Source organism: Haplochromis burtoni, unplaced genomic scaffold (assembly GCF_018398535.1).
Source record: "Haplochromis burtoni strain Fernald_Lab_line unplaced genomic scaffold, NCSU_Asbu1 Contig_272, whole genome shotgun sequence".
NCBI classification, from domain to species: domain Eukaryota; kingdom Metazoa; phylum Chordata; class Actinopteri; order Cichliformes; family Cichlidae; genus Haplochromis; species Haplochromis burtoni.
In genome coordinates this window covers 13,393-157,571 of record NW_024582633.1, presented here as the reverse complement: position 1 = coordinate 157,571, position 144,179 = coordinate 13,393, and the positions used below count along the sequence as shown (strand labels likewise).

The 144,179-nt window shown below is 40.7% G+C and overlaps 2 protein-coding genes and 1 long non-coding RNA gene across 4 annotated transcripts; 2 read left to right on the top strand and 1 right to left on the bottom strand.

Moving 5' to 3' along the window:
- Nucleotides 1–32,485: 32,485 nt before the first annotated feature.
- LOC102293532 lies at nucleotides 32,486–36,211 on the top strand. Its single transcript, XM_005939761.3, has one exon. It carries the CDS (start codon nucleotides 32,573–32,575, stop codon nucleotides 33,572–33,574), a length of 1,002 nt encoding a protein of 333 aa, XP_005939823.1. The 5' UTR covers nucleotides 32,486–32,572; the 3' UTR covers nucleotides 33,575–36,211.
- Nucleotides 36,212–49,679: 13,468 nt separating this feature from the next.
- LOC102294123 (A disintegrin and metalloproteinase with thrombospondin motifs 20) lies at nucleotides 49,680–125,840 on the bottom strand. Its single transcript, XM_005939762.3, has 39 exons — nucleotides 125,392–125,840; nucleotides 124,824–125,185; nucleotides 119,467–119,635; nucleotides 110,056–110,309; nucleotides 107,591–107,674; nucleotides 106,919–107,043; nucleotides 106,773–106,813; nucleotides 106,333–106,438; nucleotides 102,777–102,923; nucleotides 98,698–98,839; nucleotides 97,431–97,535; nucleotides 87,647–87,792; nucleotides 87,305–87,486; nucleotides 86,415–86,551; nucleotides 86,141–86,258; nucleotides 83,499–83,594; nucleotides 81,651–81,817; nucleotides 81,234–81,363; nucleotides 80,392–80,518; nucleotides 80,099–80,309; nucleotides 79,840–80,004; nucleotides 79,291–79,461; nucleotides 78,340–78,459; nucleotides 76,891–76,998; nucleotides 75,315–75,479; nucleotides 73,534–73,803; nucleotides 72,282–72,443; nucleotides 71,898–72,074; nucleotides 61,385–61,552; nucleotides 57,362–57,535; nucleotides 56,360–56,530; nucleotides 55,605–55,805; nucleotides 55,304–55,433; nucleotides 54,578–54,672; nucleotides 54,378–54,472; nucleotides 54,142–54,275; nucleotides 52,805–52,896; nucleotides 52,583–52,687; nucleotides 49,680–52,315 (listed from the first exon to the last, which is right to left on the bottom strand). The coding sequence occupies exons 1-39, from the start codon at nucleotides 125,480–125,482 to the stop codon at nucleotides 52,226–52,228; spliced, it is 5,733 nt and encodes a 1,910-aa protein (XP_005939824.1). The 5' UTR covers nucleotides 125,483–125,840; the 3' UTR covers nucleotides 49,680–52,225.
- LOC102293817 lies at nucleotides 62,852–66,852 on the top strand. 2 transcript variants are annotated; one of them, XR_316892.2, is made up of 5 exons: nucleotides 62,852–63,223; nucleotides 64,087–64,140; nucleotides 65,104–65,159; nucleotides 65,475–65,552; nucleotides 66,186–66,852. It is a non-coding gene; the product is annotated as an uncharacterized LOC102293817 (long non-coding RNA). The 2 variants fall into 2 exon arrangements; XR_316891.2 differs by having other exon boundaries at nucleotides 62,853–63,223; nucleotides 65,475–66,852.
- Nucleotides 125,841–144,179: the final 18,339 nt, after the last annotated feature.

Genomic DNA, 144,179 nt, shown 5'->3' with positions numbered 1-144,179 from the left:
GAAGATTACAGGGTTCTGTTCACAGCTTCAGCGCAGCCAATCCAGTTATTATCTCATATGCATAAGTTTTATATGAAAAACAGAAAAACACACAAAAAAAAAAAATCAAACTTGCAAAGTTCTGTTACACCAAGATGACAAGAATCATTTGTTTTGGTCTTTGGTTTTGGTTATAGGTTTTGTAGGATTTCACATCAAATGCAAATCGTGATTTGTTTATGGTAAAGATGATATGTCAATACATCGAAATCATTTTTTTATGGAATGTAATTTTATTCTAATTAGTACTGTCACTATGTTAAAAATTTCAGTCTGATACTGATAAGTTGATACCCAGGAAAATACTCAATACTATTGTCAGTGCATTTTAAAAAAAAATAAAAATGACAACAACACTGGGTGTTGCAAGTATATTCAGCTGCAGCCCTGTTTATTCCCCGTGTTTCTGGTGACTTGGCACCATGATTTTGTTGCTGATCAAATAGAATTGTTAAGGTAAACGGCCACTCATTCTGTGTAGCTACTGGCAGACGTTCGCCAGCTTCAGTCTGAGACTTTAAGAAAAACATAATTATGTTATCCTGTGAATTTAACCCTGTCTATTAACAGTTTATTAACAGTATCTCAGTTTGCTGTGTAGCTCCAACATGCTAGTTGCTAGCTTAACTAAACAGATGGCTAATGTGGCTAACTGCTAATATTTAAACAGCTAATGTTAACGTGTGCACACATTTGAACATTTATGATAACTGTTTCAGTGCTTCAGTGTTGCTGAAACAGTGGTCTTACAAACATCACTAAACTGCTTAAAAAGACAATGTCTGTTTAAGGTGATCAGTTAAGAGTGTTCACTACTGTTCAGCTGCTAGTGGCGGGAGGGGCTGTGTGCCTGTTTCAAGTTATGTTGGTATCAGTGTTGTTTCAATAGCAAAGGTTGGTGACAATTTGTTTCAAAGTTTGACATTTTGACAGCTCTACATGGTACATATTCTAACAACAGTAAGCACCATACAACAAAAAACAAAAAGAAAAAAAACCCAAACACTTGTTTTGTTTTTGTTTTTTAAAGAATTTTGGTTTCTAAAGGCATCATAAGTGTCATTTCTGGTGGTATCCCCAAATATTATTGTGTGAGTCAGCTAACCATACAGCTACAACTAGATAACATTAATGAACTACTCTTCTACCTGTGGTCACGCTGCAAGATTAAGTCATCTTCATGGTTAGCTTGGTAGATGGTTGGGTTAAAGTGGATATGATGCCAGAGACAAGACCATTAAAATGTGTCATGTATTGAGAAAAACTTTCTCAAGGTTTTAACATTACTAGAGACATTTGGGATGATGTAAGCGTACAAAACATTACAGGCTGAAATATTTGTTTGCAAATGTTACATATTATAACTTTAAACTAAAGGTTTTACAAGATGGGCTTCTCCAAAGGTTGATTCTGTTCATCTGGACGTAGCATTTTCAGTGGGAGAAACATTTCGTCATTCATCCAAGTGACTTCTTCAGTCTCAGCTGACTGCAGGTTTCCCCAATCTTATAAACTGTCACGGCTGGCGGAGGGAGCCGTGTGGTGTGGAGGAAAAGGAGGACCCAAGATGCAGCAAACTGATGATACGAGTGACGTTTATTTACACGGTGGCAGTGGCAAAAACAGGCAATGAAGCATGAGTAATGATAAACCTAAACTGGGAGAAACTAAAGAGCAAACCTGAAATCTACAAAACGGAGAGCGGCGCAGAGAGACCCAGACAAAGGAACAGGATACCAAGAAACACAGACGAGCCGACAACGAACACAGACCGACACCCACTATATATACACACACAAGGTAATCGGGTAATCGCACACAGGAGGGAAGAACAGCTGATCTGAATACACATGATGACTGGAGGACACAAGCTGAACACAATGACAACAGACACAGACCTTCAGAATAGAACAGGAAATCTAGGGCACGAGCCTTCAAAGTAAAGCAGGGAACACAGACTGATTTACAACACAACACGGGGACATGAACAGAGCACCAAGGACAGACACAGGTAGGGCTGAATATACACCAACTTCAGGTTCAACCCTAAACTAATACAAATCAGAATAAGCACAAAACGCTGGGTCAATGTCCCAGGACCATGACATAAACAGTACAACAGTCTGACTGAAACCAGCCCAATGAAGGAACAATGGGCTGGGAAGTCAGTTCCTTCATCATGATTATGCAAATTCTCATGGCCATTGATCAACAACCACTGATCAATGGCCACGAGTACCATTCACAGAAAGTTGGGGAATGGCTGCAATCAGAGCATTGTAAGATGGCGAAAGATGTACCCTTAGGCCGAAAGATGTACCCTTAGGCCCCCTCCTCAATTCAGAGATGGTCTTTACCTTTTCACGTAAACGTTTCTCCCACTGAAAACGTTACGTCCAGATGAACAGAATCAGCCTTTGGAGATTTACTTACCTGGATGATTGAGAATGCATCAAGAAGATGGGCTTCGTTCATCCACTTTATGCCAACATATGAAATGGACAAAAAACTGTCTGAAGAGAAAAAATCTAACAAACCTTAGCAGCGATACTTTTGACTTTACACTTAAACTCTGCATAAAAGCTTCACTTCATGAATCTGCCCTCGGGGCAGTTTAACCCCGGTTGAACCTTACAGTAAGGCATCAGAGGAAAACGCGACGTGCTCCTTCAGTCTGTTATTATATTGACACCAAAGTTCAATGGTAGACAGATGTCACTGTTAATGAGTTAAGCACTGATGAGCGGATTGAAGCAGAGTCATGAATGACATAATGAGACATGAGTCACCCTGTAGACTGTTTCTTCAATGTTCTTTCTTATAGGCAGCCATCTGGGCTCTTATGCCCAAACAGAACGTGTCAGCAACATTGTAGCAGAACAGAAGAGTGTCTGTTTAAATGAGTCTGAACAAAAGAAAATAAGGTAGACGCCAGAGTACATGTACAATAGAAGTGATTGTGTGTGAACTGAATACATCAGTTCATGAGGGCTATCTAATGGGATTCCCCCAAACCATAGTGTGAATAAAACACCAAAAGCCAAACCAAAAAAACGACCAGTTGTAGCTTGCAGAGTGGAGTAGAGTATCATACTAAACAACAAAAAAATGTTGTTTTTTTGTCATTTTAAGATTAATATAGTCTTTGCTGGTCTGATTATTTCACGATAAAAGCACCAACTGTACAGTGTCATAAGGCTAAAATGGAGTTATAACAATGAGAATGTGCACAGATTTATGTAGGGTTCCTGCACTGAGGATTTACACCCTTTTGCTCTACACAAACCACAGCTGAAACAACTCAGACTGGTCCAAGCCCTCAAGCGGTCAGTACCACTTCAAGAGAGCAGCATGAATCACTTGAAACATTTTAGCAGTATGAAGAAGACCAAAACATCACAATGGAGTCATCCTTGTAGGAAATCATAATAAGCAGAATAATACGTTATCCTGCTGTCTTTGTTTTGTGAAGGGAGGGATCCAGTGGCTTGACCAGTGAAGCTTGATTCAGTCTGATCTCTGTCAGAACCCTGTCCACCAGCTGTGTCCAAACAGCCCACGCCCTCAGCTTGTGTCTGCTCAAAGACACAAGCGGAGGGCGGTATTGGGAGGAGGGTGAGAGTGTGGGCCATCTGAGGGTGTACCAAAAGCGCTTGCTCTCCACGCTACAGTAACTTCTGCTTTTGACATGTGGGGCCCTGAGCCCATCTATCCTCTCCCTGACAGCTCAGCTGCTGCAGACAGGGAAAGGTAGAAAAACATGATAATACTTGCTGCTTTAAAACCTAGTCTGAAATGTCTTTATCTACAGAAATACACTTTTTTCACTGCCAATACTGTGATTCTGCTGATTTATCAGGCCAATGGCATCACTGAGTTTTGCATTTTTCATAGCAGTAAAATTATATTAGAAAACAACATATAAATAGACAGACATCAGTATAAAATGCTGGAGAATCAGGCTGATCAGCACAGAACAACTAAACTTAGTTTGGAGAGGAGAGCAGTAATAAAAACCTTCCTCAGTGGTGATCTAGCTCGTCTAAGTCTTTTTCTCTTTCCCATAAATCCGGCCTCAAACAGAGCCAGACGATAGACGGCAAGAAATGCCTTGTTGAAATAAAAGAGATGTCGTACTGCAGATGGTGCATCTTAATGGAGGTGAGATCAGCAAGCTGTGATAAGGGATTCTGTCTACTTTGAGGAGACAGAGCAGGCAATCCCTGCTCAGGGAGATGTGCAACATCTGCAGCCAGACATTAATAGATGACTCTGAGTACCACGCTGACAAATTGAATGCCACAGATGAGTAATGGCAAGATACTCGTAAAAGCAATTGTTGCTCAATTGTTCAAAATGCACTGGTGCATGTGAACAATAATAGAGAACTCTGCTTAAAATACTGAATGCAACGTTCCTTAGAAATCATTTTCAGCATATTTTTTTAACTTTTAAAACAGTTTATAAGCTAGTTACCCATTTCCAGTCTTAATGCTAACCTAGCATCCCTGTAGCTTTTTCCTTTATTGCTCCTACAGCTAAAGCTACCAGCATAACAGAACATAACAAAACAGCTGAATGAAGACATGCTTCAGACTTTAGCCAGATATTTTGATTTGCTAAAGGACCGTGTAGCACATACTCCCTGTCCTTGTGCAATAGCTGAACCTACATGGTGGCTTTGCCTCTCAACTGCATTTGACAGGAATCTCTCAATGGCTTTGTGAACTATGTAAACACAGAAACCAGTGGCTAGTCAGAATTTAGTCTGAACCCAATCTGTCCACATAGTGAGATCTGGGGACCTGGTATTAATAATGACAAAGACTGAATTGACTGAATTGCCTAAATGTATGAAGGCCATAACACATTTTCAGTTCTGAGTTCTATAACACCTTTTCCCTCTGACCGGCTATGTTGCAGTTAAATTGCAAGGGACTGAGTCATATGGTTTCACTTTGAGGAATATACTTTCCTACATGTACTCTGTGAAGCTCATGTTTCCATTTTTGTAGGTGTGGTCTTCTATTTAGGTCAAAACAGAACTCAGAGCAGAGGAATTCCCTGTGCATCCATGTGAGGGAGGGTTTTTAATGAACTGCTCAGTGATTGAAATGGGCCAAGTCTGCTTACTTTTACATTTGCGCCACTGTTACCGCTACACTTTGGGAATAAGAAGCACATATCTGAGTACATTATGCTAAAACGTAACAGAGGGAACTGCTCTAATGGGGCTCATCGAGAACTGGACAATATTTATACTGAGAATTAGAAGGAAAATACAGAGTGTTTTAGATCCACAATAACCCACGTGTTGGAAAAATTTGACCCATACATCTCCGGCCTAACCCAGCACTTCATCGGGTTATCATAAACTGCATACCAAGTGATTTTTCATCAGTACAAAAATGCACATGTGGAAGTCGATGGAGGAGGACACATGAGTTAAGGCCAGCTAGTATTCTTGTAGTCTGGCCAGAGCTCCCACTCATACCCAGGACAGCCTTCTTCGATGAATCAAGGGGATAGTTTATGGCCTCTGATCTTGCCAGGTCTTCAGGCCAGTTATTCACCATTGCACCTTAGCCTTTCCCAGACAGCCAGAATGCTATTATCAAAGAGAAAGAACCTGAAAGGTCCAAAAAAGAGTAAGTGGCCTCGTTAAATGGAAAAACCTGAGTTTTTTCAAATAGCAGTTGTTCCCAGTACCCTTCCCCAGTTGCTCTCGTCTGAACCTTATAGTGTGTAAATATATAGAGAGAAAGCAAGAGAGTGATTTAATGACTTCATCTTACAGAAACAGAGGATATTCTAGTTCCTTGTGTGTCATCATCCAAGCATCACCTTGCTGGAATGCTTTCCAAACCACTAAACTATCAGCAGATGTTCCCTGTGCTGGAACAATGTTTAAACTCATTGTTCAGTTTCTCATGATGGATCTCAAGGTGCACAGCACTGTGCAAAAGTCTTGAATCACCCCTCATTTCTTATTTTTTTGCAGGGAAAACGGGACACAAACGCAGCAATTTATTGAAATGTGCAAAGATGCATGGAAATACAGTATTTAAGGCAAAAGTAAAGTGAAATTCAAACAAGCTTGAAAGTCAATATTTGGCCCGACTACCTTTATTATTCAACAAAACCCTCTTGGGCAAGATTTCAGGAATAGTTTCTTGAAGGATATTCAAAGTTCATCTTTGAATAAACTGTGCTTTAATAACGTTGAAGTTCGGGCTCTGGAAGCCCAATCGGTGACTGTTTTATTGTGCATTTTTCTTTCCAACGCTTTTATTGCATTGGGAATGTCTTTTGGGTAATTGTCGTGATGAAAAGTAAAGCTGTGCTAATCAAATGTTTTTTAGTTGGTATTACATGGTGGATCACAATCTGACAGTACTTTTCTGCATTAATTCGTCCATCAGCCTGAACAAGATTCCCAACATCACTGACTGAAAAGCAGCCTCAAACTATGACAGAGCCTCCATCGCGTTTTGCAGACGGGTGTAGACACTCATTGCTGTACCTCTCCTGAGATACTTTTTTCCATCACTGGATAAATAGAATCCACTTTTTGAATATTTTGTAGCAACATTAACAATTTTCTGGGGTGATTGTGCACGTGCAGGGATTTTTTTTGCATGTATGCAGGAGCCTGTATTCGTTGAAGTCGGGAGTGCGGATTAGGTCTGGTCTCTGGCTCTCGTCAGCACATGCCGGACATGGAGCTCTGAGGCCCTGCATTCATTCCATGTTGTTTTCATTCCCCCACCTTTGCTAGGTGCACAAAAAAAATATTTTCTCAAGTCTCCACATTCCAGCAAAAAAAAAGTGCATGTAGTTTTACGCACACCTGGATTGTGGCTGTTCATTTGATACCTAACATTTTTCAATTTTCAGTAGAACCTCAAAAAATAAGAAACATTTCTTCCCCTGCACTAAGCGATTCTGGCAACAAACACGCTTTTCTAAACACATTTCATGATCCTTCATTTATCAAAGAAATTCACATTTATCACACCCCCTAGCTTTTACACATTTTTTTTTTCTTACAGAGAGGCCCGCCACTCTAGTACTGTAGCAGGAAATATCAAAGCCTGTAATTACAGTCAGGTACAGAAGTTAAGGAAGTGAACTAACATTCTTGATCAGAGTGCCGCATTACTAGAAGCTACAGACTTCCATGAGAGCACTTTCATTTATTAGCTTTTCATTAGGAAACTCGACCTCAGTATAATCTTTCCCTAAATAAAGCTGCACAGAAACTTCTTCTAGAAAAGTGTTTCCACTCTTTCCACTCCGTAGTAGACAAGCTGGCTTCAAGAGATTCAGCTGTTTTTTACATGAACAAGAGTTATAAACACATTACAACCACAGCTCTGTAAAGATGCACATCGTGCCTGGTATGATATTGTCACTGCCTGTTAATGCTAACGGCTCTTTGATACCATTTGAAGAGGAGTTGAACATTTGGCCTTTTGCTTTGATCCAGATGGCCTTCTCTGACATTCTTGAACTGGGCAGCCAGCAAAAAAGAGTTGGCATGCTGTGGCATAGTCTGAGTCTGTCTAGCAGTTCTGCAGATGAGCTGAACAAGTTGTGTCATCCCGGAGCCCTCTTACCGGAATCAGACTTGACTGAACACCTCCTGCCCTCAGGAAACTGCACCATCATATACTAACAATGGATGCTACATCTTTTGGGATTCGGCTTGTCCAAAAAATGTGTTCATTCACGGAAATACTTCTAGTCACACATTTACATTTCTTTCCACAGTTTATATGCGCAATATTGCTGGAGCGAGTGCAAACAGAATTCACATTGTAGGACATACAATTTCTACTTGTCTTTTAAAACTCAGCTATGGTAGCAAAACATCAACTGTTCGAGAATGACAATGCCAGTCTGTGCTTAAGTCACACTCACTGTCATTTGGACATTTAATTGTTAAATCAATTCCAAGTGGCACTAATTTACAGTATATAGTAATTTTTAATTACCTTTCCACTATGGATGGTTTAGTTCCAGCAGAAATCATACAGAACTTTAAAACTTTAAATCACATAGTAACCAGTTATTAACCACCAATCTTCTTGAAACATCATTGGAGTGAAACTTTTAAAAAGTTTGGCTCAAATCCCCTATAAAGTCTTCATAATCTCTAATGATCATCACAAACATGAGACAAGTCAAACATCTTAGTGAAGGGCTGTGATGTGAGTGTGTTTATTAGACGATTTGCGTGACTGCTGTGGCGATTAAGAGATAAATCGTTCTGGATACCTCATTGCCAGGAGCATGCAAGTCTGTCTGCCTGTCGTAGGGCAGTTTCCCCCATGCGGACTGGTTCACACAGGTGACCTCATACCAGAGAGATGCGCTGTACTGATGGCGAGCTGACATTCTAGCACCACACAGTCATCCCTGAGCAGGGCATTGCTTTCAAAACAGAGCTGCCTTTCCTCTCAGTGATAGTGTGATTTAAAAATGAGATGAACAAGTCTCCACTGTACCAGCAGCAGATTGCCCAAGGTTATGACTGCCAGTCCACTGCGCATCTGGTAAATGGCCTGTATTTATATAGCGCCTTACTAGTCCCTAAGGACTCGATCATTCTACTATAGAAAATTGTGAGACATCACCTGAAGGCCCGAAATAACCTCCCATCATCCAGGGTCTTTGAAAGGCTCCTTGCTCAGTTACCCTACCCTAGCCTTTATTGAAATACTTGGTTTTAAATAGGAGTGACCTGCCTTGTTGTATTGGGAAACAATGCCGCTATCCCGACTGGGATCTCTGTCATGTTGATTTATGATGGCAGGAAATCCAACAAGAAGGGCTTTCAGATGAAATTCGCTAAACTGGTTGCTACTGTGCCATCATGCTTCCCTTATACCGTACCTTTACAGTGGAAGCTGATCCTATCATTCTCTATGATGAGGGTAACCTAACCTCTATTTAATTTCATCAGTTGACTGTTTGCACAGGAAACAGTGACTCACATAATTACATCATATGCTTATAGACAGCAGATGGAATGATATACTATGCAAAATGTAAGTGATGAAGGTAGGAACATTCCCACGCTGCGGAATAACACCGGATACCATGACACATCTAAAATCCATCTTCAACTTTAACTTTCGTTGGATACAAGAAAAACAAGCTTGAAGGGGAAGGCAAAACTACTTTTTTCCTGCTAAAAAAAATTAATTTCCACACACTCAGTTGGCTCTGTGATATGAACAAAATGTCGAAAACAAGCTAAAGGCAAATGTGCCAGCTCAGAACGCAGGGGAAAATGATTATAACCGCACAGACTTTGGCTTAGACGTGATGGTTTGTTTACTGCCAAGAACAGCAACTCTGCTGAGGAAACAAGATCCTTCTGACACTCTGAACAAGTCCCAGGCTCTTGTGGAACAAGCTACTAAATGACCAAGTTTAATTAAGAATAAATTAATTTCACATTTTATATGATTGTAAATTGAAATAAGGACTGTAAATCAGTGGCTGGAAGGGAGGGTTTCTTGGATCATACATAACTGACTGACTTTGGTTTAGGAGGTTGTGTACAAGCTCAGCTAAAACTTATGGTACTAAACTTGGCTGGCCTTTCAGTAACAAACATAATTTGCACGGAAACAAATGGAACCTTTCATCCGTCGTGTTGTATCGAAATAATCAGCACATAAGATGAAAAGAGCCTCGCTGTTGTAATTGCCTTGATGTGTGTGTAGTTCTGACTCATGAGGGCATAGAAGCTAATGTCTCCCCTTGGCCCTCGAGGCGTCTGCCTGAACCCAACCTCCCCTCAGAGCCACAAGGTTCGCAACTCAGTGAACTCGTACAGGTTAAAGGTCAAGAGCCCCGGGCCAGGTCACAACCTCTGCAGCTGACAGTTATGCTTAAAGATCATACTCAGCCTGATTTGTGAGGTTTACATAGAGCATTGTAAAATAAAGCTGTTTATGGCCCATGTGTTTACCTATGTCCTGCTCCCAGAATGTATTTCAAAGCCAGTTATGTTACAGCTGCTATACAGAGAATATTTAACAGCAATGAAATTAAGTTTTCTTTGCAGTTAAATAACAGGGGAAAATGAAAAGGACCCTTATTGCATGTCAAAAACAGCTGCCTTATTACACAATAGCATTAATTGGCAACCAATAAAAAGTCGCTCATAGAGTATAAGACAGTTTTTAAACAGAGTCACGGTGACAGGCAAATGATCTTTTAAAGAGGGACAGCAGCAACAAAGTAGCCGATTGCAAATCTTGTCAGAGCTTTTATGAAGCACGCTCTCCTGATGCCTGCTGACCCTGGTGGAGAGTAAACATTCCATTTGGCCTTCATGACTTGCCAGTAATTACCCAGACTGCCTCAGGGCCTTGCTCACTGCCTGGCTGGCTTGCTGACTGGCTGAATTTCCTTGCTAACAGACAGATTTGTGACATCCATGCGTTCCCCTAGCCAGTTTACATCACTTTAACCAAGGGCTTGTCAACTCACCTTCACATGCTTTCACACTCAAAGCAAAGAGATTCTAACAAAAAAGAAAAGTGCAGGTATTTTAAAGGATGTTCTGAACTTTTTTTTCAATTCATTGTTGACATATCACCTGAGTGCATTGCAACATCGGTTGTTACAGCTTCTTGCAGGCATTCATTAAGGTGTGTTGACTGCTGAAGGCTGCTGTCGGTTCCAGTAGACGTTGCTGCCTGCCAGGTGTGACGGGGGACTGACGCACCGTCAGGGGCTTCTGCCAGTCCGCGCACACACAGATCTGATTGTCCGCTGTCCGGCTCCACTCCCTCATTATCTGCGTAACTGCTTGTCTGAGACCTTTCGCTCAGCAGTCGAGCAAAGTCTCCACAATGCAGACAAACATCCCAGCTATGATAATTTACATTTGGGACATCAGTATGTTTTCCTGGATTCACTGATTTGCTTAAGATATTGATCCTCTTCTGACATTCATTAAATTCCGTGAACAGCTTACCACATGGTCTCATATGAAACGCCGGGAAATCATCTGTGTCAACTAATAGAAATGTCCCTTATTGCATTGGCCAGAATCATGTTTCCAAGGCACATTTTCATATATCCTTCCAGCCTACACTCCTCTTTCCCCCACCTACACAAATGACTTCTGCAGATCTCCAGCCTTATCATGCAATTAGGCAGGCTCATTTAAAACGCCTGTGGCTTAATGTGATAGCAAAAATGTTGCAGTTAAATAAAACCATTTTAGCCATGATTTATGGTAGCGGAGAAGAAAAGGAGCTCTGAGGTACTGTTAATTAGTCACATGGCTCTGTTATTATGCTTAAGATTTAAATTGTTTCAGCATAGCATCCAATCAGGTCACTCCAACCCTTGGCACGAATGGCAAATTAACATGTTGTAAGCTTGATGGGTGTTCATTTCATACGTGTGAACACTTGTCTTTACAAACAAACCCATGCATCATTTTTAATTGGCTGCGTTTGGACTGCAACTTGTGCTAATTAAAATGGAAAGTCCTGGCAAACGAGCTGCTGCAAAACCCATGCTGTGATTTGGTTTTCTTACTTTATCTATTAGTGGATTTACTTACAGCGTATGCATGAGACTTTGGGGATGTTAACAACCTGAAGAGGATGTGAAAAAATTCCTAGCCATTGGAAAACATTGGAAAACAAAGCAGTTGTTGTTTTTGCTCAAAACTTTAAAATCTGCTCAAACACCCTCAAAATATTACACGTTAATAGGCCATGTTGCCATGTGCTGGAGAAAAGGGTTTAAAGAGCCTAAGGGAGGAGACTGCAGGGCTGAATGTAGGCACTGTTCACACAAGGCTCTCTCTGACTCCGTGTTTACTCAACCAGACATATGTCCAAATCTACGCAGAAGAAAAAGTCATATTACCGTCTTCCGCACAGATTAACCCTACGATTCAGGTTAACAGCCCTCCAGTGCAGGAAATTCCTCTTTCACTCGCTATAAGGGAAACCATAATTTTTGTATTAGTCACATAATGAATTTTGATCTGTGCTGAAGCACCCTCAGAATTTTGTCCATGAATTTTGGCATATGCAGTAAAATAAAAATAAATCTTTAAGTCTTTACTTTTTATGGTCTTTGTAAATGTTGCATACATTTATCTTTTTTTTTATAGATTGAGTCACTGAGCCACACAGGTATATTTACTACCATTTATAATGGAAAAGCAATAAAGATATCTCAACTGCATATGGCTTGTTTAATGGTTAAACATAAGACGGCAATAATATCCGTCTTCTGGTTCACGTAGAAGAATCAAACAGAATTACAGTGATTAGTTGTGCCACGTTAGGAGTGTTTGACAATCAAGATATTCCTGGGTCTTTTAAATAAAGCCTGATAGCGTGGATTTTCCATGCTTGCATGCACTAAGAGTCTGTGTAAATAAAGGGAAAGAGCTGGTATAGCTCTCTCAAGGCTTTGCTCTCTGCTCAGGCCTTATAAGGTGGCTCGCAGATCAACAGAGCAGTTACTGGGGACATTTGATCCGTGGACACAAATGGAGAGCACTTGCACTGGAAACAGTGGGCAAAGAGGTTGGGGGAGGGGAGTTAACCACCCAGAACGTATCAGTGACATTGCTTCAGGCCCTTTCTAGTAATATTTCCACAATAAATCCATAGAGACATTGCATCTGGAAGAAAACTTACATCTCTTCACTGAACTTGAACTCCTTGACTTTTGCTCTGATTAAAATTAAAAGTTAAATGAAAATTTCTGCTGGTGCTCAGATGCTTTTATTACATGCAGGATCAGCTTGCTTTGGCCCACAGGCAACAGTTGCTGATTCACAAAACTGCTGTGATTAGAGGGTGATGCCAGTCTTTGTGACACTTCAAGATGACGGTGAATCAACATCTGGACATCTGGACACCTGGAAATCAGTTGTGACAGCAGGTTGGGTAAGGATCATCCACGGGGTTCTCCGACCTTTGCGGTAAAACCAGCAAGAAAACAGCTGTTCTTGCACGCATCCACCACCCATCCTCCCTTTCTCCATCAGTCATTCCACTTAGCAAGAGCTGAGTCAACTTTGTAAAATGCACCCCCCCTCCCCACATGAGCAACCACCTCCCAGACACTTCGCTGTTGTCTCTAGCTCATGCTTCTTATAGCTGCTTTTATGTCTCAGAAGATTGTAGGGTGACTGTGAGAATCTTGAAGAATTGCTCACGACATTTGTTTGTCAGAAATGCTCAGGCTTCTCCGTTGGTGGTATTTCCTTGGCCGTACCTTGAACTCTAAGTCACAATGAGAGATGTGAACAGGCAGGCTCATGCAGGGGGGGCTCAGGTGGCACAGTGGATGTGGAACGGTGAGAAAACAAGCAAGATGAGGAGGAGATACAGGGAAGGGGAGACCACCAATTGCAAAGCAGTGAAGTGAAACATTACACATTTGCTCCATTGGTTCACTGACTGGTCTGAAGTTGAGGCAGCTGACTGGGAGGATTCAGTTTCGTGACCCAGCACCCTTATCGGTGAGCCTGTTTTCATTGCTGATCACTCAGTGAAACTCCTGCAGGGTCCACATCATGTAAGCCAAGAGGTGAATATCTGTGACGCAGAAATGCCGTTAAGACAGGGCGTTAAGTGAGTGACTTTGCAGATGTGCAGCTAACAGGCTCGGGATGCGGCAGCAGGTGTGAGGGCCAGACCACCTACAGTCCAACCTGAAAGTGCGCACTCCCTAAGAACTCTTCCCCAGCCCCTCATAAACAATGCAGGTGAATCCATGTGAATTCATCCCGGGCACCTCTACCTTTCTGTGATCACTTGATGTCCATAAAGCTCAGTGTTAAAGTCAATAATTGTAAAGTGCTTTTTTAAAATACTGCAAATCCATTTCAAGCCCATCTTGTCCTTTTTTGCATTATTTTGCAAACACTTTTGTAATTAGGTTTTTTTTTCTGGAAACTTGAGCTTGTGTCCCTGACTAGCTTGTCAATGTCCACTTTCTTATCAACCTCTCAAAAATCTGTACACTATAAGCTACATTTGCCTTTGTCACCATATAAGAACATAGCCACACTCACATAGATGCAGGGCGTGGACACGTTAATGTACCGAGAACAGCAGCAAGGTATCAAAACACAGAGTCACAGACAGTTATAAGGTTTGTAATTAAGACTTTAAATGACAATAAAAATGTACAAAATGTACCAAGTACCAAGAAAGACTGCCTGCACTGTCTGTGTTCGCGAAACTGTCCTTGTCTGCACCTGAGTCTAACCTAGACTTTATACTTACTTAGTAGATTTTATACATACTTACTATATGAAGTTCACCACCTGGGTGCATGTGTTGCTGGTGCATTGTAATGTAAACCTTCCGTGGACAAGCCCACGAGACAGGCATGTGCAGGTCTGTTCAGACTCTTGGAAGTTTACATTACTGGGATCCAAGTGGACCATAGCAGACTCATCAGTGGAAAGTGTAATCCCCACTTAAGTTTTTCGATTATGTTATTTTATTGCAAGAGCAGACATCGTAAAGAATATGTTATCACTAAGTAGTTTCCTAATATTTTATGCATAAATATTGCATCTTGTACTTTTTCATCCTTTTTAAAAATTATTTTAACAAAAATGCGATTAAATTTATTTCTCTCAAAATGCATTTGTTATTGCCAATTAATACAATTTTAGAATCAGTTCTAATAGCCTTGGAGGATGGGACAGCAGGCCAGTAATCTAATAAATTATTCAACCTTGTAGTTTTAAATTCATTCATTGATGCTAAAATCGATAAAGGCGTAAAGCCGGGCTATGCTCTGAAGTTGTGATTTACACAGCAAGAGGCCCCTCAGTAAACAGAGGGAGCAGACGCACTGCTCAAGGGCTCCTCATTCATCTCATCATCTCAAGGACACTGACAGCTGGCCTTCGTGACGGGACAACGAGTCAGAGAGGTGCTCCAGCAGAGAGAGACGTTGGCCAAGGGCTCTTTCTGCTCTCGCTCTCTGAAGGGGTTAAAGTCTTAATCCTCCGCTATTCTCTGTGGCATAAGGATTAGCCAAACAAAGTTTAATATGCAAACCTTCAGGTTAGGGACAAGAGCAAGATCCCAGCTATGTTGCTCCAAAGCTGGTCAGTTGATCGCAAACATGCAGCCTTTGCTTCTCTCACTGGCTGTAGCTAGTACAAAAGGCCATGTTGGCCAGAGGGTGACCACCCCATCAAAGCCTTTTATGCGAAAAGAACAGGCTGACTTGTCTCTCTGCACTTTACACATATGCATTTTGTCACCACCAGCTAAGTCATGATTGAGATAGCATTTGCATTAATTCTCCGTGAAAATATTGTCAGAGTTATGTAAACAACCGCATAAATAGAGCGATTTCACAGCTCAAGCTGCTGACTCTCAAAGGGAGTTTTGTTTGCCACTGCTCAGCAGTATATAAATATTCAATTGCCTGTTAGCCACAGCTGCTGCTAATCCTCGGCAGAAGCCGCTGCCAAGTTGGAACATATTTGAGGGCAACTGGATAATAAATCATAAGAGCTCAAACACAGAAATATACCAAGGAGCTTGCTGTTTACACCTTTTGTTCTGCAGTGATGATGGTTGTGACAGCAGGCTCATGTGACCAGGACTAAACTCACTGAGAACTGTAGGCCATAAATGGACCGTCAGTGCTCGAAGGCAAACACAATGAAAGAAGAGCTCCTCTCTTGGCACAGGAAAGTATGACTGGGTAGTGTTTATGTCCCTTTTGTTTATGTCCCTTTTGTTATGTCAGTAATTTATACTTTTTTCACGTGTGTGTGTTTTTTTTGTAGAATTAAATAATTTTCTACATTATTGATTATTACTCTTAACTATCTTTACTTTAACTTTAAGAAGTTAGTTGTTCATTAAAAATCAGATAAGGGTAGCGTGACAGATGTTTACTTTGATTACACAAACATTATGTAGGACCAGGCATTAATTTTTAAATAACTGGGCATGACTTGAACATATATAATATTATACTACAGTATATTTATAACTAACTAAGCAGCTCAGTGTCTTTCTCTTGACAAACTTTTCTTTAAAGATATAACACGTCTTTGTGTCAACTTGAAAAAAAACGTGGATTTGAAATATAAAAGTGAGTTAAATGGTCAAATGTGATTTGGATGCAAACTATATTGTGAGTAATATATAATTTAGAATATACGACTTTCATTCCTAAATGTTGCCAAAACAATCAAAGATGGTAAAATCTGAAACATACTTCTACAAGTAAAATATATTTTCATGAAAGTTTGACCTTATTTGATCTTGAAGACGAGGTCAGAGCTCTAAAGTATTGTGATATTTAGTATCATCATATGTCATTCCCTATATGCCCCTATATGTAAGAAACATAGTTTTAAATAGCTCTATATACCGTTATTATCACTTTGGCCTCAACTCACATTTTAGTGGTTTGTTAACATGACCTCACTTCATCCCTACAAGGTTTTATTAGAATTCATGCAAAACTTTCCAAGTTATCGTGCTTGAAAAGCAGAACGAATTACACACTGCATGCAAACACTACCTCCTTGGTGGAAGTAACAATATCCACTTCTGTTTCATGATGCAAAGAAACCCCATATTTTCAATTACATTTGACAGATTGGTATTTTTTTCGAGGTTTTGGGCTACGTGTGTATTTCATGAGTCTTGTTCTATTGAAAAAAAATAACAAAAATATGAAAGAGGACCAAAACATGCCAGTCCGCTTCTGTTGTCCAGTAATTAGCTCTATCAGAAACATTTTACTTCAGTGTTGCTTTGACAAGGACACGACAAAACATTGCAATAAACATGAGAGAGAACAAGTCTGGATTGCATTAAACCAAAGTCAAGTAGGAACAATAGTGTGAAATTTGGTATTCCGCACTTTACAGTGTTAACGTGAAATGAAGATAAAAATGAAAAACCACAGAAGACCCTGAAAAATCATCTGTTTTTATTTTATACATTCTGCTTAATGTCAAATGGAGATGAAGAAACTGCTCCAGGTGTGGTAATTACACCTTTTTGGCCTGCAAACTATTATCGAAAGCAATCTTTCTTCCTGCAGATATTAGTCATCTATTTCAAGAGTGCGAATATAGGTATGATTAATTGCTTGAACCGTAATGATGCAATGATGTTGCAGGACTACAAAGACAGTTTTGTATAGTTTTGCAGATGTTTGCCTGACTTATCAGGTGAGGAACAGATTTTGTCAAACAGTTTTGCAACTCGGCAGGATATTCACAAAGCCTAACAGCTGTGATTTCTTAAAGGTACGGACCACGGAGCATTATGGTCAGGGTTCTTCAAAAACATCCCAAACATAACTTTTTTCAGAAAGAAAACTTGTTACCATACCTCCAACGATCAGTGGAATGCAGGAACGGAAGAAGGACCAATAAAGTTGAGGGATTCCACTGATCTGTAAAGCGGCTTATAGGATGTGTCCAGCTATTTCTCTGGTGACATGAAGAATAAATTCATTCATCTTATCAATGAGATTCTGTGTGAAGCTGATAAGTCCTTTGGCTGACCAGAGTATCAAAAACTGGTCATTAGGACATGAGTGACAAGTGGCTAGAGCCAGCAGGGCTCAGACCCAGGTAGCGTTCCACTGCTGATCTGTCCAGACCAGTTAATCCTCAATTCCTTTTTTTTTCTTTTTTTGCCTGTCCCGTTTGGTTCTTTTGCCATCAGAATTGTTGTCTAAAGGTAAAGAAAGATGCCCAACGGATTTACTTTACCAAATGGACCATCCCAGCCTTGCCGTATTGGTCTATTTGATTCACCTTTGCTTTTATTGTTGATTTTATTTTCATTTGCTGAACACGGGACAGACTTGACTGGGGAAAAGAAAAGGGAGAAAGAAAGAGGGGGAAAAAAAGAGCGGGGAAGAGGGATGTGATAAGGGGCAAAAACCAACAAAACAAACAGACAGAAAATACATATATCAATCACCTGGATCACCTGTTGAGAAAGAAAAAAGAGAAAACAATCAATTCCAACTTTATGTCCAACACAAGGCACTAAACAGAGTATCACTAAAGAAAGTAAAGAAGGCCCAGCTCTGAAAGCTTCACTTCAATCCAAAGTGAAACCCAGCAACCATTTTTCATCAGGCCGTCTTTACTACGGAGAGGATTAAGTTATTTCTAGGTTTAGAACAACTTTGATCATGACTGCTGGATCCTGGAATGCACAAGTCTTGATCAGAAGCCAAAGCAACAATTACCAGATGACAGAAGGTCATTAAGATGGCCGGCTGCCGCCTGGTTCCAGACACCCACCTTAACCACAACCAACCAGTTCCTTTGATAACATCAAACTCACTTCTTCTTGTCTAAGCTCTACCACAGTCACACTAAGCAAAGCCACCTAGTGCTAAGTACAGATCTGCTAGACTCCACTGACACCCAGCATCCCCCACAACTAAAGGAGAGGAGTGGCCCAACAGGAAGTGTCCAGGGCAAGGCAAAGCCAGAGGCTGTGAGGTGGTTATGTCCATATGTCCATGCTATCTGTGTGCTGTTCTTGATTTCCCCCATCCTACTGTAATTCCTTGGAGGCAGTAAACTGAACTAAAAAGGTTTAGGTTGACAAGTGTTTATCCTAGTTTTATTGTATATTATTAAAAAAATAAAAATAAAAATAAAGAGTTATACAAGGACTTTGCATCCATCCAAGCACCTATCTGTGTGGTTTAGTCCATCCAACAATAAGCAGGATGTGATATAAAATCAAAGAGGAAGTCCTGATATACTTTATACCTTAGTATTCAAAAGGGACATGCCAAAGCGAACAGACTGTTTAAATCTATTGGTTGGCAGTAGCTCCACAGTGTAGTTTTACATAGTTACTTGATCAGTGAAAGGCCACTGGTTCAATTCCATCTGGAGACAGAAATCCCATTTGAAGTTGTGTCAGAAGGCGTCCTGGATTAAAAAAACAAACAAAAAACAAACAACTTCCAAAAAACAACTGCTAATAAGGGAGCAGCCAAGAGCAGCTTATACTGTTTGAAGAAGCTAAGCGCACTGACACTGATTGTTTTGTATGAAGAATAAATGAACAAAATAAAACGTGCCTGTAAAATTGCCATGAACATGAAAATAAGCATTAGAGATCCAAAACACTTTTTTTTCAAGGTTCAAGTTTCTTTATTTTTCACATGCATAGTTATACAAGTATAACACACAGTGAAATGTAACCTGACACACTCCTTGACATGTGCAAAAATGGGGGGGGTAGGGGGGGGACATTATATATATAGTACATACATTAGGTGAATGTGCAGTAGTAGCAGCAAGCAGGTGAATTCTGTACATTAATAAGAATAGACAATCTGACTATTTTACAGAATAGCCAATATAAACATATTTAAAATTAAAGGAATTTTTGCTCTTGCTCTGGTGTTTCTCTGTTGTAGTGTTGGACAGCTTAAGGTGGAAGGACTGTCTTTAAGGGCCAGCCTCGTGTGGCCAATACAGAAACTGCAGTTTGTGTCACTTCCTCACTGGCTTCATTTTTCAGGCCTGGAGGCTTCTGCTGTAAAGGCGAAATTAGAGCATGAAATGTACAGGTTGACCTTTGACCCATTTGTTCCTTTTGCCCTATTGACTCGACAAGTAAACTAAGGTTACTCAAATGTCTACGAGGTCAGGGCAGGGTCAACGTACCTGCAAACAGGGAAGTGGAAAAGATCACAGGGCCGAGCTTCTGTTGAGACCTTGATAACATTTGAGAGTGGTGAGGCTCAGGTCGCTGTTATGCTGGCTGTCAGTCTTAATTTACAAGGTTATGACAACGGGGAACTCTGCTATCTGCTCTAATGTTTTGAGTCTTTCTTTTTTGTACAAATGTTGCAGGACTGGCACCAAAGTCCCAGACAGAGTCTTTTTCTTTTCTAAGCTATCAGTTTCTGTTCTGTTTTTCTGCTATGTAAGAGCTCTAGTTCCCAAATCTTTGAGTTGTGCTACAAAACTCCAGCTCAACATGTGTCTGTCAGTGAATATACAGAGTTTACATAATTAACAATCCTCCGTTGGGTCTGATTTTGCCACAAAATTATTCAGTCCCTACGTTTTCCACTTACTCTAGAGTTATTGCCCTCAGGTGGCCAAGTACCATTGATCCCCATCCTGAGAATTTACATTGTGCATATCAAGAGGAAACAAATCAGCAGTGAGAAAACAAACAGCGTTTTGGTTACACTCATAAAGACCCTGGCAGGAAATACATAAATAAAAGCTCTATTTTTACCCAGGTCTCCCACAGAAGCCAACAAGTATGGCAAAAGTAGAAGTAAATACTGACTAATGACATTGATTCATCAGGAATATCATAAGACAACATCTTGCAATAGTTGTCATGTCTTGTGAAGATAAACTATTTTAGGCTTCTAATTTAGCTTCTAAACATTACGCTCTTAAAGACACCTAACTTCTCACACCTTTCCAACTTTGAAATTTTTTGAACATTTTTTACTTTTCGCTGCTAAAAAGCCAACAAGCAGTGTAAGTTGGAAAATATGCAGGAATTTAACTACTAACCCAGATATGATTGCATTTTGAGTATCTGTACAGCTGTGGTCTTTTACATTGTCCAAAGAAAAACAGCAAGTTATTTTCGATAGCTCCAGGCTGGTTTTGGAACTACAGGTGGTATTTTGACAGGGTTTCAGGAAAGGTTCTCATAAACACAGCGAGCTGAGAGTTTGTAAGACCTTTTCTATCCCCAGATTTTCCTTGAACTCTGTGTTACCACTGGTTAGTAAGCTATATTTGGCGTGGCTGATAGTACATTATGACACACATTGCTGGCTTTTCTTTTATTATTATTCCAGATTAGAGATGGATTTGAATTATTTCTGTAATTTATTAGCTTTGACCATGAATGGCAGTTCCCATTTTAGCTTTGTGGGAGTGCTCATGTGACCTGAATCCAAAAGAAACTGCAAAATAAACTAAAGATCTTTTGGCAGCTCTCAGTAAAATAATAATAAGACATTTTAGTCTTCTCTGAACACCTTGGAAGTGTTTCTGCAATAAAAATCCTAAATAACACCTTCTTACGGGGGATTTTTGCACTTTCCCTCCCTTTCTAGCTCTTTTGGCACACATGCAAAGTCAAAGTGTAGCATGATTAGATCAGCAATGATTCCAAGGCCTCTGCCTCCACGGCATGTTCAGGCTTTACAACGAGACGTCGCTCTTATCAGAGACAATGCTACATTCCACAGCGGGGCAGACGGAGTCACATTTTTTTCTCTATCCATCGACAAGATTTACTATTGCGCCCACTATCTCTGTGATTTGTAGTTACAGCCCACTTTGAAATGATCCCATTTGCGTCTCCGCCCTCTGGCACACTGCTAATCTGCAACATGGAGGAATATGGGTGGTGTTCGCACTCACCTGTCAGTGAAAATACCCCCTCTGCCCACACACCCAAAGAATAATCCATTTTAAACTGTATGTTTTCTCCCTCGTTAAACTCAACGGCAGGAAGAATAGTTTAAAGCATATGTGTAGAGAAGTTATTAATTCTTAATTCATAATTCTTCAATGATTTAATATTTAAAATTTATTTATTTGTTTGTTTTTAAATTATTATATTAACATTACATTTCAGTACTCATTGTTTCAAAGATTTATTGAGATTAAATTACTTATTTTTACTTAATAGCCCGGCAGTTCATTCCCACGTCCCAGTTACCAACTTTAGTGGATTTTTCTGCATCAGAGCTGTTTTGATGTGTAAGTAAGCTGAATGCCTGCTTTGGGCTCATGTGGAAAACTGGGGCTTTCAAATGTCTCATCGAAGTGCTTATCTGGTCACATAATGAGGAAGGAAAAAGTAAACATCTGAAGCAGGAGTCAGGTATCTTGTGTTTGATGTCAGAAATGAATTCCACTAATATTAAGTTTTCATCATTGTATGTGTTCAGTCCACCTGCTTATGGTTTATTGAGAGAGAGCGAGAGAGCATTTTTATAGGTAGGATAGCAGTGCACTAGGGTCTTATGTGGCAATGACAAATTGATTACATGTTTCACGGGTCAGGTAGGATTTTGTTTAGGACCCCGCTCTGGTCTGCATAAAATACTCATGGTTTTTAGAGAACTTAGAAAACAAATTGCATTGACAGTGCTGGGAAAAGGCCCAAAATGAAAGTAAAGACAAAGAAATCAATGATTTCTGATCTGTAAGTAGAGGTAATGAAACTTTCTTCTTTTAAATCTGCAGGATGGAGCAAGAACACGGACCAAATATGACAAAAATCTGAAGATTTCTTGCAGTTCTGGGAACTAAAATAAGTACCACAAGTACCTACTTTTTTACAGTCAAACTGCGTAATTCTTTTCTGGCATTTGTGTAGTTCATTATTAAAAATACAAAAAATCCTTGGTTGAATCCTTGAATAAACAAAAGAAATCATTATTTTATTTGATTCTATCTTTGCATCTCTACTGTGATTGAACCTGCTTTGACAAGCCTCTTTTTTCTTTCATCATGACTTCTGTGTGAGGATGCCAGCACTGATTTCATCAGGTATTCATAACCCCACAAATACACACAATTGTGAAGAACATGTGTGTAATGGAAGGCTTTCTTAAGTGTTCACAAAGCTACATCATTTTCACATGAGTATGATTTTTGGTGTTTATTAGCCAGTGGTCAAAGAAGTTAACTCTGTCACTGAATAACCAGGTAATAGCTACTCTCAACTGAGTGTCTTCCATTGACTGACATTAAACAGATCTGGTGACATACTGTCATCACATCAGAAACATCTGAAGGTATCAAACTTTAAAAAATAAATGATCAAACCCCAACTCACTGAAAAAGATAGAGCTAGCAGTAGGAGTTAAGCAGCAATGCTGATGCTGTGGACAAGCCTGAGGAGTTAGTTATATCTAGTTGTCCAAAATATAAATCGAGTTTTCCCGATGCGTGGCTGGATTTCATAATGACACTCCTCAGTGTCAGACTCAGGTTCTGACTTCTTACAGGTGCCATAAGATTTTTAATTTGTCTGACCCTAACTCAACTGTCGTATTAGTCAGATGACTATAGTCTAATTTCACTGCAGGTGCAAACTTTGCATGTGACTTTGCATGTTCTGATTGATTGATATATATATGTAGTTTGGTTTTTTGAGAGATTTTATTGTTCATTAAAAAGCCAAGCTAAAAGAAAACCAATTTGACTCTTTGTATTCGCAGCCATCCTTTGTATTTCTTTATGCTTTTGTTTCAAGCCATGGAAGCCATTGTGCATGGAGACAAATGGGAAAACCTTTGTTATTTTATCTTTTTTCCGGTGACTGGCTATAATCTCTCAAGCAATCTGTACAGCAGATTGACCGAAACACAGAAGCTTCAGTACACATGGGATTCTTGGAAGAGTTGATGCTGCCGAACAGTCTTAGCTCATGAGTTAGTAAGCATGAGGATTATAGAGGAATTGAGAGAACAGTACTCACAGTGCTTTGAATTCAATCCCCCTTTCTGTGTCTCTTCTGTGTCCCCAGACAAGTCCAAGCTATGAGAGGCAGGGCCCCATACCGGGCTGCTTATAAGCTATTTGACCTACATGAAAGTGTCATGGCAGAAAGAAAAAGGCTGACCTCTTCTTCTTGGTCACCATATCCTTCTCAAAAATCATTTGAAGTTAAGCTCAGCGTTAAATGAATCTCTGGACTGTGAAGATAAGCCATACTCGACAGGAAGTCTTGAAATCTTTTCTCTTTTTTGATTGGATGATAAAGACTTAATGGAAAACAATTATTTAAAGGTAGATTAGCTTTTAAGAGTATTTACACACACACACACACACACACACACACACAAATGGAGTTCAAGCACATTTTTGTACAAATTCATGTTAAAAGAAGACATTTTACATTTAACGTAAACCTCCATATTTAAATATCCAGAAATGTGTCTAATTCCAGTTTCTGGGAATGCTTTGACAATAACTGAAATACTTGAATAATTAGAAAAAGCAATTTAAGTTGTTTCTTCCAGACTCCTTTATATTAAATCATAAACATGGGAAATTCATAATAATTGGGGCTAGCAATTGAGAAGATATGAAACTGCTGAATCACATGCAGTCTACTGCTGAAAGACCCTATGACTGTGATCCTGTCAATGAAGACATGAGCCGATGTTGGCCAAACACTTCAAAGATCTCAGAAGAGAACAGTGACTTTCAGAATTACTGTCTTCCTTTTGGCTTATCCACTTTTCTAAGGAATTTCTTGTACCTAAATAGCTGTTTGTGGATTTGATCAGTTGGGACCACACTCAAGCGTCACTTAAGCCAAACTGTCTACCCTCACTCACCGAAACCCCTGCAATCTTATCACTAAAGCAAGAACATAGCCTTTTTATTGATTTAATGACAGACATGACCGACAGCGTTATCTCTCGGATCCAAGTTGGTTTTTGATCTCTTGATCTTTTCTCACATTTGAAGCCACATCAAAAGTTTTTGAGCTATTCAAAGAGGACTGCAGAATATGGCATCCTGTCTTCATGTGAACTAATCCAAGCCAGGTGGAAAGAGTGGAAGGAATGAAGACTGATTGATGGCCTGAAATACAGATGTAACCAGCAAAACTGCCAGATGTGCAGCACTGAAATACCTCCATGGTCTAATATTCCACTCTGATTGTTCTGATATCTGTCTGAGACGATGTAATATTTGTCCTTAGCTTAGTTTATCTCATACCCTCCTACCAGGTACACAGGCTAAAACCTGTGGCTTTTTTCAAGCTAGCTGATGCTTTGATCATTTTAATTACAGCACATTAAGTAAGCTGTAATATTGTTTTATACTCTGCCATCAGCCTGATGTAGGGTTCAGGTCTTGGCTGCTATCTTCAGCAGTGTACTCGGCTCTGAGTAATCCCAACAAAACACCATTCAAAATACAGGCATTTGCATCAAAACTGTTATTAACTTAAGACTCCAAATCTACTTTAAGAAAGGATGCCAGCATTTCCCCTCAGCTCCAAAGAACAGATGCCACATAACTGCCCTCTTTCTAAACTCCACTACTAATTATTGAGTACAGGCATTTGAAAGCGAGCTACCAGGTGTGACTCTGTACGCTAGTTTTTCATGAATGAAACAGCAGATGATTTTGAATTGACTGACCAGCTAGCCTTATGAAAAACTAAAGGGAACGTATACATACTTGATCATTTAAAGAAAAACAAAACAAGTTTTGTTTTTTGTTTTTTACTTTTCTGTTTTAAACAACAGCAAGAACTTCTGTTTCACTCAACCAGCTTTCTTACCTCATGGTGTGCAGTGATTTACAGTCCAGGTCTGCATCTATGTCGACCAGTTTTGCACGCTATTTTCACTTGTTCGACAGAATCACTTAAGCAGGCAAACAAGCAATTAATCACAGGTTTTAACACTGACCCCAAGCCTTAACCCACACCACTGAGAGTTCTGCTCTTTGTCAAGATTCACAGCTTGACAGATTTAATCAGCTTGTAGATAATTATTGAATTTAAAGATTTTAACTACTGTGCTTAAAAAAAAACAACAACATAAAAATCTTATATTGCAAGTAAAAGCAGGAAAAAAAAACAATATAACTTTAAATGGAAAACAAGGGGCTTGAAATGATACACTGTGACTCAATAGGCAGACAAAGGCCAGAACACACACACTCACAGAAAAAAAGGGATGAAAGGATCAAAAGTCAAAATCACCATGTAGCACACTGGTCTTTGTTATTGCTTTCTGAATTGGCAGCATGTTAGCATACAGAAAACAACAAAGAAAGCTCCTAGATCAAGTAAATTCTTCATCTGCAGAGGATTAGGCGTTTCATTAGTCACAAAAGCAAAGTGTGGACAGGATAACCTTCAGGCAAGTACAAATGACATAATCTGTGGCAAAATCTCAGAAAACAAGTGTTGGTTCATTCTTCCCAGCTGTCCAACAAACTTTGTTTTAACAGCATTTTTGAGGTGGCTTTCCTGGACCTAAAATCCTGTTTGGATTAAAACAAATAAAGAACTAAAAAGAAAGAATTGTTAAGGGACAGATTTGGTACTTCTAGGAAATATAGCCTTTCTTTTTCTAAGTCATACACTGCAACATTCATGCAACGGAGAGTTGCATATGTCTGCAGCACATAGTCAACGACAAAGCATCTCACTTAAGTGTCCTCCTCAGTTTTCACTGGATTGCAGGGGAGGACAACGGAGAACAGATGCCCTGCAGTCATAAAGTGAAAAGGGGAACAAAAACAGCCCTTCTAATTTGTTTAAACTTGAACTCCAGCAGGCTGATGGGAGGTAGGTTTTGGGGTGAATGGTGCCAGAGTGCTTCCCCTGTATACAGAGCCTCCCTGTGCACATCAAAGATCCCCAGCATTAGCAGATAGCTGGTCACCCCCGTGAGCAAAAACAGCTGGGCCCAAGCAAAACAAAGATGATATAAGCAGCTTCCTCCTTAGGGGCGGCACTACTGCAGTCGACAATGATAAGCACCAGCCTATATGTTTGAAGTGCATAAGTCCCCCACCCGAAACCCTCTTACTCTACCATCTCCCCGTTTTACCCCACCTGTCCTCTCACCGCACTACTAGCACCACCAAAAACAGACAAGTTACCGCCTCATGTGCTGCAAGAGGAAATATAAACTGCGATCTCTTGAACCCTGTCAAAAAAAAAGAGTTCTGGCTTTTGTCACGACAACCATTTTGGAGAAGTAGCAAGTGTGATTTTAACTGGCAACGAATGACCTGTAAAATCATAAGAACATGATCTAAATGTCTAAAGATGTCTTCCCCCTTTAAAACACTAGGACCTGTAAACCAGACATATTTAAAACAAGTTTTTAAGTCTAATTTTATGGGTGCAGAATTTGACAGCAATGTGACAAGAAAGTGTACTAAGAAGGACTCTCCAGGCTTTACAATTTGCAGACGTTGCATAAAAGTGGAGGTAAACACTTTCAATTGCACAATTTCCTGTTGGATTTAGCTGACAGCGCTTGAGGCATGCACAACAGAGCAAGCTTGGATCCCTCTTCAGAGTCTGCCAGAAGCAAAAGTTCATATTTGTACACATAAGATCCTTCGAAACATAAAGATTTTAAGCTAATTTGTTTCCCAAAGTCTGTGCCTGAAGTCAAGCGTATCAGAGAAGAGGAGAAGGAATACATTTTTGTAATGCCATCCTTCTGATATAGTCCAAACAAAATTACAAGGTCACAAGGATAGAGCTCTGATTACACGGCATTATGTCATTAAAGGGGCTGATATGATTTTTGCTTGCACATGCTGTGGGCTACACTCTTTTGGCACTGGTTACTGTGTTCACTAAGTTCACTAATACGCTTATATTATGGAAATGCAGGTCACACGTCACCTGTGAGCTTTTAGTAACAAATTTTAAAGCCTATTCTCTAATTAATCCAGCACACAGTCAAATAAGGATTAACTGAGATGAATATTCAGAAAGAGCTGAAGTTGTGAATCAGCACACTGAGAAAGGAACTTCTTAACAGTTACACTGCAATATAGTTTGCAATTTCACTCTCACTCAAGGTACTGTTTTTAACAGTTTATTGTCTTACTTAAAGTTATAGTGCGTAAAATCTTACCGCTAGAACTCAGTAGACTGCGGATTGCAGTCAACTGAGTTCTCAAACTATGAAATACTCTTTAACCCTGTGTTTTGAGAAGTTCTGTACAAATAAAGGTATTAAGGTAATAATAGCTTATAACCATGTGTTGTTGTTGTTTCGCTAGCTTTCAATTTTTAGCTCATTTTCTGAAGACAGGAGGGTCACATGGCTAATCTGTTGAGAAGTTAGTAATTACGACATTATCAGAAATAAATAAGCATGTATATGCACATTTTTTTTGTATTAGAGCCCTGACTTCAGTCCAAGAGATGAGGTGAGATGAGGTGAGAGGTGAGATGGAGAATTACATTTTATTGAGATGCCAATCACGTTGTCTCCTTCCTTTGGATTTTCACTTCTTTGGTAAAAGAGGGATGATAAAATATAATCAGATGATAAAACACAGGCCTTCATGACTTCTTGACTCTGACGGTGCAGATGCAAATTAAAACGTGTCTTTGCAATTGCCTCGCTACATGACGTACTCTAAGCACATACATGGCAGACCACAAACCGGCGCCCATTTCTATATATTTTTAATTGATCTAAGTATATGAGAATGCATTGATTTATGCAAACCAATAGACATTGTTTTTTTTTGTTTTGATCTTACAACTGACACAGAACTGTTGTTGGTGGATAGTTATGTAAAACTGAATGTATGACTTCTCTTTTGCACTCCTTGGTTCTGAGTTCTTCCAAATGTCAACACTAACAATTAATATCCACGAGCTTACGTTACAAATTTTTAATCATTAAGTTTCATTTTATGCTCAAATCTCTTAATAAATTAATTTATTTTCCAGTGATCTGGTATTATCCAGTTCAAAGCACCAACACTTGGCTCAGAGTGATATCACTGTCCCTGGGACAGCCCCTGACTTTGACGAGCAGGAGGGGCCATCCCCAGAGGCCGTCCACGGCCACAGCCATGTCTGGATAAAGTGTGAGTCAAAGATCTCACAGCGAGGCTGTTACACCTCCATCTGGACCCCTGAATTAAACATCATCTAGGCAGACGGGCTCCCTGCCCCAGAGCTTGAGGGACCAGAAACTGAGGCCAATTAACCCATGCCTGGTCTATTCAGCTCTTACTGTGTAGCCAATTAGGAGGGCATGTCAAAAGATGATAAAACGTTTGGGTTCTGACTTGACATCAGGAACACTGGACACCATTTGCATAAAATCACAGAGACCGGAGGAGAACATTTTGTCCCTGGCTGTGATTACAGTTCGCATAATCCAACTAAATAAAAATGCCAAGGATAATCATGATTAATAAGTGGGTATTTTAGGGCCCCAATAATATTTCCCTTGAATAATTTATAGAATAACAAAACCTTTTAAGTATATCCACTAAATACTACACTTGCAAAATCTTTTTTTGACTTGCCACATTATGTCACTACATCATCAAATACTACTTTGTCTTCTTTTCTACATACTATGAAGAAATACTTCTGCAGATGACACAAGGACATGAAACACAACGAAGAGAAGGGCAGAAGTGAAAAGAAATCAGGAAGTTTTTTTTGCCTTTGCAACAGATGGAAATGATCACAGTTGTGGCCCAGTGTAACCTAGCTTATTAGACTGTGACATGGAAAATCATTTGCAATGTAACAGGATGCAGGCAAAGTTTGATTTAGCTTTCACTTCACTGAGTGGTGCCGTTAAACATTTCGAATAATATGTCCAGGATTTATCATTACACAGAGCAGTGTCTAAGTATAAGAACTAATATGTTTTTCATTGTTTGGCTCTACTCCAGCACACTGAAATAGAAATGAAACACATGCTATGTGGTCAAGGTGCTGACATTCAGCTTTGAGTGTGTTTGGGAGTGTTCATAATGATATGGACCATATGACCAGTGTAGTAGGGGCAGGCAAATTCCCCCTATAAAACTTAAATTTCCACCCCAGACACTGAAAAGGGACAGCTTGTGTGGGGGTCCTGATGACCTTTTCTTAGAAAAGCAATTGCTGTCTTCCTCTTTGAATCCATCCATCCATCCATCCATCCATCCATCCATCCATCCATCCATCTTCTTAAATGATTAACGTCTCCTTAACAAATTTCAAAGCCTAAAAACACAAGTGTATACATAATACTAAAATTACAATCAGATAAAGTTCTAATTGAATCATATCTGTTATTGACCTCTGTCTCTCTTCCACAGCATGTCTTTTATCCTGTCTTCCTTCTCTCACCCCAACCAGTCGCAGCAGATGGCCCCGCCCCTCCCCGAGCCTGGTTCTGCTGGAGGTTTCTTCCTGTTAAAAGGGAATTTTTCCTTCCCACTGTCGCCAAAGTGCTTGCTCATAGGGGGTCATATGATTGTTGGGTTTTTCTCTGTATCTATGAAGCGCCTTGAGGCGACTTTTGTTGTGATTTGGCGCTATATAAATAAAATTGAATTGAATTGAGTTGAATTAATATATCACTAAATCTCCTCCCTCTCAAATACTTCACTAAGGTTTGGTGACTCCTTTACTTTAAACAAGAAAAGGATATGTTCATTGTTCATTTCTTTTACCACTCAATAGAAAAAAAATGTTCTTAAAGATTTTGTTAGCACCATTACCTCTGGGTTGAATGCTGTGCTTCAGAGCAACTGCCGAAATGTTACAGAGCAACCTCATCTTGAATTTGGTGACGTTTCAGCCAGTTCTCAGTTGATTTGGTATTTATTGCTGAGCATCCTGTTTTAAAAGAAAATCCTGAAAACACCCTTGCAGTGGGGCTTACCTTCTGGGAAAGGGAAGAAAAAGGAGTTATAGTTTTTATTTGGGAAAGCCTAAAAAACCTTTATGGTCAGAAACACAAGAAGTCTCAGCTGAAACATTTTCACAACTGGATTTTGATGATCTTACTGACACAATTGCTGCCACGCCTGTCAATGCAGCGAAGCTGGGCTATGAAACTCCTCCAGCCGACAGCTTTATTAAATACATCTCTGCGTAAGTGTTTGTTGCCAGGTACTGTATTAAAGACACTAATCAAAAAGGTGGAGAATTTGAAATAAGCACGTTCTTTGCTTCATGTCAGCTATGATATAAAACACAAGGACACCATATGTTTCTTTGACTGTTTTCCCCCGTGTCTGTGAACCTGCTGCTTTCAATTCATTGCACAAACAAGCACGTGTAATCTTTACAACATTTGTAACTAGGAATTTATTGCACTCAGCCCCCTGCACACACTCAGTTGAATAGCTAATATTTTACATCAATCTGTTCCCTCGGGGTAGGAAAAAGTGTAATGACGGTGAAACTAGAAGAAACAGGTGTTCTTCTCGCCAAGCGTTTCTTTGAAGGTGCTGAGAGTTACAGAAAGATTGTGAATCACCGCTAATGGCATGAAATTATAGTTGTGGGGTGCAAAATGAACTCATGCCAGTGCAGCATAAGCCACGGCAGTAATTGCAGTACCTTGAAGGGTTATAGATGGCACGAATTGTGGAATGACAGAGGTGTGTTGTGCGTTAAATGAACAATGAACAGTGTTTACCGGGAATGCTGTGGGGAGGATTTACAGAGTGCTCCCTCGAATGTGATGACTGAAGTGCATTTCAAAGGCAAATAGTTTATTTAATGGCATAAAGAAAAAAAAAAGCCAGCTCGTTTTCACATCTACCAAATTAAAAAACCTAAAGACCGTGAAAGTAGCTGAAGCTGTGTGCCACCTGGACACTTGTTGAACTAAAACTAATCAGGCTAATAAGGTCAGACTGTTACTGTTCAAAGGAAAATACTGTTGTGTGACTTTCTGCAGAAGAGGTCTACTCTCTAAGGAAAGTGTCTGGAAAAGATTTATAGTTTCAAGGGGCACCATTTATAATTACAAAATACACAAGCTGAGCAGTTTAACTGAAGCCACTGAAACAAAGGCATTTGTAACAAATATTAACATGAGGCAGTGGTCTCATTACTCATTTGCTTTATCAGAAAAGGCAGCCATGACTAAACCAATTTAGACTCCACAAATAAAAGTCATTTGTATTCTTCGACAGGCAAAAACCAATAACCAGAATATATAAAGCAAAGGCCAGCAGGGAAATATCTTACTGGTGATTTTTCATGTTATTTTCAGTAATCTAATATAGCATGCATATTACATTTTTGAAATATTATACTATTGCTGGATGTGTTCTTTTTACAGAGCACAGATCAAGTCATTTATTATGATGTTGCTGCTCTTTGAATGTCTTCTAATCTCTTCCAGTATGGTGACGTTTCTGCATCTACAAATTAAAAAAAGCTTTCAAATAAGCACAGATGATAAGTTTAACATGCTGAGCATTGATTTTTGGCATCTTCATTGTGATTACTGGTAATACTACTTGGTACTTGTTTGTATCTATTTTTTGTAGTTTCGTCTTAAAGAGAGATCCTCAGTTGCTTTATCTTGGGGTTTTGGTGTGGATCTGTTCCTCATTGGAGAGCTATGGTTAGAGGGAGTTATGCGATGCCAACTGTGAATCCCCTGTGGCTTTTATAAATAACATTTAAAAGGTATTACTTTTTGTAATGGTTTATTAAGTGATATTTTGACGAAAAATTCTTTCTCCACCACGTCACGCTGCGTATTCATGTCACATGAAGGAAAACGGGTAAATGCCAGTTACCGCATGACTCTGACAGCGCTTTTAGTCAGCTTTACAGAACTGAAAGTAGACTTTTATGAAGTGGTTTCCACACTACTGAAGATTCACTTCCCAAATTTGTTATTAAAGTCAGATAAATTCTGAGCTGCGAATGTATCACTCCCATTTTGGTAGAACGGGTCCTGGAGCGAGGCTTGGAAATCATCTTGACTTCTAAAACTTCTGGATCTCATGGCATATTTTACAGCCATGTTTGGTGCTGCAATTCTTTTGGGATTCATCAACCTTTTAATGGCAAAAGAAGATACGTGTGATCTCTATGCCACTCCTGGGCAGAGTCTGACTCTGCCGCTTGCATATGAACGACTGACAAACTCTCATATCCTGAGATGGATTCACAACAATACAGTCATTTTCTACAGGCAAGGAAAAGTGTCAACTGGAAAACCAGAGGACATTACTTCAAATGGATCACTCGTGCTTAAGAAAATTCTGTTTTCAAGTCAAGGGATTTACAAAGGACATGTACTGCATCCCAATAATACATCTGCTAAAACATGGACTGGGCGTCTCTGCGTGCTGGACAAAGTATCAAAACCTCAGCTCAGTTATTCTTGTGACTTCAGCTCTATGGCTATTAATCTTAATTGCCATGTTACTAAACCTGAGGGTTTGGTGTTTTCATGGACGCTTGATAAGGAGACATTAAAAAGTGAAACAAAACAAACACTGAGCATATCTTTTATCGATCTGAAAGCTGAGAGAAGTTTCACATGTGATGTGGCAAACAAAATCAGCAAGGCGAGTAGCGACAAGGTTCGGCCGACTTGTCCACCTTTACTTTCTTTTAAACGTCAAACTGTAATGGCAGTCCTAGCAGGAGGAGGAGGTCTGATTCTTTTTCTGCTCTTCGTTATCGTTGGATTGTGCTGTTTACTCAGACGCAACAAAAGCCAAACGAGTCCCAGGGATAAAGGCGAACTGAGGATGCTTTCTCTACAGAAGCAGGAGACTCACTCTGTAAGTCCAGAACACAAGAATAACCACCCAACAGAGGTTGTCACTCCACCGCTGATACCTCAGCCTTCACCAAGAACATATTACCAGAATGTTCCTCAGCTTGAAGTTCAGACTGAAAACAGCCCTTCACTCATGTATGAAGTTCCTGACAGACCACAGCCTTCACCTGTACCGAAACCAAGGACCAGGAACCTCCAACAAGTAAACACCTGACATCACAATGAGTTTTTGGAGTGGTGACCAAAAATAGTGTTTGTGGAAAATGTCCTTATTATCTTTGCCCACACTCGTTCTTACTATTTGGTTTTGCAGGTCTTTAAGCTAAAACTTAAAATAACAAAATATTTATTTCCTTTTCAATTCAATGTTATGTGATTAAATCAAAGTGTCATTACTGACAGTCTTAGCTGTTATATCACGAATGATCTAATTCCAGAGGTAATTCAGTCTGACGATGTAAGCAACTAGTCATAATTGATATCATAGAAATGATGCATAATGCTTGTAATATTCTGTAATTCTCCTGCTGTTAGGCACTCTCACGAAAAGGTACTTCAAGCTTACTAAATCATTTTAGAATTTTTTTTTTTAGATTTATCAAACAGAAGTGAACTGTTGGGACTTACACGGTATTTATGTATGTATTTTTCTTTAGCAACGCAGGAATAGCAACTGTTCTATTAATAGATCTAGGACAAAAGTGGTTTATATCAGCATTAGGCTACACAGACAGTAACTACTAGCATAAATTCATCCACTGGTTTTATCTTTGAAATGAGGAGAACATTGCCATAAGCTGTGGCATGAGATTTATTATTATTAGGCTTTCAACAAGAAGAATGACCTGTTCTGTCAAAGAAATGACCAGTCACCATTTGACCTACTTCTGAAATCGTTTAAAAAAATAAAAAGGATACCCCACTTACACAACACTCTTACATGAAAGCAGATGGATTTTCTGTTACATGTAATCATAATGTGCGCTTACAAACTGTATGTGTTGTTTGAAATAAATAAAGCTGTCAAAATGATCTTTGCATGGAAAACTACACTAAACAGCTTATCTGTGTCAAACACAGCCCTTTGTCGCAGCTTCTTACATGTCAGCATTCTTGCACTTATTAAAATTTGCTTGCTTGCAAGAAGTTATTAAAGGGAGAAAAAAATCAATAGAGAAATGGATTAGCTAAGGCAAATATCTATTATCGCCAACGGGTAAATGGTAATCCACACATGAAAGTGTTTGCTGTCTCGCCTAATGCTGTGTGACAGCCACATAATGGAATCCCCCTGAGCGTCACTGCCTAAAACTTACAAACCAATGTCATCTTTTGTCAGGTCCCGCTCCACTCCTGCTTTCTATACATGGCAAAAAAATTCAGTCCAGCTGAATTTGCTCGTAAAGCTGGTATCTGCTCCTAGAACAATGCCCCTTTTTTCTCCATTTCCCAAGAAACATTGAGTCTTGGCTGGCAACTCGCCACATTCAGTCACCAGCTTAAACCGTGCACAACATACATAGATGGAGATGAACATCTCATATGTCTATTCCAGGTCTACCCTAGAAGTGGAAGGGAAATACGTCTACTGTAAATTATGCTTAATCAGTGGTTCTTGGAGTTTAAAGGATACACCGTTTTGATCTTGGTGTGTGTGTGTGTCCAGGAAAAGGGTCAATTACCCTTGGAAAGTATCGTGTCAAATCATTTCTGCCAAGTCTAAGGAAATCAGAACATCAAAAGTCAGCCAGTGCAATGGCGTTTTTCATCAGATTTTTCTGAAAACACAAACATTAGCCTTCTGTTACCATTTTCTCTCACTTTGACCTCCGTCCATTACTGACACGTAAAGTATACAACACATCGAGCGAGCTGAAATCACAGTCTTTCAAATCAAGCTCCAATTTATTGAAAAGGAAACATGGCCAATTACTCTTAGAAAAAGAAACCCTCAAAGTGACTCACTGCCTTTAAAAATCATTCATCGTGTAAAGTAAGTAGAAACTGTAGTTCGTGGTCTTGCTGTATACATAAGAGAAAAGTGCTGTTAAATTCTTTATTCGAATGTCTCATTAAAAATCAGATTTACAGAATCTGTCAGCGCACCAGTCCTATTGATGTTATTCTTCTCCATCTGTGCACCTCACACTTTCGCTCCCCCACGCAGCACATGCAGTCTGCTGGCTGTCTCTGCACAGTCTGTGGGTGAGTGCAACACAATCTTACAAATTTGCTGAGAGATCTGGCAGAACTGATTTTATTTTTCTATGAAAGTAGAATACTTTCCAGACTTCAGCAAGCTCAAATACACTGCATGTCAAAGAACTACTCAGTGTACACTGTGTTTCTAACCAGCTCTGACATTTCTCGCTAAAAGATTATGTCTTTAAAGGGAAATTAACCTTTTCATCTGAATATGATGTTGGCTGCATTAAGCAATAATCCTTCACTGGTTTGCACCAGGTGGTGTGTGGCTCCTTGCAACGTTCTTGTAAAAACTAGTTAGAAAAACGTGTCTTAATCATTTTGGTTACCTGAAAACTAAAGAATGTTTTAAGAAGAAAGACTTCTGCAAGTTTCAGGAGGCTGTCTAATCAAAGGCAATTCACAAATCACTGTAGCATGACAAAATTCCAAAAACAACTTGTCATTGGAGGCAAAATAGTTCACAGACACGCATAAAGGTCTAGTTTTTTTTTTTCTTTTTGGTGAATTTGGGCTATAGGTTAGACAAAACAAAATAAAACACTGGAAGTAGCACTGCATAGCATCCCCTTGTCTTTTAACAACAGTCCTTAACACCTGAGTTTGGAGTTCAGGTGTTTGATTTCGTTGGAGAGGAATGTTGTCCCATTCTTGTCTGCAGTGTTGGTCAAGTTACTTGAAAAAAGTAATCAGTAACTAATTACTGATTACTGCCCCCCAAAAGTAATCCTGTTACTTTACTGATTACTTATGTTCAAAAGTAATTAATTACTTAGTTACGTAGTTACTTTTTAAAAACACAATTTACAACCTGAAGAGGTGATAAAGCGATAGATCTTTCAGCCCAATTCTACTTTTTCTGCATAATCCATCATACAAAATGTAATCAAATGGAAAAGTCTCTTTTTAAAACTTGTTTTATTAGTTTTAATCTTTTAACTTTATGCATCAAGCAAAAATTAAATTATATGCAACATTCTCTGACTGGAAGAAATTTGTTTAACATTTAAACCAATTTTCTGCACATTCCAGCACATAAAATAAAAAAAAATTTGTGTTTACACTCACTCTTTCAAATAAATGCAAGTGAAACACAGCAGAAAATAAATAAAATCAAAGACTAGCGGTCCTGTTGCTCTATTTTCACCTGTATAGCAGGCGGAGGTTTGCCCTGGTGCAGGTGTGCCGCAGTGGTCAGTTGAAGAATCCGCGAGTTTGTCTGTGAATTTCCCATTACGTCGTAGCGTACTCTGCAGTCTGCGTACTCGGTGCTTGCTCGGAAGTTAAGGGTTTTTTTCGCGGCAAAAAGAAGTTTTCTTCCCACGCAGTGAACAGCAGACGCTAATCAGTACTTCCACACTTTAACGCTGCACGCTCATACTCTCTCCTGCACTCGATATATTATCCGTTGTTGATCTGCACACAGCTGTTGCCACGAACGTCGCACTCGCTTACGTCATTGTCATGAGACACTCTCGCAAAAAAAATCACGGTTTTAGTAACGCAGTAACGCAGCGTGCTTACAGGAAAGTAACAGTAATCTAATTACCTTTTTTGCAATAGTAATCCCTTACTTTACTCGTTGCTTTAAAAAAGTAATCGGATTACGTGTTACTGCCCATCTCTGCTTGTCTGATATAGGATTCTCACTGTTTTGGGTCTTCTTTGTTGTAATTTTCACTTCATGAAGCCGTGCTGTTGTAATAGTTGCAGTATGGTGTTTAACATTGTCTTGCTGAAATAAGCAAGGTCATCACCGAAAAAGATCTGGATGAGAACATTTTGGTCTAAAATTTGCACAAACCTTTCAGCGTTGATAATTTCATAGTCACTAATGCACCACCATACTGTACAATCAGAGATGCAGGCTTTTGAGATGAGCGCTGACAACATGGCAAATGGTCCTTGTCCTTTTTAGTGATTTCTGGAAGATTTCCTGAGCCTGAGGATCATTATTCTAAAACTGTCACACAATTTTTGTAGACTGGTGAATCATGTTTACTTCTGAGAAACTCTGCCTCTCTAAGATGTTCTTGTTATTCCCGGTCATGTTACTGACCTGTTGCCAGTTAATCTAATTAGTTGCAGAATGTTCCTCCAGCTGTTTCCTTTTAGTACCACTTATTTTTTGTTGCCCCATCTGAATTTTTTGAGACATGTTGCTGCATTCCAACTTTTTTGGGTACAGGGTTGTACTTGTAACATATTAGTCATTGTGCAATATCTATAATCGTTATACCTTCACAGGTTAGTGTTTCTGTCACAAATAGGAGTCCCAGACCTCTTGCGCCTTAACAAGAAACCAAGGTTAATACATAGGTAACGTTTGATTGTTATCAGACTTTCCCAACAGATGTCTACTGAGTCATTACTAGATAAGTCAAAAATATTAATTTGCTGTGGTTAGGAATGCATGTATAAATTACTTGATACCGTAAGAGTCCAGGAAATGAGGAACAGAGGTCACACAGGAGGAAGGAGAGAAGAACAGAATCAATGTTACAACCACATCAGCAGTGAGCAGAAAGCAAAATATTCCCTTAATTTTATTCTAATGCCTCAGCAGCTGTTCTGAGCCAGAGAAGCTGGCGTGTGAAAAGAGAAAAAGCTGGGAAAACAACAGCCCTTTGTCAGACACAGATCTAGAAAGGATCTCTACAAGCATTAGTACTCAGGAAGGAATGTGAAAGAAAACATGTTCATTGCATCCTGTCCGCAGGAAAAAGTTTACAAGTAGTTCAGTAAAGCAAAGAAATTTCAGAATTTAAAAAATGATTAAGAATTCTATATTTAATATTTCCAAGTACAAATATTGTTTTCTTTTCATCTGCCTCACATCTGAATGCATATCAACATGTGAATCTTCACAGGTGAAAAGCTTAGGACATAATATTTTTATTTTGGAGGGGAGTGCGTGCAAAGCTAGCTAAATCAATCAATCAATCAATGAATACTCTGAAGCTACATGTGCAAATGAATTAATACCCTGAGGCTACAGTATGTGTGAAAGGAACTAGTCTGTTAAATTACATTTGTTTTGATACCTACCTAAACCCTGGTTGTGCTTTTTACAATTGTTCCTCATTATGAGTAACAATTTTAAATGCTTTACAGTACAAAACCCTGTTTTGGCTTCTCTGATCATGTTTATTTTAGTCTAAGAATCATGCACTGACTGGAAATTGTCTTTAATCACTAAGTGAGTGTTGTTTTGTACAAATTTAAAATGGGTTTAAATGAACAGTGATCCACGAATCAAATAGTAAATACAAATGGCAGTTGAAAAAGTACTTTAAATGCTGACTTCAGACCTTGTTTTAAAATGACAACCTTTATTTTTTTGACTTTTACTTTATGAGTTTTCTCTATTTGGCATCTTTATTGCTTACTTTACTTTCAGTTCGACTGCGATTGGATCATGCGAGAGATGTCATCCGTGGTTAAAAGATGCCTTACAGGATGGTTAATCTCATCTCTTTGTTGTCCCTCACCAGGTGTATCTCAGAGCTCGTCTTCATCTAGGGCACTACTACAAACTCCAGGTGACGTTCCCATACAGGGGATGATTCTAAACAAACATTCCAGGATAATCAGTCCTAGACAAAAGAATAAGGGGGGTAAGCTGGAGTCTGCAAATGCTGTAAAGTAGACCTATCATTTCCACTACAACTAGAACTCTATAATAAAAATATTTCTATCAGCGAAAATTACCCTTCCATGGTCTTGCACCTGATGTAAATCAGATGGAGGAAAAATTCCGCTTTCTGCTCTAATAAGCATCTTGTGCACACAGATTCAGCGTTCATGCAAAGATCAAACATTTCTCTAACATTCTTGGAGATACAGTGTTATGTATTTGCCAACATGAAATTACAAGAATAAGGACATCAACACATGTACTTATGATGTACATTTTGCACAGTAAGACATTCTGCTTTGACATGCAGGGCATGAACATCTAAGATGAGTCTGCCAAATAGCTATACCTACTGAGGAACACCCAGAAGAGAGGATTTTGGGTAGTTTGTAGCCCTTGTCTTGGTCTATGAGCCTAGCTCCTCTCAAGAAAAGGATCCCTTTAGCCTTATTGTCAGTGTTCTTTCATGCGGGAATAATAGCATGTCAGTGATGGCCCGTGCAACAATAGTTCAAGATGAGAAAGGTGTAGGGGTCCAAAAGAGAACTAACAACACAAGGTTTTGCTTTGGCTGTGGCGCGACTATCTAACAAAGCATCAGCACAACACCCCAATGGCCTCGCTGTGTGGCCTCAGTTTCTTCAAACACTTTCGAAAGGCGGCATTACTGGAAAATTTTCTTGAAAAGTATTTTATCACCACAACAGATAAGCGCTTTAAAAAAAGGTACGTTTTGCAGCGTGTGTGTGGGTTATTAATTGCTGCTATGGAAACCATCTGGTTGAGAGAAATGTACAGAAAAATAAACACAAGAGCAGGATCAAATATATATCTACAACACATCTGTCATTCAGGCATCTCTACATGTGATTGTCTTTAAGAAAAACAGCAATAATAAGCCCTATTTTTGTGTCCTTTTTATCTATCGGGGAGGTCACAGAGGACAAAGAAGCAGATAATATCTAGGTTTATGATCTACTATACTGTGATAAATGCTTTTTATCAGGAAAGAACTGCAAATTAGTATGTAAAATCTTACAATGAAGCATGACTGTCTAATTAGAAGACATCTAATTATGTGTCTAACAAGTCTTTTTGGCCTTCTTCTCAGTCAAGCCTTGTCCTTATGGCAGCTGACAGACAGTCTGATCAAAGTGGCCTCTGATGCTGCACTCTGTGCCAGCAAAATGTGTCACAAGCAGCTGGGTGGGGTATGCCGTTGAGCTACAATAGCCAACCATATGGAGTGTTAAAACTGAATAAATCCTGCTGCTACCAAGACATGTGAAACACTGTTTATTCTTTCTTATACTGCATGACACGTTATAGCTCACTCAACACTGCCCATGTGCATAATGCCAACATGAGGTCCAAGGAACAAGACTTTGAGGTTCTTTTACAATGAATACAATAAAGCTTTGGAATTGTAGGTAGGTAACAATCATTAATTTTAGAGTGGTAGCAGTAAGGTTCACCTGAAGCAGCAGAGAGAAATGACTGGTGGGTAGTTTGCTTGGTTCAGAAGGGCCATAAATTTCATGTACTCCACCTTTACAAAACATACCAAAACCTAGTCTTTTCATTAGCTGAAACATTTTAAGGTAAAAAATATGGCAAATATCTCAATAAAAGCAGTTTTAACAAAAGCTGAATGAGAGCTGATCCATGTTTGCTGTGTCATTTTACATCCATGCATCAATACTGAGATATTCAAAGTCCTTTTTGTACCCCCTTTTCCTATGAAGACAATTGCTGTTCTCCTCTTTGCATCACTGTAGATATATCATCCATCCATCCATCCATCCATCCATCCATGCATCCATCCATCCACCAAAACTGCAAACAAAAAAAATTCTTTCTCTCACAGCTACTAAATTTGAAATTTGCTTCTCATCTTCCTTCTCTCGCATTCCCTTCTGCTCTCACTCTTTCCTCTCTGCCTCTCATATTATTTCCCTCCACTGCTGGTTTCAACCCTCAAATCACCCCTGCTGCCTCCGCACTCAACCAAATCTTTAACGAGCAGTGTGAACAACTTTGCGTTGTTGTGTGCAAACAATTGCATCTGCGCTGTAATTTTGCTGAACTTCCGCTACCTGTGGATGCAACTGCCAACACAGCCACGAGTGTTTCAGTGAGTAAATGAAAGTAATGACGAATGTGTTTCTTAATAAACACGTAAGCTTTTCCCAAACAGTACATGAAAAGTGCAAACTGTGACTCAGTGAGCTATTTACTGTCTTACAAAAGACTCATTTAATGAACAGGTTCAGCATTTAGTTCAGAGTTTTAATGTTCTTGCAGTTTTGAAAAAAAAAAAAGCCATCTGTTACACATCTCACACCCAAAACAGGAGTTTAATTACTTGAAAAACACATCCCTACTTAAAATTATGGGTTTTGGTGCCGTGGGTTTTGTTTTTTTAAGCCAACCGATTTGTTCACAAAAAAAAAAGAAAGAAAGAAAGAAAGAAAGAAACTTGGATCTGTTTAAGTGATGCTTTCCCCTGTTTTTCAGACAATAAAATAGCTGCTGATTTGCAGCCTTTTGGATTGTAAGTACAAGCAGTGACACTGAGTGCACTCCCCAGAAGGATCTTTTCCATGGCTAATATATATTGCCAAGCAATCATTTACAGTCATACAATTCACGCTCGTAATTTGGGATTTTAGAGTCCCAAAACAGGCAATTTGTCTGCATGTTTTGGACTGTGAAAGTAAAGCAGAAATTCCAGAGGAAACCCTAACAGACAAAATACTTATAATGCACCGTTCTTCAAAACCCAGTTTAATAGAGACAATTTTGGAGGCCAGCTTTCCCATTAAACAATCATTTTTCCTGCTTCCCAAAGCAAAGTGTCATGAGCACTGTGTATACTACTGCAGACATACTTTAAAATAATATCAATGGGCTACAACTGAAGGTACTTATTTATTATTGTAAAAAATAAAGATGTTCACATGGCAAAATGAGGCTGGAGAGCTTATGCCGGTGTACTGAAGTGGTTTTCTGTGTTTGAGCAGCATCAGAGAGAGAGAGAGAGAGAGAGAGAGAGAGAGAGAGAGAAAGAGAGAGAGAGAGAGAGCATCGAGTAAAACTGGAATAAGTGCCCCTCTTACTAAGCTAATAGATTAGATGTTTGTGTGTGTGTATGTGTCCGAGAAAGAGACTGTGGTCGTATTTAAATGTGTGTGAAGCACATGCACATTATCAAACACAAAGACTTCCCCAGACACGTACAGTCTGTGGTCTGTAGTCCAGACAGAACGACATGTTCAGAACAAGACAGCATCACTTGGAGTGACTCTCAATTAGAGCAGGTACACAAAAGGGATGGAGATGTTTTGGGGGAGGGACATGGCTGAGGTTTTGAGGGCCTTTTAAAGGATGAATAGTGCAGTGATAGTGGTGCTTTTTTGTGGGTTAAACATGGTCACACTCTTTTCCAAAGACAGAATGAATAATAATTACAACAGAAGTGATTTCTTTATTTACATTTCTTTTATTCTTTTCCCCTCATTTCCTCCTGTCCACAGATTGTATCTTACTTAGTTTATGGGTTAGTTTATGTCTCTCAGGTACAAGAAAGTAGAACATATTACTTAGTTGAGCACAAAAAAAAGAAGTTCTGGTTCCAAATTCAGAATGAACTGATTTGAGTTTACTTGTCAGATGCAAGGTTATGGATCAATCCACCAACAGCGATAGATCCGTTCCAAATGGTCTTACCTACCACTGTTAGAGCAGAGTGATACACTCTTTGCTTTCCCTTTATAGTAGCAAGGAGCTACAGTTCAGTGCATGTTTGCTGAAGGCAACAGTGCCATCATTAGCTCATACTATGCAAAGACACAGTATCGATTTTTCTAAGAATATCCTAATTTTAAAAAACTAATCAAAGATGCTGCTGACGATATAACCAAGAAATGTTTTAGGTATGAAAATTACTGTGCACAAGTCTTGAGTCGCCCCTCGTTTTTTTAAAATATTTTCCTCCTTTCCTTCTAAGGAGCCTGACTTTCCTCTAAAAGTTTTGTAAAACTTATTTTTAAAGTTTGAACAGAATTTTCCAGAGTTTTTGGAAAAATATTATTAACAGCCTGTTGTAAAAACACATCGTTTATCGCATGTCTTTAGTTAAATTTATGATAAATGCCAAAGATAACACAATATGATGTGCAGAATTTTTTTGTACCAACAGTGTGATTCCCAATAAGCTATTACCCAAAAACTTGGCGTATTTTAGCATGGTGTGCAGTGTTTACATAAAAAAAATCTGAGAAAACTGGATAAGTAGAAGAGAAAATAAGAAATGGCAGGCCTAAAAATCTATATAAAGCAGATGAGCAGTATCTGAAAGTAGTGACCATCAAAAACATGACACAGGACCTGAGAGATGTATCTGGCCTGTCAGTTGCAAAAATATACAACAACTGTAATGAAAATCAACTGAAACAGGTCTTATGGAGAAATGAATCCAAATTTGAAATTTGTGGTTCAAATCGTCATCAGTATACACTGAGGAGATCGAGAGAGAGTTACAACAGTGAGTGTTTCAGCAAGACAGTAATCTAAAGACCAATGCCAGTGCAATGAAAAACATACCTGGGTAGAAAAACACAGGACCTCAACATCATTGAAGAAGTGTGGGATCATCTTGACAGGGAACAAAATAAAAGACAGCCAGCGTCCAAAGAAGAGCTTTGAAGCCTGAAGAACTATTCCTGAAGACTACTAAAGAAATAAGGGAGCTCAGGCTGTATTAAACAGTGAAGGTGGCCTTACTAAATACTGACTTTCAAATGCTGTCCTTGACTTATATACTGTAATTCCATGCATGTTTGCATGTAAATCACCTTTTCCCCATTTTTCTTTCTGTCTTTTTTTTTTGTTAACAAAAACAGGTGATTACTCTGTAACAAAAAGTTACTTTAACTGAGTAAAGTAGCTTACTCTGCTACTGATTTGTGAAGAAAGCGCTGGTCCTCTGTAGAATACAGAGGAAAACAGCTGGAATTAGAAAAATGCCCCTCATCTATTCTGATCTACCTGGAAAGTAATTCCCCCATGACCTCCAAAATCGTTTTTCATTATCTTTGCAAACATTTCCATTGAAGACACATAAATTTCACCCTTCTCCCCTTCATATAGCATTAAACCCATAAGATGCTGAAGTCACAATAATCTGAAAGCGTTTCAGCTGCTCGAACTGTGCGCTCTCTGTGTCATCACATGACACGGTATATGTGGGTTGTACTGTATATGCAGTTCTCACTGACTTTTGTGAAATGCATAAACAAAGGAGACATTCTGTTTAGAGGTCTGATATTCCCTGGTGACATGAGCCACAACAGTGTGTAAAAAGTCTCTGGATTAATTGGAGTGTAAAGCTGTTAAAAATAATTGGCTTCCCCCCCTCCCACCTCTTATCGTGAGTAGTTTCAATCACAAAAGACTGCCCACAGCTCACAGCTATAGTCGTGTCTGGCCTTTGCCTCAAGTCATTGTAAGTATGCTGACATGGGGCAACATTTTCCAGGCTTCTTAACAGCCCAAGTTTTACAATGGGAAAGTATTTTCTATAATAAAAACACTACCACTGGCCATAATGTGCGCATTTATTAAATGACTTTCAGCAGGTTTTTATAATTCCTTCACTGTGAGAACTTTGAGCTTCAAACGAGGGGTAAAAAAACAAACAACAACAATATGAGCTACAAAATAAAAGCTGTCAAAGAAAGCCTTGCTGTATGCCACGAAGATCCCTAAGCCGAAGTGGAAATCCTTCAGGGAGTGTGTTCTGTTCACTGCTAGCCCTAATGTGTGAGTCACGCTGGGGTCTCACATTCATGGATCAAACAATGCAAGTCCATTTTTCACCACACCACATGTGCACATAGGCTATTGGCACATACTTGCAGGACCCCAGGGCCCCAACGCTAAGCAACCACCCCCTCCATACCCCCCTCCCCTCGCTTGCACTATGCCCATTTCTGACAACATACCACCCAGCATACCAGTGAATAGGTGGTCAATGCTGGACGAAGGATGCAATCCCCCACACATCGCATGCAGCTGTTACAAAGTGGACACTTTAGACATGTAACACAATACCTAAAAATGACCTCATTCAGCTTTAACCTGTTAAAGTCAAAGCTGGCACAATTTCTTTAAAAAGAGCTGACAGAGAGCCTGACAGTAGTGTCTATAATGCCCAGAAGGCAACGTGCCAACAGCTTCTACCCCTCAACGACCGATGGCCCAGTTGGCAGTGTAGAGTACTTCAAAATTGTGCATGGGTTTGTTAGATTTTGACACAGACATGGTGCATCAAAAGATGAAACTGATACTGTTCAAGGCCAACTGTTCCACTACAGGATGTGTGTGAGGAGTGGAAAAGGGGTTTATGTGTGAGGTTTACGGGATTTGAGCTTGCTTAAACAACCTCGTACTACTCCTGCAAAAGCTTTTACTGGAAACAACTGCTGGGCTTGAAGATTGGATGTTTGTGCTCACGACTCTTTATCCAGTATATGTGCATACTTGCATTTGCCCAGATATTTAAAACAAAATAAATAAATGCTGGAGTACATGAACATTTGAAACCTCGCACAACAAAGACAAAAAAGACTTTGCATAATCAAAAACAAGACTTCACAAATATGTGACTTATATTTTTTCTTTGTATCATTGTAGGGTCTTTACCTTACAGTGCAAGGCACCTTGAGACAACTCCTGTTGTGATGTTGTTGTGTAAGTAAACTGAAATTGAACGTATACGATACACTGAACTGTGCACTGTATGTCTAGAATATACTGTTCTTGCTTCTTTACTTACAGTTAATCTTTCACATGTTAGCCATAATGAGGTAAGCCAGTGGTTTTTCTCATGCTTTAGCACCATCTACTGGCCGGCAGTAAAGGTGCAGTATAGGCTTTGCACCAACCCAGTCCATCTCAGGTGAAAGTCTTAATACCACAGTTTAAACCTACAATAAATATGAAAAGCCGCAATAATATTTAACATCAAAAGCACTTGATTAAAAGATTTCTCTGCCAATTTTCAATCATTTAATATTTGTCATATATTTATATTCAAACCTCATTTATGTTCTTCATGAAGATCCCCCTTTTACTGATAAGGAAACCCGTGTTCACCTTATTGAAGAAGACCACTGAAGCAAAGCTGTAAATAATAAAATCACTGATGTCGTTAGTAATACTTGTCTTTTCCTACAATGATGAGTCTTAACGGATGAAACCTGAACTCCAAGGCATTTTAATCAAACGTTTAGCAAAACATTTTGTATACATAAAGAAACAATAACAACAACAATAATAATAGGAAAGGGGTTTCGCATTGTTTTTACTGTTTTTGTCCAGCACTTTCTCGTAGGCTACATTAATAAACCGACGACAAGCAAAAATGTTCCAGTTGTGCAATGTAGTTGGGCCTATTTTATGCTCAGTAACTTAAACCCACTTTGCATTAAAAAAAAAACCTGAGAGGAAAAAAGCAATCGAATATGACAGTAATCGATTATTCATAGTCCTCGTAATTATGGACATAATGATTCATGTGTGTAGTTCTATGTTGTGGACGGTAGGGGTCACTGTTCTCTCAGTTTGGGAAATGTTTGTTTCTCTGGCCAGAAAATGATCCCTTCTTAGATTTCAGTGCAGATTCTCATAGCTGAAACGTAATTTTAAGTGGCAAAAATGCAGTAGCTCTTCTACTGCTAAATGTAAACTTTTTTCTTTGCCTCAGTAGTAAACTTGTAAACTAACTTTTTTTAATGTTTCACACACTCATCAACCACTTGGTTAAGTTGGTAAGTTACATCTTCCTAGTACTGGGTTGTAACTTCTTTGGCTTTCATGATAGCATCACAAAGTTGGTAACACATCCATAATGCACATTTTGAGTTCCACCGCATCCCAGAGGTGCTCTATTGGATTGAGTTCAGGTGACTGTAGAGACCATTTGAGCACAATTCAGTTCAATTCAGTTTTATTTATACAACAGTTGCTTCAACACACTGCATTGCAAAGTAGACCCTACAATAAAACATAGAGAGATAAACCCAACAATCATATGACCCCCTATGAGCAAGCACTTTGGCAACAGTGGGAAGGAAAAACTCCCTTTTAACAGGAAGAAACCTCCAGCAGAACCAGGCTCAGGGAGGGGCGGCGATCTGCCACGACTGGTTGGGGTGAGAGGAGGAAGACAGGAAAGACATGCTGTGGAAGAGAGCCAGAGATTAATAACAAGTATGATTCAGTGCAGAAAAGGTCTTTTAACACATATTGAGTGAGAAAGGTGACTGAAGAAGAAACACTCAATGCATCATGGGATCCCCCAGCAGCCTACACTTATTGGAGCATAACTAAGGCCCTAACTATATGCTTTAGCAAAAAGGAAAATTTTAAGCCTAATCTTAAAAGTAAAAATAGTCTCTGTCTCCTGAATCCAAACTGGAAGCTGGTTCAGTGTACAGTGAACTCATGTTCAAGAAACCAGTTTGAGATTATTTCTCCTTTGTAACATAATGCCATCAGAAGATGGGTGAAATGTTGTGGTCATAAAGCGGTGGATGTGATCAACAGCAGCAGCACTCAAGTACACTGTGACATTTAAACAACCATGCTGCAGCAGAAACCAACACTCATGAGACCAGGCATTGATTTTCTATTAAACTGTTCAATTTTGGTGAACCCGTTTGAATTGCAGCATCAGTTTCCTGTTCTTAGCTGGCAGGACTGTCACTCCTTATAATAATAACAAGTATTATAAGGACCATATAAGTTATATTATGATTTATTCAACAATGGGGTTATTGTACCAATAACTATTTCATCTTTAATGTTTACTTAATCAGTATGAGAGTAATGCAAAAGTACTCACTTTTATGAGCAAAATGGACTATGAGACATACAGTACACATAAAACAAACATTTGACATTAAGTTTTTATTACAGATTTATTCTTATTTTTCATAGTTACTTCTGGCATATGCCCCTTAGAGCAGGTTGCAGCTGTAGATTGTACCAGAATGTCTGTGCCGTTACCTCAAAGCAGACAGTGCGCCATGGTCAACATCAATCATTAGCACTTTTTATGAGGATTCTCTGCACAGGTTTGTGTTTTTCAGCTCCATCATTAGCGATATCTGGTTTATGAAAACATTAAGGCAAGAGGAGTTTTTTCCCAACGTCCACAGCCTGGGAAGTCTGAAAGGACCTCATCACAGCTTGATTTCACTGGAAAACTGCTCTTGAAGGGAGTTGTTGTTGTGCTTCAGGACTATTCCAAATCCTTAGATTAGATTTTAGGAACCAAAGCAGGCTTTTGGCAAGAAATCAAAGCAGCTCTTGAGGCACTGCAGTATCTGTTTTCATTTAATGTACAAAGTTATCTTGGTGCAATGAGCCCTAGAAAAGTGGCTTATATATAAGCACTCCACTTTTTCCTGAAGTACCTGCACCTTTATTACCAAGGGAATTTGGTGACATAATTCCCTGAAAAGGAACTTTTCCACTTCTTTCTGGGGTTTACATGAAACTTACCTCATTCCTGGATTTTGACACAACTTTGATGATTCGCTCTGTAGTTGACAGCTTAAGGTGTTTCTAGATCTCAAGAATACATATATATTAGTGAGGACTGGTTTTAAAAGGTATTTGCTCTGTTTATATGTCTCTTAAGTGGAACTGAACTCTTGAAAGTCATGTTGTGGAAAAGCAGTCCGCATCACTAAGTGAATCCACATGGAGCCACAATGTGGTGAGCAAAGCACCCAGCCAGAGCTGACCTGCTGCCCTTCTTTAGAATCCAGCTGACTCTGTGGCCGACAGAAACTGCTGTAGTGATAAGAAGGACCCGTGCTTTAAGTGACTTCATACAGCCATGTAATATTTCATTTAATATATTTACTTTGCTGCATACAGAACGTATATGGAGTTTGACCTTAGATTTTGAGTTTAAATCTATGTGCACATGATTATATTAGAAAACAGGGCAATGACTTGATCTGTTTGAAGGATTATTTATATAAATTATGTTGCATATTGTTTTAGTTCACTGAAATAAAAATTAAAAGTAGACTTTGCAAAAATGAAGACCAATTGAAATGATTTTGTCAACTTAGTTTGGTTAAAAATTGTTTTGCAACTTGCATGATTAGAAATTCATGGATAAAAAGTCCCAAAGAAATAAAACAAAATTTAGTATTTTAGTTTTAACTAGTAATAGTGTTAGAGTATAGATATTTATAGATTGTGATTTGGGATTTTATACTTTTTAAAATCAATATTTTTAAACTGCATTGAGCCTTGATGTGAGAGACCCAGATCCGACCCTCCTAGCAGTTTAACGTCACGTGTCTTAACGTAAAGGGAGTTGGTATCCAACTTTTCTAAAAACAGCAAGAAAATAGCAAAGTATAAAAACTGAAAATTGCAAATATAAAGAACCACACCATCACTTTGTTCATCAACGAGTCTGTTGGAAAGCAAGTTTTATTCTTACTTATTCTTTAACATTAGTGTAGTAGCAAGACATACAAGTAATAGTACAATTAGTATAGCACCAAAATCATTTGTTTCTTTTATACAGGCTGCGTACATACTGTAGGTACATAGGATTCTTTTAAACATCTTTGGATAAAGCATGGCAAACAAGCACACCGTTTCTCTACTCAGTACCAATGCCCATTCAATATTTTAGCACACAGTTTGCAATTCAAGTATGAATATTACAAATACACATATATCATAAGTTACAAATCTTAATGGTTATTACAAAAAAACAAAAACAGGATTACATTTCTACAAAACTGACAGCACACAGTGCATCAAGTATTCTTTAAATTTCTGATACAGACCTCATAGCACAATTGACCATCATAAAATGAATGACAGCCAAAGGTTTTCTAGCTGCTCACTGACTTTTATTATTTTCAGCCATTCTTTAAATCAAAAGAAGCGGCATTGTCTGAGAGGGGGGAAAAAAACAGTCTGCATCTACTGCCTAACTTTGGTTAAAGCTTAACATTAGCGAATCCGCGTGTTCAGTTGGTTGATAGTTGTATTTGCGGTCATGGTAAAAGCCAGATATGATGCGTTACAGTAAGTGTTGCTCAATGGGAGAGTCCTTCGCACAGTCGCTGGTCTGTTTTATCGGGCAATCTTGCATCTAAAACATTAGCTCTGTTCATAAAAGGACCACAACAGGCTATAAGGAGATCCTAGGGAGTCTGCTAGAAAGAGTTGAATCTCTGCCCTATTGAGTGTTATTCCCAAAGCCAGTTTTCCTTCTCAACATTAGAGGTAATTCCAGTTCAAAAGCACCTTTTAAAAGATCCTCATTCAAGATTAGTGGTTATATGCTACAAATAGTAGGCTAATACCTATTTTAGCAGACAACGGACAAAACATATCAGACAATGGCTTCTCTGTTGGTAGTAGTCATTGTACCGTCATACAGAACATATCTACAAGTCAATGCAGAATAAATATGTTCAAACATAAATATATTACAACACATATCTCAACCGAGTATGGATGTCTATGAGAGGTAGGGTTTTGCAGGCACCTACAGTAGGCCCAACGGTGGGTGTGAGGTGAGACGCGCACGCATACACACACCTGATACTGTGTCAAGGTGTAACAGATGAGAACTCGTGTGACAAAGAGAAACACCAATAACAATCTAACTATGAAACACACGTGCACGCACAAAACAGACAAAATTGTACTTCAACACCAGGAAATATGGAAATAGTTCAGCTATTTCCTCACAGCACTAGTGTTTACTCTGACAGTCGTGCCTCAGTGTCAGTCGGTGGACTGTCTATGTGGGTTTCAGTAGTTTTGTTAAAAATACCTGACAACAGATGACAGCAGACAGACTCACAAAGTACACGACAACTAAAACAAAACGTTATCTGTAGTTATTCTAAAGGCTCCTGATGTTCTCCTAACGTTTGACCTCTGACATGAGACAGGTGTGGAAGGACATCAGTACTTAGTTGCATGCTGATACGTTTCAGAGTCTTGAGCCGCAAAAACAAAAAAAGCATAAGAATTTCTCATTCCACCGACCGTAAATGTTTGTACGTCTCAAACTATGTCATTACTCATGCAAGTGGCCCCTTTCACATTTTTCAGGTTAAAAAATAATGGTTATTTGATTTATACGTTATTCTCATTATTGTGTTGCAAGTGAAAACGCAAATGGGAAAAGGGGTCACCTCCTGAGTAAATCCCAGGATGAGACATACGTTTAAACAGGAACCTGAACTACTTTTGTTCCATTTCTTTTCCATATGGGAATCATTCCTGCTCATCTGTTGCTGAGAACAAGATTTGTAATGCCCTCATACATATACCAAAGCAGCTAGTTCCTGTAGCCATCATTTTTCTTAATCTGTCACAATGTAGAAAAATAACACAACTATCCCTTATATACTCTTCCATAGTCTGCGTATAGACCTTTTTTTTGAACCACAGTAGGATTGCAAGGACAGCATGTCTCCTTTTATACTATCTTGCTGACCACCATATCAGTTGGATCAGAGCCCAAGTGTTTTGTGTCTTTCTAAGTTTGGAAAAAGTTCCTTATCAGCTGGGAGGATATTTCTTTTCCTCCTGTCTTTGTATTTGTTTTCCCAGTGTTTTCAGTCCTGTATCCCGTGTTATGATACAAAAAAATCAATTTGCGTCATGCAAAATAATTTAGTCTCCAAAGCACATGAGTGCATGACAACGTCTGCACAACTGCTGACTCCTCTTAAGTGTTAGTAGTTTGGGTGAAGTACCTGATGGTGGCTCTGTAGCACTGCACTATATATAGCGTCCTGTCTGTTCTAGCTGCCGTTTGGGGATTGAGGATATTACTGTGGGATAATAATTGTTAAATGGTCCCCCTCTGACACTCACGGATGACTGCAGGATCAAATCTCTCTTATTGCCAGTATCTTATTCCAGACAGATTTAGGTGGTTTGGTCTCTGCACAGCTCTCAGTGGACTTGAAGAAGTAGGCCGTTGTGAGCCTGGGGAATGCACTTCCCACAGAAACCACCACAGCGGCCGTAGATTCTTGTCCCATCCTACAGACAGAGACAAATGAGAGAGGAAAAGTGGGCAAAGGGCAGAGAATGAAATCTTCATAAATGTCATGAAGGGATTCCTGCTCAGTGAATCACATTGATGACATTTCAGCACTACAGTCTCACACCACAACTGGAGTGATCCAGCATGAGGCTCAGTCCACCCCAGCAAAATGAAAACAGTGATCCATTACTTGAAATCTGCCCGGCATGACCCACACTAAAGGCAAGCATTATAGGAGTTCACTTGGAACGTTTTGTTTTTACCTCCGATCTGTGGACTTTGACTGAAACATAGTTGCCCTGAGATGTCCACTTGGTGGCCTGAGCCACTTTGAAGCCAGTGCCAATTAGATTGATGCTGAACTGGCCCTGAAAACACAAAAGAGACGGATTTATTTCATAGAAGTTCTCTAACAGGTAAGGTAAAAGAATATAAAACACACAACCAGAAAAAGCAAAACTGTCTTTCATTTTTTTTTCACAAACCTGTGGACATTTGGCTGCACTATAACAATCCCCCGCTGTAGCAAAGGGCACTGGTTGACCAAGAGGTGTCTGGGAAAACCGGAGGTCTGTGACTGGTAAACAGATACCAAAGACACTGATTTAAAGTCACAGTGACCACAAGCAGAAAAAATTGACTGAAACCACATGGCTGTAGAGTATCAACAATTAAGATTTTACTTTCTGGAAGAAGATATTTTTCAACATCTTTTCTCCTATAGTGAATTTGCTTAAATCTAAAGCAAAATTAGCAAAATCCTACTTTTTAAAACATATTTACCTATAGGAAATCTTTATGTTACATTTTCTAATTGTTTACTGAAATTCAAATACTGTTTGACTGCATGCAAGTAACATTTGCAATATTGCAAAAGGCACACCACATTAGCACCTCTTCATATTCTGCCCCTCATCTTTAACTCATTATTTCTCCTCGGCTCTCTTTAAGCTACCTGAAAACTAAATGAGTGTTGCGCAGACTGGGTGTGGGAACATGTGCTGTAAGGACCCAGATGAGATGAAGGAGACGGGAGGATGATAGCGTAGGTACTAATCCAGCTTCTCAAGCATGCAAACTCATGCAGACACATCTTGTGTTTACCTATTTTTATGGCCATAACGCCTTTCCTTAGATATTCCTAAAGCTAATTAAAAGCGAAACATCTAATCCTACCCATTACCTTTATTCTCACCATAACCTAATTTTAAACTTAACCTGGTAGCTAAGGTTTAGCGATGAAAAAGCCTCTCAAACTTGCACAGTCCTGCAATTTGGTTCCAACAAATCTGCCTGAAGCCACAAGTATAATTGTGTCTCAGCTTTTGGGCCCTGAGAATATAATAAACACACACTAACACACACCCACACATATGCAAAGACAAAAGAATAACAAAAAAACAGCACAGTAATCTACATTGTTTTATGTAATCAAAAGCATACTTGGACAAAATAGGGCAGGTGGAGCTGAGTGGAATAATGAGCAGAGGAATATGGCCTGAAGATGTGCATGTGTGCACATTGTAATTGTATGATTGCTTGCATGCAAGCGTGAGGACATGTTTTATTTCTGATGCAAAAGGATGGATGAGTGCTGACGGGCACGGTTTCAAGTCCTCTCCAGGGACACGAACACACAGTGCTGAAATCTCATTATTTTGATTTGGGAGGAGAGAGCGTGGGGTAAGGCTTACTTTCATTTGGACTGGGCTCTGGATGTGGCATTAGCGCTTTGGAGCGAGGCGTGTGAGGGTTAAAAAAACACCCATGTGTGGTCTCGATACAGTGCACGGCGTAAGGCAATCATGAAGTAATTACTCACTCGTTATCCTCAGGGAGTTTAGGTCCAGACGAACTTTGTGGAAGAGTGTGTATCCCGCTGCTGAGTAGTCGTTCCTACACTCACAGTCCTGTTTTCGGCTGCCGTTATACGGGCATTGAAATGGGTTCAGCAACCTGTGCGTTTAAAGAAATATGGGAACTGAGTGCAAACAGCACAATAACCATATTTCACACATTGCATAACCATACAGCGAGTCATCTCCACATCATACGCACCTGTGGCCATACACCTCGGAGTAGTTATCGGTCTGACCGCTGCGCAATGTCACATACTCCTTGGGGAAATCAGTCTGCATCTCAGCACAGTAAATCTAAGAGCAAACATGTTGAGGTAAAGGATGAGATCCCACGAGTTTGCTGCTGCTGCTGCTTGAATCATGACGTGTGCCGGAGTAATTCTGGCAGAACATACAAACCTGTAGGATCCGGGATTTGACTTTGAGATAGTATTCGCCATCTATCCTCACGCCCTGTCTCATCTGGACCTCTCGGCACGTACTGAACAACTGGCCTGGGAGAGGGAGTGAGGAAGAAGAGCTTTCAGTGCAACAGTGGGAGCTGTCGACAGCTTTTAAAAGCTGGAGTATTTAGCCATCTCATTTTAAAAGTTAGTACATAAATCTTTTGTCAGCAAATAGCATAAAAATGTTGAAAGCTAAAAAAACTAAGAACTTCTCCCTAAAGTGGATAGTGACTTGGATCTAATCTTCCCAAGCTTGAGGTGTTGTAATTGTCTTGTTTGTGTTGCAGAGCTCATATTGAGCTGATTAGCTAGTCAAGATTAATACTTGACCAGAGAACTGACTGTCCAGTATATCCTTTCAATTTCATCAGTGCCTGACTTGGCAGAATCTAAGTCAGGAATGATTAACCCTGCGAACTTTGGCTTGCTGTTTTACAGCACTTTCCAAATCCACAATAATGCCTGGCTCAGCTGAAACCCTTGAGGCATTCTGACAGACTGCACAATTTGCAGAAAACTGCTGACTGTCTGTTTATTGTTCCACTAAGTGATCACTCCAAGAGCCTTTAAGTAGTTTATTGTGTAAAAACAAAGCAAAACACAGAGTTTTTAGAATCAGATATGGTTGTTTCCACAGAAAGCACCGACAGTGACCATTACATTACATTTTACCACTCACATTCTCTTTCCTGACATGCAGCCTGAGACTCAGGTCTCTCTGACAGACGACAGAGTTTGGACGTTTGGCCTTTTGAGGTCACGCACTCCACTCTGCGCTCCATCACTCCTGCTCCACAGGTCTGCGAGCACTGGTAAAAACACGCACATACACAAACTCATTCCCTCTAAAAGTGAAAAAGGCTCCAGTCCAAATCCACAAATGAGATTTATTAAAATCCACAAGTCATCAAAATGTATTGTTAAAACTGTGATTAGCTGAGGAGGATTTCTTGCTGTCTAACAAGCCTTTTCTGACTCACCTTGCTCCACGGGCCAACTTTCCAGTAGGACATGTGAGGGCATTCCGTGAGGAGGCACGGCCGGCTGCCAGGAGGGCGAGGCTCAGGACAATTCGTGCTGGCAAAGGAGGACTGAGTGTACACACCCTGAGCAGGAGAGGTGGGCATCAGGGAGCAGGAGACAATACGCTGCTGGTAGCCAACACCGCAGCTGGCAGAGCACTAAGCCACACGAAAATACACACAGTGGGTTAAAAGCTTTGGCTTTAGAAGAAGCTTTTGTGCAGTAGAACGGGGCCTCATTGGTAATGCTGATGAGAATTGATGACCTTGCTCATTTTAAAGCCTTCTCCATTTGAATGAGCCTGATTCTACTGAAATGCAGATGTTTTGAAGCAATTAGTTGATTACGATGACAATTAAATTAGCAGAAGATGTCAAACGTTTTCGTGTTTTATTTAATGAACAATTTGAAATAAATGCCACATTTTCATCTTGTCAGCTGTTTTAGTACATACACAGCAGATCTCCCTATGACTATTAGAATATTTGTATGTGAGAAACAAGAAGACAGCTCTAAATAGACACAGTTTCTCCTTTTTATCTCATTTTTAAGTTAACACCTTTTGGGTTCAGACAGTTGTTTGAAAAAAGAAAAAGATGAAACAAAGTTCCTTCAGTCTTAAGCACTAAATTATTTCTTTCCATTTTAGAGAAATTATGAATTATTTGATACCAATACTGAAACTTATTACTTATATTTCTCATGTTCTTACCATTGACCAGTCTCCTGTTATCCACATGTAGTGACAAGGAGATTCTTTGCAGGGCTGGAGCAATGGTGGTCGGGCTAATGGATCACAGTAATCACCCTGAGCAGGTGTCATTCCTGGATCCATGCACACCACTTTCCTGCTTCTCACGCCTTCTCCGCATGTTGCATTACACTGATAAAAAAAAATCACACACAGGGTTGTGAGATGGATTGTGGTTTCAGCAACTAAATCAACTTCTAAGACTCCTGGACATCCCTTTAGCACAATAAATGCACATCCCTATTAAACCTTTACACAAATGGAGGAAAGTGAGTGTTGTGTAACAACTGGAACAGCAACACAATGCCAAACATGTGCTCTTGACAATGTCAGTGTTAAAGATAAAAGTTAAAACAGATTTCCCTTCAGTAATGGCTTAAAAGTCATAAAATGGATCAGGATTTCAAAATTTGTGTGTTTTTCTTTTCACTTTCTTTATATTTCATAAGAACAGAGAGGATTTCAGGGGCAAACTGTGAGAGAAAGAAGGTTCAAAGTTTTTGCGGCAGCACAGACAGAGATCTAAACACTGCAAAGATTCACGCAGTGCTATGTCCCTACAGGATGTCCCTTTTTTTAATGCCTCGCTTTGAGGACAAAGCACATCGCATTAAAGAAAGATGAGCCAGGAAGAAAACAGTCTGCTAGCGTGACACAGAGCAGTGCCGTTCAGTAGCACAGAAGGGGCGATGGCCATCAGTACTCTCAAGTTTGGATATCATTGATTTGTATCATATTTAGTTGCGATGGTTAACACTAAAGCCCTCACGACAGATAAAGGGTGTATGCAGGACGCCCATCTAATGGTGCAGAGAGAGAGAGTTAGCGACAAAGTGGAGATTGCAGCCAATAAAAGCTTTAATAAGATGCTTAAACATCTGAACATCTGTTTCACACTTGGAGAGTGAACAAAGGAAATACGTCGTCACAGATAGGAAGAAAGAGAATAAACAAGTTACTTACTTCTTTCCATTCATCAGCGACCCAAGTGTAGTGTGTGCACTCTGCAGTTTGGCACGGCCGCGCAGTAGGAGGACGCGCGCGAGCGTCACACAGGTCCTCGAGGACTCGTCCCGTACCTTTTAGCCTGCAGTAGACATCGCGGTTCTGAACTCCGACCCCACAGGTGACAGAACACTAGTAAAACACACACAAAACACACATCTCATTTCGAAAACATGGCAAGAAGTGGGAAATGACTCTAAAGGAAGCTTATTTTTCTCCAGCAGCAATAAGGCTATAAATACAAAGTATTCGTTTTTGTGGCTTTTTAAACTCATTTCTGTTGTAGAGCTAACCTTAAAGGGGCACTAAGCTGATGACACAGTCTTAAAAGCTTAAAAAAGAAGGCGACTGAACTTCTTTAAGTCCGTAAAGATGTTTCGCCTCTCATCCAAGAGGCTTCTTTGGTTCTTAAAACAAATGGTGGAGAGTTCCAAGCATTTAACCTCTAGTGGCAGCTGACCACTTCGGAGGTGGTGCTGAGGGTCGCTGACCCACTATTGATCCTGTGTATCATCAGATGAGCCAAAGTCTGATAAAAGGGGTCATTACCATCACAGGGGGTTACGGGTGAATCCACTGTGTGACCTTGCCCCACCCTCACGCGATCTGTTGAGGTCATCTGAGGCAAGATGTGAGTGGAGGGTAAAGATTTCAAAGATTTCTCTGATTTGATGAAAGTCCAGTTGGGTCAACCGTATGTTCTAAGAGATTTCTTTACATGTGTGTGCTCCTTTTCTTGATTTTTCAAACTCTTAAGACTACCATGACCTGGATGACTGAGGACCTACACAGACACACTGATTTTACACATTAAATCCAATTTCCTTGACATGAGAAAAATGCTGTACAACATATTTTGTTATTAACCTTGACTTTGTCATTGGAAGTATGTTGCCCTGGAGTTTAGACTTAAAATTGTGCATGAGTACGGTTTAGAACAAGTCACTATTTAGGAGTAGTGGGGGTCAGTAGTAAGAACTGACAGCTGAGTTGCATTTTAGGACCATGTGCTTCATAAATCTCTAAATCACGGACTCACCAATTTAAACTAAGACTATATAATGTCTGCTCAGCAGCAGCCACTACAAGGGGCAGTTACTAGATAATGGTTTATTGAATTTGCCCTTATTTTCTGAGATGCTTATGTATTGCATACTACCATTCTAACAAATATGCTAAGAAAATATGTGTTAACAGAGTAATTTAAGTGAGACAGCAAAATCCATCTTATAATTCTGTTGGTTTTCCTCTCCTAAGTTTCACAGGCGATATTTTTATAACGTTTGTTTGGTCTGCCGAGTTAAGATATGCTGCTTTGATGCTCCAGTTCAATGCACTTCATGAATCCAGAAATGGGTTTGTTCCTATTCTGTGAGCTGTATATCTGGGATCACACAAAGATCTATCTCAGACATCTCTTTGATGTTCTTTGAGAAGCATGCCTGCATACTAAGGTAGCGCTCTGTAAGATTTCTGTCAGTGCGCCCCACGGCAGCTGTGGCTACAATGTAGCTTGCCATCGCCAGTGTGTGAATGTGTGTGTGAATGGGTGAATGACTGAATGTAGTGTGAAGCGCTTTGGGGTCCTTAGGGACTAGAAAAAGCGCTATACAAATGCAGGCCATTTACCACAATTTCAGCTGACCACGCTGATTTCTCAGCTTGCCCGCCACACATTACACATTCATAAAAATCAGTGTACGACCCAGAAGTTGCTGCAACTTTTGTTATCGTTGCAGAGTTTATCCTTAGATGTGAAGGTTCAACTCTTTGAGTTTGGAGAAAGAACAAAAAGCACTGCAGGAAATCTGACCTTCAGATCAAAATATGCCTTTAAAAAGCAAAAACAACAGCAAAAAAAACTTGCGTCAAGCATGAAAATAGAACCTGCTGTTCAAGTGATTCTAGAAGTGATACAGCATAACCCAGCTTTAAAAAGTGTGCGCTCTTTAATCACAGTGTTTAGTAAGCAGTTTAAAGGGTCAGCTCATTTCATTTAAAAGGGCATTTTTTCCTGTACTTTCAAGCTTCGTATAGTGGAATTAAGCAAAACTTGTTCTTTATCATTTTTTAAAGCAAACATAGATTTGACCATATAAACAAAATCATTCACCTTCATTTTATTAAAACAAAATAATTCAATAATTTGTGAGAAACATGCAACTAAAATCCAAACTCAAAATAAGATAACCAAATCAATAAGACACTGAATCGTCCTTTCAACTTCACTTTACAATAAACATGTGTAACATGGTATTTCGAATAGCAAGTGGAGAGAATTTTGTCCTTGAAAACCAAACTGATTCCCAATGGGAAGCACCCCCTCCTCCCCCCAGCTCCTCTAATACATTGTCTATTACATTCGCAGTCAGAGGTGACTGAGAGTGCTGGGTAGCTTCGGAATAACTCAGGCACTGGGTGCTGAGGTTTCAAAGTTGTCACATGCACGGACATTAAGATATAAAACATGTCTTTATGCTCTAGTTGAGGATTTCATGGTTGCTGGTGGTATGTGGAGGAAGATGATTGCTTCCAGACACCAGCGAGAGAAAAAGTGAGAGGGGAGGAGGAAAGGCTCAAAGAGTGGGGAGTGGCAGGAGTCTTGTGAAGGGGGAGCAAATGTAAGCCTTGCAGGACCTTTGGGGATTTTACATTTACATTTTATACTTTCCAAGCAGGCATGAGAGGCTTTTCATGAACTGCTATGAAAGTATTCAGTGTCCAAGTCACCAATTAGTACAGAAACCTCCTGTAATTCAGATATTTATCCCCTTCCCACCCTGTTTGCATGTGCATGCACCACAAACTTGGCTGCATCAGCTGCCACGTTTATCACTTTTCATTTTGACAGATTCACATTCACATGGTCAGTGTGTGGTCTGACAAAAAGCTTTCATAGAAGAACTGTACTCTAAGATAGGATTTTAAAAAGTTCCCTGAATATTTGAAACCACAAACACAAATGTTACACTAAGTGTGCTATAGTAGTGCACAAAAGTCTCGTGTCACTCCTCATTCCTTTACATTTTGCTTCCAAGAAGCCAGACTTTCTTGTCATTTTTAAAGTGGTCTTGAGCAAGAGTTCTTCAGGCTCTCTGAATGTCGTTCAAAGTTTTTCTATTTTTTGCACTTTAGTCCAGTCCTTGTACCTGACCATTTATAGAGTATTTCTTTTTTTGTTTATTGAACCATTTAACACTGACCTATGAAAAGATCAAGAATAAAAAGGCACCTAACTCAAGGGATGAACCACTTTTGTGTCTACACATAGCAGAAACTTAAACTAAGAACCAATTTGAAATTGCATCTTTAGAGCTATTAACTCAAACTTTGACATATCTTGGTATGCTGTCCAATGTGTCTTAAAGAAAACTGAGGAAAGTTGACAAGTGGAGGGCAAAAGATGACATATCAGGCATAAATAAAAACAACGCCATGTGCAAAGCCAGCGCAGTACAAGCACACTTGGAACGCTATCGGTTATAGATTGGCCTCCCCACATTCTGGACCTCAACATTATTCAAGCAGTGTGGGATAATCTTGACAGAAAATGGAACCAAATCCAGCCAACATCCAAAAAAGAGCTTTTAATGTCATTAAAGAAGCCTGAGAACTATTCCTGAAGACTTCTTAAACAAATTACAAGAAAGCTGCCTAAGAGAGTTCAGGCTGTGTTGAGGAATGAAGGTGGTCATCACACAATTATCGACTCTGAAGCTTGTTAGAATTTTGAACAGTACTGTACATAAACAGTCTTGGCCTTTAGAGTTTAGTTTACACTTTTGGGAATGACACATAAATCTTCAAAAAGAGCAAACTGAGCGGTGATTGGACAGGTGCTCTGTGTGTACATGTCCTACATCTGCAATCTCTAGAAAGAGTTTGTGTTTGTGCCTCAGCTGCAGTTACTCACAGCATGGCCTCTCTGAGACTTTTGGTTATTATCTAATCCCCAGAAGATAGCAAGAAGAACAAACATACCTCCCTCCATCTGTTAGCTTTCCAACTGGGGCATACTCGAGCCCGACAGGCCTTCTGTGTCCGAGGCCGGGGCAGATGACTGCAGTGCTTCTCTTCTATTTTGGTTTGGTTCTGATATACACAGACTACATCCCGCTGTTTGGTCCCTCTGCCACAGCTTACTGAACACTGGGGAGGAAATTGCAGGGAAGGGGGATGGGTGTTGGATAGAGAACAACACAAAGTTTAGTGAAACACAGTAAAGTCCAACTCATAGCTCGATTAGCGCTCACGCTTATGATTGCACCATGTAAACATTTCTGTACAGAAGTTCCTCGAAAAGTAAGTCAACTGAAAATAAAGTTGTTAAGCACAAGTTACCACACTGAAAACCAGAAGAGATTGACTTTTTTAAGGCAACCACATTCTGTTAACCAGAAATCTCATTCATAGGCTCTCTTGTAAAGCCTCAGATCAATATGCATAAACAATCGCATTTAATGCAGAACTTAAGGCCTCAACAGAAGAACACCCCTTTGACCCAACACCTAAAGGCCGACTGAACACACACTCCAAAACAAATTTAAATAAACCACCCAAAATAGTGACGAAAAACCTTTATGTTAAACAGCCATGCTGATGGAATACAGTGAAACAACTGAACCTGTAAACACAGGGATTGCTTTTAGAGCAGCAGAGGCACAGGAAGCGGGGACAAGGGATGCAATGCAAAGCACACCGTAGATGCACACGCAAGACTTTCATCTGGCACCAATAAGGAACTTAGATACACTTCAGGAAATCTAGACAATGAGACAAGAGGACACAAAAAAGGCATGAAGAATAAAAACCAGACACACCAATAAAAAGATCTGAAATGGCCTTTGCCTGAGATGTTACAGAGCAATTAAGGTGCCTATTTCTGCTTGCTGAGTGAGTGCCTGTATACAAGGCCACTCTGAATAAATGAGATGCTAGAATCGAACACACCAGATGAGATTTTGCCTGAGCATTTTTTCCAGTCCAGATAATGAACATTATATTTTACTGTCCTCTAATTATGATCTCAGATTATTGCATAACTCAGAGGTGGTGACCTATGGGCTTTGCAGATGTGGAGTTTGTCTTTTTCTTCACATTCTGGGAGGTAGAGGAATGGTTTCCTGTTTAAACAATCTAATAATCATATGCTCCATTCAAAGCCTTTCAACAAAGCCACCTCATCCTGCCTTTTCTTGGTAAGTATGGTGCGGGTAGCGGTTGACACTGCACACACACGCATCATACACATTGTAATTATCAAGGCATTTTAAACACAGGGCCCGCTCAGCTGACAGACGACATCAAAGCCAAGGGCCAGAGCCTGAGTGACTAGTCCCCAAGCACGGCAGATTCACATACCTGCTGCACGCTCACTCAAAAAGCAAAACAGAACTCTCCTTTACCTCAGACAAGAGCAGAGAGAGGCAAACAAGTTGGAGGGGGGGGGGATGAGGAGTGGGGCTGGCCCCTCCTCATTCTTGTAAAAGAAGCAGGAAGAAAGAGAAAGGCAAAAAAAAGGGGTAGGGAAAAAAAGGAAATCACAGCCATACGAGCTACGCTCCCCCAGCTGAACTGTATCTGCGTTTTAACAGTGGAAGAAAAGACATTATATGGCATCGCGCTCCTCCCGCAACCCTGCCAGCCTCATCTGTCAGCCATTACTTAATCATGGCCGATAACACAGAGCACAGAGAGCTGGCACAGCGCGTGGGACCAGAAGACAGTTTCACCTCTGAGAGCAAGAGGAGGGCAAGGACTCAGGGACCTCTGATTCAGCGATCTACAGCTGGGTTGCTTCACTCACCAGCACCCACTCAGGTAAGACCATTTTCCCTATCAATCAGCCTGCTGCTTGTCTTTTATGTCCTGCATTTGTACAGTGTCAAACTTAAAATATGTCTGTTTTTTTATTTTCTTGGTGGAAAATTGATCAACACACATACTTATGTTAGTTTTTAGTGTATTTTACTAATGAAAAATTGCTTCATCTGAACCTCCACGTATGTACTGTATGTTTTATTAGTTGTGTTGAACTTCTAGTACTATTCAGGTGTGCTAAGGTGTAGCAGTGTTTTGAATACAGGTTCACAGTTCCTTGGGAAAAACGTATAAATCAACAGGTCACACGGGAGGGAAATTAAACCCTCTTGAGACAGATTTGCCCTCCCACGTTGTCCCAGCAATTAATTTCAGATGATTTGGCGGGCTAAACCCACTGTAATCCAGTGAGGTTCATTTAGGCACGATGTGGATTACTCTAAAATGGAACGACTCAACAGCTTTAGATTTGGCAGCTGGAAATCAGCCAAATAAAACAGCTTTTGTCAAACAAGTTTTCTTTTTTTTTCCCCATGCAGAACAAAACTTCTCCAGAGGAAGACATAATTAATATTTACAGCCACATGTAACAAAGAGGCAGCTTTTCATTATTTTGCTTAGTGGCTCTAAAGCAGCCTTTTTGAGTTGATCAAGATTCACAGTTCTACCACAAATCGCATAATTGAGTGCTAAACTAAACCCAGCTAATTCATGCCATTTTTCTCCTTTTTTGCATGCTACAAAACTACAAAATACAGACCTCTGATTTTGATTAAGTGAACACTATGATCTCATACGGATGCTCCAACTGGATAATCAAACTGATATCAGATACCTTTTTGTGCATCAATGCCTTTGTCTAGGACTGGCAGGCAGAAACCTCGAGATGACCCAACCCACTGCTTTAATCTAAACAGGTAAGCCAACAGAACACATGGAAATTGTTAAAACGCCCCAGGGAACCTTGACTGTAGTTTAAAAATGTGTCACACTGCTAATAAATGGATATGACCTTGCAGTACCTTGTGGAGAGGAAAGAATATTCCACAAAACCAAGTAACCACCTCGCTCAGACAGACTAGTTTGTCATCATGGCCTTAAGCAGCAAACATTTACTGCTGCTTGAACTATAATTATGGGATGAAGAGGTTTTGTTTGGCAATAAAAGCAGAATTCAGGTTTGTTTTATGTTGGAACTGAAAAATATTATGTACCTCCTCCTAAATCCATCTGCATGCTGGTTTATCCCAGAATTTCATCTTTTTTCTTAGTGTAATATATCATCATAGTAGCTTTTTTAAAATTAAAACAAACTGGATCATAGGACAAAAAAGTATATCTTTTGTGTTTAAAATAGCTTTGTAGATACAAATCCTAATAGAGGGACAGGGACAATTATGGTGTTGTATATTGATTACAGTAAGTGGTTCTAACTGAGTACACATCTTAAAATGTGAGGACCATGGTTGCATTCCAATCACATTGCAGCATGCTCGCAATGCAAGGGGATGGTAATACCAAGCATATGGCAAACTGTAGTTGCATACAGTCTTCAAAGGAGCTCAGTGCTGACCTGGAGGAAGAACAGCGTGTGGAATCATACTCTCAAGCACATGTTGTCAAGGCTGAGTGATAAAATATCCCTCAGTTGAGCAAAGTTGACTTGTCCTGATTAACCACGCTAACCCAGCAGAGTCTTAATCTGGTAGGAGTTTAATAGGTGGGAACTAACCAAACGCTGACATAGTTGACATAGCGACATGTCTTGAGTAACTATGTTCTTGGCATGCAGCTGAACACATCAAGTTCAGATAAGGAGAAGAGGAAGACGTGGTGTCACAGAACATTCAGGCTTTTCTGTCCATGGTCTTGTTTTGCAGGGAGGTTTCAGAGACAGAAGCCAAAACAACACATATTATCAACATGGGAACAGCTGGTAAGAGTGGCGTCATGGGGCAAAAGAATGTCAAGAGTCATAGATCTTTTCTATCCAACAGGCTAAAACACCCAATCAGACTTCTTCATCCTAGTTTCATTGATTTATACTGAATATCCAACTCCAACCAAGTTTATAAGATGCTTTGAAATAAGAACAATGACAATGCACATACAGTATATGAAGATGAGAATGCAGTTCAATATATTGGCCTAACAAGTGATGAATTTGAAATGATGGAAGTTGATTTTGTCATATTATTCATTTATGGATGTAGTTGACTTTATAATTTGGAAACAATTTCTGTCTATCCAGTTTTTCACAGACGTTTTGACGCAAGATCCACATTGAACTTCCAAATGGCTAAAACTAAGCACATTCTGACCTAAACGTGTAAGTATGAACTTGCCATAAAGTGTTAAATAAACAGCAGGTTGAGTGGCATGTACAACAGTCTCCAACACCGTTTGCTTTTCAAGTCAACACCACTCAGATAGAATATAACAAGTGACATAAGGAAAAAAAATGGACTATCCAGTCAATTTTTCCAACTCTAAAGATTCCACCGAGACATTTCTCAATGAGCTTGTTAAACATCCTGCAATGAGCGCTATAATGAACACAGCCAAAAATGAAGAGTAGTCATATAAACATAAGAATAAAGCAAATTCTTGATGGCACAACTTGGAAAAACACAAACAGCAGATCAGTTACAAGTCATAAAGTAGTGACCTGTGACACGGGGCAGCCAAGTCAAACTTCCTCTTCCTGCTAAATGTTACGCAGCTGCTTTTCTTTTTACAAACAGCAACGTATGGAAAAGCTCAGAGAAGAGAAAGATCTGAACCTTTCAATTTTTTCTAGGAAAAAGAAATGTACAAGGAACTGATGCAAAGGAATCTTACACTTAATGCATATTTTCAAAGTGGTATTCAGTTTTGTTTTTAGCCTTTGTGTGGATATTGCCTTGTTTACCTTATAAATTGTTTTTCTCTCTTTCACCATCATTTTCTTTTTGTTTTGTAGCTCTCCAACACTGTACCTCATTTTAGCCAAGTCCAAGGATGGTATCAATTCTTAGCAAAGGAAAATTTTTCCACCAGAGAAAAAATACAATAGGAATCAATACAGAAAGTAAATAACAACAATAAAGGAGAACAGATAATAGTCAGGTCTCAGAGTTCCTCCGTCAATCCAAATGCATCATGCAGGGGTCATGTGGTGAGGTGGAATTAACATCCTTTATAACTTCAAAAAGAAACAGAACTACCAGGTGGTGATACAGCACTTACAGTAGAGTCTGATCAAAAACATTAAGGTTTTTATTTTAGCTAAAAGTTGAAACAAAGCGCTATTCGCTCTGTTACTGAAACTGACCTAGAACACAGTATCAATCGTTATCGCACCCACAAGAGGGGAAACAGCTCCATTTCACTTCATCACTTGATAGCATCGACATGCCCAAACATGAACAGGCCCCATTAAGTCTGTGGTGGTAGCCTCATGTGAGAGGACTTTTCATGTAAGTGGAGTCTATGAAGTAACTCCTGTGGGTTTAAAAACACTTCACAGTGCTTCACTTAAAGGAATGCAAAAAAGCAGATGTTTTGTACCTGTGTGAAAACACGATCATGTTCTCTGCCATTCAGCCAGCCCGGAGAAGACCAAATTAAATGCTTCCAGAGACCTTCAATCCCTGTCTCCTCTCTGTTCATCTCACTGCATCAGCTCCCAAGCTGGATCACCCACAACAGCTACGCTCACTAAATGGGCACTTTATTTTCTTTCAGTAGCTTTCACACACTCACTGTGCTTCAGCAGGAGCAGGAACGGCATTAATAGACTTCTCCTAACTACTCATTAAACTAAACTAGATCATGACGATACTTGTGCAGCAACCTGCAAAGATATCTTCTGATATCATCTCACAGCGTCAGTGCCACCTAAATCTTAGCGGTTTGCTAAAATGTGTAAGCCCCAGGGATTGATCCTTTATGTTAAAGTCTTTTACCAATTTAGCACACACAGCAATGATTGTTCTAGTGAGAAGCACCAAGAAGCCGCTGCTCTAATAACCTAAACTCAACTAGCACACGGGCAGCATAAGGAATCACAAGGCTGATCTGATGATGTCACAAACAACTGCCCCCAAAGTGACAGGTTTGATGTTTCCCCCTGTTGCCCTCAAACTGGAGTCAAGTATGTCGAAGCTCTACATGTGGATTTCATTTGAAGCAGCATGATTAGCGTGCAGACGCTTTACTGTGATCCCCCCTCCATGGAAACCCACACTCGACGGGAAGTGGTATGTTTTTGTTAACAACAAACAGGCATAAATCACATAAGTGGTGCAACACAGCCGTATCACTGGTCCTTACACCCAGCTGACATCAAGATTGCTTTTAAGGTAATTACCATTAGCTAATGATATTTATGTTCCTAAAAGTTTATGTTGAACTGTGTGCCTATAATCCGGAACCTGTGCAATAAATGTGGTAATTGTTTTGTGTCTTTTTCTCTTTTTAAAATACTCTCTGATGGCGTGTATTGGGAAAATGAATATGACTTTAACAGTAACTGATCAGTCAGACCTTTCTGGTTACTTACAACAGATTGATGGAAAGACACTTAAGTCAGTCAGTCAGTCAGTGAAGAAGCAAGTAAACAGTTGAATTTATCAAGATATGTTTTTTAATATGTAGAAGGTGCCAAAAAGGAAAACAAAAATGAAATCAAGGGCACAACAAGCAAGATTAGTGTCTAAGATTAAGTCTCAATCTGAAAACGTGAGTTTTGAAAAGTCAGTTTAAGGGTGTAAACATTTTATAAATCGAGAGGCAGAGAGCGAGAGAGGCAGAGCTCATTTATGAATATTTCTTATGTACTCAGGTTTATTTCCAGGATTGTTGTCTGGTTTAAATATATTGAGAGGGCTTGATTAGAATGGATGGCATTTAAGGGTGTCTCTGCAAGATTACAAGGATTTTAATAATACAGTCTCTTATGAAATGTTTTGACAGAAAAAAAGGCGGGATACGTTTGAATATATTTGATTTATGTAACATATAACAACTAACATATACACTACTGCTGATGGTTCAAAATTATAAAAAAAAAAAGAAGATTTGGTATATACTACAAAGGTAAGATGCTTTTACATAAGGTAAGATAAATCCAAAGCCATGAGCAATATTGGAAATGTTAATTAAAACAACTGCCTGCCCCCCACCTCCCCACCATGCTGCTTGATCTCTATCTGGCCTTTAAGCGTCTCCTATTTCACCTGAACAAAAAAGGTTTGTTTGTATGAACAATAAGTGTGTTTTGAGCCTCTCAAATCATTGTGAATTCCTAAATTATATAAGAGTTTATGCATTACAGAAGATGAATAGGTAATTGTAATTTTGAATAGAAAAAGACTCAATGATTATTGTGTTGTGTACATTGGTGCTTTGTAGGTCAATAGTTAAAATAATCGTTTACTTTTAAAGAAAGAAGTAAAGAAGTAATTCTGGCATATTGTGGGTTATTTGAAGCCTTTGTTGAAATACTAATTTAAATATAGAGTTTGACAGTACTTCAAAGATTATAATTGCCTGCATTTTGCAAACAGTGTTTGGGGTTTTTTTTCAGAATTTCTACTCCTTTCTCCAAAAACTAAACAAGACTTGCCAGAAAAAATTAATACCAATTATTGTTGCGGTTTAAAAAAAAGAAAAAAGATAACATTACACTGTCTCCAGCCAAATGCATTACAGAGAGCACTATTAATACAATGGTAAACAGATGTGCCACCCAGCGCTAAGGTTTAATTTGGACTCTGCATGTTTTTCTCCAAAGAGATTAGAGAAGAAAATGTTAAAACACATAAAAGGAAAAGGGCCTGGAGTGTTATTACACTGTAATGTGCCAAGGTATGTGAAACACTATAGATACTATAGAATCAGAGTTTAAGTTTTCCCCCCAAAGATTAAATTATTTAAAGTATTACTGAAAAACAAAACAGTAAAGTCAAATTGAGGGTCAAATACCAAAATACCCCTAATGGCCCACAGATCACATCTTTTCTATGGGGTGCTGTACGTTAACTTTGTACATAAACTGTATATGTATTGCATGTACACAGTATGTAGAGCATATAAATGTACTGTATATAAAAAGTCAGTGCACATGAAAACAAACTCTTTTTAAAGTCAGTTGTTATTTACCTTACCCCTTGCAAAGCAACGTGTTTTTTTGTGTCTTGCTGTTCCTCGTGCAACATTTTGGCTTTATGACATTCACTAAAGTCCAGAGTTATTTTTTTGTTGTTGTTTGTTTGTCAATAAAACATTACAGTGAGAAACAACACAAATTTCACAGTTATGTTTCTTTAATGTTCTTTACAGTTGGAAACAGCTAATTTAACATATTTATATATTTCGCATGTGAATGAAATAAATAGCAACAAGCACAACAACGTACCAAAATATGCAAAATAAAGCAGAGTTGGCCCTTTGGGTTTGTGCAACTTTGCACCACAGACTTTAATAAAACGACTGGGAGTGAAACTGCCATGGGTGAGGAGTCTCGGTTGTAGTGGAAAGTCGTCACACAAATACGCAGGGAGAGAAGCAAAAGAAAAAAAAAACCCACAAAAAGAGGCAGACTGCGATCCTCCTCCACTGGGAAGGATACCAACATAAACAGAGACCAAGCTGCAACACTTCACCTGAAATATTTGTCATGATAATTTTTTGGCTTAATCCAAATGTAACTCGGAGGATTTACACATGTCACAGTGTATAACTGGTAATTAAGCATTAGTGGAAGCCTGACTCTGCAAATATAGATTCAATCCCTGCACGGTGTGTAAGTCCAACACATACTCAGACTGTATATGGCAAATGCTCTGTGTTTACCTGGATAAGTTACAAAGTGTTCACAGTTTACGTTACTAATACTTGACTGAAGAGCTGTCTTTTACTGAGTTAAACATTTCAAGTCTTTCATCCATATTAAGGTTGAATGTGTGCCTAGTTGCACCTGTAATGACACAAACACGCCTTCACTTCAACATTACTAACGAAAGATGAAACGTTAAAGAAAAAATGGCTTCAAGGTTCGGGTGTTTAGTTGCTCTTTAAAGATTAGAACAATAAGAGCAGCAAACATATTTCTGAAATAATATTTAGTCTTCATGCTAATATAGAACATACTTTTCACCTGACAGCCGAATTTGGAAATGATGTGGCTCTTTGAACGTGTTGCCTCTCAGTGTAGCAGAGTGAATGCAAAGACCAAAGCAGAATTTGGTCTTTGCATACTTCGCTTACTTTTTTTGTACGTAAAAAAAAAAGACATTAATAACCCTCCAAATGCAGAATTATTTGGCGGACGTGTGAAAAATGTCAAATAATTCAAGTGAAGCATTACACAAGTCTAAACTGCAACAAAATATTAAAGCTGCAACAATTAATAATACACTGTAAACAAATAAATATGATTCATTTGAACGAAATCCTTCAGAAATAAAACTGGCCAAAGGATGAAAGAGAAACAACAATCGACTGTAATTTTACACAAAGGAGGTATCTGCGTGCTTTCTTTGATCCACAATAATAATGAACTTCTCAATGGTTTTGATTTACTGCACACTGACTAAGCTGAACTGATGCTATCAACCAGAAACAGAATAAATAAATTATTTCTAAGCCTGGAAATATGATAAAAATTCAATCTTCACAATACCGATAAGTCATCAATATTTAAAATTAAGTTATTAGCACCTTATTATGATGACGTATCCCCTTCTAACTGGAAGATGAAGTATACACAGTGAGAACTGGGACACGTCTTTGAAAGCTGTTGGAAAGTATGGAATTCTCCTGTGTGACATACATTACATCATATATTAAACAACCTTTACTATAATGCCTGTTGTTGAAAAACTTTGCATTTTTTTTTTAGGTCTTAAATATAATTCCAAAACGACTTTTTACGTCTTTTGTGATATTCTCTCTTTTCCCTTAAACGTTACTGCATATATTTTCAGTTTAACCCAACAGAGATGCATTAAAATGTAAGTCAAAACAAATGATGGAAAATATTTTCCTCTGTACAAAATGTCATTATTCATTGAGAGACAAGAGAAGTTTGACCAAGAGCACCAGCGAAATATTAAATATAACCAGCTCCTTGCAAAATATCATCATACTGTACAAAAATACATATACAAAATGCACTGATAGTCGTTGTTGTTGCTGTTCAATAAAGGTCATAATATTAACTCTTATACACAAATATACACTTGTGTACTTTGGGCACAGGGTGAAGACAGCAATAACAACATAAATCGTTTACTTCACGCCTCATGTATAAAATAAATATTTTCTGGAGTTAGAAATATATGGCATTGTTAGACAGCACTGTCCTGATTTATATGTTTTAATTTGGAGCCTTGGCTCATAAATGGGATCCATGTGTTTTTAATGATTCCCTAAGTGGAGCAGCATTGTTTTGGGTATGTTTTTCCTCTTTTTTTTAACTTGTAATCAGCCCCATGCCACTGCAGGGCCCATCTGGGTGGGCTCGAGCTGGGTAGGCAACAGTGGTGCGAGATAACCCAGCTCTTGCTTCAGAACCTTTGATAGTTTCAGGCTGAAAACACACTGAGAACGCAGATCTGAAGTAAATGCAGCACACACCTCTCTTGAGGAAGAATAAGCACTGAAGTTAAATTAGTTAGTACTATCATACCGGCTTCCATGGGTCACGGTGCCAGGAGGCAGAGCCTGGGCAGGACTGCAAGTTGCACTGCTCCATGTCAGGTGGCTTGTCTAGGATGTCACAGTTGTAGTCATTGAGCCTCTGTCCATTGGGCGTTTGACATACCACCAGGCGAGTTCTCCTCCCTCCACCACAAGTTTGGGTGCACTGAGGGGAACAGCAAACAAAATGTTCTGTTTTTCGGATTCCAGATCAGTTTGCTTTGACTTACAGAGACATGACTACCAGATTTTTAGACCAAGTCCCTGTTTGTGTGATAAAAAATACACAAACAAAAATGAGGATCGCATAAATGGTCGATGGAAAACAAAAGAGATGAGCGAACTGCACTTCTAACTATAAATATGGTCTCACCTCTCCCCAAACACCGTAGTTCCACAGAGGACAGGGCCCAGAATCACAGTTCTTGGACTCAGCAGGTTTAACCCTCTCATCACAGTAGTTGTTGCTGCGTCCATCAGCATCCTGACAAACAACCACCCGCCTCTGGAAGCCTCCTGCGCAGGTGCTGGAACACTGGAGAGCACACAAAATATGCAATTATATTCAGACAATGATTATGATTAATTCAAAATGATTGGACTACCAAGCTCTTGAATTGACATCTAACATAAAACAAATGTAAAATCTCTTTATAGAATCTATTTGCAGCAGTATCATGTTTAGATGAGTCTAAAGAAGAACTTTCAGTCTCCACCGCACCCATTATTTATGAAGTGTAAGAGTACATACATAATGCCACTAGGGACAATCTGAGTAAAAGTGACCCATATGTAACACTGCATTTGGTTTCACACTGATAACTGGTTGGAAACACATGAGCAATTTCATGCCAAATGCATGTAAAAAGCTCTTTTTATATAACATTAACAATAACACTACTACCAACAGGGACAACCACACCTACACTGACCTTCCTCCACACATGCAAACACTATGCAGACGTAAAACTACCAAACAAGGTTAAAAGGATTAAAAGAAGAAATGAAACATGGCATTCTATCTGAATTTGGGCCAACGCGATTCAAAGCCAAGTATATTAAGAGCCTCAACTGCCTCAAACTACTTGGATTTGTTAATGCTGAACTAATTTCAGCCAAGGAATCAAGGCACTACCTTTTGAATCTGTTAATAGGACCATCAAAAACAACACTTTTGATACCATATTGTTTTTTTGGTATTGCTAAATACCAGTCACTGACACTGACATGAAATATAACATTTGCTATGTATACACTGCAGCCTTCAGTATTCCTTTTAAGCTGTCCATAAAGTCCTTTACCATGTATGGCCTTCTGCCCTGGGAAATGAAAACATCTGCTACCTCACTCCTACTAGATGTGTTCGCAAGAATGTGTTTACACACACACACACACACACACACACACACACACACACACACACACACACACACACAGGTCTCTCAACAACATGTTATATAGGCATGGCCTGTATATACACTGCTGGTTCTACATTAATATGAAAGCTTACTTTTGCTGTATGTAAAAAAAAAAGACATTAATAACCCTCCAAGTGCATTAAAAGGAACCTTGACAAAATATATTTGAACCCTGCTATTTCTTCAACTATCTCATGCTGAACATACTGCGCCCCAAGGTCCGGTCCTCCATTGGTTGTCTGCTGAAGGCACATTCCAGCTGCTGTGCCCTGGGTGACGTCCTGGATCCTGAGGATATTCGTAGGGCTGGTCATTAATGCGTTGGCGGTGGTAAACAGAAGGACAGGGTGCAGCAGTACACTCCTGTTCTGTCACGGGCCTCTCATCCGGGTCACAGAAAGACTGGTCCACTGGCTGGGGGTAGTTGGAGCAAACCACTTGTCTGGTGGCTCTTCCTACACCACAAGTCACTGAACACTGTGGGAAGGTGTGGGAAGAGAGCCAAAGAGTTTTAAAAACAAAGGTGAAATAGAAGAGCTGTGATTTTTAATGAGAAAAAAAATGCTTGGAAAAAAGAAAATCTACTGCATGTTCTGCAAAGCTCTGAGAACTATATGATGTTTTTATAAGACAGAAAAATGTGGGCTTTTGGATACCTTAAGTAAGAATCAATGTTTCAAACCTCGCTACGTGTTGCACCATGAGAAGCGCCATCTTGTGTGACCAAATGCGGAAGCTCCACTACCACCACCACTACTAGTCTGACCAAGACAGACCAATCACCAATCACACAGGTTCCCAGAACCCCCTTTATAATAGCCCCCAACCCCAAACCAAGCATACCTGCTTTCTTCCCTACAAAGATCACAAGCACTCCTCAGCGGTCCTGAGCCAAAATGATCCATCTTATGCTGATGCAACCATCAAGGTTAGACCATTAATGTGGGTATTTCTAGTTTAAGGATTAACTACTAAGTTATATTTGATGTACATATTTACATCAAGAGATATTCTTCTAGTAGTGGTTGTTGCATAACTCTAACACATCAAGTAGCTCGAGTTTTATGTTTGTTTAGCTATTGCTAGCTGAGCATTAGTGATTACTGCTACCACTGAATATTGTCAGGTAACCATTGGTGGCGTCTTGCCCTTGCCCAGCTGCTTGTGGGTTGACCCATCCCCTCAGGCATCACCTGGGTATCAACCACACAGAGGAATCTCTGGGATGCCTGCACTTCCACGAGCACTGTGGAATATTGCTTAGCAGAGAACCGTGGTTACACTAGTAACCAAACATTTTCTATATACTCCTAAAGTCTGGATAGTGAATGACTGCTTACCCTTTTTTTAAATTTTGCTTTTGATCAATTTCAAGATTTTTTTTTTTTAATTTATCTCTCTCATGACATTTTTGTTGGATGTTTTCCATTTTCTGAATTACATTTGAGCAATGTTATTTTCACTGATGTTCCCATGAACAGATTTGCAGTATTTCGTGGTGAGTTCTTTTGATGGGAAGCCCCCATGAGACTAAAAACATGAATACAACAAGAGTAGAAATCAACATTATGTGACATTAAAATGTAATCTAATTAGGGAGGGACAATGGGAAACTCCCTTTTAACAAGAAAAGTCCTCCCACAAAACTATGCACAGAGAAGGCAGCCGTCCGCCTCGACCAGCTGTGGTGCGTAGAGAGCAAAGAGGAAAAACATGATGAGTGAGAAATCAACAGACAATATAGAGTTGGCAGGTTGGTCCCACCATAAACTGTAAATCAAAGAAATCTCACTTGGGTTCAAATAGTATAAGGAATTTGTTTTTCACTCAAGCAAATTCATGCAAAAACTACAGCTCATCACTGACTCCATGCAAATGCTGGTTTAGTGACGTCACGAACAGTGCTTACAGCTCATTGTGTTTCAACACGATTTGAAAATTGTTGGAAACATCTGTTTCTATTCGACACAGCTGGATGTTTTACTTACAGGTGACCATTCTCCGGCGTGCCATTGCCCACAGGGGCTGAAGCAGGTGGCAAACTCAGCGGGGCGGGGCAGGTGGGCGCAGTAGGATTCGTCTGCCACTCCTCCGTGGACATCTCGGCAGCTGACATAACGAGCCCGCTTTCCCTTGCCACAGGACACGGAGCACTGCAGGACATGCACATACAAGCAGAGCTCTCTCACGTGTTCTCCATTCTTTAACTTCTTTGCTTCTATTTAGTACATGGGGATCTGCCAGGCCCGGGAGCCATCGACAGTCCCCTTTGAGGCCTTCCCCAAACCGCAGCTCAATTCATGCCAAAGCATTCACTTTTACCTACTAAAACGCTGTCAAACCTAAAATGAGGACGTGGGCCCAGCTAGTGAAATGGTTTTGTAAAGAAGGAAGGGCAAGCTTTATTGTGATATTTGGTAGCACGAAGCATTCAAAAGGTACTGCTGTCTGAACACAGGCAGAAAAATCAGCTCTAGATTTGTGTGCTTCACTTTACTGTAACCCCTCGACCATTTTGGGCTAGAGAGAAAATTCAAATGGTTCCCAAGAGATGAGAATTACAATATAAAATACATCCAGGAGTGCTGTATGACATGATGCTCATGATAAAGGGTTCAACTTTACCTCATCTAATTCAAGTCACTGATCTGGATCTTTTGGCCATGTTCACAGTATTGGTGCCTAATTTCATTACAGTAATAACCTGGCTTTTTTATGCAGGAAAGGAGCAACTTCATTATGTTTTTTAAACTTATATAATGTGACTTCTTCACCTTACAAATGAATTCATTGTCACTGGTATCCTAACATAACTCCCTCAGCGCTCATAATTATGCTCTGAAGGTTTACTCCTGCCATCTCAGCGCGACACCATGGAAACATTTCTGAAGAGATGAATATCTAATGCAATCAAGCAGCTCTAGCTCAAACAGAAACATTAATATCGCTTTCATATCAATGTCACACTGAGGATGGCAATGCTGCTCCTTGGGGAATGCATGCATGTATATATGTGCATGTGGAGCATGTGTGTCTGAAAGACCATACTGGCGCTGGCCTCTGACATGTGAGCTCACACCGGTTTTTCAGATTGACAGATGGGGTTCAATCTCAGAAACCGAAGACTCGTGTTTAGATGAAATCTGGTTTTCATTTGCTCCGAATAACAATGCAAAGTATTAGAAAGGCGGAGGGACCTCTTTGCCAAGACACTGGAGCCTGCACGTGTCTGCATATTGTATGTCTGTGTGAGTGTGTAGTTACAGCAGGGGGTAAAACAGAGGATTGTAGTTATGTGCAGTATGTACTTTCTAGAGGAATGTTGGGATATACAGTGATGTTGAATATGTCAACCTAATATTCGTAAACACATAACATGACTTGAGTGTGGTTGAGACACACACGCACAAACCGCACACAAATTGCTCCATCAATATTCTTATTTTTCATTCTTTGTCAGAGGCCTACAGTCCTACTTTCACTCAATCTACACACACAGTGATGAACAAAACAGTACAAAGATTATGCTCTAACAGATCCACCAACCTCAAGTTATTTCCTTACCGCAGTCCAAGAGCCATATCTCCACTGAGTCAGGAACTGCGCAGAGTTGTCTGGACGAGGAGTGCTTTGTGCTGGAGAGGCTCGTGGACATGATGGCATCTCACAGTCCTTCAATGACAAACATTGTAACAAACTGCCCTGTGATGAGCTAATAAGCAAATATGCAAGGATCTTAAGTTGTCTTAAAGGAATAGGGTAAATTAAACAAATTGGGGCAAAATATGGTTATTTAAACAATAAGTTATAATATACCCCAAAAATATATATCTTTCCATTGCACCTTTCTAAGCCCTAGAACCCTAAAATTTAGTACTGTTGAAGACAACCTGAAATCAAACACCTAGAAACGATCACTTATCTATAAACTTTAAGATCAGTCAAATGCCTTAAGTGTCCATCATTGTCAATGGACATCAAAAAGATTTTTTAAGTCAATGTTACCTGTATGTTTCCCCTTCATTCTGCAGAACTATGCATGTTCCAAGATTGACACTAAAAGACTCTACCTAAATTCTAGTTTCTTTATATGCATCTAAAATCTGAGTAAAGGGAGGGTACCTTTGAGCAGAATTTATGACCTCAGCTTGTTTGGAAGCCAAACAAAACACCATTATATTAGTTTTCAAGCTAAATCCAGTAAGACTTAAAGCGGCACTTGTCCATGTCTATATCTTAAAAAATAATCTGCCATATCGAGCCTTACCACAACTTTTAACTCACTGTTGACCCACAGCTGCAGTGTTTAGATCAGTTCCATCACTCTTGCCAACCTTCTTTCTAGCCACAGCAGGCAGCTGTTTTCACTCAAAAGGCTCTGATAAACCCACTTTACACTTGTGTTACCTGACCAGCACCAAACCACAATCAGCTGGCAAGTAGATGGGGAACATAATAAAGCGTTTAGCAATTTAAAGTGCTAGTCTCCCCACTGGGAGCTGGTAAAGCCAAAACAGGAAGGTTAATGTTGGACTTAATGCTGATATATTAACATTCATTTGTAGCTCTGACAAGAGTGTTGCTGGCACTGCTTCATTTCTGGTGGATGTTCAGATAGAAGAAGTGTTTTAAAGGTAATAAAATACAGATGCTTTTAGTGCTTTTTCCACTTCCTCTGAAGTAATCAGAAATTACTTAATGCTGCTTTAAAGTGACTTAGGAACATAAACTCATCAGTAATCTAAATTGTGCGTGCCACTTGCCGGATTTACAGTAGTAATGAGCGTTGTGTGTGTGTGTGTGTGTGGGCGGGCGGGGGGATGCATTTTGGATTCATATATTTGAAGGTCACATTACAATATATTTTCAGGGAGTAGTCCCATAAAAAACTTAACTGTTTGTGAAATATTTCGCATTATGGTAAAATTACGGTAAAATCCACTTAAAACCTATTAATTAAGACTCTTTATGGTTGACTCTTGACTCGATGCACGATCTTAGGTTTCTTATTACCCGACTGTCTCTGGGCATCGCTGCAGCATTGCACTCTCTGTCATCTACTGTGTCGCCGTAATCCCCCGACACACACCTTACAGCTCTCATCTGGTAGCCATGGTCACAGGTCACTGAACACTAAAAGAAAAAAAACAAGTTACACACATGCGCACCTATGCCAACTCTACTGAAGTTGGAGGTTGAAGGTTGATATCTTAGACAGGGCCTCAGTCAAGGTCCTGCTCAGCAGAGGCCCTGACACGTACACACAGACATCCATTCACATACACACCCGGAGCCTCAACTCGACCCTTTACCCAGTTCTTAATTCACATACAAGGCTCTCCCATCATGTTTAGGTACCACACGAGAGCACAGAAAGTGCCACAAGATAGGTTTATTTGATCTGCAAATTATAATTACCCAGGCAGTAATGAGTCAATATATTCCAGCTCTGTAAATACTACTATCTGACTTAATACAAACATGTCTGGGAGCGTATTATTAGTTACAAAACTACACTATGAATGGTGAAAAACGCCCATTCATGCCTGTTTTATTTAGTTTGTTCTTTACTAAATTGTAGTTAAATCTACCCAGAGACAGTGGGAAATTTGTATATTTGAATGTGTATGTGTGTCTCTAATAGTGTGGGTCAGGTTTAGTCTTACAGGATATGAGGGCAAAGTGAAAGTAGCATAAAGGAAATGGGAGCTGGTGTCACAGTAAGCACACTTTGCTGTAACTTGCAGGTATATCAGGTTACACACACGCACTACAAATCTACACTGAGTCTCCTACTGCCACATTCTCTCTCTTTGACCACACACATATCCACAACCACATACACAGAGTAAATCCTAGGCACTCACACATGCAACCCATTTCCTCAGTCAAACACTGAATGGAGTCACCTCGCCCCGCTGTGTCAGTGTGTGTGTCTTACTCGTGTGCATGCGCAGAACTCACCGCTCCCCAGACGCCAACTTGCCAAGATGCACACTCGGGCAGCTCGCAGCTTCCCACGGCAGGGGGTTTACTTGTCATGTCGCAGAGGTGCTCACTCAGCTTCTCCTCCCTGGCTCCCATGCTGCAGGACACTTGTCTGTGCCTCATCCCTTTCCCACAAGTCACCAGGCACTGATGGTAGAAGAGTTGTAGGTTGAGGTTTGTTTGTTTTTTATGAAGTTACTGAAAATCTACGAAACAGTCGATGGTGAGTACACATGTTTATGCTAATGGTCCTGTCCTATTTATGCCATTGGTGTGAACACTATAAGAGAAAGCACTTATACTTCAAGCTGCAGGTTCAGGGTATCCCCTGTATTACATCACATATACACTATATATAGTACGCCAGTAATTTGATTGTTTATTATTTGCATGTGGCTTTGCAGAAGCTTACTTTTATGAGGTGTGTTGAACTCATCTTCTCATTCTGAGGAATAAATCATTTCTATTCTGGGATATCTGTTTCTGTGTGGTCATATCTGCATGTCTAAGAGCATCCAGGCTCACCTCACTCCACTCACTGATGATCCACTTCGGACACGGGTGGTCGTTGCAAGTTTCAGTTACCACCCTCTGGTATTCATTGCATTCTCTGTCCACGAGCCGGCGGCCCAAATTGTTCATGCAGTAAGACTCCCTGCTACGGCTTCCACGTCCACATGTCTTAGAACACTGCATATGGAAAAGTCATGCAGGTTGGATGGCTTTAAAGTCCTTAACCGGGCTAGGCCCTCACAATGTACAATGTAATTTCCTCCGACTGTACCTGTGACCAGGCGCTGTACTGCCAGCTCTTCAGCAGACAGTCACCGTGGCAGGGCTCTCTGGTCGTTGGTTTGGGGATGTCTGCACAGGCACTGGTCTCCATTCTCTCGCTCTGTCTTTTCATCCGGTTGTACTTCATACACTGAACATCCAGGTTGCGATAGCCTGGGCCACATTTAGCTGAACATTCACTTTTTCCAGCAACGTGCCACCTGCGAGACAGAGAAGGGTTGTCATGAGGTGTCTGACTGTGGGCGTGCAGTGGAAGTGGGAACGTGGGACATTAATACACACCTGACTTCACAGTCTGTGTTGCATGGCTCGTTGACGGCTTCGGGATGAGGTAAATGTTCACAGCGTTGGTCCGACACCTCAAGGTGATCGCTCCTACGTACACACACTCTTTTCCGTCTTCGCTCACCTACACACACACACACACACACACACACACACACACACACACACACGCACAAACAGTGAAATAAAGCAATGTTCAGATCGTTCAACATCTGGTAGTCACTTTACTTAAAAATATCACATTTCATCGCCTTTAACAAGTCTTGCTAGCTTTCTAACATTCAATCCTCCAGCCTTAGGGGTGTGCAGGTCTCACACCCCTCAAACACACGCTGTGCACTCTGATCCACTGGGAAACCGAGTAGCTTGCTACTAAAACGGAAATTTGTGGGGTGTAGTAAAACCAGGCGAAGGTGAAGGTGTCAGGTAATGCGATTACCTGGGATCAGAATGGGGTTGCAAGGAAGGGGCTCTTTAGAAACCAGAGGCTGATTGAGTAAGTTTTTAAAATCTAGAGGTGTGAGTAACATGATGGAGAAGAAATCAAAATATTAATAATATTAATTAATAATAATATTTGCACTGAAGCTCACACTACACGTTTTGATCCTGTATACTTCACACTTTTGGAGTGTTAGGCCATTGACTCTTCACAAAGACAAATGCTGCACATTTTGAACAACAGTGAGCTTAAAAAATATTCATTTCTGTATTTATGAAGGCATCCCAGCAGCTCAAAAGGTCCCCCCCCATTTCTGAAGTGATTTTAAATTCACAGAAGCCAATGAAAAATGATCCTGTTCTTCATGTGTGGAGATTTGGAAGCCAAGAGATCTTACCCTGGCAGATGCGGTTGCACTCAAGCCAGGAGCCTGAGGGATCCCAGACAAACTGCTCCCTGTGTTCCTCAATGGGTATGTTAAAGGAGTAACGAACATCTGGGTTGTAGAGGTTTCCCACACACAGGACCTGTGGGAATAACGTTGGAAAAGGCGAGGTCAAAGGTCTGACATGCTTATTATTTTGTCCACACAGAGTTCTCACCTCTTTAACAGAGGGATTAAGATCAGTGTGTCACTAGGTGAGAACGAAAGCAAACTTTTGCAGAAAAGAGACGCAGAGGTGAAAACTGAAGCGGTGTGGGGAGAAACATTAACAGAAGAACACACAGTATGCAAATAATCAAAGCAGAACTGATATAGTAATAACATAAAGGTGATTTAAGCATTAAAAGAAAACAAACTTCCTATTAATACCTGCAGAATGAGCTCCTCCTCAATACGGTCAGTGCAGTTAATTCGCTCAACTTTTGTGTCTGAGCCGCTGTAATCAATGACGGTTCCCTTGAAGTCGATTTCCCTTTTGAACATGGCCACCACAAAGTTTCCATTCAGGAGGAAATTGGAATGGCTATCGGATAATGCTGGAATGACATTCGAATAAGAACGACACATTTCACCACAAGAGACAGAAGAAGGAAAGCTTTGCCCTCGCAATTTGAAGTTTGGGGAATGCGCGAGACGGCATTTGTCACTTTCAGCCTACATTTAAAGTAAACAGTCTGGCAGACAGCTGCCAACCTATTGTTCTGCCGTCCGAGGAGGTACCGTATGTTGAAACAGCGGTGACACCAAATTGCATTTATTTGGAGTCAGACTCCGGGACTCTCTTCGGTGATTGACACTGGAGTGGAAACAAAGGATCTTCACTGACTGCAAATACACACAAATACCTAAACAACCACCTCTGAATTACAGTCTGTGAGTACATGCCAAAACAATGCATCTAATCAAGCCTAGTAAGAACTTTTGTTGTTTTGCATTTAAATCTGCAAGTTGCGCAATGCCAAATAATCAGAGAGAATTGACAATGATGCACGCAGATAACTTATGGCAACATATCACATATTTCTTATGCCTGCAGAAGAATTTGTGCACTGTCCAGAATCGTGTACGCATAAATGAAGAACAATGAAGAAAAGACATTAATGTGCAATTTTCATTACACAAGGAAAAAGAAAAGAGCGAAGAAAAAGGGAGAAAGATTGATAGCACCCATGGGAGTAGCCAAATGAGAAAGCAATTATGTTTATTTACTGAATTCAAAGTAGCACTCATTCAGAGCATACTCGGAGTACTGGCGACAGAGACGTCTGATGTTTCACCAGCTCTGAAAGGCTGTTCTTGACTCACGGCACAGCGCAAACGCTGTATTTACATGATTTTTGTTTTTCAACCTGTTTCGTTGGAGTATTTTGAAATATTGTCACAATATACACGTAATAAATGGAGAAAAATGGCGCCTGAACTTCTAAGCCACTGACACCCATTTATGTCACCCTGATCTTCTCTAAACAAATTCCTCCATATTGCACCAGCTGAAGTGGCAAAACTGAAAGGGTGTTGCAAACATTGACCATATTTAATGCAGACAGCACTCCCAGAATTGGCGGGGCAAAAGGGGTCCACCAGAAATTTCTTCTGACAATTGGAATTAAAACATCTTGAACACAACTTGATCCATCTGAAACATGGATGCCTGTACACTTTACAAAGGGGGCAAAAGAGCTTCTCTCTTCTCTTTTGCTTGTCTTTTTTCTTTTCCTGTGTCCTCCTCTTGCTCACATGCAAGCACAGAATAGGTCCTTCCGACCCTAAAACCCTTATTTCTACTTCCATGCAGCTCAAGCTCCACATGCATCTAATTAGCACTTATTGCTGCCTCATTTATCTTTCTGAGTGGTTGACACTCCATTTGCTTACCCTCAACCAACGCTCCTCACATTTCCTCGATATACGTGCTCAGTAAAAAAAGAGAAAAAAAGTCCTTTTCCTTTCATTTTTGAAAACAGTTTGACAGTAACTTGGCTCGTTTCTCGAGTTCAACCCCTTTTTCATTAACATCTGCCTTTACTGCTCTGGGTCACCGAGTCAGCGCGGTTTATGGTCATGTTCGGGGTAATGGCATTGACCTATGAGATGAGAACCGAAGAAATGTAATGTATACATCTGACTGGTTTGGACTGCCACCGCATTCAGACTGAATGCTTTTAAATTTGACCTGGTGTTGCTTTAAAAACCACACCTTCTTACTGGTACACTCACCGAGGTAGTTGTCATCTTCTGGTTTTCCAGAGTAGCTGACCTGTTTGATATCAATGTTCATGGCTCCAGCTGGAATCCGAACCACTGTGTTGTAACCTAAAGAAGAAGAAAGAAACAAAACCAGGCAAACAAGAGACTGAGACCATTTTTAAGAACTTTCAAGAGGGAAAAACATAGCTACGATAACACCAATGCACTGAACACTCCCCACTGTGATTTCCATAATAGCTTCACTATGCTACACCAAATTCCTCTTAGGGAAGTTACAACCACTAGGGATTTAAATGTCACACTTGGAAAAATACAAAAAAAAAAAGTCTAGTCATCTCAAATAACCTGCAGGAGGCCCTGTTATAGTCTCAGAGGCCTGACCGTTAAATTATATGTAATTATTCCCTGGACTTACCTTTGGCCTGTAATTACTACACCAGGCCTGTTGTCCCATGATAAACTAACAGAGAAGGCGACTGAGCATGAGCAAGAGAAAGAGCCTGTGAAGACCAAAATATGATAACCAAGATGCAGGTATGAAGGTTTAACAACAAATTAAGTAAAACACAGAACCAGCGAGACCAAACTGGGACCAGAATTTGATGTGTCACATTTAGCTACTTTAATTTAACACAGATAGGAACTTTTAGATTAATATAAATATCCAAACTGCATTCATAATGAGCAGCTGTTTGGTGCAACCATTGTCTTGCACTTTTGGTCTCTCTAATAGACTGCCTTTAGTCTAATGTTTGCAACAGGTGGTGGAAACGTAAACTAGGAGTCGATTTATTATTTACTCATTTCCTTTTTCATATAGGCTCAGCTTGAGAGTCACAAGTGAGAAGTGAAAGGAATAAAATACAAGAGGTGGGTTTGAAGCGATCTGACAATTAGCCTGACACCTTAAGCCACTCGGGAGCAGCACTTGTTTTACATATCTTCTTCTCATCAGCCTTGTAGATCTCACACATGTAGGTCTTTCTCTTTCTGTCTGTTAGTCTTGATTTGAAATGAGCTGCACCAAACAGAGATGACAGACAGTAAGGGTTTTCTTGTCTTGACACTTTTCACTCATAAAGATTTGCGTGAAACAAAACAAAAACCTTGCCAAAGTTGTCTTTTGAGTTCACTGTTACTGCTTTTAAGTGCTATGTCACATTCACTACCTAGAGCCACTTGGGTAACGATAAGCTCACAGGCCCACAGAAATACATCAGGAACAGCCAACACTAGTCCTTCCCTGAGGCTACGTGGTATCTCCTAGCTTAGCGACTGACCGCACACACAATCAGCCCTCACCACAGAGTGACCCAGAAAAGAATAGTAAATACAACACCCCGAGGTTAAAACAAACAAACAAAAAAAAACTTGCACTTGTGGAATGATTTGGTTTACCTTGTGCAGACTACTTTCTGACACTAGCGAGAAGGAATACTATATAGTATTTGCTTTGCTAAAGAAAATTAGCTTGTGTTTTTAAGCCCTTAAGCATTTTGTGTACAGATTATTTTCATTTTAAGTGAAGAACATTGAGGAAACTTCAGTAAAAGGCGGATGGCGTGGGAGTTCTTCATTCACAATAACTATCAACAGTTAATGTAAGTGAGTCACCAATTCCTGTGTTTTAACACAGTTTTTTAAAGAATAATAATGTATTTGTGCTATTTGAAGTATTATCGGGCCTTGGTGTTAGCTACAAAAACATGTTTAATACAAATTGTATTGCGAACATAAAGATATTTGTTTACAAGTAAAAGGAACCAGACTTATGGTTGACAGTTCATCATTTTGTGTCGGCTGGTGAAGAAGGATTAAGGGGAAAACTAAGTAAACACAATGAATGAAACACGGACAAAAAAAGGAATAAATCAAGAGACATGAAAAGAAAAAGAATAAAAGGTTCAATGGCAAGAAGACAGGCTCAGACTCAAGACAGGAGCAGAGGGATATCCTGCCTGGGCTACACTCCCACTCCTTCTTTTTTCTTTTTGTCGTTCTTATGGTTAAGCCAGATTTCCAGGGCTGAGGTCAGTGCCTGATTTGGTTGAATACAGTCCTCAAACACTTTGCCACCCCTGAGCCAAAGGAGCGCAGAAAAAGGAAGATGGATAGAGATGCTAAAGTTGAGTGCCAAACTAGCACAGTACAAATGACAGAGGCCACACCCATAGCTTTTTATGCTAATGCTGGTCCTGTTTTACTGCCCAGACTTAAAAAGGATTGGATGCAATCAGCAGTTGGCCCACAGTGAGGTACTGCTTTAAGCACCACAGCTGAAAGGGGATGATGTCAGGTTTGTGTTTGCTATCAAAAGACCAGACTGAGTGACATGAACAAAGTTTGTAAAGCTTTAGAGCAAACTGCTTTCATGTATTTTTTCCCCCAAAATTTGTCCAAAGCATACATTGTTCTTCACATCAAGCTTAATATGTTAACCATAACCATACATGACATCAATGCCTAATATGAACATATTGAATGTCAGTGTTGTAGCCTCATATAACTAAAAGTCTTTCTAAGCTCGTCTATGTTTGCTGCATATACAATTTATAACAGCCTGTTTATTTGCAGAATGTGCTGACATATGTTTTGTGGAACAGTCAGTTATTAATGGACAGGGCGTGCAATCTGAGCTGAGAGGGACTTACCATACTGAGCATCATTGAAGGTTCCTTCCAGAGTTTTGCACGATGAGTTGTCGCCGCCACACACGCCGCACTTGTCGTTCCTGGCCTTTGAGTTCAGCACGTGATCGCAGCCCGCTTGCTGCAGAAGTGCAGAAGACAGAAAAGACAGAAATGTGTGCTTTAGAGTGAAGCTCCTGACAGCGCGCAACTAAGCTGAAGCTGACGGCGTCGTGGGGTATGTGAGCAAGTATTGCTTTGAGTGTAATCGGGAAAAACAAGGAGCACGCAGACATACCCTGCAGAGGCCCTGCACACAGATGTCGTAAGTGTCAGGCCCGCACGGTGTGCCGTCGATGACACGGTCCTTCAGTTGATAGTATGCCGTAGTCCCAGCAACCCGGCAAAAGAGCTTGCACCGATCCTTCATTAATACTTAAAGGATACAAAGAAAACAATTAAATTAAAATTCTGAGCAACAAAGATACATTTTCAGTGAAATCCTGCGAATGCTTATGAAACAAACTTTTTAACTTAAACCTATTTACTTCTTTGTGACCCTCAGCAGACTCTTGCTTTATATCTAATATTTAGATGGTATCTGACAGTGTACCCAGACCGGGGCTTGGCTTCTTCGCTTCAGCATCAATTAACTAAAAGAATCACTTGCAGCAACTTTGCCAGATGGTAATCTCATGGGGCAGACTATCTAGGCAGGGCCTGACATACATCTGTAAGAGAAAGCTGCCAGGAAGTTCATATGGAAAGACTTTATGTTGCCCTTGATTAGTGTCAATTAAAAGTTTACTTAAGGACACCTTAAAAAAAATACAGCTGTAGATTTTTATCATACATTCATCAATTTCTCAACAAAAATTGCCTGTCTTCCCCCTGCCATGTATTAAAATTCAGGCACATTAGATTCAAATGCAATGGCTGTGGAGGCGTCGCAACTTTGTAGGTCTTGGTCCTTCCTTCTCTCTTACACACACTTGTGGATTTACAGATAAGTTTATTGACGTATTTGTGCAAACTGTGAGTAACTGGATGCAAACAAAAAATCACTTTAAAAATGTGGGATGTGGTGTTTAAGGTGAACGTTTACGTAAAGTTAAAGCTACATGCTCAGTTGCATTTAAATAGTGTGTATTGCTGATGGTGTGGCTTGGATGGTTTGGGTATACTCACTGCCACTGTACTTGGGGACCCAGCGGACGGTGGGAGGTAGACCGTTGATGTTGAAGTGTTTGCCGTCAAACTGAGAGCACTGCTCTTCCCGGAAATCCTTCTGTCCTCGTGGGCATGGCTCAGTGTTGCAGGAGCGGAACTTCATTCTGCGACCCACACAGAACTTACCGCCATTTCTGGGCCTACAACAACGGGAAAATTAACGATTACAGAGACACTACGCAAAGTTTGAATTTAAAGATCACATTAAGTGATCTTTAAACATGTTGTTCACATCCAAATCACAGTTATCGCACACATATTTGCACTCTGACCATCAATAACGATCTCATTATTTCTTACTCAGGCTTGTTGCAGTCTCTAGTGGTGCTTCTCGTTCCTCCACCACAGGACCTGGAGCAAACACTGTAGGGACCCCAGGGACCCCACTCGCCATGGACTGGTTGCAGATCCAAATCTTTATTTACACACATCCCATGTCTGCAATACTGAAATGGAACACACACAAGCAAGAAGAGAGCATGTTAAAATGTATAAAAGCAACCCCTGCATTACTGAAGGCAACATAATCTAGTACAGCACACCTGGGCACAGTGTTCTTCTTCGCCATCTCAGTCATCGGCTTATTAGATCTTTAGTCCCACATGAGAAAATTGCATTTCCACAACACAATCGATAGTAAGAGGAAATTTAATGAACACAATGACAATCTGACACTCACAAAAGTGGTTTAGTGTATCTCTAACCCGACCCCTGTATTCCAAACTTTATATTTTATAAGCCATCTTCGGAATTAAAAAACAAAATACAGGAACACAGAGCTTTCATGCAACAGACCCAATTATCCCACAAATAAGGCATCCAGTGTCAAGCAGTGTGTACCCGCTAAGCAACTTTTGCCAAAAAGAACTAATACTGCTTTCATAAGCAAAGCACAGCACGCACATTTCCCTTTGTGTGTAACCAAATCCTCCTCTCAGTGACTAAGATATCAGAGGGTCCTGTTCAGAGGAAGAATGCAGGACAAGACGGCGTCTGTCTGGGTACGTAGCCCGCCGTCCGGGCACACAGGCGAGGGGAGCAGTGGCACCATGATAAGGAAACTCTAGAGTCGTGATAACAAGAGGAAGAAAGTTCATTACTAGCCTGACATCAGAAGCTCCCTTCTCCTGCTCAGTTTTTTTATCCTTTAACCAGAAAAGGAAAATGTTCTTTCTGGACACCTCACAGTGTTTATTTTGACTGCACTCCGTTTGTCGGGAGCTTCATGTCCATCCTGTTACTCCCACCCCCAGCTCCGATCAGCTGAGAAATGAATCTACTATGTCTAATCCTTTTTCCACTACGAGGCATTTGAGCTCCTGCATCATGTTCTGAAGACTCATGAGAAAATGGAAACAAAACCGTGCCACATTTACTTCACTGGAATTTTATCATTTTAGCTCATTAGCCAGTGAGATCGGTCAATCAATCAGAGGTAGCTCCTGGGCAATGGCTGACCTGGTTAATTTCTGCTTTAACGCAAATTAACAACATGTATTCATTACCTCAGATGTACAAATGCAAAAGGGCATACACAAAACCACATGGAAGCAAGTACTATTTGGCTGCTTCTGCTGTCCTGGCTTTGTTTGCATGTGTGTTTTACACACTTGTGGGTCTTTAATGATGGAGTGTAAAGTCTGTACACAATGGCAGGCAGGTGTTAAGAGCTGCAGGGTATGGACTAAACAAGCCACAAACATTTTCATAATCCGGGCCTAGTTTGAGGAATTCCCGGGCTCACTCCTCCTGAGTCCGAGTCTAGCGTAAATGCAAACTGAAGGCGCCGATAATTCTGTTGGAGCGCAAACAATGAATTAAGAAAAGAATCAAATGGAAAGCGCTGAAAAGAATTTGATAAAGCATGCGCATTATTGGAAATAGTTTCCATGCCACAGAAAAAGGCAAACAGGTGCTGGACTTTGGAGCTCACCGAGTTCATGGAACTGTCAATGAAACACATTTAGGCAGTAAGTCCAAAAGCTTTCCTTTGTTACAGCAAATAGTTTTCCCTCCCCTTGCAGCACCCCACGCTCAACTTGAGGAGTGTCAGCCCAGACCTGAGCATCCCTTCTATACCTCTTCTCCAGGGCTACCCATCCCCCCTTATCCCCTCACGGTGAATTGCAAAGGCCGAGCGGAGACCACCAGAGTGCAGACAGGCAGCAGGACCCAAGGAGCTGTCAAACACAAGGCTGACTGTCCGTCACAGAGGACCACGGACTGTGTAAGCCTCTGAGGCATTCCACTATCCATGCTGGCACCCTCTGTTTACATCCGTTTTGTTTGGCCTGAAAAGGTGATGTGGTGAAAAAAAAGAAAGGAGGAATGGGGGGGGGGGGGAAACAAAAAAAAAGAAAAAAAACACACATAAGTGCGCAAATGTGAATGTGTATTAAGTGTTAAGAATGACTGCTTAGGGTCTGAAGGCACTTGGATCCACACTCACTTCCAATTAGGTTCCTACCAAAGAGCACATACACATTTGGAAAACACTGAAATAAAAAGAGGCATTTGGCAAAGCCCAAGTACCCATTAAGGACACCAGGCGAGCCTCTTTTTGCTAAAAAGATTGTCAAATTTTGACCTCAGCTGGGAATGTGTTGAAACACTTGGAGGTCCCGTGAGAGAAACCCATCCAGCTGTGACTAGCATGTGTTTCAAATTAGAAATTTCACAAAGGTACAAGCTAACTTACCAGCTCATATGAAAGTATGAATATGTGCATACACCTATATTGCATGCATGTATATATATAGATCATGTAAGCTGAAATATACCCAATACCTTTGCCTCTTGGCTCTTAATGACATACTCAATAAAGATTAAATGAGTAGCCCATGGAGTCACAGAGAGCAGTTACCAGCATGCTAACTCAAACAGTGAAAATAGTAAGGACAGCAGCATCTGCTCTGAGCACCTCAGCTGCTTTGGAAGTTAGCGCCCTGTAATTGCCAGAAAACTGTTGCAGAGAGCGCCTCATTTCTGAACCCAAGCCATACATCACAAGAGGAATGAGAAGGTAGAGGACTGATTTAAAAAGCACTCCGCTCTTTCATTTTAACACGGCCATTTCCAAAAGTCATCACCTTTCATGCGGGCGGTGCCTTTCTCATGCCTCTGGGTTAGGAGTTCACCTCGGATGGTTGGGGGTTTGTGTATTGTCTCCAGCAGCTGGGAGCCCCCTTTCCTCCCAACAATGCAAAATTAAAACAGACTGCAATCTTAGAAATGCTAGAAACATCTGGAGCAACCCCTCAAAATGCGACGGCATGGACCACCGCTGTTAATTTTCAATATGGCGTCATTTCGTTTTACGTGTTTTATCGCTTGTCCTGGAGGTGAGGGAAGCTGTAGAGGCCCAATGACAACATAGGATCATCTGCAGCACTTCCATTTGCTGGCCATGCGACTGGAAATCAGTCACCTTACAGCTGCTTTTACAGAGTGGATACACACAGACTCATTTTTTAGCCCATGCACGTGTTTTCACTGTCAGTTCCTCGAGTCTCCTCTTTGGTCGTGTCTTAAAAGACCATAAGACAAGACAGAGAAATGAGAAGACACATTGGAATTTTATCTCCTCTTTGCTTCCTGTCCTCATTTGTGGTCTCCGTCTTTCCGAGGAGTGTAAGAAACATTTCCGTAATAAAAAAGGATTGATGATTGATGATTTTAGTAAATTGATCACCATTTTTGAGAAAAAAACCCTTTAAATATAAACCCAATCTGTGATTAGAACTTAACTCCAGAACTGAGCAAAGCCACAATGTTACAATGTCACTCAAAGGTATAAAAGTATACAATACCATTTGCTGTTTGATCCCGACAGACCCTGTGTCCAGGCAACTACCAGTCACACTCGTACAGCTGTTGTGTATACAGTATGTGTGTTTTCAAGTGCCATTACGGCAAAATGTGGTCACAGAAAAACTGCAGGTGGATCTACCAGCTAGTGGTCAAATGTTCATCTGTTTCTGCATGTCTCTGACTTTGGACAGGCACTACTAAAACAAAGATCTATGCAAGACACACTTTTGTGCAGTCTTCCATAGTTGGCTGTGATACTGTTCTCAAACTAATGACTAGTAAGTGCTTACCTATATATGTGCTCACCTAGTTTTAGATATACAATAACACAATCTACATACAAATTCAAAAAAGCTTCCTGCAAACAGCTGTAACAAACAAGCTCAACTTCAGACTATTTTTGCTCAGCAGCATGCATCTGTGTGAGCAAAAATAGATCAGGTAAACTTACCAAACAACAGACAGGCAGAGTCAGCAATTATTTGTTTATTGGTTATTTTTAACAAAGTTAAGCTCAAACATCCTCAGGAAGTGGTGGAGACTGCAAATACATTCGTTAGGCACATATGTTAACTCTAAATGAATGCTTATGTTGGGTCGTTGTAAGACGTGTAAAGAGACAACTGCTTGCTAACAAGTTAGCCAAATACATTATTGTGTACGTCAGTGTGGTTCAGAGAGAATACTCTCATAAGTGTCTCCCTGAACCATCCTTGTACAAGCCAGGAAGGGTTGACTGGCAAAATGACTGCACACTGACTAATCAACATGTCTCTTCTTATATAGTTACATCCTGGGACTGTGAGGACTCTCATACTTGGAATGTAACATAGAGCATCCATAGGCTTTGAGTCCTGCTCAAGCAAGAAAAGCTTGTTTAAGTTTGATACACATGTGCCCCAGTGCGCTGGGCAGTTCAGTTGTGTGCAAAGTATTTGAGCAATCATGTTTGCAGAAATAACGACACACAAACTCGACCAAAAACATGACCTCCTCTTGAGGTAATAAAGGCTTTCTACGTTAAGTCTGTGCTTGTGCAGGAAGTGGGTTCACTGCTACAGTCGGATGCAGTGTTTTCAGCTTCTTGCTGTTGTCCCATTATCTTGTAACTCTTTCCAAGTTCCACTGAATATATCGCCTTTCACACAGCGACGGGTTTAAATGTCACCACACTATAGCGTAATCAAGCAAATACACATGCAATGAAAGCTCCACTCAGTGGTTTCCGGACACAGAATTTCAATCAGTAAACTGCACGAATGCGAAAACAACAATCCTCTTGTTACCCCAAACCCACAGATATGTCTGCGATGATAGCAAATCAAAGTGGCAACATCCTGCAAATACCCAGAGATTAGCTGAGAGTAACACTGATACTGGCCTCGCGATCCCCATGCAGACGTGCACGCTCGCACAAGACTGCACACAAACGCACTGCCTGTCCCGGCATCGTACAACAAGTCTGTCAAGCTGCCAGCGGAGATCCAGCCAACACTCATCGCCTCCGCCAGCATACTCCATTCTGCCCCGGCTTCACTTTTCAAGACCCCACTATCTCAACTCTAAATGGCTGAAACCAGAGCGGGTCGTCATTCTTTTCCAAACAAGATTCTGGAAATCAAAAGCAACTTCCTGTTTCTTAATTTACACTAACTGTTCATTTAAGCTACGAACAAGAGTATGTGGAAATCTTTCTTTCAAATATTTCACACACTAAAAACTTGGCTAGCAGCCACCACATTAAATAAATTTAAAAAAACTAATTCATTGAATACTTCATCATTTCTTGCTGAGATGCTTTAGGTCAAAACCTTCATCCAAAAAAAAATAAAAAATAGAGCCAGCTTAAGCTCTGTTGCCTCTCTTTTGCCCTTCTGCCACCCGCTGAGCCACAACGTGGTGAGAAGCAGCACTGGGATCTTCAAAGGGTAGGATACTGATACAAGGCCAAGCAGCCCTGCACTTCGGCTTGACACTTATTGACCATGCAGGCTGGCCCCTAATCTATGCACACACAAAGACACATAGTTGCATGCACACATCTACACATGTGCATCTGCTCACACTTAAAAACAGGTACTTCTCCAATAAACGCACACATTGAAGCACACAATTAAAACACACACGCAAACAGTCGCAGCCAGGCGTGAAAGCGGCATCCTTTTGAAGGGTGAGGGGACTGAAACGGGGAAGGGCAAGAAAAGAGAGGATGGAGGGGGAAGGAGGGAGGAAGAGTGGTGGTGGTATTTATAGACAACAAGTGATGGGATGCCCTCGTTAGCGCACGGCCCACTGAGCCAGATGACAGAGGCAGCGGCCACGAGGTCATGTGACCGCATTACTCACTCCGGCACCCAGTGAAAGCAAAAGATGGGGAAGGAGGGTGGGAGGGAGACAAACAGGCAGGATTGGAGATATTCAGAGAAGAAGGGAACAGAGAGAGAGACAGAGAGAAAACTACCCATGAACCCTGCACTGCCCAATTCCCTGATTTAACTGAGCAGTATACAAACAAAGTTTTTCTCCACCTCCCTCTTTCATTTACAGGACATGCTACTCTCCCACTATTTGAGGCACTGACCTCAATTACCCAATGTGGTCGAAACTTTGCTTCATAACTGGAGAGAGCAAAACTTCTTCCCAAAAAGCACAGAAGCGCAAGAGGGAAAATTAGTTTATGAGATGACATGGAATTGCTCAGAACGACACAGTAAGCAACAAAACACGTATCTGAAAAGAGCTGGAATCCTCACCCCCCCCACCTCGACCCCTATCCCAAAGACATAGCTGCAATCCTACGAATCTGACAGCTAAAAGCCAAGAAGCCATGAGGGTCTGAGGCCCGTGCAGAGCCTAACACTTGAACCTAACCACGGACCAACGCAAAAGCAGAACCAAGACGTGTAAAGAAGGAACAACGCAATTCTGGCACAAAAGAATGAAGAGGAGTCATCTGGGCATGCAGATTATCAGACTTTAAACATGCTCAAAGACATGCTCAAAGACACACAAGCACAAGACACAAACACAAGACCCACTCAGACACCACATTAAAGAGCACTTGTGTGGGCAGGTGAGCGTTGGTGTAGGGTCCCCTGCTCTTTCAACTAACGCCACTTCAAAGAGCACCCTGCATGAAGATGAATCTGGGCCTCAGCACCACAAACAAAGGTGGTGCCACTGCTGACGCACACACAGGCAGAAATGAAAGAACATTTTTCTCTCATCTGTTATTCCAGAAAAAAGAAAAGGAGAAAACATTCAGTGAGCAGCAGTTCTCTTGGTGAAAGTGCCTTGTTTGATACCAGAGGTCAGAGGAGAATGGCCAAGCTGCTTCGAGCTGACAGGAAGGCGACAGTAACTCAACCACTCATTACGTCCAATGTATGCAGAAGAGCATCACTGAACAGAAAACATGTGGAACCCTTGAAACAGATGGGCTACAACTAGAGTTGGACGTCTCAAGACCGGTCTTGGTCTCTTTTACGTGGTCTTGGTCTTGCCTTGGTCTCAACGGACTTTGGTCTTGGTCTCGCTGTCTCGGTCTCGCTGTCTCAGATCGACATAGTGGTCGGGAGATTTGGAGTCAACAGTATCCCTGACACACATTGTAACGTTCGATAATGTGTCATGCGCAAAAGCATCAGCTCTAAGAGCCGTGCTTACAGAGTGCTTTGTAGTGAATCAGAAGAGTCGACTCCCATTGGACGAGAGCCGGCTCCTCACTTAATTTCCTTTCACTGCTCAGCTCTCACACAGTGGCTCAGCTATGCTCCAATCCCTCCATATTGTGGCCAATCACATGCGAGGATATAGGATAATATCATTATGTGAAAAACAGAGAGGGTGAGAGACGCGGCAGTCAAGTGGAGCGTGCTTCTGTCCTTTCACTAAGTGAGTGAGACAGTAGACAGCGGTGAAGAGGGCCGTGCGAGTGCATCGCAAAAACACATATATATGCCTGACACCTGTAAACGAAGCAGCATCTGGCTGCAGTTTAAAGACTTTTTTTGTCTCATCTCGACTTTGTCTTGGTCTTGACTCGGTCTGTCTTGGTCTTGGTCTTGTCTTGGTCTCGATACCCTCTGGTCTTGGTATTGTCTTGGTCTTAGTTTAGGCGGTCTTGACTAAAAGTCTAGCTACAACAACAGAAGACCACAGCGGGACCTGTAAGGCTCAGATTAGGAAACTGAACTTTGCACAGTTTCATTAAAATGGAACAATAGATGATTGGAAAAACCTGGGTTATTTGTTGCTGACCATAATCGTCCCTTTATGACCACAATGTACCCAGTATATCACTGAGTTCACTGTACTCAAATAGTCTCCACAGTCACCTGATCACGGCCCAATAGAGCACCACTGGGATGTAATGGAACAGGAGATTTGCTTTATGTGTGTGATGCTGTCATGTCAACATCAATCAAATAGTTTCCAGTGGTTTCCAGTACTTCATACCTACAAAAGTGGCCTGAAAGAGCATGCGTCTAGATTTATTACCTATGACAATGTAGGCAAGGTGGTATCTTAAACATTTAGCTCAAGGCAGTATATGCCTACATAGTGATTCATAAAGTGGCAAGTGGACAGAGTAATCAAAGAAATTTTGAATTTGAAATAGAAATTAGTTGTGGAAGGTTAGATTAAACTGCAGCTAAATCTGGTTAAAACTATATATGATATGCATACAGTATATTTCACTGTGAAGTAGTTTCTTGTAAAATGCTGTTAGATTAGATTAGATAGAACTTTATTAATCCCTCGGGTGGGTTCCTCTGGGAAATTCGATAATAATTCGATAATTCGTTATGCATAACTGTTAAGAATAAAAACCTGACTTGATATAAGATTGTATGCTAGTCTCTTTAAACCTTAAATTAATTCTGATATAGACTAGTCTCTACTAAAGATCAGGCATCAGTGGTAATCTAGCTAAATCAGCTCCAGTGGGATTAAGGGGTTGAATCTTAATAAAGCAAACCTGTGTGCGATTGAACTCTATGTGTTTCTCCCACATTCAGGTCGAGAGCAGTATGGGAGCTACAATCCCAGGACCATTACTGTTTAGTCTGGTTGTTGTAGTTGGATTAAGATGTTAGCCATCCCCTGTTAACCTTTCTTCGCTAGACTGGGCTGATCCAGAACCTAACATGGTGAGGAGGGAGATAGAGCAAGATGAAAGGATACAAGGGATACGAGATTTACATGGGTCCACACTACAAGACTGCTGGAGGGCATAAGGTTAAGGAGAAAAAGAGAGCCCTCCTTCTCTCGCTCCCTATCTTTCCTCCTCTCCAGCATGTTTTGAATGCTAAACACCAGCCCACCATAACAGCCTCCTTCACCTCCTCCTTGCTTTCCTCAGCCCTCTCCTCCCCACCTCCTGCCCAGCAGAATCACTGATGTGAGGTCTTTTGTGAGAGCGCTGGCTGGCCTCAGACTGGCTCTGTTACGGTCTGACCACTGACCCAATCACCCGCCTTTTAAAGAGGTTTTGGGGTCGTGGGTTCACAACAAGGTGACTCAACTGTGAACGGCGGTCGGCATCCTTTTTCAAAGGGCCCATGTATTTACCTTTCCCTATCAGGGCTCTCTCTCTCCCTCTTTTCTTTACATTTTTGTTTCTTCTTTTTCACCCCTTTCTCCACATATCTTAAGTAACTGACCCGTCTCAGGCCTAATTAGCATAGCATCCCAGAGCGAGGGGAGCAGTAAGGCTAATGGGGGGGTTGGGTCTCCGTAAAACACTTAGAGTACAGCTTCAAGTTTCTAACAAGGACCATCACCTGAACCCACTCGAGCAGGTTTCTACAATCAATGTGGCGACAGCATAGTAATATATGATAAATTATTCCTTTTTCTTGGCAGAGGAAATGAACTAGCAGGGAAAGGCATCATGATTCAAAACAGAACTCCATTAGAGGTTTGGCTTGTGTCATTAATTTAAATGCACTGACAGAAATATCACATTGTTAGCCTTTACTGCATCACAATAATTATTCATGTCCATTTACTAGATGAGAGACATGTGTTTTCCTTCCGCTGTGCAAGAAGGTGGAAAAAATCCTATGGAGCTCAGTGCTCAACGACTGTTTTTTGTGCGGTACCTTTAACCTACACTAGAGGTTCAGCGGCGGCATTATCTACACCTACATTCTCAAATGGGCAATTCTTGAATATCAGCTGGGACACCCTAAGTGTGTTCCTTAAAATTGTTAGCATTTTTGGTGTAGATGATTTCCCATAATCTATACATGGAGAGACTGAGACTTACCATTCCATGTCCACAGTCAGTGCCATCAGCGAGTGGCATGTGCTGTGTACGGCACCCTTTGTGGTCCCCCTCCGCACTCGTACACCACAGCCTCTTGCACTGTTTCTGTGGGGGAAAAGAAACAAACGCAAGCAGTAAATCATTTGGGAATTAACAGGAAAAGAGCTTTTCTGTGATGTGAATATCCTGCAAGGTGTTAAAGCATGTACAAAACCCCTCTTATGCCAAAATATTTTTTTCAACAACACTGAATAACACAAGAAATAATTGCTCCAGCCATTTTGGTCTTACATAAGAGGGATAAAGCATGTGGTTGTAGTCCCAGTATATTAACGGAATTCTACAAACATTTCAATCCAAGCAGCTGGTAGTCGACTTTTTCTGATTCCCCGTTTGGTCAGTGTAAAGAAGTTTGACCCCATAATGGCAAGTCTATCATATTTGATACATGAGTTTTTAAGACCTCTACATCAACAGTGTGATTCATTTTCTCCTGAAATACCTGATATATACTATGAGACAGTAGCAGTATGCTACTATGAGCAATTAAATCACACTAAAATGAAGAATGTAGCAAAAATGATATGAATTAAAACTCAATTATGCAAAGTGATATTTAGTTTCCTTGTTTTCTTTTGTCAGGAGGTTCAATTAACGCTACAGTTTTCGCCTGATTACTTCATGGTTCAGGCTTTAAGGGGTTAACTACTCAATGAATGCCTCAGATATCTTAATATAAGAACGACGATGTGCAATTTTAACAGTTTTTCTACATGATAAATAAATGCTGTTGTAGTAAATGGAAGATATATGACAGTAAGAAAGAATCATAAGAAATAAGTGTGTAAAATTACAGAAAAAATATGTGGTAGCTCCTTAAAACACACTGTAACAAAGTTTTGTTCATTCACAGAAAAGTCCTCGTTTACCTTTTCCTCTTTTTTTAACTATACTACTACAAAACTATAATAGTGAGAAAACAGGAAGTTTTTACGTCTTACTTAGGTTTGAGTAATAAGAATGGCCATATCGGAGTTTCAGTAACAAAAGCTAGAAATTCAAGTAAATTCAGTTAATAGTCCAAAAATTAAGCCCTGCTTCAAATGTTTTGGCCCAGGTGTCCAGTGGGTCAGATTGGAGCCTTGGGTGGGTCAGTTTTGGATCCTTGGCCTTATTTTTGTCCCCTCAAATGTTTCAGGTAAAGAAATGTTTCACTTTCATTTTTTACCATGGCTTTTTAATCTATTTTGATAGCAAGACAACGTACCAAGTAAGGACAAATTTGGGAACCGGGACCAAACATCAGTTCACACTGTCTGTTGGCATTGTAGAGCTGACCAGGGAGGAGAGTGGGCATGTCATATGTTCTGCCCACAGGCTCATCAAGGAGGCACTCCCCATAGCCGGTGCTAAAAAATTAAATAAATAAATTCAAAACAAATCATGTACACATTCAACAGGCAGACTTTCACAGTACAGAATTCTTCATAACAATGTAGTAATTCCAACCCTAAAATGTATCAGCACACTTCATCTCTTTCATAAAAGCAAGGTAAACATCTCTGTGTCACTGTCTGTGATCATCCACAGATGAGTTTTCCTTGTGGGTGGTCTGTAACGTTACAGAGGAGAGAGACTGATACCACTTCCCCCTTAAAAGCCTAATAGCAAACGCTGTCACTGTGAAACTGGAGTTAGGCGCCACAGACTGAATAAAACAGTATTTTGATGGAGACAAAAAAAGGGATCTGCTTACTGATCACATTTGTATTAGATGTATTTTCCTCTGCTGAAGGCAAACAAGAACATTTAGAATGCTAAAGCACCATGATTAAGTTAAATAAATCTGCACCAGCCCCAGCGCTGCAGTATAATGACAGATTGTGCCGTATATGAGCCACACCCTGAGCCATGACACAATAAAAGAGACAACAAAAGCACAGCTGGACTTACTGCGTCTATCCACCAGCAGTCTGCGTATAAAATCATCCGCATTTACGGCCGTGAATGGGCACAAATGAAACATGTTAGCAGAGCAAGGCGAGCCACAAAGGATCTTCTCTCGCTTTGTTTACTTTGGGAAAAGGAAACTTTCAGATGAGACAGGTCTAGATGTGTAATTAGACAACATGTCTGCACTGCTCTGACAAATTTCATCCTGGATCGAGCCGCTAAAACACCTGCTCAACAAAGCACCAGCTGATGTGACAGGCCAATAATTACACAGGATTATCCTCCGTTACCATTACTTTGTTTCTTTACCCTTTCATTTCCAGCCATAATGTAAGAAATTGTTGCAAATGCTGGCTTGTGGCAAGAGGAGGGGATGATTACACTAGAAGAAAGCAACAGCAGTGGAAGACACTGAATGCAAACCACATAGCAGCCTGTTGAGGAATCATTCGGACAGTCCCATATTACAGTGTCTTTCAGCAGTTGGTCATCTGTCTAATCGGTGCACTGGAACTTAATGGAATTATTATTAAGACCGAGACAGACCGAGGCAGAAGGGGTCATTGTGGTCATGTTCTAAATGAAACATCTATGTTCTGGGGAGGGGGGACAAAAAATCAGCTGTGTGGATTCAAGACGGTGAGCCAATTCCCATCTGGAAACAAGAGCTGTCACACCTGGAAGCCTTTGGCAGACTTGGAAGTGTGTTTATTTACAAGGTGACTCGGTTATTGTGTTCTTGTCACATGAGACTAAACAATAACAGTTTTCACGTACACCATAAAGGCAAGATGTCAAGAGGTCAGCTCATGACAGATTGGAGGCTTCTACAAAGAGCTAAATGACATGTGCAGTGTTCGATCAAACAGTAGTAAGTCTGTCATGTCAGCGTTTTGCCTCTGACAAGATGAATTATTGTTGTCCTTTTTTTTTTTACTGCTGTGCAAAGATGTGCTTTTACTTTGTAGTGCTTAAAACGTAAAACTTAAGGTTCTCTTCCAATTAAGTGTTAAAAACTTCAGTAAGGTTTTAAGCTGTCACTTCAGAAAGAATCATGCCAAAAACAACAGAGATCCGTTTAGATGATGCTCACAAAGCAGGAGATGGATTTACAAATTTATGACAGCGTTGTGTCAAGATCTATAGTGAGAAGTAGCATCAAGAAATTCAAAGAGTCACACAGTAAAGAACAAGCCTGGCAGAGATGTGTCTAAAAACCCCAGAACAACTGCCAAAATGCTAGTTAACGATTTAGTCAAGTCAGGGATAATGGTCTCAAGGAAGTTAATCACTAGAACTTTGTGCAGGAATGGACTGTGAGTTCACAGACCAAGAAAAACTTCTCTTCACTGCAGAAGAAACAACTTCAAGTCAGACCTAAATATACCAGGAACAACCTGGAGAAAGATACTAGAAGTGGGTCCTTGGATCAAATAAGACTAAACTGCTTGTTTGACTAAAGAGACAGTGTTTATGTTTGGATTACGACGGGAGAGGCGTGAAACACAGTAGTGGTGGTATTGTGTTGTAGGGACGTTTAAGTGCATCTCAAAGTGGAAGGAATCATAAAGAAAGAATATGTGACTACTCTCATGGAGGGAGGCTGATAATTCCGTCTTCAACTGTATGAAGATTGTCTTCAACTTCCTCATCCACAACCAGATGGCTGTCCCTCCGTGAGCCTGGTCCCGCCTGAGGTTTCTTCCTGTTAAAAGGGAGTTTTTCCTTCCCACTGTCACCAAGTGCTTGCTCAAATGGGGTCATCTGATTGTTGAGGTTTTTGCTGTATAATGTCTTTACTTTAACATAAAAGTGCTCTAAGTCAGCTGTTATTGTGATTTGGTGCTATATAAAAAATTGAATTGAACTGAATTACAGTTATATATGAATAAACACAAAGTAGATGTAGTAGCTCCTAGTTTTCGTCAAGAAAATAGATGCTGATGGATTATTTATAATAATTTCACATTACACTTTATAAGAGTTGTTGCTGCTTTGGCAAAATTTGAGATGTACATAGGAAATCGATAGGGTTTCCCCAAAATGAACAAGAACTAGAGCGTAGGAATAGTCAAAGAGTTGCATTTAAATTTTATATTTGGATGTTGTGGGTTAAATCAAATTGCACAGTGCCAGAGTAGGAATGAATAGTGTCTTTGTGCAGCAGATGGGACACAATGACACTGCACTACAACAGTACAGTTTTCATCAGCTTTCAGGTACGGGACTTGAGTGCACATTATTACAACAATATTCAGACAAGAGGGACCGCATTAGGGAATCCGTTGCTGTTTGAAAAGGGATGTTTGAGAGGTGGCACGGCCTTTGGTTTTGTAAACTGTTACAGGTTGAATTTACTCTAAGGGAAGAATGGGCAGTCAAAACACTGATATACTTGACCAGGTCGGTCCACTCAGCAGGAGTGGTGCTGCAGAAGTGCTACTTTCAATCAATGCTCCTCATTGTTGGCTTGCAAAAAACTTCAAAAGCACTTGGACTGCACTCTCAAGAGCCTTTCCCACCACCGCGGCTCCCACACCGAAGCCAGTGCTTCGTTCTCGATACCTGCACTGTGTGTTACATCCAAAGTGACTAACAAATGTTACAGTTTAACATGAATGCGACTGACGTTCACGTCATGCTCTTCCTGCTTTTTTGTGTAGTAATTAGATACAAACAGAAGAGCAACACAACTTTATCCAAACAATAAAGAGACAGATGGACATTCTTTTCAACTTTGGCTGCAAGTTCCAACCACTGGATGCTGAGGTCCGGGCTAGCTGGAAACTATGCAAAGAGCATGGCCTTAAAACTCCATATGAGGCCATCGCCTAATTCTCGAGACGCATCTGGTTAACAAGGCTGTCCTTTGTGAAGGCCTCTACAATTAACAGAGGAAAGGAGGCAAAGATTAAAGGGTCATGTTCAGGGAAGATGTAATTATAACTGACATTTCCCATTTTGAATCGAAGTCAGGATGAGCGTCCGTGGGTGCGGGTTTGGAGTAGCTGAATCAGCCACCTCCCCATGCACAAGGTTGTGGTGATGAAATGGGATTAGTGACTAGATTACTGTTTGGCCAACTTCTTTACAAAATAGCTCTGTCTGAGCAGGGAGACAGATGAAGGACTTCAGGAGATCCATCGCTCAGGTCAGCTGAGGAAGACCCCCAAAATTCAAACAGGAAATACTCTTTCAACACAAGGCAATAACAACTCCACACAGTTTACATTACACTGACCTGTCTGCAGAGTTCTGTGGGAGACTGGAAGCAGTTACATGTAAAAGCTGGAAAAAACAGCACTTTCTCTCCCGTGAGAAGAGCTCATAATGAGTCACGTGTTTAGATTACGAAGCAATTTAGAACCAGATAGGAGAGCTGCAGATACCTACTCAAGAAAGTCGGTGATGTACTTGCGACTGCACTTGGACCACGACCAAGGGTTGGTATCGTAGTTAAGTGTAGGAGCCATGACGTGATACTGGTGCTTTATCCCTGCCTCCCGGCACTTGGGGTTGTCATCATGAGGCATGTTGAACCTGGTGCAGAACAAAAAAAAGGGGGAATTTAGAGATTGTGAGGGTTATCATCCGATTATTAGATATGCCATAGTAAAAAGGATAAATGTCTAAGATCGACTCTCAGTCATTTGTAGCAGGGGTTCACAACCAGCCCACAGATCCGGTAATATCTTTGAGTTATTCCTCACACTTTGCACTTTTCCTCTACTGGTCTGTTTGTTTTCCACTTCCAAATACATGCACATCCTTATTTGTATTATTTGCTAAATATTTAGAGAGTAAAATCCTTTCAAGAGTTTCAAGAAAACTCCAACTGGCCAGTAGGTGGTGCAACATTGTCTTAAAAAAATGTCACACTCCATCTATCATTATCTATTGGCTTCAACATCGAGAACAACATGCTAGTGAGATCTATCTCCAGCTTAGAGGTCAAAGCTCACCATCTCACATTCTCAAAGGGCTTAATGCTTAGAAAAAGCTGGGGGTAATAGCACCTCACACATCAGTTGCTCTCACAGACAGGAGAACAAGACTGATGTGTACACAATCTTACCAATAAAGCTGCAATAACATTGTCACAAACATTTGCTGAGATAATACTATTTCCTGTATTTTCTGCAAGTCCAAAAATCAGTTAACCAGCTAATTGTTTGAGCATTTGTCTTTAGTGATCAAGCAGTGAGACGGGAGTCTTTGCAAAAGAATAACTGTACGTAATGAGGCATGGAAGCTGCAAACTAATGAATTCATCCAGGCTGTCTGTAGCTGGCAGTCTCATAGAGCAGGTTTTCTTGATCATGTCCAGAACAGTGCAGCCCAGCATACATGTCCTGTTTTGTACTGCGGTTTGGCGCATTACCCATAAATACATGCACGCATGAGTACACATGTATTTATACACACAGGATCCCATGCAGCTGTATGATGTCTTGAGATGTTTACGCCAGGATGTGGAGCAGTGCTGTGCTCTGGGCTGGAGCTAAGGGTCAATCCATACCACCACACAAACAAGATCTAGCATGGCTGGCATGAAGCCCACCCTACGGGAGACGGAGAGCCCGAGGGCAAACACCCAGGAAATAATTAAGCCTCTGGCACAGTAATAAGCTCTGCACACAAACCAAGCCCTTGGATAATACTCACAACATCAAAACTGAATCAACTGGTACTATGCAAAAGATTTTTTGTCACTTATGATGTAAAAAAAAAAAGTAAATAGAATTGAATTTCACAAAAAAAAGGAGAGAAAACATAAAACTGGATATGTTGCGTCAAATAAGTCAGATCAGAAGGATACAAATGAGAATACAACCTTAAAATCCTGAGATGAGAGCCTTTTAGTGTAATGAGGTTATAAAAATGGCAGTTTTGTGGCTAGATCAATGGAGGAACCAATTTCAGTGATTTACATGCATTCGAAACCACTCACTTCAAGCTCTTAACAAAATAACTGCATCACTCTGTGCACATCACTGTCCCTGCGCCACTCTGCCACCCTATTTGATGGATCTTCAGCACTGAAAAAAGTATTTCTTTGATTAAAATCCTTTGAAAAGCACTTCAAGATAGGCAGAGCTCACTGTCTGTGAACTACACATCTTAGCTGCTCTGAATGTACTTGTCCACGAGAAGAAACCATCTTTAACAATCCCAGAGATTTTATCCCATTGGCTTTCTGATTTGTTTTGTTTTTTGTGTGCACTTTACACACTTGATATACTTCCATCCATCCATCCATTCGCTTCCGCTTATCCTTTTCAGGGTCGCGGGGGGACGCTGGAGCCTATCCCAGCTGTCATAGGGCGAGAGGCGGGGTACACCCTGGACAGGTCGCCAGTCTGTCGCAGGGCCAACACACAGGGACAGACAACCATTCGCACTCACATTCACTCGCACATTCACACCTAGTGGCAATTTGGATTATCCAATTAACCTATCCCCACAAGCTGCATGTCTTTGGACGGTGGGAGGAAGCCGGAGTACCCGGAGAGAACCCACGCAAACACGGGGAGAACAATTTGCAAAGTCAGGAAGATTTATTTTTGATCTGGGACATGTGAAGACAGACAAATGTTTTAAGTCCTCATACATGTCACCTTTGAGGAGCTATCAAGTGACGCCACGCCACCTAAAAATCCCTGTGCTGCCTAGTAGTGATCGCACATTCTCGCAGTTATCTGAGAAAGGCCTCCCAGCCATTAGTCTAAGTCTCTGATTAATCTGCAGTGCTCTTGAGTGGGTCCCATTACCTGACACTGGCTTTCTCAGAGCGCCAAACACTCATGAGAGCTCACGCCTGCAAACACAGTGATCCGCCATGCCAAGAGACAGAGCCAAGTGGGCTTCCAGCTGCTTGAACTTTAGCATAAACAGATCCACATGAGACTCAAAGTAAAAAGGGGAGGGTGTAAGCTTGGTCCATCTGCTGCTCCTCTGGTCCAGTCTCTCCACTGGAAAAATGTGTGACCGTGGCAGAGGAACTAGAAAAAAATATCTCTCATTCTTAACTATTACCTCACAGGCTCACACTGACAGTGCGCCTTTTTACTACCCAGATGGAGAGAAGCAGAAGAGAAAAAAAAAACAAAGACAGAGGCCTTGTCTTTATCCAAAAGTAAGCTCTCTGTTTTAAATCACCTGGAGCGTTCGTAAGAATGAGAAGGTAATGACTTATTTATCATAATTTCGCCACAAATGGATGTTTGGAATAAACATCGCTTCATACGAGAGATAAAGTCATGTGTTTTGACTCGGTCATTTGAAGACAGATTATGCGTATGAGTCTTTCTTCACTCCACACATGTGGCAGTATTTGCTTGTTGTGAAAACACTCTCTGGCGCAAAGGCATGTTGTGATAACCCCGCCATTACCCGCTCGAAGGCGAGCAGCACATGATGGCGATGTGACATATCCAGTTTGTTTTACCTGTCTTTGGCGCTGAGGAGTCGGGGGGCGGGGGGGGGGGGGCTGGAAGGCTTTCCAAGTACTAAATACAATATTTAGCTTTGTACTTGCTCCTTGTACCATTTCCAAGAAAATCTTTGTTGTTGTTCATCAATGCCAGGTCCAATTATTATTAGGATTTTTGAGGGTTTTTTCTGGCATTCACATAAAATTGTGTCTTTGAGCTTATAGCTATCGAGGTAAAGCTCGGACACATGGAGGGTTGACGTCCTGAGCTCTATAGTAAGGCATTGTAGGCTGGCATGTTATTAAAAGTCAAGGTTTTTTTTCTTTATTATGTTTTGCACCTGTGTCTGCTGCACTCTGTGTCTCTTGATAAGAGGGCTTTTGTAGTCAAGCTTGGCTTTGAGTGGTGACATACGTCCTATGTGTGTGTGTGTGTGTGTGTGTGTGTGTGTGTGTGTGTGTGTGTGTGAGTTATGGGGGTGGTGGTGGGGCAACAGGTTTAGAACTGCAACTTACACATGGCCCAGCTCATGAGCGATGGTGAAGGAGGCACTAATTCCATTTTCCTCACTAATGGAGCAGCTCCGGTACGGGTCGCACATGGTCCCCAGCTCAGCAAGCCCTACAGGGTCAACACACACCAATACGCACACACAGGAAAACACACAGATCCGCATAAACATCTACAAGCCAAGTGTGTCTGGGGGAAAAATAGTTGCTTGAGCGTTTGAGAAGATTAAAGGCATCAAAACTTCTGTTTCCTAAGAGAGATTAGCACTGCCACAGTCTCCCTCCTCCCAGGTCTACCACTCTGTTCTGTCACGATAATATTATTAGCTGACAGCTTGCCATAAACTCATTACAGCACAGTTCATGAGCTGTGGTCAGTGGAGTGGAAAGTTCACTGTAAAAGAACTTAACGTGCAGATATTTTTGCATGAAAATCAAAATATTACCTAATGTGTCACATTTGTCTTTAGCGCGGCAGATGTCTTCCCTGTGAAAAAGAAAAAACACCATCCTGTAAATCCCTTCTGAAAAGGGCAGCGTGCTCGAGCGACTTGCTTTCGAAAAGGAGGTGAGGGGTGGGAAAGGCAGATACCTGGTTATGAGGAGCGCAGTGTCGTGGTGAGAAGGATGGCTGTCGTCCTGGACGTTGTGGCTCTGCTGCCAGACACAGAAGTTGTGCAGAGTGGTGGCAGCGTTGAAGCTCACAGTGGGACCTTCCTGTTTTGGGTGAAACAGCAGTGGGGTTACGACCAACAAACTGGGCTTACATACAGTAACCTTTTTTAATAATGGTGGTAAAGACATATTAGAACATCATGTTCTTTAATGTGTGAGTCTTATGTTTGTGTTCATTATGATTATAATGTTTGGACTAAAGATTTAGGTGCTGGATTTTTGGAAAACAAGGACATACATTGGTAATTTTTCAGTGACATCTTGCAACCTACAACGGCCTTATGTTCTTTCCTGTGGTCCTTTCAATAACAGAGGTAGTGAGGAAAATCTCACCGTGACCAAACTAAACAAAGAAAATCCCTAGGCAAATGCCTACTTATTCAAAAACTGATAACAGAGCATTTTATTTGCAGGTGGCTAGCAGCCTTAATACATTATGATTTGTATTCCACATAAGCCCGACAAGAAAGACAGTGTCCTTTCAAAGAGGCCCCACAGAGAAAAAAAAGCCAAGCCAAAGACACCTGCAATGACGTCAGCCACACGCAGATGACCTGCGTACACGTAGCATTCAAGACCCCGTACTCACCTGTTCATTGTGGATGATGACAAGCTTGACAATCTTGATGCTGATGAGGTTTCCTATGCTGGGGTCCCTGTACACTGCTGCTACCTGTAACAAAGACAAAACACACAGACAAAAAAGAATGCAAACTTCCACTAACCTGAGTCAGAGCAGAGCTAGAGTCATGTATTAGTTAAAGTACTTGGAATGGGAACACACAGTCAAGGCTCTTTTAGCTAAGCTCTATTTTGGTTTAATCAAAATAGCAGCAGCTCACCAAAGTCAAAAGAAAGCACAAAGTGCCTCCTCGAGGGTAAGTTTAATCAACAGAGTATTTAAACCAATTACAACCCCCCCCACCCAGAAGACCATAGAAAAGGAAAAAGAAAAAAAGAAACTGGACCTGGCTACAAATGTGAAGCAGCCCCTCTGTGGGGACAGCAAAATATTCCAACTCTTTTCCCCTCTGCTACTCTTGCGTTTCTCATGCACCCGTGTCACGGTCAGACAGCGGTGCCCCGAAACAGGGTACGGCCTCATGACAGGAACTTATTAGTTACTATAAACATTTAGCTCATCGTAACATAGAGGGAAGCAAACGTAGCCCAGGCTTACCCGGGTTGAGTAATAAAACGAGACTGTCTTTGTATGCACGTCATCCAACGGTGACACATGACCCCGCTCATTAGACTCTCACCTCCAGTTTATGCTCTCATGCGATCAGTTTAACAGCCAGAAGCGAGGGAGGACGACACCATAAATTACTGCAAAATGCATTCAGGAGCCGATGTTGTTGACAAATATTAAACAGTAAAGGTTTTTTTAGGGCTTCTTAGAATTTATATTTTGCTACATGTGCAACATTTTTTTACATGGTTAAAAGCTACCTTCTTAAAATAACAGTAAGACATCAGGGGTCATATCTATACAGTTTATCGGCATGACCAATAGAAAATAATATGGTAAGTTTGGATAAATTGTGGCAAAAGTAAAGCAAATGTAACCATTTGAAAGAGGACAGGGGGAAAAAAGCATGCATTTGTGTATGGCTGCCCCCTGGTCTGCAGACATAAACATGATTTGCTGTCGAAACTGGCCAATGCAACACTCACTATACTCCAGCAACCTTTAAGGACACTCCACTGACAATCATTACTCCTCTGCAAGTAAATGAGTGTTTCAAACATTTTGCCTGTAATGGTGTAGAGAGACAGCAGATACTAGACTCAGTTCAATTAATAACCCGTCCTGAGTTGAGACGTTTTACTACCCAGTCCATCACAGTGTCACTGGCTTAATTACCAGCCTTCTTTCACAGTCAAAAGTAGGACTTATAAAGTGGTCAAGGTGCTGGACAGGCTAACATGGTTTGTTTGGCATATGCAGAAGCATGCTGAGGTTACATCGGAGTTAATGACCAAAAATGCCAAACAGTAAAATCTAAGACTAGAAAAACACAGCCCTGGACTTGACTGCAGTTTCCACTGGGCAATTGCTTTAATAGTGGAAAGAAATATATCACAGAGTACGTGGTGTATACATCAGAACTTAAATTTTTTAAAGTGTTGTCATATGTGGCGTATTCACTGAAAAAGCTTCTGAATACTACTGTGACCAAAATGTCAGATTGCTCTTTATTTCTGTTGCATTCATTTCAGCAGAGTTTATCATTTTTAAAAAGGTTCAATAGCACGAGTGTCATTGATTTAATGTTAAAATCTGACCCTCATGATGGAGACGATCATCATAAGAAGTTTCTTATCTGAAGTTGTTTATTTTTTGCTGTAAAGTTTTGGTCATTTTCTAGAGATCTTTCACAATTAAAAAAAGACGATGCATGTTTTCAATGTAAATGTCCACAAAACCACATTAAATTCAATACAGCTCTGCTGTAGACTTGGCATCTATTAAATTAGATCCATCTAGTGGAAAGGTTAATGTTTGTAAGTGTATTCCATCAAGCCTAATTTTGATCTAGTTTGAGACGCTTATTTACACAGGGGGAAACAACACGCTGAGCATACAGCCAAAGAACATGGCCACATAGAGTTAAACATTGCTTGGAAACAAATATGCATTTAGCTCGTCTCTAGCAACCGAGCAACCTATATTTGATTCAAGTTTAACTGACTATTCTATAAGTCTACAAGTCTCAAGTTTAAACGATTCAATGACTTATGAAATCTGCTGTGAACAACAGCATGGCTAACACTGAGACGTTTGTCATGTTCTTTCACTAAGTTTTTGCTACTTTTCAGTATTTTTAATGAACCTCTAAATCGTTCAGTTATTGATGTTTGGTTAAATTGGTTTAACAGCTGATTTTAAAACCCTTCTCCTCACATACAAGGTCTTGAGTAACTAACCCCATCGTATGTTAAAGACCTTTTAGCAGCATGTAATCCCAACAGGAAGGCAATGCCAGCAAACAATACTGAGCAAAAACACATTTAAACACTGAAAAAAATGAGAAACATTATTTTACTTACTACTGACATGATTGTTAGAATGTAGTGCTCTAGGTTGCGTCCATGGTGACGCACCATTTTGGCATCTGCTGTCACCATCAGCTCAACGTAGCGAGGATAGGACAGGAAACGCTTGCGCCTGCGTGGCGATCTCGGGTGTGGGCCGGTGGAGTTGTTCTCGAGCACGCGTTGGTGCTCTACTGTGGCTCTGAGAGATTCTAGCTCCTCTCTCATGGTCCCTCTCATCTCTGAAGAGGCTGGCTTCTTCAAGTTCTCTGTTTAAGAAAGAAAATAATTTAATAATAATGTGGTAATTAGCCTTTTTTTTAATGGACTACTTAACGTCATAAAGGTGTTTCATAAGAGGGCAAGCTACATCTACAGTTCAGTGCATGTTCTGGCGCAGCTTAGTTCCAATCACATAACTAGGCTTCTGTTGCAGACACCTGCCATAAACCGTCTCATTCAAGTGTTCAGGAAAGCAGTTGAACCCAGAGACACAGAGTCACTGGTGAGCTTTGAGCCTGTGTTTTATCTCAGGCAATCTGGATTCTCCTGTCTCAAACTAAGAAATCCCTTAACAGCACTTTACTGAGTCACACAGACTAGGCTCAGTTTACGCCATGCAGAGGCGTAAAAATCCTATATTCCGATCTGGATACCCCAGTCATTGTATTATTTTGGTAAATTGTTACAATCGTGGTGAAAGGAACACATTAACACTCAAACAGTTCCATTCATACGCCGCCTCCAACAGCAGCCTCAGACCCCGAATGACAGCCATACACAGTGCACACTCAAATGGCTCACTTCTCTCAGCTGAAGCGCACGTGTTGTGCTGGCTACAAACGGTAGATTCCATCATCATGACAGAGTGAAGTTAAAAGAGGAAAACAGAGACAGAGACACAGACCGATTGCCTATATTATTAGAGGCAAGGCAAGAAAAACTTGCTGTACTTAAAAATGAAGTAACGTTGATTGCACATTAATAAGAACCCTGGAGTTCTGAATAAAAACAGAGTGGAAAAACAGCAAGAGGTTTGCCAGTCACACCACAGGAATAATCCAAATCACAAAAAAGGGTTGAGTTTGTTTTCTGCAATGTCCCCAGATTCTCCTGACTGAAAATGATGACCAATGGAGGGCCAGATAAACTGCACGTATCAGCTATGAACATCAAAATGCTTAAGCAGTCAATCAGCACTGTATAACTTTACACTGCATTTTGTGAGAAGTCCAGGACCGGAGTATGCAGGTTGATCATTATGCTCTCCTGATTTCCACTGTTGCTTTGGCGCACATCCGTGATATAGTGTAAGAAAGCTTGCTTAAAGCAGTTTCACCTGTCGCCCTGCCGAGGAAAGATTGATTTAACGTATGCCAGGCGGGCGGAAGAGAACGATCAAAGAGAAGATTCATGAATGTAGTGCAGGAGGACATGCAGAGGGTTGGTGTGACAGAAGAAGTGGGATTGGGTGAGATGGAAATAAATGATCTGCTGTTGCCACCTCTAAAAGGACCAGCTGAAAGAAGAAAAAGAAGAAAAATATCAGGAGCCACTGATGAAATAGCTAAGAATTGACAATGAAAGATTTCACTGTCAATTTCCTATTTTGTCAAAACTCAAATTGCTGTAATTTTTAATAAATGTTTGTACATATAGGTGTAGTATTTTTCTTTTGCCTCCATTAAACCAAGCCGCAGAAGGGACACAATGTAGCAAAAGTTGCTAAAAAAATTACACCGACTATGTAATTACTTTAAGTAAGACCACTAGTGCTTACGATCCAAGCATAGTTTGGAATCCGTCATCCTCCTCAACTTTGGATAACCCGATTACAGTGAAGACTTCCATTGTGTTTTGTAAACTCAATCTTTCCAGACAGTCACACAGAGACAGATTGTGTGTAACTGTTAGATTAGGGAAAAAAAGAGAAAGGAAAACTCATTCAGTGCTCCGTGAGTATTCAAGCAATGCCCCCAGTGGGCACACGAGGCGAAGCGTGACTCACTGGCACAATGGCCCACAGCTCTTGCCGCCGTGAGCCCCAACCCCATGCCAGAACCAGCATCCAAGCCAGCGCCAAGCCGGTCTGTGCCTGTGCACGCAGCCCGGGCAGCTGGGCCAGCACGGAGCTTTGTATTTTCCAGGGAAAGAAAAGTCTCAAAGGCCAAAACCCACCGCACTAAACCCCTTAAACAGACTCATCGCTGCAGACAGTCCGACATCAAAGGGATTATCAAAGCACAGAGGAGTATCTCTCCATCCTCAGAAATTGGTGTTAAGACTCAGAGTAAGCAAGTGTGTGATGGAAAAAAAAGAGGAGGAGGTGAAAATATTGCCTTCTGCTATAATAGCCTTTGAATCAGTGCAGATTAGCCACACACAACCTTCCCAAATCGCCTTAGGTTGAAATCCCCCTCTCGCTAGGTAGTGAGCTGCTACTTACACCATGAGAAGACAGGGGTGACTGACCCACTGTATGCACAGAGGCATTACATCACTCACTGGGCACTGGAAAAATCAGCCACAGAAGGTCTTTATATCTCTGTGCTCTGCATGTTGGAATTTACTATCAGCAAAAAGAACCTGATAGATATTATTTCTTTTCAAACTTGGAATATAAACTCGAACTTCAGAGGTTTCTCATGATCGGGAGCATTAAAAAGGGGCCCTGCATGGCATGAGTGTAGGCATTTCCAACTTATAATCTAGTCGATTCCAATGTACACACAGCTAAATTGTACCAACAGAACACACTCACTTCTATGTTCCAACACCTAATTGACTCGGGATGTGTAAATCTTTATATCACTGTGCCAAAACACAATCTAAACAATGAACATTACCCTGTTTGTGTATTCACTCAATGCCATGAATAATTGCAGACAAAATATCCCATACACACAATGACTGAACTCTTTTAAACATATCTAGACATTTTGATTGGGTTTGAACTGCCACATATGTTAACAGTTAAGCATTTATTTACATTAATCCATAAACATTAAAGTGTGGAAATATTTTACTGTTACATAGACTTTTAGTCTGAGTCCATCTATGTATACCAGCCTGTCCAAAAGGATCTCAATGGGATTTTAACATAGAGCTGCTCTTTCATGACAAATGCCAAGAACCAGCACATACGTAGTTGAACTAATAACCATTGTTTTACAGTGTTTTGCTGGCCTTCTGAGAGTTGTCATCTTAGGCTACACATTAAACCAGGGGTGGGCAATTCCAGGCCCTGAGGGCCGGTGTCCTGCAGGTTTTAGAGCTCACCTTGGGTCAACACACCTGAATCACATGATTAGTTCATTACCAGGCCTCTGGAGAACTGCAGGAGCTAATTTAGCCATTTAAATCAGCTGTGTTGGTTCAAGGACACATCTAAAGTACACTTTCCAATCAGTACAGGTAGTGCCTGCTACTTAAAACAATCAGACAGCGTGGTTATTGGAATACAAGTTAAGAGGGGAAAAACTTTGAAACCACCGCAGACAGGGGCACAATTAAGTGTAATTCTGCGGCTAGACAGTGGAGAAGTAAGGCAGCTAATTGCTTCTGCTGAAGAAGGCTTTTAAAAGTGAAGTGGCGTGGCTGTCGACATCACTGGAAGTATGGTCTTTGTACACTTGCAGTCCACTCGGTTGATATTTTCAGTTCAGAGATAACGACAGCATAGTGGTCGGCTGCAGACCTCCTCAAATGACGAAACACTACTTGTGGATCAGAACTGTGACGGGTAGTAGCCTGGAGTATTATCTTAGCCAAACCAAGATGTCTAGTTTAAAGGGGTTCATCCAAATATACTAAAGATTAAATCATTATGGATACCATTTGAATTCAATTGGAAAATGTTTGGATTGGGATACGCAAGAAGCAACCCTTCCTCTTTGTTGAATACACATGTCTTCAAATCTTAGAGTAATTTGGTTACATCTGGAAGGCCCAGTCAATAGTTTATAGGACAGATGTTGGCGTTTTACAAGGAAGTGCCGATAAAGAGCAAATACATCATTTTCTAAAGCTCTTCAAAAAGTGTCAAAGATTTGATGAAAAGTCTCTAATAATATTATTTTTTATTTATCCAAATAAAAGTTCCATTGAGATTAAAAAAATCCTTTTTCAAAAGTGATCTGGTCAAGACAGAGGCAAAGATTTAGTCATTCTAAACAGAAATAAATAGTTTCTGCTTGTACTGACATACAAAACAAGCGAGTGAATACAACATATACATGATACACGATGTTGTATATACAATAACACAGAACTAGTGCCACTTCAAGAGCAAAGACATTAACAATGAGCACTATGTTCTCGATCCTTTGAAACTCCCCGACAGGAACTATTCTGGACAGTTTCCTGTCCTTCTGTAGATTATTCTAATGACAAAAAGGGGCAGCATATTTTAACGTCTTTTTTTGCAGGGATAAATACTGCTAACGTTTTGCTTGAGTGAAGGCCATACTAATCATGGTTTTACACATGTATGTTCACAGGTATATAAAACCAGCCCAATCGGAGATTTGCACACACAGGATGCTAATAAAATGCAAAGCAGCAAATTAAACAGGATCTTCAGGTTTTGTTAAATGCATCACTAAAGAGCATCAACCTCAACACTGCAATTTATCCAATCACACGTTTATACGTAATGTTAAAATCCTATCTGATAAGGACATATACTCATTTTTCTTTTCCTCGAAGACGACCATTTGTGACTCAACAATGACTACAGATCTGTTCAAGGAACCATTTAAATATCGAGATGTTGATTTTACTCCAAGACAATCAGTATGGATGACTTAATCACGTCTACCATATTTTAAAAGAAACCCCTACTTTAGATACTGCACTATAAATCATCTTTACATTAAAAATGTAGCTCTGTGTTTTTGAAGGATGTCTGGCCTCTATGATAGTAAACAGCCCGAGACCCTGGCCAAGTCACTGATGATTTCCGGTCATCTCTTGGGTTTACCCTTAGTGGGAAACTGTTGCTCTTCCAGCATCCATGCCACCATGCAGTTAATCACTGTCACTCAAGTTGTTTGAATAAGCTCAAGTCTGTTAAGAATGCCCAGACAGTATTCAGTGGCAGAAAATAGCTCAAGTTGGAATCTGAGCAACACACCCAACACACTGGGTTCAATAGGGCTGTGGCCTCAGGGTAGGCACATGGCAGCTATTAAAGTTACAGACTGTGTGTGTACCCAGCCCTACTCAGCCCTGTCCGGAGTATCTGTTATCCTAAACTCAGCGAGTGCAATGGACCAAATTATTAGCTGCTTGCATTATCTGTCATGGAGTGTTATGAAATTTGAGGCAGTAACTCAACAGAGCATCCTACCTGAAGGGAAAACTCACTCATTACACACAAATAGCACACGTGGTGGCTCAAACTCGCAATCAATGCATGAAAAATCAGATTTTTTTAGACTCATCTGACACATTTTAAGGCTAGCGTTCAGATCACAGTGATTCAAAAGACAAAAATATTCAACTGGCATTCAAAAAGACAAGAGAAATGAGTCTTTTTCAAATGAGGGCCAACAGCAATGCAGTGAGTAAGAAAGCTACTTTATAGAAGCAGGTGTAAAAGAAGAAAAGCAGGCAGTGGGAGCTTGAGAAAAGGCAAGGGCCACTGCCAAGCTCTGAAGCAAGACAGACAGGCACATGCAGTGCAAGCCAGAATTGCTCAAACTCACAAAGAAAGAAGTTAGTTTCCCCATTCCTCTCCGCTCTTGCTCAGCAATTCTCAGCACTCAGTGGGACACTTCATCCACTGACAGGCCAAGGAGATGACATGCACTTTCACAAACACACATTCACAAGCAAACCACATTTACACACGGACACAAAAGCCCCAAAACAAACTCTGTTTTTATTCTTTGCCACAATAGGTACTTCCTGGAATGCAGGAGGTTGAGTCAGTGCAAGGGCCATAAGGCCACAGAATAAGCCTAAGCCCTTTGGAGCCATGTGACACCCAGAAGTTCCACACAATCTAAAGAAAGATGGTGAAGATGACAGAGTAATTGCTGTTCGCCCATCACACCCTAGCTGACCACATTTCCTGACCCCTGTCAAGAGCCGTGCTTCAGAGGAAAACAAAGGGTTTAATGCATACATAGTTCCAAGTGAGGCCCGGCAAACAAGCCGCCAAGCCCAGAATCCATGCACCTCTAGGAGGGAAAAGTTCAAGGTCACATCAACTCATCCAGTGAGTGACTCCAAACAAAGAGGGAAGTGAGGTCACAATCAACAAGTGCCTCCATTCACATACATGAAAGCGCAAAGGGAGGGCAGGCACCGATTCAAGTCGGCTAGTTCAAACCGCAGGCGGGGGAGGACATTTTTCCATGTAAATGAACCCATTGACCAAAAACCTGATGCTAGCATTTGAGCTACCATGTATACACAGTGGGCACCGAGAGGGGAATCGTATACGATGATTGTGTTAAGGGTCAGGGGGCACAGATGCCATCTGTGCCAAGTATTGCCGCATCAACGCCAGGCAATTCAGTCTCCAAGCTGGCCTCGGTTACCCATCAAGAAATCAGGCAAGCTGCTTGAGAGCTGACGCTGGAACAGGACTTTGGGTAGTTGGATTTCAGTTTGGTGTCAAGCTGTCTTTTAGTCTTTTCACTGTTTCTAATTCAGACAAAATACGACACCCCACAGTTCTGGACTTGCAGCCAGTGGCTTGGTGAAAGAGATTCTTTGCAATTCCCGCTTCCCTTTGCCTTTTGCTTGTCTTCACATGGATTTTTAAAAAGCAAAGGGAGCAGAGCGACAGAAGAATCTACCCCTACCTGCAGCCGCCCTCATTTCTGCGCTTATCTCTATCAAAGGATGACACGGGGATTCACATGCAAGCCGACAGACTGATACCCTGTAGAATGTGTCATTAGGGGTCGGAGCCGTGTTGTGGTTTGAGCCTGTTAAGCTTTATTGCCTCTATGCTTTCAAAATTCAGAGCGAGGCACAACAAGGCACTCTGTGACTTTAAAACATTAATCACCCACTCAACAGCTATCTACTCCAGTAAAGGTATTCTAAACAGAAGGAAAACCACCCAGGTTGGCTGACAGAGAAAGGAAACTGATACAGCTGCAAGCAGTGTCCATCAAAGACACTGGCATCAGTGGTTCAGTAGGATGAATTTACATTTAAAAATGTCATATAAACTTCCATCCATTCAACACAGCATTACAATAACAGCCTCTCGCTTTATCAACAGACCATGAACACATGTCGTGAAGAAAAGCAGCTGAAGACAGCCGTGTCCTGACTGTTAAAATAGAATTTTCCATCAAGGTAACACTTCAGTCTTATCAGTCCACTTCTACAACTGACATCTCACAAGCAGTGACAGCACAAGTATGAATAAGTCAACTATTTGTACATGTCGGAGATGACAAGCTCAAAGCTCAAAACAGAGCATCATCTTTGTGAAATGTTTCTATGTGGAAACATCGCTTTCCTCTCCTTTCAGCATTTTTTTCTTTCAGAGATCTTGGAAACTCTTACTTGTCTTAAGACAGCAGATACAGAAGTCTCCGTTGTTCTGGCGCACTGCGCAGTGCACGAGGGAGGTATTCTGAGCCAGCATTTCTAAAGGAAGCTCTTATCTTACCATTCTGCTGATACACATGCTGTTTCCTGAAGGTGTGTTTGATAAAGCGCAGTTTGTTTCATCTTTATCGTTTTCAAAAATATGTTTTGCTTCAGGAAACAGCAAAAAAAGGGGGATGGATAAGGAATAAAATCACCGTATGTCTTGCAAAAACTTTTTTTTTTTACAAATCAGAGTGGCTGCTTGGAAGGCCATCAGCACTTCTCTGTGTGGCTCAAACGTTCTCTCCACAAAAAACACGAATATGGAAGAGAAAGCAACAAAGAGAAAAACAGAGTCATAAGATCGCGTTGACCTTGACAGAGAGTCCTTTTAGAGCCAGTCAAAAAAAAGGAGATTGGAATCGGCTCTCTTGCTAACATCACAGGTTTTGGGTGGGTAATCTATGTGCTTCTTGCTTAAAATGTGGTCTTGTGTGATGCTTATGCGCTCCTCTAATCCATTAATAAAGCTTTCCAGTTTTTCAAACACAATGACAAGCTGACAGCCTGAGTGTGTTGACATTTATTTTAGAAGTCAGTTTAGTCTAATGAAGAAAATTAAGTGGACAATTTTCCTTCTGAGACATCAATGTGCAGACATACTGCAAAGCCAGGAGGAAAATGCCCAAAGACCAGGAGAAAAAACTGCAAGTGTTCCGGAAGCAGGACGACACGCGTCAAGTTAGCGTTTATATGTAACCTGCACTGCGCTGTGTGTCATAAAAAGACAGGACAAGCCTATTAGTCTGTGCTCAGTGAAGCCTTCAAAGAACCAATTTTTCACAACATGTGGAGATTGCCCTTTCTGATAATGGCACAGTCTGGGGACACCTCACAGTCCTAACCCAGGCCCACTGCTTCTTTTAATCCCTTGCTCATTGTTTACTTGCTATCCTTTGATGAGGCCCCGCAGGTGTCTCTAACACTTTAAACACCTACATCCCAGCTACCTCCTGCTGTACACTGAACAAAAGGATTTCATTTCACAGTAAAGGTCATGAGAAGCTATTTCAGGATGCTTCTCATTTCATGTTAACTAGACATTAAACTGGTTTACACACTTAAACTGAATGGTGGAAATGGATGTTCTTAAAACATTAAAAGTCAGGGGGTTAATAGATATATATACACAAAGCTTTCAGCGAATGCTGGGTCTCTGTTTGCCTCACACAGATTGAGCGAGTGAAAGGGTTGAGCATATTGAGGCAGCGTTGGCCTATCCAAGTTTTTTTAACCCACCGCCACACACAAAGGCCACCACTGGGCGACAATGGCTGCGTTCAGACAACAAACAAATCAAGCAGTCGGCGTATAAAAGATTTATCGCATCACTCAACAAAGGCCCCCCTTGGAGGACAACTTTAAGGTCTTCCATCGAGGTGAACTTCACTCAGTCACCCTGCTTTTCTCTTGAGGGCCTCTCCACCACCCGCAGGGCCTCAACCATAAAAATTCAAATGAAATTGGGGGAACTTTCCAGCAGCCTCCCAAGTGGAAAACCCCCCCAGTTCTTTTCAGCTGCAAACTAAAAAGTTATCGCACCTACCCTCTGAGCTCCTGCTACAAACCTGGGACTCAATGTTCCAGCAGAGGAGGCATGAAACCACCACGCAATGCACAAGTAACAGCCACTAATCAAGGCTGAAATCTGCAAGCCAAAGATCGTGACTGAGTATAATTTACATTTTAGGGCAGTGTTTATTGCCACGGTTCAGAAAGAAAATACAGGAGATAAGGAGGTAAGTGTTTGTGGGTGAAAGTCAGACAGACTGTGGTTACAGGTAGAATACTTAGGCAGTCTATTACCTGAGGCAGCACAGGGATCTGCATTGTTGTCAGATTTGGAGATGTTTCTTTTCCTCTCATGTCGATAGACGAGATGAGGTTTGTCGTGTTCTTCATCGTATTCCTCCCCAGCAGCATTTAAAAGGGGTTCCAAGAAGAATTCGCCATGTTGTGTCGTAAAAGTTCCAATCTATAAGGGGGGGAAAAGCCAGGAGATGTCACTGGTACAAAGCATGCACGTGCATGTGTGCATATTCTACTGTACGCGTGTCTGTTTATTTCACAGTTTCATTTACACAGGTTGTGGTCTCTTTGCAGTCACTCTGTCCTAGCCTCTGGCACCAGGGTTCACATTATTTCCATGCTTTTAAATAAGCTCTTATGACAGGTGTGTATGGAAAGAACATGCTGATTGAAAAGGCAACAGAATATCCGTAACTGCTTTCATGTCAGTTATTGTTGAAGTTTAAGCCCTGAGAATCTCATTCCGTGACAATGAAGGCGAGTTTTGAAACATTTTAAGTCTTTTGCATGATACATTTATCAGGGCGCTGTTGCAATTCAGTAAACCGTTTCACACATTTATGCACAGGTTATTAGGTAAGCTGTAAGTGTCGAAATGCGTTTTTCCCCGAAAACCCTGACACTGGGAAGAGTGACATCATCATACGCGGACCAAGCTGCTGACAGAGGAATGCTAATATTGATTTGGCAGCTCGGTCCCTCACAAAGCTTCTTAGCTCACTCAGCCATGAGGCGCACTGGTGTTTGCATGGTAATTTCATGCGCACACTTAAACAGGATATTGGAGGCTGGAATGTTATCTTTAAGGCAGCATTACGCCATAAACATCCCCGAGTGATGGACATTTGACAATGGAAAAGATACAACTCGGACGTGGAAAACAAGTACAAACTGGAACTGCACTTTTCCTCCCTACTTTTCAAAAAGTGAGGGATTAGATCCCCTGCAGGTTTACACTATAGCTCCTGAAAAAGGTTAAAGGCACTCAGTTCTACAGTTAGGTATTTGGAAAGTGGCACAATTTGTGTAATTTTTGCCTTTGTATGACATTCAATTCAAATCAAGATGTGAAGGCGGTTTCACGGCCAAGTGGGGCCTGTTTCCTCGTCGTTCCACGACAAATTTAGCAGATAAAAATTCTGGAGTTGATTCCAAGTGTTGCACTTTCATTACTTAGGTGTTAACTGGAACTATGTGAAGGTCAAAGAGATATCAGTTTAGGTGAATGAGGCCATTATTAGGCTGAAAAAAAACCTATTAAAGAGATAACAAAAACTTTAAGAGAGGTTAAATCAACACTCTGCTACATTCTTTTAAAAAAAGGGAATGCACCAGCCAGCTCAGCAACACCAGAAGGACTAGAAGACAAGGCTATGTTAAGGTATGGGCAACTATCACTGTCAACAGAACAAGTTTGCCGGTGTTTATTGATAACGTGACTTATTGAGATAATTAGCAGGATAAATTGTGAAGTGTACATGTGCTATACTTTCTGCTCAGATTCAGCCAAACACTTCAAAACAGATCAGACAGTGCAAATAGTTAAATGAACCAAAGCATACTGCTAAGATAACTTTGTCAACTCAACTTTCTGAAGACAAAGCTGAAGGCAAAGAGACACACAAGCAAGCAGCAATCTAAGGTGGCTTACAGTAAAGGCCTAACAGAGATTTCAGGCAGTCTAGAACCCATCAAAGTATGAAAAACAGTCCTGATATTTAAAATTATCCAAATCAGTGTGAGCCTCTGAAAATAAGGAAGGGGTGCATAAAAGTGGCTGTAATTCCTGAAAAGTTAATGCAATAACTTTGCTTAATCGCTTAAATAAAAGCTGAGAGTCTGGACTTCAATCACATATTAATTCTTTGATTTAGAATAACTATGCCATGTTCCAAAAACATATGGATGTGGGTTCAGTGCAATAGTGTCAAAACTTTCATAAACAATGCACAGGATAGAAACGCCTTCACTTGTTGAAGCACCCCCCCCTCTGCCCTGGATCAGTACTGGTTCTTCAGTTCTGAGAAGCCAGTGAAGTTGCTTCTTCAATGCAGAAACGAAATAGAAGTAGTTTTCAAATCCAGCGGGGAACTTTGAGAGAAGACAGCATGAACAGATGCATTTGTATGAATGATTTCGAGATGATGTGACTCTTTTTTTTAAGTCCTAAAGTCCACCAATCACTCATCATAGACACAAAACATGCTGTGACAACAACTCGCCAGAGAAGCTGATACTGAATAAACAGTGTTCATGAAATGGTCTTTGCAGTCAAAATAAGAGTCAATCCACTCAAGCATACACGACTACATTTTCTTACATTTACACGGTCGAGTAAAAAACAAATTTATGTGGCTAAAACGCATCAGGAATTATCCACTGCTGAGAACGTTTCCCTTTGTGTTTCAAAAAAATGATCACTGAATAACAGTCAGATATTACTTCATTCTTGACCTTGGAACTACAAAAAAAGCACAAGGTTCATTTGGTACATGCTCTGGTTCGTTTCGGTGCACATCTTGAGCAGATGGAGATTACTCTGTTGTCATCAAACTGTCGATGTAATGTCCTCTTTGTTCACAGCAGGCTCAAAACATTCGCTTTCGTCTCATCTGGTTGTGAAAATAAAACTCTGTTTAAATATGCCTGATCAACATAGAAGTACTGCAGCCTTTTTCAAACCATTGCAGTCATAATCTAAATATAATGAATGATTTATACAATGCAAAAATTGGTAGATGTTTGCCAGTGTCTTGTAAATCACTGTCTATGGTGAATTAACTTCAATTAGGTAATTACGGGTGATCCAGTCTAAAGTTTCGTGTAGTGTTAACAGAAAGCTGAACAGATAAATGCTCCCTTTAGTCAGCGGAGAGGAAGAGATTCAGGGTTTCCCAGCATTAGCTCAGCAGCAAATCTGACAAAGGTTTGGGCAGACACAATGGCTGCTGTTCAGTACTGGGTGCTGAACTGGACCTTACAACTGAGAGACCCCTTTTTGAAGCGAGGTCACATTCATGACATGAGTGGACTGACTGCTGGCACACAGCTCTATTATGAAATCTCTCAAAGACACTATGATTTTCTGTGGCTGCAGACACCTGCAGTCAGTCTCTGTTAAATATCTTACGGCATAAAGGTGCCGTGAACCTGATCTTTGTGCAGAGCCGCTTCATTCTGTGCTGGAAGTAAAACAGATGCATTTGTCAGAACAGCCTGACTTAACCTACACTTCTATTATGTGAGTGGACTGAAAGACCCAGCTTCTCAAGGAACCCAAATTTCCCACGGTGTGAGCAATCTTTAAGTCTCCTCCGCAACCTTCATTGGCAGCTGTCTTCTCTTCGGGGCATTTCTCCTCTTTTCTGCCCTTCATGACTCACTTTGAAAAGGCCAAAAGCTCCTCAACCCTGCCTCCCCCAAGCTCTCCTCAATTGCCCCCCGGTGATAGCTTTGAGCAACATTGGACGAAAGGGGAAACTGCTTTTTCCAGAATGACCCCTTTGTTTTAGGGCCTAATTATTCCTTAATGACCTCATCTCACCAAAATGTGCCCGGGCCATTAAGCCCCAGTGATCAGACACGGAAACATTTATGACCCAATAGCCTCTGGTGGTGTGTCCATTGTCCTGTCATTCTCAATGAGTGATGTTGCAAGGAAACAAGACGGTTTGTTGAAAAAAAGGATGCACACATGTTTGTATAAGTGAGTCATATATCAGAGAGGGCAATTAAAGGCTGCCCTGATAAATGGAGAACACCTTTTGTCTTAAATTGGTGAATAACAAGAAAAACACTTTATTTGACCTTATTTTATTTTTGATAGCTACACTGCTGTGAGTCAATTCTTGCAAAGTGATAATACAAAGATTTATGTTTTTTAACTGAATGTGCAAATAACTATATGACATGCTATTCTCCTGCTGTACATCTAAAATAAGGATAACCATCACTGATAATGGCCTAGAGCAGGAGGAAGACTTTAAGGCTATGGTCAGTCTATCTGTCCACTCTAACAACCCCTGCTCTCCCACCCTGCCCCATCCCCAGGCACAGTCTATGCCAGAATCCGCCTGGCGCGACTAAGGTCAACCCCCTGCCCCTGTACCAGTAACCTTATGTGACCCATGAAGTCATCGCTGTCAACAGTTATCAGATTCCCTCACATAGGAGTCAGCAAACTAAATGACTCTGGCATCAGGCGTCCGATATTACACATAAGTCCTATAAACCCCCTTATTACCCACTTATTCCATTACACCCCTATAAAGTTGGCAGGGGAAAAAAATGTGATACATTTTCATCAATGAGCATCTTCTTTCTTCTGTCAATTAATGAACTTGCCTCTTTAGGCTATGAAGAGTGACCACAAGAGAAGCGAGTTCCAGGAACTACATGGTGGCATCTTCAAAAGACCTACCGGTATTTGTCTATGGGTCAAACTTATGATGATTTGAGTATCATATTATAAACATTAAAGAAGCTGGAACAAGGAAATGTTCTGCATTTTTATTCATAAAATTAAAAACTGGACTGCTTCAAAATTGGGTTGTCAAACATAAGGCCTGGGCCAAAAATCGGCCCAAAGAATGTAAATAGATTTTGAACTTTTAACTGTATTTTTATAACTTTTACAGCTTTTCCAGTTGATTAAGTCCCCCCTCCTCCCCACTGCCATTCATACTAAAACAAAGTAATTAACTATTAGTTAATTGACAGAAAAGCGCTTCCTTTTCCACTATCTACTACAAAGTTGTCTGGGGGGGGGGTTTACATCCATAGTTAAAAGAAAAAAAAGCACCTAATATTTTTTGTCAATGAACAAAAATATAACATTTTATGAATACAGGACATTCTGGGCAATGAACTACCAGAACTTTTGACACGTTTATCATGTAATTTCATTGGTCCAGTGCACTTAAAATCAGTGTGGGCTGTATATGGCCTGTAAAATGAGTTTGGCATCTCTGTTTCACAAGCACGAGCATGACACCAAATAACTAATAATCCATTTCTGTGTGAAAATCCTCTATGACCACATCAGGGTTTTAGTGTGTTTGCTGACGGACACTTCAACAGAGTGGCTTGTTGTCAAATCAGCCCCAATCCCAACCATAACAACCAGCCCTCACATCCATCCCACCCCACCATCCCCACAGGCACAAAGGTGCAGGGCTTCCCATTGTCACTAGTCCAGTAACACTTGCTCTCGATCCACACTTACACACATGACTTGAGCTGTGGGCTGTGCGTGCGTGGATGGAATTCGTTGAAATGGAAGAAAGCATGTCAGAGTGATTAAAGCTTCCCAAAAAAGAAGCTTGAAGATAGCGGAGTGGAAACCAAGTACTCACCAGACCAGTGCACAGGCTGAAGACGGCAGGGTACTCGCTCTTGGCGTTGACGTGTCCACGGAAAAAGCAGTGGCGCATATCGCCGGGGTCAGTGGACTGGGAGTCCGTGTCGTTGCTCTGCTCCTCTCCCAAGTGTGTCACCGTGTAAGAGGGCGCGATAAAGCTGGAGTCTGCGGTTAGATTGAGATGAAAGCGTTCCCCGAAAGCATCAATCCTGTAGTGAAGCCGTAAACCGGACAGGTCATTGTTTAAACTCCGCCGTCTCCTTCTGTAGTGTAGTTTGTGGGGGAACGACTCTCCGAAGTCATTCACACGTAGCGGCTTGACGATTTCATACGATGACAGCTGCTTGATGAAGCTTTCTGCTCAAAAAAAGTCAGAGAAAGTTGGGACTGAGAGACAAAGCAATGGTAACAAACAGCCTAGAGCCTGTGTAACAGACTAAATGCAGATGCAGGGTGACAAGCCTACCGCACGCCGGGAATCATGCTCAATCACCGTTAATAATGTTGAAACACATTTCAGCAGTATCACTTCATCGTACTCGCAAGCCAAAAGAAAACACTACCTTGTTTCGGATGCAACTGGTATTGCAGAGTCTCCCGGACAAAAGCTGACAGATGACACATTAGTCCAACCAGCCAGATTGCAAACTGCATGATTCCCTCCGCAAAGAAACCCGGGCTGTCGTCTCCAAGGCAGTACCCTCAATCTCTCTCCGAGCGGCTCCCCCTCTGCCTCTCCTTTCCCCCCGGCTTGTCAGCAGCAGGTCGTGGGATCCGTGGACGCTCTCTGCAGCGCAAGTCTTGCAAAGTGCACTGGCCTCATCGCATTGCTCAACATGCATCCACTACCCTCTATAAAGGCGAACTATTTATGACACATTCATCCCCCCCCCCAACTCGGAAAAAAGTGCTGCCTAATGTTAATTGCAGTCTATACTGAAAGGAGGGATCAGTGCCAAGTAAGCTTTCCCTTAGCCATCCCTAGAACACCCCGTGCACCCTAAGCACTCACCAACTGCGAAGCAACGCCCCTACAATCTCGAGCCAATAGTGAGTGTGCCTCGGCCACCACACAAGGTACAAGCTGGAGTGTTGCAGTGCTGAGACCGGTCTTGTTGCACAAAATCAGCCAAAACAGTAAAACGAAGTGAAAGTCCCGTGATTTCTGTTTGTTTTCAGCCGTGATTCTTGCTATGATTCTAGCTTTGTCACTCTCACACACACAAAGGCACACTCTGAGGAAAGCCACACTTTGAAGCTGTGCCATGCAGCACTAAATTTCCTTGATTCTATATTAGGCTGTTATTATAAAGAGTCGTGATGTAACTGAGATGCCAAACAATGAAGTCATATTGGATTTACAGAATAGGCTTCAAACCTAGACTGTTATACTGGCTAGGCCAGCATGCTAGCAGATAATAATATATAGGTTTTATGGCACACACACATAGGAAGAAGCATATAAAGGCTGGTCTTAATGCATTCACAAACCATTTTTGCATTAAAAAATGCTTTAAGAAATAGTTTATATCAATCTGTATTGCGCTGTTCAATGAACTCCAAGCCCCCTGCATGTAGCTATGTGGAAAAGAATGAGGTAAGAAAACCCTGGCACACTGCAGAGCAGGTATCAGGGGCAACAGATATTCAACAAAATAAGTCAGATACAGCATGAACAGACGACCAGATGTGGGTTGCAAAGTGGCTGTGTGCAGGCTAAAGCACCCTGAACAGTAGGCCCCATATGAAATGAGCTGGACCGTTAGCTGATGAGGACTGGCACTGAGATCAGCTGATATGCAAGGACTGGCAGAGCTCGACTTGAACGCCTGCCTGAACTAACTTCATGCTTCATATTGTTGTTTCTCAGCTGCCAAATGTCAGCGAGTACTGAGAAACACCCAGCAGTCAGCTGGTTTTCCTGGGAGTTCAAGAGTTTGTGTTGCTGCTGATCAGAAAAAATCAACCATTAAAGAGAAACCTCATCCTGGCTGCTGGTTAAAACTGAATATCTTATTTTTTCTAATGATATGCAAAGAATGTGATATATGTGTGTTTAACAGAGCCTTGACTGAATTAGATCCAACAACAAAAGTAATTAGTTAGTAATAAAAAAAAAGCTTAGCAAATTTAAAGTAAAAGAGTAAATAGTTATATTTTAATTAACTTGCAAAAAATAACACTTTTTAAAGAGTACTTATTAGGGGAAAATGTCAATATTAACACATATTGGACAATACGTGAGATATTGTAACTTACACATTGATATTATTAGCATCTAAAACGATTTAGTCTCAGGTGGAATAAAATAGACTATACTGTGTTGACTGACACTTTCAACATTACTAACCTTTGCTTAAACTGCAAGAGATGGTCAGTGACTCGTTGTACCTATTAGCATCATTTGTCTATGGGGAGAACAAAATATTCAAATGAGAACAGTCAGAACTTACTGTGGATAATTATGAATAGACAAACAAATTACAGTATGAGTCAGATCATTAAGTTATTATTGTTGCTGACAGGTAAGAGAAATCAAGTGAAAGTAATGTGATATCTGATGTAATGAATTTAATGAAGTTAAATTTTAGTTGACTGAACAGCACGTTATGGAGCTGCAAACTCATCCTGATAAACTAGGAACTTAGTGTGTACAGCTTCTTACATGTTCCATGGTATCAGCAGCACTGTCTGCACCAGTAAAAATGTGTAATACTACCATTTTAGTACCAACTTCAAGATATGTTGAGGAGGTAATCTAGCCTTTAAATCAGCTGTGCTGGATCAAGGACACATCTAAAACCTGCAGGACACCGCCCTCGAGGCCTGGCCTTGGACACCCCTGATGTAGGACAATCAGTCAATCAATTATACATACTCTTGATCTTAACTCGTTATGTGTATAAAGCACATCTGTCCACAGAATCAATTTCTTTTATTCCAAGCTCTTCACCACCATGGCCAAGACCAAAGACACCAGGGACAAGATTAAAGACCTATTAGGGTAACTGTTGCTATTATTATTTGAAAATGAAAGACAAATAAAATGACCAGCTATTGACCAGGAGTTCCGTGTAGGATCTTACCTCATGATCATGAGAAAGGTGGTGGCGGCCTGTTAAATATGGAGACGACCTAGAGGTTAGCGACCGTAACACAGCCCAAAACTACGGATTGTCGTGGGAGCTTTTAATGTTCTGTTGGAACCACAGTCACCACCATTTGTCAGCGATCTGTTGAGGGCCGTGTGTCACTCTCAGCCAGATCACTGAAGATAGGTTGTGGATGGATCCAGGGGATTTAGGGGTGGTTGTAGCTCAGGAAGCAGAGCAGGTCATCCACTAATTAGAAGCTTGTCAGTTTGATGCCAAACATCCCTGGGCAAAATATTAACCCCAAGTTAAGTCCCATAACAGTGTGAAGGTGTGTGTGAATATTAGATAGAAAGTACTTAAACTCAAAAAAAGATGCTTGTTTGAACTGGTGTGAATGGGTGAATGGGGCATGTTATATAAAGAACTTTGAGCACTCAGGTAGAGTAGGAAAGCGCCATATAAGAACCAGTCCATTTACCATTTTCCAGGATGACAATGACCAAAAATATACCTACAGTGCTACAAAGGATTAGCTAAAGAAGAAGCACACAAAGGTCATGGAGTGGCTGAGTCACTCTCCAGACCTCAGTGCTATAGAAAATCTGCGTAGGACCGGAAGCTTTAAGTTACCGAGTGACAGCCAGAAACCTAAAGGATTTGGAGAGTTTCTTTAAGAGGAGTGGGCCAAATCCCTCCTGAGATGTTACAAACCTGGTGACCAACTACAAGAAATGTCTTACAATTGCGCTCCCTGCAAGAGTTTCTCCACCAAGTCCTAATTTTGCTTGATGATCAAACATTTATTCATTCAATGATATGTAAATCACTTTACTGTATAATAATTAAGTAACGTGTATGTGTGTTTTTTGTTTTGAATTTTTGGTTGATATTCTGTCTCTCGCCATTAAAATGAAGCTACCATAAAAATTAGAGACTATTTAGTTACAACTGGTGAGAAAAGCACTGAGGAAATCAAAGCACAAAATAATGAGGACAGAAGGCATTAAGAACCATTCTTCACTGTCATCTATTGGAGGAAGTGGATTTCCTTGGCTGTGAAGCGGCCAGCTTCTCGTTAATCATTTGGGCACGTAAAGTGTTCCACAAAGTTGATGGATGTGTGAAAGAAATCTTGTCCTTTGAAGACTGATGTCACAGCATTGTTAGTAATTAGACGCAGTGGTCTCACCGGAAACACTTTCGGATACCAAAAGCTCTTTCTTTGACACAAAACATCTAGTCTTCAAGTCACAGCTATTACTTTTTGAAGTCTCTCTGACTCTTCTCTTTCCCTCTCTTCCAAGAGCTTTTATTTCATCGACACATATCTGCTAACAGAGCGGTGGTGTGGCCGACGGTAGGCCAAACAGAGGTTTGCCATAACTTTGCATTGCATAATTTTTCACATATTGCGATAAATGTTAAGTAGAAAGAACTATACGCCTCAGAAATTGCCCTTAACAGTCAGTCCAGGCTTCTGTTAAATATGTAAGCATTTCAGATGATGAAACTTTTTGAAATAAACTTAGACAAAAGAATGAAACAAGACCAAGAATGCATCTGCAAACAGGGTCAAACTTCTCAATAAAAATGCAGGATTCACACATTCCAGTTCCTAAAAGCTGACAATATTTTAAAAGAATAGTTACTCAGTGTTGAAGTCAGGCTGTCTAATCTGATTATGAATTTCAACCTTCTGGGATGAAGTTATTGTTATTTTCAGTAAAAAAAAATCTCCCCACTGTAACTCCTCTGATGCCTCCCTGATGTGTTATTCATTCACTCTTCAAACCTCCTGTGAGGCTTTTCAGTCCTCTTGTCCAGTGTCCCAGCTCTTTCACTGGGTATGTGCAAAAAAGAACAGAGTTTGAGACAAACCGGTTATGGCAAGAAAAGCAGATTTACATAGTGACAGAAGAAACAAATTCTCTTATGAAATATTTGAAATGTTCAGCTTTAAAGCCACATAAAAAAAACCTCATTTGGTGCTTAAATCTTCTATTTTTCCTAATTATATGTTTCAATTTTAGGGGGAAAGAAAAGACTGAGCTTAATTCTATGACGAGAACGATAAGTCCCAGATGTGCAGCTTTCTTATACTGCAACAACCGCTGTATGGCACACAGGTGCCAGTGCCTCTAGCTATCACTTTAACACCTCTTCATCCGCCCATCCACAAACCAGCTTTTATAATCTATGGTGCATTTTAGAGTTAGCCACATGCCTGCACTAAATAGCTTATTTAGGTTTAGTCTAGCTACTCATGTGCTTGTTATTCCAGACAGATGTTTTGGCTAAACATCTGCAATATCTGCGTAGTTTCCCAGATATTGCAGGGTCTGCTCAAAATCTGCACGTGTCAGTTCTCTGTTGTAATCATCTACACATTTGTACATCTATACCATCTTTCTTATGTGAATTATTTATTGTGAAGAGTAATTTTCATAAAAATGCATCAAACGAGGTTGGCTCTTGATACCCTGACTGTTGCTTGCAGTGTGAAAAAGTTCTGGTTAGGAGTTTGCTGGTTATTATTTATTGTTTATTATCGGGGGTTTTTTTAAACGTGAATCATTATTATTATAATATGTTTTTTATGGGTTGTATTGCTTGTTTGGTCTCTGGCCTCAGTCTACCTTTTGGAGGTTTATGCATACAGTTAAGTGATTGATAATGACCAAGAATGACCTTGATTTAGGTTATAAAAAAAATAAGGTAAAAATTGTGTAAGATTCACTGCCATCTAAATATTTCACCCCCTTTCCAAGTGTCTACCCAGTAAAACAAATAGTCATTGAATGATTTGCCTCTTTATACATGTCAATGCTTCTTGTTTCTTCCCTTGGTCATTCATTTTCTGTACCAAGTATTTTGTTCTGACACTGATTTATGTCTTTAATTATTTTGCCCTCGGAGGCCTAAACCTCGTTTCTCTTTTCTCATCTGATCAATTTCTGTAATTTCAGACCTTCCTTTAGAATAAAATGACTTGATCTACATAATAATTTAGTGATCAGCTTAACAGTATAGGTTCAGGTTCTTGGAAAAACACTGGATCTATGCTAATGGTCATCAAACCAGGTCTTGATTGATATATTCTGAGGTGGCAAAATTCACCATTTGCTACAGGGGAAGTTGTCAAATACTGTTTTTATAGGGAAATGAATGCAGCAGCACGATCCTGTCTTTTTTTCTTCAAAGTAATCTAATTTTTATTCAAAGGTACATGTGGGTCAATATACATTGACAAAATAAATGAGTGACACATACAGATGAATACATGGCTAAAACAAAAACATAAAATCTTTCGGTAAACTGAATTAATTATGAAAAAATGACACTGGTGTACTCAGCACATTTGGAGCTCTGCAAGAATCTTTACACCGTACAAAGTACTTCTTAGTTAAAGTGTACACTAATCAAAGAAAGCACTGGAAGCTCACCAACATGTCAGGTGATTTATCAACCAGTCTGAACTTCCCTCCCCGCTCTGCTGTACCCCAAACTTAAGCAAAGCCTAAGCTCGAAAGCTCAAGCAGTTCCAGAGCTGCTCTGCCTCTCATGGGTCGCTGGTTTTGAACTCTGCAGTCATAACAGTGATCTATACCTCCTGATACACATCGGGGCCTTGCCTTAACCAGCCTCTTCTCGTGGTGTTGCAAAATCTTCTTTATTTGACACATATTTGCACATGTACGTGGTGTCAAGTGCAAAGATTGTAACATGACAACAGAGAATCATTCCTCCCAGGGGGGTAATGGATTGTTGACCATAAATTTCTCCATGACCGTCCACAGAATCCTTTATTGTTGTGCAGTGTTGCAATGTCTGCTGTTGCACTGCATGCGTATAATGAACTCTTATCATCCATCCATTCGCTTCCACTTATCCTTTTCAGGGTCGCGGGGGGCGCTGGAGCCTATCCCAGCTGTCATAGGGCGAGAGGCAGGGTACACCCTGGACAGGTCGCCAGTCTGTCGCAGGGCTAACACATAGGGACAGACAACCATTCACACCTAGTGGCAATTTGGATTATCCAATTAACCTATCCCCACAAGTTGCATGTCTTTGGACGGTGGGAGGAAGCCGGAGTACCCGGTGAGAACCCCGCAAACTCCACACAGAAAGACCCCGGCCTGATGGTGGAATTGAACTCAGGACCTACTTGCTGTGCGGCAACAGTGCTAACCACCGTGCCACCGTGCTGAACTCTTATCACTGTACTATAATTAACATGGCGATACTCAATCAGCTCAGAGGAAAATTCAATAAAAAAGTCACTGGGAGGTGGATAGGGGAGTTACTGTGTCCCTCAAAGAGTTAGCATAACACACTGACAAAGCAATCCCATTCAGGTGGTTCTCATGGTGCATTGAAGCTCATCCACCTGACTGCTTGCACTACAGATTAGCACCCCCACCCCAAATTTCCTCAACGTAGCTTCATAAGATGCTGAATTCTTAGTTCCGTTTAAACACAGCAGTCTGTCAACCTTTTCCATACTCCCATTGAGTGAGGCACTGTCTGCCTCAGCTCTGCAGACAGCTATAAAACAATGTTAAAGTACACTCTGTCACCCATCTCCTGAGGGCTGATGAATTATCTTATTATGCCAAAAAAATAAAAAAAAACCCCCCAAAAAGAATTCTTCGTTGCTGAAATAAATCAGACAGCAAAGGCTTTAATTTCACAATATAGCAATGGCTGAAAAGCCAAATGAGTGAAAACATGGTGAATTCTTGCGGTTTTACAAGTACAAATTTTGATGTCCTCTTTTCATGGTTGGGACACTGTGTTTATAACTCTGCTGAGCTCATTGCATGACAAGCAAAGGCCTAACAAAGAAGGCTTGGACTGCACTGTACAAGGAAACATTATTTTTTCCATTAATAGAAAGTGTCTGCTTCCGCACTCTAGTTCCACTGACTAGTAAAGAGGTTAAGCAAACAGGAGTGAGACAAAGCATGTGTCTTTAAATTAGGAGAAGGTTGCTGTCAAGGTTAAGGTATGCTGCCATAAAGGCCAAATTTAATTCCTCACATGATTGTATCAATTACGCTAAAATGAGAAGGCAAATCATACAGCTGAGTGAAGCGAGATCATGTTTAATGGCGAAATTGACTTTCAGACACCAGGGATGTGTCACTATACTGCAAAAAGACATCACACTAATAAATGTAATGGAGAACAGATGATGATCTAAACAGAAGGCATTCGACCGTTTCACACCCGTGGTGTCCGGTGTGGCCACGCTCTCAACATGACACTTGCGACACGGGTCATGTGACTGTCTTTCTGATTAAATTTCACCGAGAAATGTATTCCCTTTTTTGCACTTGTCAACAGGCAATCGTGCATCCACACCCCTCAATAAAAATAGTGGGTGTTGATTTCTTTTGACAGCTGGCCACACTAGTGTTGATTTATTTTATTCCTGAAAAATGTCTTTGTCCGCTGTGGCATATGGAAATAGCATGAATGTGTTGATATGATGTGGTCAATTAAATCAAACTCAGCTTTTTAACCCTTGTTATTTGATTAGTGGGAAAGAACTAGCATTTTAGCATCAACCGCTAACATTTACCACAGTCATCAATCTGCCATCTGATACCATACCATGACCGAATGCCACACTGTTCACCAGTAACCATCGTGTTTTTCTTAAAATATGACTGGGATGCTAAATCCTGACCATTCCAACTGCAGAGGGTAATTTACAGAGTACAATCCCCATGGGCCACAGACAGGACAACTGCTCTACTATTTGTGACCAGCAACCAAAATAACAGTGAGGTTGGGGTGAAAATAGATAACATGCCAGGCCTGGAGGTTCTCCACTTCCATTATAAACAGTCAAAAGCTGAACCTGCCTTTGGAAAAGAAACTGTCATGTTAGACAAGAAAAAAATGGGAGGATGAGAGAAGACTGACTGGCAAAATAAATACATTAACATACACTACATTAAGAAGATTGCACGCTTGCTTCAGTGCTCTATTGTCTTAATGACAGGAAACTGGATACTTGCCAAGTCCAGTTTGGATTTGGGAGACAGACACCTTTTCAGCAAAGCTTATAGCCAAGGCCAGATCAAGGAAGCCTTAAACATCCCTTATTTATGCTGCTATAAGCTCAGGCTGTTGGGGGATTTCCCATGTAGTGAGCACATCTCCTCCTCTTTCCTGTGTGTATTTTTCTGTGTTTTTTTATGCCACTCTTGCATGACGTGAATTTATGTTTTCTGTCTCCTATATTTTATGAAATTTAAATGAATTTAATAAAGTTGAATTAACAGCACCAATGTGGCAAATAAACTGTTCAGACAGAGCAAAAACTGCTCAGCAACACCAAAAGGCCAAAAAAGATCAAAGAAGACACTAAAGGGTATGATGACAGAATTATTTCCATGGTTAACATCCAAGTCAGGAACAAGCTTGAGAAGGTAGGCGTCATTTTCACAGTCTAGACTCAAGAAACAACTTCATGAAAATACATAGGATTACCACAAAGTGCAAGCATAGCACATCATCTGTCAAAGGGGGTGAAAGAAATGTCATGAATTGGGCATGTATGGCTGCCCGTGGACCTGGGCAACTAGTGTTTATTGATGATGTGACTGCTGACAGAATCAGCAGGTTGAGTTGTGAAGTGTAGAGCGACTGTGCTCTCTGTTCAGATTCACCAAAATGCTGCAAAACTGATCAGGCAGTCCTGCACAGTGCAAATGAATGATGACCCAAAGCACTGCAAAAACAACCCAAGAGTTTCTCAAGACAAAGAAATGGGATATTCTTCATTGATGACCAAACAGAGCATGCTTTCAGTTATTAGATACAAAACATAATGCAGAAAGACCCAAAAATAAGCAGCAATGAAGTCTGATGTAGTAAAGAGAGAAAGCGGATATTCATAGTTGTGGCATTGATTGTCCATAAGTGGTGTTTTAGGGTTTGTCAATGTTAATGCAAAGAAAGCTTTGTTTTTGTCAGATTTGCCTCTGGTCTGCCTCACAATCCCAGTCGTCTTCATTTATGAACAGTAAATGTAATTAATGGGATTTATCATTTAATTATTCAGTGCAAACAAACAGATCTAATATTGTTGCAGTGGTGCTGGAGCTTATCCCAGATGACATGAAGCAAAATTCAGGTACTCCCTGAGAAGACCTACCTATAATACTTTATCATAGATCAAAGTTTTCATTAAATGTGTAATATAATTAAATAGCTTCCAACCAGAAAATTTTAGTATTAGGGGATTTGTTGTTAAGCTTTATAAAATGAGAAAATGGAAAAGAAAAATACTCGCGATTAAAATTTAATTTGTACTGTTGGTAAGTCCATTCATTGATTTCAAATCATTTTCTTTCAGAAATAATACCAGTATTACTGAAGGCCACGAGTTGTACGTGAGACATGGCAAATCATTTGTGAGCTTTGACAGTGTCAGTCTGTCTAAAGCAGGGCTCATCCTTTTACACACCCGCTGAGCTCACTGTTATTCGGCACTCACACAAAGAATCACTTTGCTTTTCGCCTCATTTCATTCCCTCACAGAAGGATTAGGGCCTGAAGCATAAAAGTGTTGCACAGACATAAACACACATGCACACATCTTTTTTTTTAAACCTTCTTTCTCAGAGACCAAAAACTTATTTTAGTTTAGAGTAAGATACTGTTTCATTTAGCTAAATTCTTAAAACAATAGTTGGATGAAAAGAAAGACTAAATAAAAAGCAACAGCCACCAAGCCATTGGTTTAGTCCATCATGCAGACTGGAAACATAAGTAAACAGCTCGCCAGGCTGTGTGCAAAAGACCCAAAATCCTACCGGCACCTCATTTATTTTGAAATTTAATCCCAATTTCTATAATCCCAGCTGAATTTCTGTCTCTGACTTAATCTCTAAGCTTAAAATGATATGGCATGAGCAAAGTTCAGAGCCAAACTGTTTATTATAAACACATCTTAACATCTTCTGTACTTCTCCTTATTTAGTTGTGAGGATCCTTTCCTTGAAACGCACACATACACTGTCTGCCTGAGTCGAATCTGTCAAACCGGGCTTTCACTGAGCCAATGTGTCCACTGATGAAGACCTGGTTCGTTCACAGTGAAAGATGGCAGCTTTTCGTGAGCCCGGGAACCTTACAGGCACAGATAGCCTGGTCTCTGAGATATTAGGAGGTCTAAAATTAGTGTTATCAAAATGCTTCACGATAAGAAAGCCTGAGAATTCACACTGCACACTGGTAGTCACTTTGCTCACAACCTTCTGCTGCTCTTTGAGTATCTTACACTGTGAGCGAGCAAGAGACAATGCGTTATTACAGACAGACTGTTTAAATCTCGCTGAGAGTTCTCCATCAAGGAAGGCACCATATAGCACACAGGTCAACCTTACAGTTATGCACAATATAAGGATGCTATCAAGCTCAATAAAACGTTACCGGCACTAATAGCATTACAACCATGCACTAATATGACCTTGCGAGTGCCAAGTGGTCAAGTGTTTTCAAGCATTCAACACTCCACAGAAGTGCTTGAAGTTAAAACCCTCTGCTACCAATGGAGCACACATTCATCACGTGTATCCAGTGTCTGAGACATTTGGCTATGTACCGACTTTACTATCTTAAATACTAATAACATTAGATTCCCATTTTTCATTCATTTTATTGATATAAAGGAGAGGCCATGACAAGCATTAGGCTACAGGACTATAGCATATTACAGAACTTGCATTTATATTTATGTGTAGTACTTAAATGCCAGTATTGAATCCATATTGAACATTTTTAAACACTGACTAAACTAAAATAAGTAAATCCAGTGAGAAAACCTAATGAACTCAAGCCAAAATTCAGCAACAAATAAGAAAAACCCCCAAAATATAATAACTCTGTCAATCACTTCCTCTCTTTTACACTGAGACTATCTATAGCCAAAAGAGAAAAAAAGGAAATGCCTTCAACACCTGGAAACTGTCCCCTTTTTGTACGTTATCTCGAAACACAAGTAGACAGCCAGTCTCCTTAGCTCATGGAATCATGTAATCTTAATGTGCATGTGCTTGCTTGTCTGTGTGCATGTTCGTGTGTGCGCTTTGTATGTGCCTCACTTCTCGCTACAACAAGGTTAAAATCTGATGTCAGATATTGTTCGCGACCTTCATCATATACACAACTTCAAAGCCCTTGAATCTGCAGATCGAATCTTGATTGCGCACAGCGCTCAATTCTCCATGCGTTCATTTTAACTTGCAATTGTGTCAAGTATTCCCACGATTTGATAACAGATACATTTGGGCAAAAAACAAAACAAAACCCAGATACAAACGTGAAACTTTTGCAAATGCACAAAAGGACATGGAACAATTGTTTCATAATGAGAAACTTTATTTTCCCTTTATTGAGCAAACTTAAGAGATCCAACATAATCCAAAACAGATAGCGGTGATTGAGCACATGAACACAAAACAATTTTATGATTACACATCAGTTACCTCCAACAGAACACAATATTCTGTCAGATGTGTGAGCGGTGAGCTTTAGCTTGGTCGTGACATCAGAGACACAAAAGAAAAGCGCTCTGCATCCCCTTCTTTCCTTTCGCCACCCTTATCCATACTTCAAGTGGAAGAGAAAAGGTGAAGGGGGGCAAAAGGGACTGGTTCAAATTCAAAACAGTGTAAATCCTATGGCATGAGTCCATGAAGCAATCCTCTGGAGGAGGAGGATGGTGTTTGGGGGATTAGCCCCAGTACAGGTGGTCTTCATTTAGTCTTCTACCCCCATCAGGGGGCCTGTGAGCTGCTGTAAGAGCTCAGCACATGGTCATCACAGCTTCCATCCAGTTCTGATCTCCTCTCTACCCACTTCGACTATGTGCTTTATGGTGGTATCTACCTGAGCGTTGCAGCTCATAAAACATGGACCAAATCTGTATTAAGCATGATAGGAACCATGATGGACTGCGTTTTTTTTCATGTAGTCTGTGGTTTTGCAGCTGTGGGGTTAGACTATTACTGCAGAAAAGCAAAAAAGGAAATATGAATGGTACTTTTCATGTGTAATGATATGTTTTAGTAGAAACCTACTGCGTTTTTTTTTTTTAATGTAACTATAGACAGTTTCACATAGATTAATAACAAATGAAGTGAAGGAGAAGACGAACACGACAGCAATCAGAATAACAGCAATGTTAACAATGAACTGAAAAAGAGGCCAAACCCAGGTCAGACTTCATTATGAGTTGCCCACTATACCAGGTCTTGAAACCAGTCTTCCAGGTATTATCCCTGTGCTTGTTAGAGTCTGGAGTTGTGTAAACAGGTCTAAATGGCAGGGAAGTTGCTGAAGATCTGAGAGTACCTCTGATCAAAGGAACCTTTACATGCAGCCTGTGTCAGTGTTGTGCATTTCCCAGAGTGAGATGACAGACATAGATGTGTCTGGTGTGGTTCTTTCAGAACCTTCCTGTATTTCAACAGCCTCTGTTTGCTCAACACAAACCATGGAAAGCCCACTCACCTGCACCTATAGCTCATACAATACCTCACGTGAACTCGAGGCCACTACTGTATATGTCCTGAAAGACGCACAAATGCTGATATTTCTAAGAAACACTGTACACAGTTCTATACAATCTGTGAATTTTGAAAATACTCCACGTCAGCTAACTGCACACATGATGTGTTGATGGACAAATTCTCTGTTATAAATTTTTGTGAGTTAAGATGCCTTTTTCCTAGACGCCTCTTAAGCAAACAAAGAAATGGGAATAAAAAAAGAGGAAGGGTGAAAGAGACAGAGCTGATGGGGCTGGGAAGCTCAAGACAGCTTCCATGGTCAGCAAGAGCCTTCTTTTAAAATCCCCTTAACAAAAAAATGTCTTTCCAGGAAGTCCAAACTCTGGACTGATTTTGCAGATTATTGTTCGAGGTGACACTGCATGAGAGCTCTTTTGGATGGGCTGCTTGCACGCAGTCCAATCCCGAGGTAAAGGGACCACCCATTAGCTGTGTCTGAAGAAATGCCCATTCAATTTCTGCTCCTATTCATAGACCTGCCTGTCTCTCTGGGCTTGCTCCTACACAGGGATTGTGTGACTGTGGGGTTGGGGGAGTGACAGAGTTTCTAAAAGCAGTGGTCTAGGGAATGAAGTCTGGTTGCTGTGAGCTGCCGAATAGGCCAGAACAAGTCGGAGTCGAGGGGTTTCCTGCTGCGGGAGAGCACAGCTTTGATTCACCATTCAGCGCCGCAGTCGTGCCCCGAAACAACCGACAGCCGACACCCCGGGGGCCGGGCTCGGTGAGAGGAAAGGTTAGCGCATGTTGCGCATGGTGATGACAGTGACATTGACAATGATGCGAGGACAATGTGGCAGCAAGCAGCTGTGTGGGAGGTGACAGAGGGGTGAGGAGAGAGGTTGAATTTTGTTCTACTAACAAACTTGTTGGAGTGCTTGAGTGAAAAGAACAGACTTTCTTTAAGAAGTGTGTGCGCATAGAAACCGTGTTTTTAAATTCTCTGTCTGTGTGTGCACACTGATGTGACTTTTTTGCATCTGTATAAGTATATACCTACCACTTGGTAATTAAAAAGTTCATTCAGTTCATTTGAAAAGGGTGTTTACGTCTGGCTCTGTCATTGTCCTAATAAGTGCTGTTGAGGTTAAAGGGCAGATCTGACACAGGCCTCGTGGCTCCAGCAGATACAATCAAGCCCACCTGAGTTCAGCTTCACACGTCTGCTTCATATTACCGTTGACCGCATCTGACAATGTGGCTCACATTATGGGATGCTCCACGGCGCTGCGGTGAGATCGGAAATTGATTCGGATAATGCGCATTAAAGGGAATGACCTAATTATTTGGCAATTCGTGAGCCACGCCAGCCTCTCAGAGATCACCTTTCGAATAGACCCCACTGATTGTTAGTACATTTTGCTGGGTGTCCCCTAAGAAAAATGAAATTTCCTTTGGGAGATTAACAAGCTTTTGTAAGGTTTCCTTCCCCTTCAACACTTGGCGTGAAGCCTAAATTACCCTGTAGGTTTGTGTTACAGCTCAAGCAGCTGAGCGCACAGCAGGCCAATCCGAACCCACTTTCACAATCAATAAGACATCAAGAAATGGTCTCAGGGAAAGAGAGAGACTGAATGCTTGTTTATTCTGTCTTCCACCTACAGCACCAAGTGTCCCGTTATAGGAAATCCTCAAATCCTGAGATCAGATCATAAAAGTATCATTGGATATTAAGCTTTCCATTGCTATCGACCTTTTCTTACTTTGACTAAAGATATTTAACTGATCCAGTTCTTTTCATATTCTGCCACACTGTAACTACATGTTTCCTGGACTGCCATTGTAGTTTAAAGTGATGCTTAAATGCCCTGTTGTTTAAACAAAAACAGTTCTCCCACAGGACATGGACACAGTGTTGACAGGGAGGGTGACTGAGATTTTATCAGCAAACAAGTAGAAACAAGCCTCTACACACTGAGCTGACTTTTGCCATTAGAATAAAAAGATAGTAGATGCACAAAAATGCGCAACTGCATGAGCAGTTTGCACAAACACAGTGAATGCAGACAGCCTGTTCTTGCACCGCGGTAACACACTGCATGTAAACTGCATCGAAAAAGATGATCCGCAGCACCTCCACTTTGAGGATGACTTCAGTGAACCGGAGTACTGAAGGTCTGCGTCCAATTAAGTTGGAGGTTTTTTTGTTGTTCTTTTAATGATTCGTACAAACTCGGCAGAAAAGTCTTCCCTTAATATTGCCAATCCCATCAGAGAAGAGGCTAAAACATACAGAACACCGCTCTTCTCCTTGAGCTTGATGGGGCCCAGAGAAGGAGCCCCCAGAATGCTGATAACTCCCCCCACTATTCACCAGTACTCTCGGTTCATATTTTTGTGGAGGTCCATTGACTTTCTCCTTTTCAGTCTCCCTTTAATCCCTGGGTCTGTATCCTCAGTGGCTTTCTACAGAGGGGCTATTATTCGGGGCCTTATTACTACGCCCCTCGCGGCTTATCTCCTTCCTGGTGACAGTCTTTTCAAGCCTCTCCCTAATGACCTGGGGAAGCTCACATGCTCAACTTCCCAGGGCTGCGGGGCCTCGCTGATGTCAGAGGGGGTGGCCCCCATGCAGGGGCTCCTGGTGCTGCTAAAGAAGAAAAGAGAGAGAGAGAGAGGGAGAGGCAGGAAACAGTCCTGCCAAAGCCTCCATCACACATCTTTGCACCTACCCTCTACCTTATGTCACGTCACGCAGGTGGGCAAGGCAAACCTTATGTACAGGAGGATTCTCTGAAGTGACCCTCAGCTTCCCAGTCGTAGTGTCAGAGTCCATTCAGACTGTGAAGATTTGGTATCTGTGATTATGATCTTCAGTGTCAGAATCGCTTCATCATGATATGAGAAAAAGTGCTGTGAGGTTAAAGGATCCAGTTTAAAGGATCCAATCCTCCTGTTAATATTCAAAAGTGGTCTGCTGGCACAGACTATGTTACGTTCTGTATTCTCGAGCCTTGATTAAAAGTCCCCTAAAGCCAACCATTCATCTTTGTCACAACAAGCGAGGGGGGTTGAACTGCATGTATATGAGCGAACGTTTTCCATTCTCCTAACATTTTCTTTTCCCAAGTAAACCAAGACTGGCACTCCAGCTGGGACCTCATGCTAAATTGGCTCGAACTCCATTCAGCATGTTCAAAACATTGCAGTAATATCACGCACGGAGGCTATTGAAGCACAGAAAGCTCCAGCCGTTTGTGGATCAGCTCGTTCATTCACATGTGATTTCAATTCACGCAAGTGCCACAGGACTCAGTGAGGAGGAATGATCCCTCTTTTAGGTGATTGTGAGCGAACATGGTATCCTACTGGTGTACCTTTTAATTATTATCCCCCCCCCCTGCCTTTTTCCTTGTTAAACCTCATGATGTCTTTGGAAAGGTTCGAAAAGGACACGGCAGGCGATTAGGCCTAACGCTGAGATTGGCTTTCCCATTAAACAATAAGCTGATTACAATTCGGTCCTCGGGGCAGACACACTGATGTATGGTATAGAAAGAGATGATGGGAAATGTGGCACAGGTGTCTTCCTGCTTCCTCACATGGCAGGCAGGCCTGTCACCCCGAGGCAAAGAGGAAACAACAGTCTTTAGTGTTTGGTTTGCATCTCCGAATCATAAACTGTTTAAGAGTTTGGGAAACATGTTGAGCTGGTCCAATTAAGAAAGTAATGACTTTAGTGAAGCCATTTACAGTGCAAAGGGCTGGAGACATGCAGGGAGCCCTGGAGGAATTAACCGAGTCATCTGCTAAGCTTTGCCTGTGCTGCCCTTCTTTTTTTTTCTTCTTTTTTTAATTCCCATCTGGCCCATCTGAAAGGCTGTAAATAAACATACCTTAGTACTTCTGCTATTCACAGAGTGTGCTAGCCAACGTCTAAATACTAGTATGTAAACCTGGATCCCACTTTGTTGTTGCTGTGTTTCTGTATATCGACAGAAGCTAGTATATTATTCAGAATTTTGCCACACAGATAAAACATTACAAGCATGTAATGTACTTTTTACTTTGACCAAAATACACATTACCCACATGAAACTTTTTCATCCACTCAAACGCACCTATCAAGGGAAGACTGTGGAAACCATTTGAAGCAGCCCATTGCTGCCCTTTAACCCTTTGCTTTGTGTTTTCTTTTAGCTACACCTAACTTACTTTTAATGACGCTAAAGCACTTACCCTCCCCCGTCTCCATCAGCAAGGTAACTGAGGAAACAGGAGAATGTCCAGACACTGAGGAAAAGAAAGAAAGCAAATGCATCAAGTGTCTGAGTGAAAGTAGAGACCAGAATCCTACAACACACCCAGAATTTCAGTAAAGCATCTCTGTACTGGTGCCTGACTGGGATTAAGCTAAAAGATTAAATCCATCAACGTGAAGAGCCATTACAGACTTTAAGAACAAAGTCCTCCATTTGTAAATTATGGTGAATGGATTGGTTCATATACAAGGTTTTTCTACTCTACTTGAGCACTCAAAGCATTTTATACATTCACACAAGCACTTTTCTCTATGTCTAACTGCTTTCTTTCTAATATTTACCCATCAGGAGCAACTCAATGTTTAGGATTTTCTCCAAGGACATGGTGGCATTAAGACTGGAACAGACAAAAAATTGAACCCACCCTCCAACTAGTAGATGACCTGCACTACTTCCACAGCCACCCCATCAGTGTTGCTTAAATCCTGGACATAGACAGGATATATGAAATGGAAGCACCAAGTCAGTCACTGTTTAAATTTCATTTTAGGTTTTATAAAAAAAAAAAGTTCAGTGCTGTTATTTTCTTTAACAAAAACTAATGACGTGGGCATCTAAAGTGGCTATTAGCTGCCTTCAAATTTAGATTCACGTTAGCAGCATCAAACATTTTGAAATGTGGTTTAATTACGTGAAAAGCCAAAAACAGCACAAAAACACGATCTGTTTTCAGTAAACAGACACAACATCTTTAGACTAGTCCTAAATGAAAGTTACATACAGCATAGTGTTGTCTTAATCCCGACAAGGCATCAGCATATCCTGAGATCACACAGAGTGTTCCTGTCCTCCTGGCAACTCAGTTAAGCCAAAAAAGACCCAAGTACTCTGCTCCTGCATGGTAACAACTGGCATCAAAGGGGAAAAGGGGGTAAAAGGGGCTGTGATGATAATGGAAAGTGTTTTGACATCCAGGTTTAAGTAATTATTGGATTTAGATAAGAGGGGAATTCCATCTGATGTGAGGTAAAACAAACAAAACAGGAGATTGCAAATTATTCCACCAACAGCAGAAGTCCCATTGTAGCCTCAGGGTAGTGTTAAGCACTCACATTACATCGTGGATGTAAACACAGGTGAAACAATGGAAAAATGCATGTAGCTACAGTGCTATAAAGCCCAGCAGCCTTCCTGCAGGGTCAGAATTGGGGCAGAAGGGTTTTACCTCAGCACAGAAGTATAATGCTGCAGCGGATTGTCAGCGAATGAATATGTGGCTATGAAATGTTCCTGAAACCAAACCGACTGTGACTCAACTTGTTCCACATCCTCCACTCCTGTGTGTTCTCTAATTAGAAATGTAACAGCAAAATATAACATGTAATCATGCCCTGGGAGGCCCTGGTCTTTTTTTTTTTTCCAGATGCAAGTGGAGACAAATGTAAATTCTCTTAAAGCAGTTTCTGAG

Bases quoted from the DNA above. Each gene is read 5' to 3' on its own strand.
- LOC102293532 (XM_005939761.3), top strand. From the start codon at position 32,573: ATGGCATATTTTACAGCCATGTTTGGTGCTGCAATTCTTTTGGGATTC.
- LOC102294123 (XM_005939762.3), bottom strand. From the start codon at position 125,482: ATGCAGTTTGCAATCTGGCTGGTTGGACTAATGTGTCATCTGTCAGCT. The intron at 79,462-79,839 runs GTGAGCCTGGAT...TTCTACCATCAG, and splicing joins TCATCAGTGAGTGGAGTGAG to TGCCTGGTGACTTGTGGGAA. The intron at 78,460-79,290 runs GTGAGTTCTGCG...TTTTTCTTTTAG, and splicing joins AAGTTGGCGTCTGGGGAGCG to TGTTCAGTGACCTGTGACCA.